Source organism: Sinohyriopsis cumingii, chromosome 14 (genome assembly GCF_028554795.1).
Source record: "Sinohyriopsis cumingii isolate HCF-2022 chromosome 14, ASM2855479v2, whole genome shotgun sequence".
Taxonomy (NCBI): domain Eukaryota; kingdom Metazoa; phylum Mollusca; class Bivalvia; order Unionida; family Unionidae; genus Sinohyriopsis; species Sinohyriopsis cumingii.
Window position 1 is genome coordinate 97204867 of NC_142974.1, and position 144179 is coordinate 97349045.

The window sequence follows — 144179 nt, forward strand, 5'->3', positions numbered from 1 at the left end:
ATACATGATGGGACCTGGAACTGCAGCTTGAAACACAAATCTGCAACTTCGCTGGTTATTTCTGTGTTGTTAGAACCCACTTATTTGAGGGAAATTATTTTTTTATAAAGGTGACCTCTATAACATAACTGAGCACCACCTGACAATCTGTCCAAGTTTTTTTTAAAACCAATTTATTGTGGATATTCACTTCTTTTAAGCAACCATTTACTGTCAAAGTTCATTTTTCCTTGCTTCTCAGAAATGACTGCTTTAAAAATTTTGCTGTATGCAGCAGTTTACTGGCATGATACCACACTATTATACAAACCTTTGGGGAAAAGGACAACAAAGTGTCACTCGTGCTTTGAGACGAAATAAAAACAACAACAAACAAATAATAAAATTTTTATTACTCCAAGATGGAATCTGATAAGTAACAGTCATACACACACACTTCCATTCTCTTAAAATAAATTCAGTAATGAAATAATTAGAAGAAGCAAAAAAAAACATTGAATATGATTCTTTACTTCTGTGAATTAATTTATTATAAAACTAGCTCTTGGATTCTTCATCCTGCAATCTTCTCACTTTTCTCCCTTCCTGAAATTTACAAAACTGAGAGTTAAAACTTGCTCAAATGACTCTCAAGTTCCTCCTGTCTCAATTTGTAAGTTCAGTAAACCATGTCAACTAATCAAATAAATTATATAATCCATACACACAACAGGAGGTGGATCCAAGGGTGGGGAGTATTTGAGCTTGTCCCATATATAAATATAAAATGACTGAATCACGTCAAAGAACAAGTTTTTTAAAGTTTTTTTTAAAAATTATTGTAGTTAGCTGGTTACACTTGTGCCCTGGAAATGTACAAAATGCAGGATCTTCTAGGGGCTTTGCCCCTTGGGACCCACACTGGGGATCTATTCACCCATACCTGGTGATGCCCCATTAACACTATTCCTGGATATGACACTGACAACCAATCATGAATACAAAGCAAAATAATAATTTAGGTTGGATAGATAGGTAGTATGGGTTGGGGTTAAATCCCAAGATAGATTTAGGTTGGATACAATAATTTAGGTTGGATAGGTTGGTAGCATGGAGCTTGACAAAACCCCAATACAGATGGACAGATAGATACTACAAAATTAGGCAATACTGTGAGACTTGAACAAGACAGCAACCTTTGAGATGCAAAAACAATATGATATAGAGGGGTTTAATATACAGGTGATTTTATATAGAATGAATCTTTTGAAAAATCTGTCAGTCTTACAGAGGGGACTGAAAAAACAGCTTCACTGAATTGATTTTTTTACTTGAGAGGTTCTATGCATTCCAAGCTATTTTATCTTATCAGGCAATATTTACAGTACATCAAAAAACATTTCTAGGCATAGCTGTTTCACACACACAAAGTTCTCTGAGAGTCTAGAGGTTAAAGCTTACAGAGCACAGTGTGCTGAATTGATCTCCCAAATGCATGGAAGGACAGTCTGCACATAGTAAGCAGATGACCATGGAATGCTGGGCTTTTGTCTCATCTTACTGAGAACAATGTCCAATGAAGCTGATATACATGTCCTCCTTTGTGGAAAGGCTTTCAGTGTACTAATGCATCATTCTGAACACATGAATTCTTTCTGACAAGAGCTTTTGGATTTTGTAAATGCAACATTTACTATGATGTCAATCATGGTATAATTAGTCAACATTATCAGACAAGCCAATAAAATAAAAAAAATGTAAACTTTATACCGCAAAGCAGTAACCTATAAATATTTTATCATACACAACATCCGACCTCTTCCTGCCCATTATATTGAAATATGATGATACTTCTGATCAAAGGTGCAAAATTTAGTTTGTACTACAACAAGTGACTTTTCAAGCACTTCTAGTATTCATACAGTTAATTCCAAAACTGTATTACTGCACTCCCAGAGAAACAAAATATTATCTGACACTGCTTATGAATCTGACATGGTCTAGACCAATTCTTGCTCCGTTTGACTGAATGTCTAATCTCGTGCCTGCATTGAACTTCATTTGATTGGTTGATAAATATACACTTGAAGGGTTACTATCAGACTCAAGTTCCTCCTGTCTCAATTTGTAAATTCAGTAAACCATGTCAACTAATCAAATAAATTATATAATCCATATACACAACAGGAGGTGGATCCAAGGGTGGGGAGTATTTGAGCTTGTCCCGTATATAAATATAAAATGACTGAATCATGTCAAAGAACAAGTTTTTTAAAGTTTTTTTTAAAAATTATTGTAGTTAGCTGGTTACACTTGTGCCCTGGAAATGTACAAAATGCAGGATCTTCTAGGGGCTTTGCCCCTTGGGACCCACACTGGGGATCTATTCACCCATACCTGGTGATGCCCCATTAACACTATTCCTGGATATGACACTGACAACCAATCATGAATACAAAGCAAAATAATAATTTAGGTTGGATAGATAGGTAGTATGGGTTGGGGTTAAATCCCAAGATAGATTTAGGTTGGATACAATAATTTAGGTTGGATAGGTTGGTAGCATGGAGCTTGACAAAACCCCAATACAGATGGACAGATAGATACTACAAAATTAGGCAATACTGTGAGACTTGAACAAGACAGCAACCTTTGAGATGCAAAAACAATATGATATAGAGGGGTTTAATATACAGGTGATTTTATATAGAATGAATCTTTTGAAAAATCTGTCAGTCTTACAGAGGGGACTGAAAAAGCAGCTTCACTGAATTGATTCTTTTACTTGTGAGGTTCTATGCATTCCAAGCTATTTAACTTATCAGGCAATATTTACAGTACATCAAAAAACATTTCTAGGCATAGCTGTTTCACACACACAAAGTTCTCTGAGAGTCTAGAGGTTAAAGCTTACAGAGCACAGTGTGCTGAATTGATCTCCCAACTGCATGGAAGGACAGTCTGCACATAGTAAGCAGATGACCATGGAATGCTGGGCTTTTGTCTCATCTTACTGAGAACAATGTCCAATGAAGCTGATATACATGTCCTCCTTTGTGGAAAGGCTTTCAGTGTACTAATGCATCATTCTGAACACATGAATTCTTTCTGACAAGAGCTTTTGGATTTTGTAAATGCAACATTTACTATGATGTCAATCATGGTATAATTAGTCAACATTATCAGACAAGCCAATAAAATAAAAAAAATGTAAACTTTATACCGCAAAGCAGTAACCTATAAATATTTTATCATACACAACATCCGACCTCTTCCTGCCCATTATATTGAAATATGACGATACTTCTGATCAAAGGTGCAAAATTTAGTTTGTACTACAAGTGACTTTTGAAGCACTTCCAGTATTCAAAGAGTTAATTCCAAAACTGTATTACTGCACTCCCAGAGAAACTAAATATATCTGACACTGCTTATGAATCTGACATGGTCTAGACCAATTCTTGCTCCGTTTGACTGAACGTCTAATCTGGTGCCTGCATTGAACTTCATTTGATTGGTTGATAAATATACAGGTGTACGCTTCAAGGGTTATTATCAGACATTTGTAATACTTGTAGCAGGTTATTAAATACAATAGGCTGGTTAATACTTCAAATAAATTACGCTTGTAATGAAGACAAAAACCACTTCAACTGATATTACAGATTTAGTTTGTATTCCCAGCAAAACTGCATTTACAAGCTGATAACATTTGTAATTAATTAATTAATCAATTAACAGTCAAATATGTCAATACTCTACATTAACCCTCACCACTGAAAATATAGTAAAATCTATTCACCAACTTGTTTATAATTATTATTAAAATATTTCATTTTAAAAAGTTTCAGCTGTCTCATCACTACATTTCATCAATACTGACAGTGTAATACATATTAAGTGCTGAAATGTTTATAACTATCTTTAGCTTGACAATCATGGACTGATAATTTAAAAAACAAGAAACAGATTATCTTGTCTTGAAACTTAAATGATGTAATTTCTTTTGATGCACTTGTGTTAGTGAAAAGCAAAACAGTAGTCACCTTTCTGGCAGTGTTGACATCAGCAGTAACCGTGAATCTTTTTCTTAAAGAGTTCATCTAAACATTTCTGAAAGCCCTTCATGCAATTTTTATACAGTCAGTAACACCCATGATAAATAAATCCAACGTTTTGTACATTTACATAATTTTTTTAATAGTTTATTTCTTATGTTTGATTAAATTATGTTAGGGTTTAAACATTATTTTTTTATAAAACGTGAATAATTGTCCGAAAATACCCAGGTGTCTTATTTTACTCCGTGTTGAGCCTCTATTTTGCATGACCCATGCACGATCAAATGAAAAAATGAATGTTCAAAAGGGATGCTGCAAAATAGCAATCAAGGTTATTTGCTAATCTTAATTCCAATTTGCAGGAATAACTTGAATTATTAAGTTTTAATACTGCATTCCTAAATCAAAACTGATCTATACAAAAGATTCTGTCAATGACATGTATTCACTGATAAACAAGATATACATAAACCCCATGCCCATGACTTTCTGTTCAAGAGTAGCAGTGATGGATACTCTGGTGTGTATATAGGATGTCAGTTAGGACCAACTCGACATTATGACAAGCATTTTAGTATAAACCCCATGGTGATGCGACCATTCACTGAGGACAAGTAGCTACAAAAAGGTTTTAAAGATGACCATTATGGTACCCATATTGGATTTCTGAGTGGCACCAATGTCATTTAGAACCAGCCAGATAGATGTCATAAGAAGTTTTCTAGTGATAAACCCATGTCAATATGACTTTGCATTCAGGAAGAGTAGTGATTTCAAGATTTTAAAGATGACTGTGTCCATATTGGGTGTCTGATTGATACCATTCTCCTTTAGAACCAACTAAACATCACAAGAAGTCTTTCTGGAAAACCACATGTTCATAAGACCATTCAACCAGATAACGAAAAAACAATTCAAAATGGCTTAAGTGGTGGTCATCTGGATATCAGAGCAGCCAAGTTTTCATTTAGAACAAAACTAGACCAAGGACTTAATGATAAGTTATCCAAGTAGTTTAGGAGAAAAAATAACTGATGTATGATGCACAACAGGCATTCCATAAACTCTTGAAGGAACTGAATCCACCAAAGGAATAGACAAATTATGACCCATTTCTTCTTTTTAAGTACTAACTGTTGAAATCAACTACTATTCTTGTGAGAAAAAAGATTTTTAAATTAGCCACTGTGGCAGCCATATCTGATTTCAGATGGGCATCACTTTCATTTAGGACAATCAAGACACAGTAAGAAGACTTTTGGTGAAAATCTCGTGTTCACATGACCATCCATTTAGGAAAATTAATGACAAGACTGAAATATGTTCATTGTAGCAGCCATACTTGAGGTCAGATCAGCACCATTTTCATTCAGAACCAAAACAACACATTACAATTAGTCTTCGGGTGAAAACTTCACATCAATATGACTTTCCATGTAGAAAGAGAAGCAATATCAAGTTTTTCAGGATTTTTCAAGATGGCTGCCAAGGTGGCCACACTATCGTTAAATCAACACCATTTTCATTTAGTACCAAACAGAGAACACACGTTTTCTGGTATAACCATTGCTCAGTGAATATTTTTTTAGACACAGGCCCCAGGCAGGTGACATGTAAACTCACAAGCTCTGATTGAAATTCCACAAGCCTGGACACCAATTTCCACATGCCTAAAATTTTCCCTTTTTAGTACTGTCATACAATGTTGCAATAGATACAATTCGAATATAAATTCAATAGGGTTCAAAGGAGTTTTAAGATAATGTGGTTTGAAGGTAATGTGTCATCAGCATTCATCACTGCACTCCCTAGGAACTGGTGTTCAATTTTCTCTGCTGGATTCTCTGAGTGAATATTGGTCAGAACTGAGTTGATATATGTTGATGCATTGCTTGCAGTATGTGCCAAGAAATAATAGCCACCCCTATCTTTTTCTTCTTTTTGATGGTGGTTGGTCAATTCAAAGAAAAAAAATTAATTTTGAGAAAAGTTGGGTCCAGATTTTTTGGATTATCTCCCCTTAAAAGTCAGAGAAAACTGAAATCATTTTTCACTTAATTATATAGGAAATGTAGACATTTTTGAAACATGTTTTTGGTGTTTTATTATTTAGACCACCTGTAGATCAATTTGAAACAGTGTTTACTTTGATTAACAGAGTCTTTCTATCTTCTGTTGATGGACACCTGGACATAAAAATTTTGATAAAAAGAAAAATCCTAATATGGCACTTTTAAGACCATCTTGTCTATTTGTTTACAAGGCTGTACATCATAAAAGTAGTTTTTCCTTTAGTATTGTATGCATTGATGAAACTGTTTAAAGATAACCTACAAAGGTGTCAAAATTAGTAAAATATTTTTGTTCAAGAACATGAGAAAATGCTACATATTTTGAAAGATTTTGTCATTTTTCAGATTTATAACACAGTTTGTAAATAAAAGTAAAGTTACCAGTGTTATTCTTTTTTCTCAGATTTATAGTACTGCATATCAAGATCAAACTAAGAGAAATTTATAGACTTCCTGATATGTTTTGTAATGAAATATGTCATTTGTAGGAAGCATCTCAGAAAGCATTTCCCATGAGTTTCAGAATGTTGCATAGTTTGTAGTACTTTATCTATTTGAAAAGACTTCATCAAATAAAATAATTGTTTAAAATTGAAATATACTTTGTATGCTGTTTTGACACATGGCGATGGGCCTCCCTACCTTTGGTCCCCACCTTTTCCATCTCTAAAATGAACTTTGAAGAGATTTACCTTTTAGCTGCTATTCCACTTAGCAATCGGTTTCCAAATACAAATGTTGGTATGGCTAAAATGCCCAGGTATCGTAGAGTCTGAAACATGTTCAGGTACTGCCAGTAGCAGTAGTACAAACCAAAGATGGCTGAAATGGAGAAAGAGTAACTACAATAAAAGATGTACATACTCATTACGTGCTCAATTCATGTCAAGATTCAGATCTGTAAAGAATTTACATTCAACATCAAACTTAAAAAAACCCGGATACAAACCAACTTTCTTGAATTAGACCAACAAAATTTAGGCCTATTATGGCACAGGAAAGTACAAAACACATTCACCTTTTACAAGTATAAAATGGAAACCCTCAAAGACACTGAAGCTCTACTGTTCAAAAAGAATTTCCTGGAATTCAATACAAGATCCTTTTTTATGTAACTGTCAAATGTTGAAACTATCTGTGATACACTTCATTGATACAATTTTCAAATTAACTCTTTGTAGTGGCTATAATGAATGTAAGATTGGCACCATTTGCATTTATTCCATCCCATAAGCTCTTCTGGTCTGAGTGGTATAGCTAATAATAATAGTACTTTTTCAATTAATACAAGCCGATTGATGACTTCTTTTATTATTTCTTCTTCCTCCCATTGCAATACTGCCTGCTCTTTACATATTAACCTCACACAAATATCAAATAAATTTTCAGGTTCTGCCACATGTATCTTTCCAACATCTAATAAATAAATCTAAATTGCAGTGAAGTGCCATATTATCAACTAATGATTTAGTATTTCTGTCATAGCACAAGTGTGTATCTAGTGATAATATGCAACTAATGATTTAGTATTTATCATAGCATCGGGGGCCCCCGAATGTCCGAGTGGTCTAATGCACTCTCCGTTACGGACCATTGCCATCTCACCTCTGTCTTCATGGGTTCGAGTCTTGGATTCGGCCAATGTGGGTTTGTGAGAAAGCTTTCCAGTAGCTTCTCATAGGTCAGTGGTTCTTTCCGAGGTTTTCCCCGGGTGTTTTTTCTCCACCATTAGTACTGGCTGCCATGTATAGCCTATCGTGTGCTAAAAATTGGCTTTAAACCCTACAAGAACAACAACTGTCATAGCATCAGTGTGTATATTGTGATAATATGCAACAACTAATGGTTTAGTATTTCTATCATAGCATTGGTGTGTATCTAGTGATAATATGCAACAGCTAATGATTTAATATTTGTCTTAGCAATGGCGTATAGCTAGTGATAATATTCAAGAAATAATGATTTAGTATTTCTGTCTTAGCAATTGTGTATAGCTAGTGATAATATGCAAGAAATAATTTAGTATTTCTGTCTTAGCAATGGTGTATATCTAGTGAAAATATGCAAGAAATAATGATTTAGTATTTCTGTCTTAGCAATTGTGTATAGCTAGTGATAATATGCAAGAAATGATTTAGTATTTCTGTCTTAGCAATGGTGTATATCTAGTGATAATATGCAACAAATGATGATTTAGTATTTCTGTCTTAGCAATGGTGTATAGTTAATATGCAAGAAATGATGATTTAGTATTTCTGTTTTAGCAATGGTGTATATCTAGATCTAGTGATAATATGCAAGAAATGATTTAGTATTTCTGTTTTAGCAATGGTGTATATCTAGTGATAATATGCAAGAAATACTGATTTAGTATTTCTGTCTTAGCATTGGTGTATATCTAGTGATAATATGCAACAAATAATGATTTAGTATTTCTGTTAGCAATGGTGTATATCTAGTGATAATATGCAAGAAATGATGATTTAGTATTTCTGTCTTAGCAATGGTGTATAGCTAATATGCAAGAAATGATGATTTAGTATTTCTGTTTTAGCAATGGTGTATATCTAGTGATAATATGCAAGAAATGATGATTTAGTATTTCTGTTTTAGCAATGGTGTATATCAAGTGATAATATGCAAGAAATGATGATTTAGTATTTCTGTTTTAGCAATGGTGTATATCTAGTGATAATATGCAAGAAATACTGATTTAGTATTTCTGTCTTAGCATTGGTGTATATCTAGTGATAATATACAACAAATAATGATTTAGTATTTCTGTCTTAGCATTTATGTATATCTAGTGATAATATGCAACACTTAACAATTTTATTATTTGTCACAGATTGGGTGATCTCAGTTTGGGAACAAGTTAAACATGAACACTATGCTAGTGGTGATGAGGAGGATGTGCAAGAAATTTAACATGGGCTAGTTTCATGTAGGCTGCATATGCAGAACAAAGTCTCCAAAGAAATATTCTTTCCTTTCTTCAGTGGTAAGAACAAGAAAGATATTCTGATGGATTCAATTTGCCTTAGTAGATAGATGCCCCTGGGGTGAAAGGTCCAAACAAAACTGCTGTCAAGGCAATGGGCTTATTTCACACATCAGGAGCTCATTCTTCATAATTAAATCATGGACTTTCACAAAAGAAATTGAACCATTATGGCAGAACAGCAGATAATTTGGTTAACTAATTCTGCCTTCTCATGCTAATGTCACATCGAAAAAGGTTCTTTTATGAAAGTTGTCATAAATTTTCTGCAACGATAATCAACATTACAGAAACCAATTCTATTTTGGCTAAAACTGAGAAGTTGAAATTCTCAAAAGCAATGGAGATATCGTTTTTCTGGCCCTAATCCTTCACTCCACGTGGACAAATTTGATATTGAATGAAGTTTGTCAATGAAGACACCACCTAAGAGTCTGGGGAATGGATTCTCTCTGTTACAGAACATAGCTAAAATGATGAGAAGATGATTGTACTAAATGAAGGGAAGATGATTGTACTCTTTCCAGGTAACATCCACTCATATCAAAGACAGTCTGTCTATATGGCCTTCATTACCAGAAAACTTGTACATATGGAGCAATGTGAAGGGGTAAAACCCAGCTCACTTTATCTTCAAAGAAAACAGCAGGTGGAGAACTGGAGATGAAAAGTGAAATGAAAGAATTCACATCTTGCTACAAAGAAATGTTCAGGCTTTGTGTGTGGCCTGTAAGGTCTCCCTCCTGAATGAGAACCATTCTATGGGTCTATGAACTTGGGTGCTTGGTAGGAAAGCTCTAAGCTTGAGAAGGCATGAAATTAAAAAAATTTGTAAAGTTGTGTTGTGAAGGAGCTTGACAACTCAAGGAGAGTATATATTCTTATGAGAACCATGGCCATTGAGGATGGGCAATTCCAACTTCATGATGGATGTTAACAACTTCCCACACTCACTGAGTATCAGAAAAAAGTCAAACAGGCATGGCATCATTTTTTGAAGAGAAACTGTTTTTGAAACCAGACATTCCCTGTATTATGCCATGGGTCTCTGCGCTGGTGGTAGGTCTGCTTCATTGGAAGCAAGTTTCTGGACTTCTCTATTTGGGTACAAGTGTATGATTTGGATTTTTAACATAGCTTTAACAATTTTGCAGTCATATTGCTATATCTACAGTGTGAGGCATCATGCTGCAGACATGTGGCATGATGTCCCACTCAGTCCCATTATCCTGATACTAGGCCGACCAGTCTTAACACTAACCACTTATTAATATTGAATGCCTAGCAAGACAGCTACTCGGCCAGGGTTCAAACCCATGACATCCCACATCCCCTCTATTTGGGCATGGAAGAGATTTGAAGATGGCGTGCAATATGAGGATGGCTTTGTCATGGTTTTTAAATGATGTGGACATAGAAAGGAATGAATCCAGCTGCATGCAAGAGCTTAAAGGAAGCAGCTATGATATTACAATGGATTAGTATTTATTCTACAAGTTACTAGTACAAGCAAACTAGATTTGTGACAAACTTTCACCCAAGATAGTTCAGAATGATGTAATTAACATCCAGATCAAATGTTATAAACAACGCACACCTACAGGACTCACAGTACTAAATCATTTCCCATTGTAAACCTATGCAAACACCATATTAAAAATTCAGTAACTTAAAATTTTTGAGAGCTCATGATCAAATCTATATTTATCAGTATAGATGAAATCTGGATGTCAGCTTCTGTGTAGAGGAAAGGATATGAGCCGCTGAATTTTCTGGACCTGCATGTGTTTCAATTCTGCACCAAAGAGTCAGGTGCTGATTTTAGTAATGAGTGTTCTAAACTCAAGACTATTAAAGGACTGAAATTCCATCAATAAAACAATGTCTCTATTTTTTTCACTAACAACTAGGATAAGCTCTCAAAAGATTTTTTCCCTAAAACATAACTTCACACATTAACCCCTGCCGACAAGTTTACATGGCAGGAGGTAGTAGTCTACTGCCAAGCTCTGTAGCGTCAAGGTCATGGAAGATAGACTAAAGTGAGTGGTATTATAGAAAGGTAGACAGATGTAGCTCTACAATGATACCAAATAATCTGGAAGTTCTAGTTGCACTACAAAATAAAGAGGGGAAAACCTCATTTTTTGGACCCAATTTTTTCCACTCAAAATCTGCTGTGGTTGGAACCTGATTTTATGTCAGGATTTGAGACTTTTTGGTCTCATATCTAAGGCAGACCGGTATGAACTGCAAACAGACAGATGAACCATTGCAAAAAGTAGAAAAATATGGGCATCTGAAATAAAGAGTGGTCTCAATATGAAAAGAATGGGTCCATAAAGCAAAAAAATACCCCAAAAAATAAAATAAAAAGAACTCCAACTTTTACCCTTTCTGCTCATGCATGATCCAAATAGCCAATGAAAAACGATGTTTCTAACACAACTAAGCATTAGGTTATTGGGAAATCACCTGGAAGTTGATGTATTAAGATGTATTTATAAATAGCTTTCAAAACTCGAATTTCAGGTGAAAACAACAAAAACCTCCAAGGGTTAATGTTTTAACCAATCCTGATCAGCCAAACCCACATATACTCTATTTTACGTTCACCCATTTCCAGGCTGGTTCCCATTTTTCCATATCGTTAGTACCGCATGTCCTACAGCTGGAGATCCGTCAGTGAGACATTTACTGTATGAACTTGTAAAATGCTTTTATATATTGGAAGAAAAGTAGGCTGAGGTGAACTGGATTCCCCTGGGGCGATCCACACTGAGATAGTTTAACAAATATATCATGACTTCAGCAGAAGATGTGCCAGAATGACAAAACTTGTACACTGGAGTTAATATTTAATAACAATAAATGTGACCTACCTTCCCCCAGAGTGGTTTAGAATAATGCAAGGAATACGTGAAATAATATCAATGTAGATATGACAAATGAAAAAATTGTTTACAGTGGGTTTAATCTTAAAACAGAGTTATTTGTATAAGAAAAACTGGTTGCTGTGGCCCAACTTTCACCTTGGGTGATTTAAAATGATGCAAGAAACACCTTAAGATCAATGAACATGGCATACCTACAGCTGGAGATGTACTTGCAAAACAGTAAATGTTTGTACACTGGGGTTAACCAGTGATTTTTTGTTGTTGTTGTTGTGGGGTTTAACGCCATTTTGCAGCACATGATAGGCTATACATGGCGGCCAGTATTAATGGTGGAGGAAGAACCAGAGAAAACCCCGGAAAGAACCACCGACCCACGAGAAGCTACTGGCAGTTAACCAGTGAACAACAATCATTAAATTAAGAAATGTAAGCCTGTGACTTACATTTCCCTGTTGAGTTTCAGAATAACGTAAGAAACACCAGGACCACATTTTATGAACATATCATGCTTACAGTCATGCAGACAGAATATTTACACAATACGTTTCAATTTTAATAACCAAGTTACCTGCATTATAAAAGTAGGTTACTGTGACATACTTTCCCACCCAAGACATGGCAAAGAAAAATTTAAGGATAGTCTTAATTATGTTCCATGAAAGTATAATGCCAATATATCTGTCAGTATCAGCAGTGAAACAAAATGTTTATGATTAACATGACTAAAGATGACACCCAGGCAGCTAGGGGCATAGTAAAACTCATACAGACAAGCAGAAAATGAGAACTTACCTCCAAGGCAGGTATGGAAACCAACAGCGCTAAGGGACACTGGGAAACTGGAGATGTTGACACCAAGCTTGAACCACTGTAAATGAAAACATGGTAGCTCAACTGGTTAAGCATTCAAATTCATGAACCAAGAGACACAGGTTTGAAACCCAAAAAGCCAGCCAATACTGGCTGCATCTTCATTCTTGGAAAAATCATTTACATTCCATTACTTTGGCAATAATGTGTTGAAAGTGCTGTTTGAAACCAACCAACTTATACATTATTGGACAGGACACTAAATAGAGCTGTAATGACACGTATGTAGGGACATTTTTTTCCAAGAATAAAATGTATGAAATCATCACTTCCGTGTTTCAATACAAAATGTAATCTTGTCATATGTTCTTGTTGGATATTTGGTTATGTTCTGATGTTCTATATTGTGGAAAGTTCTATACAGTCTATATTTCTACCCAGAGCATTACCAACACAGATATCAATGGACATTTTCTACTGACTATTATCACATCATATTTTCAAATCATCACTCCTGTGTTACAACCACAATATTGAACATGAGAACATAACCAAATATCCAACAAGAACATTTGTCAAGATTACATTTTGTAATTTCATTCACAAAAAATTTCAAGAGGAAATTATTGAATTCACAGACTCATTTTATTATTCAAAATTACAAGCCAGTCTTGGACAACAGAATAAATACTAGGGGCATATACAATCACGAAGATTTCTGGAACAGAAAGCATATAAAATCATGAAGACTTCTGGAATGAGGGCAATTACAATCAAGCCTGACTTTTAGAATGTAGAGTACAGACAATAACGGCAACTTCTAGAATAGGGGGCATATACAATCATGAAGACTAATAGAATAGGTTGGTTTGTTTTAATGAAGAGATGGATTCAGCATGAAGAACTGGATATGGAGATAAATATAAAAATTGTATATACAGATAGTTGATATGATTGATGGTTCAGAACTAAAAAATTATTGTTACTGCTTACCAGTGCAAACATCAGGAAGAGTGGCACCAGAACCAAGATTGTAAAGGCAGTAGATACAACTGCTGGTGGGCGCTTATCTGGCTCACGGAAAAGATGCTGGAAAATATATAAAAATTGAACTGAACAGCCCTTATTTCTGGACCAGCCCTAAGTTTCATATATTAAAGTGAGGTTATGGTATTTCTCAATGTAAAGCCTTCCTGTTTAAAGTGTGTAATATCTACATCCTAATTCTTTATCACAGTCCTACAAATGTTTTGCATGGAATTTGTTAGTGTGGGCTATTAGCTTGCATGGAACTCAGGTGACTACTAGAGAATGCTGTGTGTGGGCTACATGTTGGCATAGTTCCAATAGGGGGCTACCAAAATGATGAATGTGGGCTATGTATCTGCATCGAACTTACTAGAATATTGTGACTGAGCTACATGTTTGCATGAAACCCAGGGAGGCTGGGTATGAGCTCTATATGACTGAGTTCCCACTGCCAAGTAAGCAACTTCATATCTTGATTAGCTGAACTTTTTTTAAATAAACTACATTAAATCCTTTTCCAACGTGGAAAATTAGCAATCAATCAAAAAAAAATGAAAAATTATCTGGCTAACAACTAATAGTTTGTTTATTAAAGTGCCTTCTCTGGGCTAATAAATTCAAGGACTACTGGGTTTATTTCCTGGTAGCCTAATGAGCTACATTCCAATATTTAAATTATTCAGAGCACACCTGATGGTGATTTTGCATAATGCATCAAAATAATCCTTGCTTATTGCAACATAACAGGGAAATTTTCAACCAAGCTGCAGAGCATATTAATGACTGGATGTTCAACAATCAAACGTAGAATCCATTCAAAATGGTCAAAGTAAAACCAATAAAGTGCAGATCAAATGGATTAATTGCATTAGACAGAGTACCTTGATCTCGGGCTTCTTGGCATACTGGCTCTGTGGCTTTGGTTCTTCAGTAGCTTTCTCTGGAAATGTCAGATCCACGTCAGCCTGTAAAATGATTCAGTGCTCATTTGTACATGTACTTTTAAGTCATAATCAAACTCAAAATGTATTTGTGCATTCATAATTTCAATTGTGCTGAAAAGCACAAAAAAAACCTTTATATAGCTAAAACCTGCCTTATGTGTCACATCTTTGATAATCACCTATCCTAAAGGCATATTCCTGCAGTTTCACAACCAAATTTTAAAGGAAATGGATAAACTTGTATTGACCATTTACCAGCTCAGCTAATGAGGAAAGATTTTAAAATTCCCATAGGTTGCTGCTCAATACAGTTTTAACCATATGCACACGTCTTTCAGTGTTCTTGCAGGTGAATGATAATGTTTCATCTCTTAGAGATAAAATCGCAATGGATAAACAGGACCACATCAACACTTCCTCGAAAAAGAGGGCTAATTCATGAGACTATTTCTCCAACTCTAAGTATCTAGCATGTCATGGTGTAACTTTAGCTCTTGCTAATGCTGAAATGAATAATGAAACAAGAATATTCGAGTGAATATTTGAATAGAAAATTAGCATTCATATAACGATATATCTTCAGGAGTTTGCAACATTCTGTAAATGAAACTGACAAGATGTAAACAATGCAACACAGAATTAGTCTAGAAGGAAGCAACCTGAAAGCTTCTGAAAACATTTTTCTACCCAACTTTATTTCTTCCTTAAATTCTTACCATAATCAAAATCTTATCTCCCTTTGTTTGAGGGGGGGGTCTTAATAATGGGGACTTTCCGTACTAAATTTTTGATTCTAAAATAGACCTAATTTTAGAACTTTACCACTGTCCAGGAAAATGGGTTCTCAATAACAGCATCTCCCACTATAAGGTCCATGCTATAGCGTCCAGAGGTGTATTTAAATTCCTTACCGGTGGCCCCAACATCCTGAAAATGCAGATTATGAATGATTACATAAAGTATTTCTAGTATCATGTATATCCCCTGTAAAAATAAAGTTATGAGAATTGTTCTGTTTACGACTCTTGCACATTCCAATTTTGTATTCTTTAACATGATACTCAAACTAAATTACTCGCCATCAAAATACAAGGTTTAAAGAATAATCCTGACAATGAACTCATCAATAAAAAACAAACAAACAAAAAACTTTTATTATATACATTAAGAGTGAAATAAAGAAAATTAGCAAATATTTTCTACATGTTTTTATTTATATTTTCATATGTGAAAAATAATTCTTACATTTTCACATGTGAAAATGCAAAATTTCTCATCAACCATGCAACACTTGATTGTCTGGTGTGTCTATATAAGTTATATTTACAGCAAGAGAAAAGAACAGTTAACTAGAACAAATAAAAGGAAATTGCATTACCTTTCAGATTTGAAACGTATTTTATGTCTTTCATGTGTTAAAACTTATTTAATTTTTAATGATATGTATTTGGACATCAATTGTAGTTAATTTTTAATGATATGTATTTGGACATCAATTGTAGTTAATTTTTAATATGTATTTGGACATCATTTGTAGTTAATTTTTAATGATATGTATTTGGACATCAATTGTAGTTAATTTTTAATGATATGTATTTGGACATCAATTGTAGTTAATTTTTAATGATATGTATTTGGACAGCAATGTACTTTATTTTTCAATGGTATGTATTTGGACAGCAATTGTTGTTGTTCTTGTAGGGTTTAATGCCATTTTTAGCACAAGACAGGCTATACATGGCAGCCAGTATAACTAGTGGAAAAAGAACAATGGAAAATCCCAGGAAGAACCACTGACCCACGAGAAGCTACAGGCAAGCTTTTTTCACATACCCAAGTTAGTCAAACCTAAGACTTGAACCCACGCAGACCGAGGTGAGATGACATTGATCCACAAAGGTGAGCACTTTAGACCACTCTGCTGCTCGGGGCCCCGCCAGCAATTGTAGTTCAATTGCAATGGTATGTATTTGGACAGCAACTGTAGTCCATTTTCAATATGTATTTGGACAGAAATTGCAGTTCATTTTCAATGACATGTATTTGGACAGCAATTGTAGCTCATTTTCAATGACATGTATTTGGACAGCAATTGTAGCTCCTTTTTAATTATATGTATTTGGACAGCAATTGTAGTTCATTTTCAATGATGTGTATTTGGACAGCAATTGTATTCATTTTTAATTAATGTATTTGGACAACAATTGTAGTCCATTTTCAATATGTATTTGGACAGAAATTGCAATTCATTTTCAGTGACTTTTTTTGGACAGTAAATGTAGTTCATTTTTAATTATATGTATCTGGACAGCAATTGTAGTTCATTTTCAGTGATGTGTATTTGGACAGCAATTTTAGTTCATTTTCAATGATGTGTATTTGGACAGCAATTGTAGTTCATTTTTAATTTTATGTATCTGGACAGCAATTGTAGTTCATTTTCAATGATGTGTATTTGGACAGCAATTGTAGTTCATTTTCAATGATGTGTATTTGGACAGCAATTTTAGTTCATTTTCAATGTGTATTTGGACAGCAATTTTAGTTCATTTTGAATGATGTGTATTTGGACAGCAATTGTAGTCCATTTTCAATATGTATTTGGACAGAAATTGCAGTTCATTTTCAATGACTTTTTTTGGACAGCAATTGTAGTTCATTTTTAATTATATGTATCTGGACAGCAATTGTAGTTCATTTTCAATGATGTGTATTTGGACAGCAATTGTAGTTCATTTTCAATGATTTGTATTTGGACAGTAATTGTAGTCCATTTTCAATATGTATTTGGATAGCAATTGTAGTTCATTTTCAAAGACGTGTATTTGGACAGCAATTTTAGTTCATTTTCAATATGTATTTGGAAAGCAATTTTAGTTCATTTTCAATGATGTGTATTTGGACAGCAATTGTAGTTCATTTTCAATGATGTGTATTTGGACAGCAATTGTAGTTCATTTTCAATGATTTTTATTTGGACAGCAATTGTAGTCCATTTTCAATGATGTGTATTTGGAAAGCAATTTTAGTTCATTTTCAATGATGTGTATTTGGACAGCAATTTTAGTTCATTTTCAATGATGTGTATTTGGACAGCAATTGTCCATTTCATTTTCAATATGTATTTGGACAGCAATTGTATTTCATTTTCAATGACATGTATTTGGACAGCACTTGTAGTTAATTTTCAAAGATGTATTTGGACAGCAACTGTAGTTCATTTTTAATGTTATGCATTTGGACAGCAATTGTAGTTCATTTTTAATGACATATCTGGACACCAATTTTAGTTCATTTTCAATGACACGTATTTGGAAAGCAATTGTAGTTCATTTTTAATGACATGTATTTGGACAGCAATTGTAGTTCATTTTCAATGGCATGTATTTGGACACCAATTTTAGTTCATTTTCAATAATATGTATCTATACACCAATTTCATCAAAAGTACCAGGATCACTATATTACTTTTCCTACTGTCCATGGTTCAATCAACAATATTGTTCTCTTTTAACCTAATGGTTGCAATTCCTTGGCTACTGTAGTGGAAAATCTCATCTAATGATAATGTAGAGCAACAAAGCTAAAAAGCCTAATGGTATAGTAACTCCACCAAAGAAATTAGTGCACACTACTCATCCTGGGCTCCAGTTCATCACATATCAATATCAAGCTGATGTTAATTATCCCAACTGCAGCAGGTTTTATGTATCTTCCTTTACATCACAAAAGCAAGAAAAAACGTTACAATTTTGGCTTCAGTCCTGTTTACTATTCAGTTTACTCAAACATCTCAATGTCATGTGCGAGTTTTGGCTATAACCAAATCGTCTTTCAGTAGTGCCAAGTTGGGTATGTTTAATGCCATTTTTAGCACAATACAGGCTATACACAGCATCCAGTATATTTGGTGGTGAAAGAAACTAGGAGGACCCCAGGAAGAACCACCAACCAAATGGATGCTACCTGCAAGCTGTCTCACACACATAGGCCTATCTGTGACAAACCTATGCTGACAGCAGTGAGATGTCAGTGATCTGTAAATGCAAGCATCTTTGACCACTCAGCCCCTCTTTTAGGAATGTAATGTGGAGGTGGAGTTGGCAGGTGGGATGAAAAACTTATTTGACTACATTTACCAACATCATCCCATCATAGATACCAATGCCATTCAAGTTGAGATGATGCAAATTAAACTGGAACAACCTATCTTGTACATCTATTGTGTGCTTGATCGCTGTCCATGATTGAAGGGTTGAGGTAAGTTTCTGACTACCAAATTACAAAAGCTTTTCAGAAATTGACCTTGTATTCTAATTCTACAATATAGCCCAGGGTGCAGAAGTAACTTACAGGTGCAATAATGCTTTGTTGGTTACTAGTGCATAAATCTAAAAACTAAGGTATATCTGATAAATTCCCATTAAAAATTATTCAATATATCCATAATTGACTTACCAAGTCAAAGGTGTTGGTGAGAGAAGAATCAGGCTCAGATATGAAGATGATTTCTTCTTTGGTTTTCAAATTTGTAAACTTCACAAATGCCTTAAAAAAAAGAAATGTGAATTGTAATGTTAAAAGTTTATATATATATATATATATATATATATATATATATATATATATATATATATATATATATAATTTGACCACACCCAGAGAGAAATGCACTGCTAGTGACTTGTATATGTCAAGAAACTTGGCAGAATTATTCATCACCCTTTTCCACTGTCTTCATGTCTTTCCCAAACCTCCATCCTGCCACTGGGTCATGAGAAATAATGGGTTAATTGGAAACAAAATGTTCATAAATTACATTTATCAAAATAGGGAGTTCTAGGAAGATTCCAACATTTTTAGTTTGGTTAGGTGAATATTCGCACTCAATGTTCCAAGTACCTATCAAACTTTAGTAAATATAGGGCAACCTACCACACTGGATGTCAGATCTGTGTCATGAAAACCAAATGTTGACATGACTAGAAAGAGTGGAGAGTACACTTTCAAGATGGTTTTTGTAGTGGCCATAATGGAGGTCATTGTCTTTATTTGAGCTCTACTAGATATCGTAACAAGTCTTCTCTAGACAATGCCATGTCAATATGAGGACTAGTAGCATATATATATATATATCAAACTAGACCCTGGGATTAATGGACAAGTGAGGTTTCATGGTAATCCTTCAAGCAGTTTTGGAGTAGTGATAACAGCCTTGTTTTAATAAACAGCTGAATGTAGGATGATGCACAAGACGATCTTGTCTGTAACCAAGAGCTAAAAATTAAGACCTAAGATCAATGGCAACATTGAGAAAATAAAGAACAATAACAGCAGCAACTATCAACAACTTTGGCCATCACAGGTTGCAAGTAATATACGTACAAGAGAGCTGTAATTTCAAGCTCTTTCTAACTATTATTTAACTAACCTGGTGGGCTGTAATGAGTTGTCCTGTATTTTTGTCTTTCAACTGGAACTTCATCACAATCTTCTGGTGAGAATCTGCCTCCACTAAATTAGCAGCCTTCTTTGGATACTGCATCCTGCAATGGTGATAAATACAATGAATGGTAATGGAGGTCAAGATTTTGATGAAATGGCATTTATTCCCTGGTTTGAAATATGTATTATACAAATTCTCTGAACGCCATGTAATCAAACTATGACACAAGACTGAGGTTTAAATATTAAAATGCCTTTAAGAATCTTCCAAACACCTTGTTGACCAAGACCAACTCTAGGTACCTCTATTCTAACAATTTATTTGAAGAGATTTTTCATTGATCAAGTACTATCATTTAGTGCTCAATATACCTACAAGGTTCATATAGAATTTTGAATGATAAATTCAAAGACTTTTCCCAAACTTTCAAAGACCATAAACATATATTTCAAAGACCTTATTTTCGCTAACATTTTGTACACAAGTAATGTTTTATGAGAAAACAACAATTGCAAAATACTACAATATTGTTTAGTAATGACATTCAAACTATGATTAATAAAAGAATGAAACCAGGAAAACTTGACTACATATAAATCTAACAACCCTGGATAATTTTATTTGTGATTATGGAAAGGAATTAAAATGTTTGGGATTATTTCAATTTTCAAAGACTTTTAAAGACCAGGGTAATCTGCTTAATTTTCTCAAACTTTCATGGCCTTGAAAATGCTACCCCATTTTTCCCAAACTCCTTCAAAGACCATGCGAACCCTGACCTATCAAACTTAAGTAACCAAAAGGCAACCAACTTCAGAATGTTAGTAGCTATTTCAAATTAAAGGCTGCCAAGCCCATACAATTTGGTTGCATTAGACACTGTGAGCAGAAATCAATTGTGTATTAATAACAGAAGACGACAAAAACTATTATCAAAAGAAAATTAGTGTAAAAGCCATTTATCAATGAATCTGAAGCCAGGCAATATCTAGAAAGATGGTTTAGAGATCTCCAGGCAGTGAATTTTATGGAGTCGTGTAAGGTTCGAGCAAATAATGACTTGACATGCATACTACTAAAAAGAACCATATACTCTGTATTTTAATATTATTAAATTTTCTTGAACTAAAACAACTTTTTATGTGTGATGTGATTTGAATTTTTAGCGTAGCTTTAACAATTTTACAGTCATATCGTTATGATGTCTGCATTGTGGCAGTTTATAGTGATATCTAGCACTGGGGCATCATGCTGCAGACATGTAGCATGATGTCCCACCCAGTCACATTGTCCTGACACCAGGCCGACCAGTCCTAACACTAACCTCTTAATGCTGAGCACCAAGCGAGGCAGCTGTTAGTACCATTTTTGTAAGTCTTTGGTATGACTTGGCCGGGGATTGAACCCACGACATCCTGCATCCGAGGCAGATGCTCTAACCACTAGGCCACCGGAGCAGTCATAACTTTTTATTAATAAGGCTGTAGCCACATGATTCTGCAGAAAATTGTCTCATGTGCATACCATTCCTGGATATACCTCCCAGTACAACTTTCATGAATATCAACACACAATCTTTATATGACATGTTAATATTTATTAGACACAGCTGTCTCATTGACTACTGAAGCTACATATAAACATGATGCTTCAGTAATCAGAACAGATCATGTAATCAATTGGAAAACTAAAATGTTTCAATACAGCAGATATGATGCAACTGAAAAAAATTTGTAGCAAAAAACAGGGGCTATATAGCTCTGTACAATTTGTTAAAACATACTGAAAATCAAATATTTCCAATAATATCTTAATGTAATTATTTGGCCACATGCCAAATGTGGTATGCATAAAATACCTGAATTGAGCACAAACAAATCTATGATGCAATGTAAAAAGTGGTCATAAAACCATTAGATTTTGTTGTAAAGTACTAAAATACTAAGATCTTAACATTATACCTCATATAAAATTTCTTCAGAATCTATTGTACAGAACTGAAATTGCAGCTGAAGATTGGAGTTCCATAATGAAGGCCTTGTTTGAGGTCTAAGTCTTACAATGGCTGCATACCTAAATTTTTGCTGAAACATGATAACTATCAAACCTGACCAAAATCTTTTTAAAGTGAAACACGGTTTGAATCCATAATAGTGTGTGTGTGTGTGTGTGTGTGTGTGTTTGTGTGTGTACAAGTTCGCAAAATACATGACCAAGGCACAAACATGGCAATATAATACAGACTAAAAGATAAGTTTTAAAAATATAAATGTTCAAGATTCCTAACAACCTTTGGAAAATAACCCCTTCCAAAATAAATACTCCCATCATAACAAAGAAAACTGGAAAGAAAAGACTTCCTGAACTGGCAAAGAGGATAAGAGGGGAGGGGGCTGGATAGATGAAATCTGAAGCCCCAATGAACTGACTTTGATTGCTCCCTTGTTCTGTGGAAATTCAACAAGAAATGAAGTGCTGGAGTTGGGAGGCTTGTGGTGTGAGAAACCTCATTCTTGCAATCACGCCTTCCATGTTAAGCATGCCTCCTACACTGAGTGGGCTGCCATCTCAAGACACTGGATTAAGCTCACAACTGACTCTGTGGTTCCAGAGGATCATCCCTTCTATCTTCCATGCAGATCTCTGATTTGGGTTTGAGCTGCAAGTTCGAAATTCAGTTCACTGGGTGCCTGTTTCCTCACTTCTATCTTACCTCCAAGAAAATGGTTGACCCAATAGTCATCAACCTTAATGTCAGGGTGTGGTACAATTTGAGACCTGCTGTATGCAAATAAGCATCTTGTCCCACTAGGTTAAGATTAGCAGAAGAGGTCAGAGAATTTGCCATGGAATGGTGTGCTGCTCCATTAATGACTGGCAATTAAGGCTGTGGACTCCAATTCATGGTCATTACAAGATTTCTCTGCAAGCTGAAAAATCACTAATGATACAAGATCTAAGCAGCAACAATGTTACAAATCAGATGTGATGTTCATTGAAAAACATTTTTACCCATTTTATAGTAATTGGCAGGTGTTATATTGATGGCTGCATACTTCTAATAAAGGGTCAAAAGTTCCACCTGAAAAGCAGCCAAGTGTGTTCTGTACCAGCAGGAATGAAACACCGCTGGTAGCTGGCTTTCTGAATGAATACCACAGAATTGCCTGGAATGTAAATATTGCTGGAGGGGCAGTCAATGATTTCTGATTATTTTTTATTTTTATTTTTTTTTTACATATTGTGGTATAAGACTAAAGGAAGGACTATCTTCCTCCTTTTCCAAGTCCACAGAGGCCTTGACTGTATATGTCTGCAGGGGGATAGGTGGTGGGGTCATTCAGAGACTTGAAATACGTGATAAATCTACTCCATCAAAGCCATGAAACTGAACTCCATCACTGGGTCAGAAAATGCATGACAAGACAAGGTGGGAAGGGACAGATGGGCATCGGAGGCATTATATTTCCCTTTCATAGATATAAGATGTGATGTGATAAGAAAGACATGGTTAGCACTATACATCCCCCCCATAGATATGACATGATGTGACAGAACATGATGGGGCAGATAGTCATAGGCAGTACTATATCCCCCAACAACCAGTAAATATGCCATATGTGATGTGATGTGACAGACATGGGTAGCATTATGTAACAGAGAATGATGGGACAGAGAGACTGGGATAAAGTATGCCCCCTACATTGATGACAAAAGTAGTGCAACAGGACCTGATGGGACAGTACTGCACAATATTCCTCCTTCACAGACATAACAGATCTGATGCAAATGACGTGATGGGACATGGACAGTACAGCACAATGGCTATATGCCTCCATCACTGACATAATATATCTGATGCAAAATGACATGATGGGACAGAGACACATGACCAACATTATATACCCCCTCAGAAAAGATGACTGGAGTATATAAGAAAGTGATTCCAGGACTAGAGGTAGCAAGCTTCTATTCAGATTTGTTTCATGACTGATTCAATAATGCTATCTGGCCGAGTGGTCTAAAGCGCTCACCATTACAGATCACTGCCATCTCAACTGTCTGTGTGGGTTCAAGACTTAGGCTCAGCTAACGTGGATATGTGAGAAAGCTTGCCAGTAGCTTCTCATTGGTTGGTGGTTCTTCCTCCACCATTTATACTGGCAGCCACGTATAGCCTATCTTGTGCTGAAAAATGCTGTTAAACCCTATAACAACAACAATGCTATCATAGATTCTAAACCAACCTAGTTGTTTTTGCTGCAGTAGTTTGATCCTTGTCTGCCACACCAATGTCAACATTCTCCACAGAAACCTGGGTTATGACCTTTACTGTCACCTGGCAAAAGAAATATTCAATTTATAATGAACACATTTCTAGCAGGTAGTAAATTTTATTTTTCATTTCCAACTAGCACTGAATTCAGGACATAAAACAACATATCACACACTTGGCAAAATTGCTGTTTAAAATTTTAAACTAGTTAGATCAATCATTACTTTCAAACCTTTGTCCACTTCACGTTACTGCAATAACACAATTTAGGCAGTTCTTAGAAGAACAGTAAAAACTTGCAACTTCTTAACAAGACCATCTCATGAAAACATTCAATATTTTTCTTTAAGTTGGACTAATTTTCATTAACATTTAACGCAAATATCATGTGCTGCTTGTTAATTTGGAGAGAAATGCCCTTGAAAAGTCAGCAGAAAACTTCAAACAGTATGTTCAACAACAAGGCTGATCACACACACACAGAAATTATGGATCAACAGTATAGTTTCAGAAACTGCAGTTCCAAACACCATGTAGCTCAACAGATACTTGCTAGATCTCTCTACTTAATATAACTAGTTTATAAATTTCAAATGGCAACAGCAATCATGTCACCTGCCATACAATATACCTATGTCAACATATGTTTAAAAAGTGAAACTGATGCCTTTCGTGCTTTTCCCCCATTAATCTAAATCTTCCACTTCTGATTGTCCCTTTCACATTCAACATCTTTCGTTTCTTCAATGATATTAAAAAAAGTAAAGGCAGCAGCTTTTCATGCAGGCATTCTGCATGAAAAACATGCGCAGATTAAAGCATCTAAGAGACTCCTACAATGTTAGTCTGGTTCCATGACACACTCTCCATAACACAATATGACAACCTGGCTCTGGGACAAAACTCAGACAAGGCATTATCTGAATATGAATACAGCAATCTTATTTTCAAATTTTCTGCAAATATTCACTAAATCTATGTAATTAAAGAATCATTTCTAGTGCTGAAAATAACAAGCAAGTAAGAATACTGTCCAAATGAAAATAGTTATTCAAGTATTATTTGTATTATTTATAAGTAAATGTGTCTACTTTTAATTCATTTTACAAGTTGTTTTACTTTGAGATGGATCCCACAATATGTTAAAGTCACTTAATGACCAAACTAAGTATAGGCACTTACTGTACTCTCTTGATGACTAGATAACAGCCATGTACCAATGATACAATGTATCTGAACACTCTGAATTGTGTTCCCATGGGACACCAAAACAAAAGGCACAATGCAAACTTTGTCAATTGACAGTGGCAATAGGTGACATATTATAGCCAGCTCTTAACATCTTAGGAAGAAATAATAATTTCGTTTGTTGTTTGAAACTTTAAAGTTGTTCATAAAGTTTATAAAAAATTTACTACTATGGTTTTGATAAATACATGTTTATTTACAAATGGTAATTAGACTTTAATGACTATTTTGAAATACCACAGAATTAACACAAATGCCAAACAATCAAGACTGTAATACTTAAACCCACATTCTGAATTTTATTGGAAGTATAGACTTGGAAAAGATCATGTGATCAGGCCCAGCTTTCATGAACCTAGAGTTCATACTGGACATGGCCATCACTTGAAAATTGCAATGAAAATACTGCAAAAAGCACAGTTTTCAAAACAACTATCTGGTAATCTTATGGCAATACAGAAATTTAAGTTTCATAGCCAAGTACTTACTCATACTCAAGTCAGATGTTTTCATCAAAGCAGGCCACAACTTGAACATGCTATCCATTTCAATGATGTAGGAAAATTATTTTGAGAATAACCCTCAAATATTTCTCCCATGCTCTCTCTGGTTTCAGTGGCTATTACATTTCCAACAAAAAAAAACGGAGTCATGTGGTTTTTAAAACGTCATGCAATCTTCAGAAGGGTTATGTAGCTTAGATTCAATCCAAGTTGGTGGTGATAATGGTATATATTTCATTATGACATCACAGCGACTATTTGTATATAAACTGACTACATGCTATAAATATTAGAAGAGTGAAATATGGCATTTGTTTCAGCAACAGTAATTTCAGCAAGCCTTGCAACCAAATGGTAAGGATTTGCAGGTCAGTCTCTCAAAATGCATTCCATAGTTTAATATATAATAAAATTTCAGTATTTGGAGAAACACATTTTCATTTCCAAATCCTACCCAAAACTATGGAAATCCAAATCAAGCCTAGATCTTCTTACTTGGAACCCTATACCAACTCAAGTTTCAATCTATGCAGTCCTGCTCAAGTAACTGAACACAGTGATTGATGATGTTTCAAAATTGGACAGATGGTCAAAAGCAAAACTATATATACACATGGTTAGTAGAGAAAAAGGAAAAATGTTCTAATGCAGAATCCTGTTGCATATGAACCCAGTAGAACGTCTGTAATCATATAAAAACTCTCAAAACCTGATATCAGGAAAGTTGACTTGTACAAGGTAATTTCATTAAAGTTGTATTGTGCAATGCACAAAGGGATGGAAAAACCAATTCCATGAAAATTATTCAAGGGATTGAAAAAACGGATTCCATGGAAGTTATAGTGGACATAGAAATGAAAGTTGTATTGTACAATGCACAATGAGATGGAAAAACTATTATAATGAACTGATGGCACAAAGGGATGGAAATACTGATTCCATTCAGATGTAGTACAAAAAGGGATGGAAAAACCGATTCCATGAAAACTGTACTGAACAAATAGATGGAAAACTGTTTGAGACAATGACAAATGTGTAGAAAATTCAGCATTTACACACAAATTTTGCTCTTTAGCACCCTTATAGGGTTTAAATTCTTGCTTTCTTTTCCACTGATGATGCACTGGACATCCCCATATTTGTAAGCCTTTCACTTGTAAAAGCTGTAATAGTCAAAAATTGATACATTATTTCTTTCAGTTGGGAAAATCAGAGGTCCATGGGATCGAAAAATAGGTAGGATGATAGAAGTCTGATCGGCTATTATTCCTGTATGTTTCCTTACCTCAGCCCCAGTGGTCCCTATCAAACGGCTATCAGCTTTCTGAGGAGTGACATTCAGGGTCAATTTGTACAAGCCACATGCTGGGTTTGAGACCATGAAATCAATTTCATACAATGAACTGGAAGAAGAAAATTGCAAACTGTAATAAAGCTATGTCCTTTCTGTTATATTTTGTAATCTATCATTATCATGCATTCAGCGAATAATAAGAAATTAAAATACATTGGAGACAAAACAATGACAAAAGCACTAATGTTCTTCTATTCAATTGTGTCTTAATTTTTTTTTCAAACAAAAATTCCTGCATAAATATGTATGCATCTTTACCCTATGAGTAAACAAAATCATAACTGCCAATAACTAAAGTCCTTTGTATGTAATAAATTTCAACTTCTCATGTTATAAATAATCAAATGAAAGATACTTTGTTTAATTTTGTTTGATGTTCCATTCAATCTAACAGTACAGCATGTAGATTACCTGTCAGTCTTTGAAGCAGTAAATGGTTTCTTGCTAAGAACAACTCCCTGGTCCCCAAGGTTCTTGGCAGTCTCTGCCATAACAGTCAGCTTCCCAAGATCACTGCCCATCAAGTCTGTCACACGAACCTAAAACAAGGAAACCACATTAAAGGGACTTCAAATAAAGTTACCGTATTTACTGCGAACAAGGTGCAGTACTTTCTTATCACATTATTTTGATACTCTAAATTCTTGCACAGTGAAACAATGAAAAACCTGCTTTGGAAAAAAGTGTAAATAGAATACATTTTAAGCTTTCAGTTTAAATTATCCCCATTAATGTGTCATGTATATACATCCATAAACTAGTATTGTTTCTGAATTTTCTTCTATAAAAATAAAAATTGTGGTTGCATTTTAGGTGCTTGTTTTGTTTGTAAAACCATGTCTGTCCAATTATCACATACAGCAGCTGTGACAAATATGACCCAGTCCACACTGATATAAAACCATGTCTGTCTGATTATCGTATACAGCAGCTGTGACAAATATGACCCAGTCAACACTGATATAAAACCATGTCTGTTTGATTATCACATACAGCAGCTGTGACAAATATGACCCAGTCCACACTGATATAAAACCATGTCTGTTTGATTATCACATACAGCAGCAGTGACAAATATGACCCAGTCCACACTGATACAATTACCATACTTTATTTTCTCTCAACTCTGGGCAAGTTATACAGCTTAATGTGTTCAAGTGAAATATTTTTTTAAATCAAAGCTTAACAAGTCTCAGTAATGGCAAGAAATGTATCTATGAATGTGACACAGATTATGCTAACATATACATGTAAGCAGCAAACTGAAGCTAGTTCTGATATCAATACTGTTTCATTTGATAAAGTCAGTCTTTGATAATTAGAATGTCACCAAAATTATGTGCATCTATTCATACTATCTTACCTCTGAAAACCATAAAAAAATTATTTTAGAAAAATCTAAACATCACAACTGTAAATGATTGCCCATAATATGTATACAAGAAAAATCACTTAGACTGGTTCTGAAATTTAACTGTGGACCACCAGTATTTGCAATGATACTTGAGGTAGAAAGGCTGAAATGATTAAATCAAAAATATCAGATATTGACCATTTTATCACAATAGAATGACAACCCAGTTGAGCTTCTTTTAAACAACTGGAGAGTATGGATACTTTTGTTAATTATGGCAAGTAATTTGCAAGTGTGAACATAAGTATACAACCGGGTTTCTAACAAAAATATAAGTACAATATACAAACTGTAAATGTTACATCAATTCTACTGACCAGTTCATACAAGAATTCTGTGCATCTCTGTACTGAAGGTTGAGGACTTTTATTTTTAACTACATGTTGATTCTTGGTTACATTCTTTTCAGTAAAGATAATAAGCTTGCACCCTATCTGCATTTGGTTTCATCCAGGACATATTCTTTACTATGAACCAGTGAATTGTTTTCATTAATAAAATTATTGACATTAAACATCTTTACATGTTTAAATTCATTTTTATTTATCTCTGTGAAAATACAACAAAATTATGTCACTAGTGCCTTTGAGTCATATATGCTTCAAGTAAATGAACAGAATATATATTCAACCTAAACAGATTTTCTCTGTTACATTTTTTTTTATGAATTCAAACATTCTCACCAGCACTTCAGTTCAAATTTGCAAACATATCTGATCTTGAAAAACTCTTGACTTCAGAATGCATCTTCTGTTCCTATGTTTTACAGCTTTGTATCTATAGAAGCAAGTAACTGTTTAGTTGGGTTGCATGATAAATTTATGTTCAACTTTGTTTTAAAACATGTGAAGTGACTACCTGTACATTAGGCAATGCCTTGCTGACTGACACAGGGCTAGCTAAGGTGACAGCAACTGGAATGTGGTACTGTAATGAAAAAAAGGTGTAATAATGGAATTTCAATGCATTTACACCTCAGACACGAGAGTATGTTGCGTTTATATCCATTACCATAAATAGATGGATTTCTTCCAAAAGTGGCAAATTCTTTGTACAAATCAGAAAATGACTACAAAATAATGCCCATTCTTTGGATAAGAAAGGCACTGTGGAGCTGTGCATGAAATTGACAAAAACAAAATCAGAAATATGCCCAATATTAGAAATTAAAATAAAAGTCTTAATGACGTGGACATAATTTGTTCACATGTTCAAGTTAGTGTAGCACACACATTTTCAAAGAATAACTGAACTTTTGAGCACTGTGATTTGCCTACAGATTTAAGAAAAATCGTTTCCCTTTCTTTATCAAGATTTTCCATAGAATTAGATGCCTTGCTTACACCCATGCCCGATATACAAGTTTTCATTTTGGTCTTTCCTTTGCCTTGCTTATGCCCATGCCTGATATACAAGTTTTCATTTTGGTCTTTCCTTTGCCTTGCTTATGCCCATGCCTGATATACAAGTTTTCATTTTGGTCTTTCCTTTGCCTTGCTTACACCCATGCCTGATATACAAGTTTTCATTTTGGTCTCTTTCCTACGGGTCAGTGAGAGGGTAGGGGGAAACTGATATGAAAGGGCATAACTTTACAATTCTACAATCAAATTATGATAGCCATCCTTCCCAGTTTGGGACTTCTGATCATACCAAAAATATTCATAGGAAACTTAAAAGATTTTCAAACACTCTGAGAGTCAGAGGGAGGGTTTAGTGTTTGATTAGAAAAGGATAGTGCATACTGCTTAAACAAAAGTATTACAGACATCCTACAGTCACCACAATTTAGAAAGAAAACAAAAAAACAAACCTGAAGCAAAACTCACCCATGGCCATAACCTTGCCTGAGGATCAGTGGGAGAGTAAGGGTGCATGGATGCGAATGAGCAGAACTTTGCAATTCTTTGCAGTTCAAGTATGACAGTTATCTCAACGAGGAAACGGTTACTAGCAACAGTATAGAACAAGAGTTGTCAAAAATACCAAGCTCACCTGCACACTTGTGTTTGACACATAATCAAAACATAATAAAATATGAAGTGCACGAAATGTCAATAACAGCCACTTTTCCTTATGGGATGAATAGTAATACAGGGAACATCAAAACAATGTTTAATGCATAGCTGCCAACCTTCCAGGCTCACAATTAGTGAAAACAGGGATAAAAAGTCGTGAATTTGGACATGAATTAGTGAAAAATACCATGACAATAACTCCATCCACTCTGACCGTCAATACTACACTATATCAAGATCGCAATATAAAACTAAAACACTACATATATGCAGAAATATTTATTTATCAAGACATGATACTGTGGCAGACTTGAACTTCCTCAACTGCTGGATCGTAAATTTGTTATCTAAACAGTTCAGACTTCCTTGCCTGCTGGTTGATCTTGGTGACCAAAATTGCTGACAAATTTTCTGCAGCTAAGGAGGCCCTAAAATTTTTCTTATTTTTCCTCACTAGAGAAAATACTATTTTGCTGTCACTGTTGCTGTGAGGAAGGCACAGGAGCTGCAGCACTTTTGGTTCTTCCACAGGAAAATTTGGAAGCGATTTTCGAGACTAGGAACATTTGTCGGAACAAATGTTTAGTATGGTCTCCAGCTGATAAAGGTAGATTGTGTTCTACAAGAAAACTTCGGCGTTGGTAGCTTGCAGGTCTTCCGACGATGACTTAAAATATTCCAAAGGTGAAATCTGCGAATTCTTAATTTTCCCAACTTCTACATTTTTTTTTTGCAACCAATGTGCTTCCTCACATTGTCTCTGTGACCATGCACAATACTACAATATGTGGCACACTGAGTGCAAAAAGCATGATGCATATCAATGTTTAATGGCAGAATGCATGGCCAATTTTTGATAAATTCCAAATTAAACTTCACTTTTTGAGCAATACATTTCTTTTTCCTTGGTGGTGAAGACATTTTCAAGATTTTACATGTGATGCTGAACGGTAACTCAAATCAGAGTTGGTGACACATGCGCGGAGCAAAAGTTAGGCCCCAGTTTCTCTCAAAAGCATTTGTAAAACTACTCTTATACATATAGATTATAATAGGCTAAAATGCTTGCTACCGGGCCAACTGTACTAATCGGCTGTAGTTCTACTAAAATCGCAACCAGCAGTACCGGACTGTTTCGGCAACTGCGAATATCACATCTAGTGCTTAACGGGAAATCGGTTATTTTATTAAAGATTTAAAATAATTGAGAATTGGAGAATTTGTGAATTTTTGGCTTGTGGCATGAATCCGTGAATCACTGAAAAAGTCATGAAATTCATGCCAAATTCATGAGGGTTGGCAGCTATATTAATGTATGCAGCAGTCTACAGATGTAGATTTGCCAGTAGGACAAAACGAACATACTGTCAACTTGTAAATGACATACAAAGTAGACCAATCTGGCTCACTTTCACTTGGGTTGGCATAAAAGATTGCAAGGAGTATCCTGATCAAGTTCAATGAACTTAAAATACTTACAGATGGATATATGTCAAATAAACAAAGCTGTGTTCTTGGGTTAACCTATTAACACAAAATCAGTAGTGTAAGAAAAGTAGCTCACTGTGAAAGAGTTTCATCCTTGGTAGTTTTAAAGAACACACTGAACAGGTTCCATGAACAAGTACATTTAAATCTTCAGATATGCCAGCTAGACAAACATTTACAATGGGGATAACCCATAAATAAGTTGTGTGTGTGTACATGCACATATCACAGTACAGCATTAATTCTCATGTACTTCACATGTTAAAAGTGTAAACTAAAACCTTAACTATTTTTAAAACACCATCAGAATGATACACGTCTCAATGATTATAAAGCAGGCAAGACACAGAATCTTATTATTGTTCTTTACAACTCCTCTGCCAATGAGGCAATCTCTGCGTAACAACAATTTTACCTTGTTTGTTGTGAGTGTCTTGATGACAGATAACAGGTGGTAAGCAGATTTCAGTTGGTGTACATGTTTTCTGCTCATAAAATAATTGGCAAACTTCAAAACTTTATCCTGGAAAAGAAAAAATAACTTTTGGTAAGTTGCTTCCTTTGTTTTCAACGAATTACACTATCAACAGACTCCTTTCATTTTGAAGACAGAAAACTGTCTTCTTTACACTGGAGATTAGGATATTCCTAATACAGAATGATTAACAGGCATCAGACCACAAACTACGTTGCAACTAGTGAATCAGTATAGTGATGGAGGAATAAAAATGCAGTACTAAATATTTTGTGATGTACCCATGGTCTAGTAAATGCACTTAATTGGTTTGCATCACACATTTAATTACTTTAATTTTGATATCCTGTATTTAACTTCCTGACCACTCTGGTGGGATAACTGGTTTCAGCATCTGCCTCAGGAGGTAAACCCCGGTCAAGTCATACCAAAGATGTATAAAAATGGTACTAGCAGCCACCTCTCTTGGTGCTCAGCATTAATAGTGTTAGGACTGGTAGGCCTGGTGTCTGGATAATGTGACTGGGTGGGACATGATGCTACATGTCTGCGGCATAATGCCCCAGTGCAAGACATTACTAAACTGCTACAATGCACACATTGGAGCGATATGAATGAAAATTTTGTAAGCTACATTTTTAAAAAAAATCTAAATTTGTTTCTTGTGTGTACTCTCATACTAACTATTAATCCACATGGATTCAGTCAAAATAAATGCAAGGTTTTCATAGTTTTCTGGTACTATGGCATGCAACATGTAGATTGCTCTTTTTATGCTCAGTTTATACTTTTTTTTGCCACTTTTATTAATAATTATTATGTTTATATGCCTCGGGGGTGGGATGTATGAACCTACAACAAAGCAGTTCAAGTTCACATTTAATAAAAACATTTAATAAAATTTTCCTTTGATTGCTACCTGGATAATCATTTATTAGGATCAACGAGTATCCAGTAGAAGTTTTTAAAAATTTGACATCTCTAGTAACTGATGTCCATGTTCTGTATTTATGTATAGAGATTAATGGCATATTAGCATTAATTGATATCCATGTTCAGTATTTATGTACACTGTTAAATGGCATATTAGCAGTAATTGATATCCATGTTCAGTATATATGTACAGTGTTAAATGGCATATTAGCAGTAATTGATATCCATGTTCAGTATATATGTAGTGTTAAATGGCATATTAGTAGTAATTGATATCCATGTTCAGTATGTATGTACAGTGTTAAATGGCATATTAGCAGTAACTGATGTCCATGTTCAGAATATATGTACAGTGTTAAATGGCATATTAGCAGTAATTGATGTTCAGCAGTGTATCCAATAACGGTGCAAGACTCAGTAAAAAAAACAAAAAACTTTGGTATCAGAATTGGGTGCCCCTGAAGCACAAAAGGGGCAAAGGGAACGAATTTTGTTTGTATGTATCGTGTTTGTTGACATTAGCAGTAACTGGTGTCCATGTTTAGTAAGTATAGTGTTTTACAGCACATGTGCAGTAATTGACAACGAAGTTTAGTATGCATGTAGTGTTTAAGTGTATATTTAGCCCATTGCACATTTTTTGCCACACAGTGCAGGGTAGAAGGTAATAAACAATGTAAAAGTTTAAAACTGCTAAAATCAACAGGACAATAAACCCCTTTAACTAAAGGTAAATATTTTATATCTTGTGGTTAAAAAAAAAATAAAAAATTTTAAAATCTTTAATAGGTATATAAACTAAAACAGTATGTAACAAATGTATGGTTCTAAAAATATGGATCAAAATGTATTATACAAAACCATATTATTAGAACATCCAAGACTTTTGCTGGGATTAAATCACCAAAAAGCTGCTTCCATGAGCTGACTTGGAAAAAAAGTTGTATTTGACAAGGTGGAAGCTGATACACTGAGACAAATACTTTGTTCATAAGATCAATTTATTATTACGCAAGTTTTCCACCTAATCTTCTCTTTCAAAATAATATTCAGTGAAAGTGAAAACCATACAATAAGAAATGACTGCTGATTCTTTCAATAATCTATTAATAATATAAATCTAATCTATTAATAAAACTAAAGATTTCACTTTTTCACCAGTGAAACTAATTAAGATTGTAATGATTAATCTAACATGAGTGAATACTGGAAAAACTATGCCTACCTGAGATATTGTAGGGGCTTTCTTAACTTTCTCAGCCAACTGATATGCTCCATCAACTACAAGTGCTGAAACAAATAATCCTCCTTCAAACTGAAAATGGAACAAAAGTGCATAGGAATATTAGGAAGCAACAATATTTCAATGAGATGATATCGATCATCTCCAGTTTCTGAAGATCAGGATGTAGATACGGGTCAGTTGTTCAAGCTGTTGACACTGTAGTGGCATTGGAAACTGGAGCATCATCAGAATATTACCATGTATGACATTTTGATAACACTTTAAATAAATTTAAAGGTAAACGACTTTAGTGGGAAATGGGTTGTTGTCCACACAACAAAAGCAACAGCTGCAGTGTACACAATGAGACAATGGTATGTGGTAGTGGCAGCAAAATAAAATATACATGGGAACCAGTGAAGGCACTTTTAATGTAAAATAGTCACCAATAGATGCAATTTAAAATTTTGTATTGTTTTCAATTGAGTTCTTGGGGTAATCTGAGTACCCTAGCACACAATTTTTTTAAGTGCCTTCCCTGGGTACCATGTATGTTATATGTCATAGCCCTTATGCATTGCCTCATCTGAAATAATATAATTTTAAACAAAATGAAAGTATACACAAGCCAAAAATTGAAAACTTGTGTATATTCCTGCAAATACTGCACCTATAGTGCTTGATCGATTTTTTTGTGTTGTAAAATCACTGAAATTTTTCAAATCTAAATAACTGAATCTATTACTGCAAGTGCAGATGACAAATAATGAATTTACTGTGAATTTGTGTCAATTTTCATGGATGCAACAAAAACTACAAATATAAAGACCTAGCTAACAATAATCCTTCAATAAACATATGACCCATTCCTATAAATATTAATTTAAGTACCAACAGAAATGGTATTTTTCACTAAACCATACAATATTGACAAACATGAAAATACATTTATCCACATTACTATTACTTAGGGTTTTTTCCCCCGACAAAACTAAATATGATATAACTGAAAATATATAATGAATTCTCGCCTATCTACAAATTTAAGTAACAATGAAAGATACAACTTTGCGCCAACAACAGTAACTGATGAAAATAAATTTATTTACAGTATCTGCCTATTTCCGTTCCCTTTAGACATTATAACAAACATTACCTGTAAATATTTATCATCCACTTCATCAGCCTGAGCCACTATATCTTCTATACTATCAAAAAATCTACTGACGTCTGTTCCAAGTTCGGCTGCCACTAAAAAGGCATAACCATTACTGAAAAGACAATTTTTGAAGCCTATTAACGAGTCACTAAATAATCTTGTATTAAGACAAGACAACATGCCTTGTTCTAGAGCAAATCTATCTTTATAAACCAAGGGTAAACCATTTTGGTCCACAATGACCCTTGGTAGATGTAAATTAGCTACGACCAAATAGGATTTACCATTCTACCACCTGACTGGATGCAACCGAACGGCCAAACGGCATTTACCATTCTACCACCTGACTGGATCCAACTGAAAGCAGCTGATCTAATCAAACTGCTCAGACCTCTACTTAGGAAATAATCATAACTGCCTCTCTCAACAGTGACCCTTATATCATATCAGCTTACCCGATTTAAAACACCCACACACATTTTTCTTTCAAGTCAAGGTATGTGGTAATCTGAGCCTACTAAATACATAATGATGCAACAAGCTCTCTAAGTGGTCAGTTGATTACACTTCTGTGGGTAGTAACACTTTCATCCACAAGACATCTCTCATTCAAAGCACTGTGTTGGTTAGACCCTTGACTAGCAAAGATGCATCAGGCCCAATGTATGCAGAAGAGTTGTGTATGTTTTTGTGTGTTTACTGTAACAATAATCAAACAATATGCTGCGTAAGCAATAAATTTAAATTATGAGTTCATTTCACAAGTCCCAAGTCATGCTGTAAAAACATTCAAGTGACATCTGCGTAGCATTTACGTACCTCATAGGAGAGTCATCTGTTTTTAAAGCTTCTAAAAGAGACTTTGCAACCCTCTGATTGTCAACTGGAATACAAGTTATACATCAAAGCTATAGTATAAATTATTAGCTTAGAATCAACTGGAATACAAGTTATACATCAAAGCTATAGTATAAATTATTAGCTTAGAATCATTCCTAAATTATATATATATATATATATATATACACATACACACAAACACAATTTCTGAGTTTTCTCCAGGGTTCTACATAGATTTCAAAATCTCACAAGTCAATCTAAATTGTAATTTGCATTGGAGTCATGATCTCATAGCTGGGATTGTTTGTTACTCAGCTGATATTCAACAGTTGTACATTATTTTGTAACTGATGCTCAAGATTTCTTACAACTGAAGAGGTTCAATTTGCCGCCAGGTCCAGGTTTTATGTAACACTCCAGAACTAACCAAGCGTTAGCAGCCATTGGGTGACCTATTTAAAAATGTGTAGCCTATTCAAATTGTATGTTGTCAATCCATAATTACTGGGTCACTTAAACATTTACAGCATAAATCAATGGTGTGGAGAATTAACTGTGGAAGATGAAAAAGCAAGCGTTTATTTAAGGCAAACAGAAAAGATAAAAAAAGAATAACATTATTTTAAACAGTATACCTTTTACAAGTCATTGATTGAAAACCTTCATTAAGGAATAGTAATTACAAGATTTTCAAGCTGGCCATTGTGGCAGCCATACAAGACATCTAATTGGCACCATTTTTATTTAGGACCAACTTGACATCATAAGAAGTCTTCTAGTGAAAACACATTATCAATATGACTCCATTCATGAGCAGAGCTGCCAACCCTCCAGACTCACAATTAGTGAAAAGTGGGGAATTTTTTTTAATGTGAATTTTGAACACAATGAGCGAAAAATTATATCATGACACTAACTCCATCCACTTCGTTTGTCTGTTCTGCATTATATGAAAATCCCAAAATAAAAATAAAACATTATTTACACTGAATACATGTACTACTACATTTGCAGTCAAATTTACTGATATACACAAACTTCACACTATTTGTCATGATATGATGCTGTGCCAGTCTTGATCTTCCTCAATCAGGCTATGGTAAGTTTGTTTTCAAAACAGTTCAAGCTTCTTGCCTGCTGGTTAATCTTGGTGACAAATATTGTTGCAAATTTTCAGTACCTAAGGAGACACTTAAAGTTTGTCTTATTTTTCCTCACAATAATCTCCAACTGAGAAAGACCGGTTATGTTCAACAAGAAAGCTCACAAACAATGTTTCAGCAATGGTAGCATGCAGGACTTGAGTAGAAGGCTTAAAGTACTCCAAAACTGAAATCTGCTGGGGGTGCTATAGCAGTGTGCTTTTTCACATCGTTCTGCCACATGCCCACAGGGGCTCTTATCGTTTCTTATAATATATCTGTCACACATGTACTATATACACCACTCCCTTGATAACGCGCGAACCTGCTTGTAATGCAGGTCAGGCATTGCTCCCATTTTTTAAACCAGAAAATACCCTAAAAACTGATCCCTATTTGTTGGAACTTGAAGAAAATCACAATCAAAATTGGCAACGGAAACTCTGATGTATCGCTTGTTTTATCGTCGAAAACTGTAGATAGGACCTGGATATTTTAATCAACACTTTGAAATATCAAATTTAAAAATAGGGCATTCAATTTTTTTAGTATTTTCTTTCCAAATGACATTCTGCAATTAACAATATGTTGTTGTTGTCGTTGTAGGGTTTAACGCCATTTCTCGGCACACGATAGGCTATACATGGCGGCCAGTATTAATGGTGGAGGAAGAACCCGGGAAATCCCCGGAAAGAACCACCGACCCTCGAGAAGCTACTGACAAGCTTTCTCACATACCCACATTAGCCGAATCCGAGACTCGAACCCACACAGACAGAGGTGAGATGGCAGTGATCCGTAACAGAGAGCGCTTTAGACCACTCAGCCACTTGGGGCCCCCAATTAACGATATGTAAGGAAATTTCAATCAATGAAAATGTCACTTATGCCGAGTGGATGCAGTACTTTAATAAATAAATACAAATTAAATAATTATTTTATCAATTGAAATTTGTGTTCTAGTTCTTCATTTTAGTTCCTTTTAAGTGTAATTATGATAAATGCAATGTGTCCTCTTGTAATTAAACGTAAAATGCATCAATCTACCACAACAGCTATGTCCGTGAACGTTTCTCTGAGAACCTAATTAAGTACCGACCGTGTTTTGATAACTGACTTCCGCAAGTATTTGTTGTATTGTTGCACTGAATTAAAAGCTGGCCTCCTTAGTAAAGAACACATAGACCTACTTTACCTCTACTACAGCTAGTACAAATTTCAGTCCCAAACCCTATACAATGGCCTGCTGCTATCACTCAATGCAATTCTGGATTTTTTTTCCATTTCATATGACAGTCATACTTCCTGCTATGTGACATCTTCGAAGTGTCCAATAAATGTTATCGTGTTCTTCTTGCTTTTACTCATAAGAATCTCAAAATTCTTTTTCTTTATTTCCTCTGACCTGAGTAACATTTTTTATAAGGTGATTTTCCCTTTCGTCTTCAACACGTATTGCTTGCTGGATGCCATTTTTTTTTAAAATCTATAATAAACAAGTTTGATCATGCAGATGCTTTGCATAAAAAAAATATGTGCAGTTTAAAGTATCCAACTGACTTCAATACATCTAATATGAAACCAGATCCAAATCAAATACAGTCGAGCCAATTGTCCTGATTTCACCTCACCTTTTGCTCTGTAAGTCTGTATTTGAAAGGTAATTTCCATAACAATGCTGATATGAACATCCATTCAGGATAAGCAGTGATATCAATAACAAGATTTTCAAGATGGCTGATGTGGTTGTCATATTGGATGTCAGATTGGCACCAATTAAAGATGGTTATAAATCATACTAGTCTCAGAATAAAGCTTCTTGCTAAACTTGCTTTTAGTTACTAAGTTTGAGATGCCCATTGCCAACCATGGAAAATAGGGACAAAAGGGTAAAAATCTGATTCTACTGAAGAAACAAAATTTTACCACAGCAAATAAAATTCCAAATGGAAGCCTAAAGAATGATAAAATCATTTCAAAACAACTCTTATGTGCAGTTATATAAAACTATTTACAGTAAACAGCTCTGTGCATTATTTTAACTGTCCTCCAAACTGAAAGGTTTACAAAAACACTGCTAATTAAAGTTTGCAAGTAAACACATTGTTGCAGAAATCTAATTTGAAGAAGAAAACAACAACTCAGTACATCATGAAGAAAAGACAATGAAGTGTTTCAAATAAGGGCGCAAAACTGATCATATGATACTAAATACCCCAAAAATGGAGAAGAACTGTTATAAACTGTTCTTATTATAATGGCATGTTATATGCAAGAAACTGACCACATGTTGCAAATTACCATAAAGACAGAACAGACCTAAAACAATATGGCTGTATGCCAGAAACATATGTTACAAATTACCAGAAAGACTTGAAAAGACTTAATTACATGCATATGGCTTCAACTTCCACCAAATTATTATTTCTGTTTATTTTGTTAAAACTAAGCATCATGATTTTTGTATATGGCAGCGTGTTTCATGAACAGGTTTGCCAACTCAGGATATTCATGCCAGATTCGGGACAACGGGCATCTCTGCTAAGTCATTTAAAAGTTATCAAGTGGAAATGAAATCTGTTAGCAGTCAAGACAGTACAGCCGACACTAGCAATAATATATGCCTATTCAATGATATGAGGAGGAAATATGATTCGAAAAATGATTATTATTCATAGTCTGCATACCTGACAATCCAAGATTTTTTAATGCCAAAAATGCATAAAAGATATCTGTCACTGCAGCATCATCCCTAATGGCTGCAGACAACAGTGCCTCAGCATTGCCAGGGGAAAGCTGAAATTATAATTTATTACCATATTGAACATAATACGTGCACAGTTCTTCACTTTGGAGGCACATTCTCTATCACAACATTGATGTGTTGAATAAAACGCATGTGAGATCTATTTGACATAAAACTTCAAAGAAAAGGTTTACAGGGGTTGTTTTACATTTGATGACAATGTATGAATTGGTATTATTCCACATTTAAATTTTTATATTTTGACAATTTTAACTCCACCAATTTGACATGTCAGCTAAAATAACAGACTACAGTGTACAGCTAGCTCCCTTGCATGCCATTGCAGCTGTTAGCATTAGTGTTGCCTCAATTTGCAATGACTGATCTCAAACAGGCACCCATAATATGTTGGTGTAAATAACAAGAAATAAATGCACTTCATATAATGTTACTTTCTGCATTAATTTAAAGATTGATTTTCTGTGATCAAACAATGTGAGTCATATATACGCAAGCCTGAACAGACAGAAGAATAAGTACGAGATTATGGAAAGAAAAAAAGTTGTGAAGAGAGTGGTCCAGTACATCCCAAATTGATCTTGTTTGAACTGGAATTCTCAATTCCAAACTAATACATTTACTATCTGCACTGCCATGTAAATTTCAATTTAGTGACTATCATGAAAAAATTCCTCCACTCCTCAAAATTACAGGTTAAAACTCCTGCCTTGTTTTCTAACATTATGAAGGGGTAATCTGCTACAATAGTACCAATAATTACTTCTCTCCACAGTTCTCCCACTCCTCTTTTATTTTTACTGTCAGAAAAGTAACTTCTCTCATTTTCCTGTTTGATCCATCATACAAAATGATTAAATTATGCTTGGCTAATTTCTTCTTTTTCTGGCAGCTGTCTGTTATTGAAATGAACTAGCCTCTGCATATAATTACCTTGCAGCTATTCAGAGCCTTAGCGGCAGTGGAGGCATAGTACCAGGATGCTACACTGTCACTCTCTAATGTGGAGGTGATGCTTTTACATGCCTCCTGAAACAGAAAACAAACATTTTGTATGACTTGACACAAACAGATAAACCATAAAATGGTCAGAAGAATGTTCAAACTTACATGAAAAGTAACTAATAAACTATTGAGAATATAAACTGGAAACAGTAGGAAAATACAAATTTTTAAATTTTAACAGCCTAAAGTGCAATTGTTGGACAAATGAAGAATAAAACATTCTCAAAATCATAAGAACATAGAGTACACAAACAATGCATCGTCATTTGTCCACTTTAGATCAGCACCCACCATACTGTAGTAAGACGCACATCATGATACTTGCCATTGATACGAAATGCATCATGATAATATATGCATAAATAAACTGAAAAATAAAAAAAGTTTGCAAAACAAATGTCCCATCCATCATAGCATGAATCCATTGCAGATTAATATCAACTATCCCAAAAATCTCAAATGAAACTAGATGTATCTTTTTCTTTGTGGTTTTCATTTTAAATGTTTATTAGACAATGATCAGAAATAAAACAATTTTAAAACATGTTCAATATTGTATTCTGCAAACAAATGTGCTTGGCACATGTGAATCACTGAGGAAGGTGCCTCTTTTTAAGACCCCTTCCTGTTTCCTCTCTGAGTGCACTTGTATGTAGATGTACTTCAGTTATCAGCTGCTCATACCATCAACACAAGACCAAAAAGAAACCACTCATTGTCTGAAAACTAAACACAACATGTGCTAATGTCTTTTTCCCACTGAAATATACATGTAATGAGATCAAATGAAGGTTAAACTGGTATCGCACATTTATTTTGTGTTCAAGTTGTTTATCCATGGATATCTTGTGCATAAAATTTGACAACATTGAAGGATGCAGTCTGTACTTTTCCAATACAATTGTATTATGGGATATAACCAGGACAAAGGTAGATGCTTGCTCATATTTATTTGGGAAGAACATTTTTAAGCAGAATATACACATTTGGGAGAGTAGATTAATAATAATTATTTGGGGTAAGCACACTAATACAGAAAATACTCAGGCGGTAGAAATATTAACCAGAACTAATTAAAATGTACATAAAATACTATATTTTAATAATTAGTTTTAAGTTTTATCAACTGCTATTTCAAGCGAGCAACTAAAATTATTTGAATTTTAAAAGCATATGTAGGTTTATATTGCTGGAAGAAGGAAAAAGATTGTTGGTAATCCCCTCAGTGATTCTGACCTGCGATAATTTTAACAGGATTTTTAATGCTGACTCTCATTAGAATCCATTTTTCAAAACAAGGCTCTCAAAGTCATAACAAGTTTTATTAGATTTATAAGGTCAAAGGCCTAGTCTGAGTTACCTCTGACCCATCCAAACCCATTTTAAATATTTTGATGTTTATTTTGGTGCACAAGTTCAGAGCGCATTACCAACAGAAACTCTGAAACCACAGGGTGCTAACATAGGGTAGCCACTTAATACTGGGCCTAGCAAATTTAAACAATGTGTGTGTTGTGTGTGATTTGGATTCTTAACGTAGCTGGAACAATTTTTCAATCATATTGCTATGATGTCTGCAGTGTGGCAGTTTATAGTGATGTCTAGCACTGGGGCATCATGCCGCCGACATGTAACATTATGTCCCACCCAGTCACATTATCCTGACACCAGGCCGACCAGTCCCAACACTAACCTATTAATGCTGAGCACCAAGTGAAGCAGCTGATGGTACCATTTTATAAGTCTCTGGTATGACTCGACTGGGGTTCAAACCCACAATCTCCCACATCATAGGCGGATGCTCTATCCACTAGGCCACTGGAGATATTATTGAAATTGGAATAAGTTCTGAAAAGAATGTATCACCCATAATAGTGTACAGTTGTCTTATGTAGAATTTAGCACCACCAACTTGAAATTAGTTCAATTGATAACCAAATCACATGAACATAAAAGAATTTCAACTATGGAGCAATAAAAATACTGTTTAAAAAAAATATTAATTATTATAAGGGGCCTTGTTGACTATTTCATTCAATGGATATAAAGTCGACAAGAAAACATTAACTTCTGAACAATTCATGTAAATATCGCTATTCAATAATGTGTTGATGAAACTGGCCGGGACCAGGTATTTTTTACAGCATTTACAGTAAAAGGGCTGTCAAACTGCTACTGAATAACCACAGGTTACCTCCTCTTGCTAGTCCTTTATGGACCCTACCAAATCCACCTGGCAACCCATTTTTGGCTGTATAACTAGGAGTAAGGCCATATGCTCTCACCTGTCTTGTGTGCTGTATGAAAAGAAACATATTTCAGACAGCACATATTACAAAACTGCACCCTGCAAACACAAGCACCTAACCATTCTGAAGGTCAGCTTTACGTGTAGGTAAGAGGATCTGGACATATCCAGAATGGAACACTAAAATGGCATACAGCTTCCACCTACATACCTGTTCCTTGGGAATGGAGACTCCTAAAAGCTTCAAGCCCAATATGGAATAATGTGCTGAGGCCACGTCAATATATGGCTGGGCTGATTCAAATACCGCTCTCAGTCGTTGCTGGTCCACAGTTGTCAAAAATGTGGATGGAGTTAGGGCCTGGCCCACAACTGCCACAGCAAACAAAAATAAAACTGATGATCCTGCAAGAAGTTGAAGCAAAACAAAAATAAAACTGATGATCTACTTGCCCAGCAAAATTACTCTTTGCATTGTTAAGCATATTTTATTTGTATGCTGTACCAGACCTTGTCCAAAATCAAGTTAGGTAATATTTCTGAGTATAGATTAAACAATAGGATCATTATAAACTGAGGTAAACATGTTTATGTTAATCTGAATCTAGGACATCAGAATTTCCCCTTAAAGAAACCTGGTATACTTGATATTTGCCATGTTCTTAATTACAATATTAGTAATACACCTTACCTTGTTGACAACTTGGAATGTTTAGAAATGAATTTTTGACCCTAATCCTAGAACGACTTTTGTGTCGTAGCTTTTAATATAATGCTGTTTACTTGAAAAATTACTCATTCTTTGGGCGTCTGGGCCTTATTGCCTAAGAAACAGCACTGTGTAGCTTGTTTTTTGATGTCGACTAACAACATAACGAAAGTAAAATTTTCATGAATATCTCACAACTGGCAACCAATAAGCTTTTCTACAAAGTAAAGTCATAATGTTTTAGTCCGACTTTACTTACTCTGATGTCTTTTCTCTAATAAATTCAAATTCTCACAAAGAAATGGACCCATTTTAAAGTTTTGTTGGCCTATATTACAGCTGGCTGGAAAATGATGAAAGCCGGGAATGCCGAAATTAGGTTAAGTTGAAATATTATTGTTGAATGAAATGAATCAAAAATATATTATGTCTATTGGAACTGTAAGCAACACTTCATTTAATTCAACAATCATATCCCCCACATGAACCTGCTTGAACATACTTCGGCATGCCTCAACTACCATCACATTTCAACGAATTCAAATGTATGTCAACAGAACATGAAAATACGTCCATTTGCTAGTGCCAGATTTTGATTCCACCAGGATGTAAACAACAAAAGTAAGTATATTACTTACATCTCAATTTGTGGAAGAGTGTCAATATGGACTGTCAGGTGTGCAAGATATACCTGAAACTTTGTTCCGATGTCAACTGGAGCATGCTATACAAGGCTGTTATTTGGTTAGTAAGACATAGCACTAAAACGTAAATAACATGTTATGCGTCTTACATTGTAGGACTAATATGGGAATGGAGACCTTCCATACATGTGTGCACTGTATCTGCATATTTAGTCACTCATAACTTGCACAACTGTAAATAAGCATAAAAAAATCTTTCACCAGCTTCAATTTAAGTACCTTACTGGTTTTTAAATGGCCACTTTTACCATAAGTTCATCTGTAACTTTGTTTTGCTGCTTTAAACATTTTTGAGGATATTTCAGCAAATAACAAGTCATCAAGGGGCTAGTACTAATATTAGTACCCTTACTCCTACCTCGTGGACAGGGTACTAACATGAGCATGTACGTGTCAACGGAGCAAGTCGATTGTGATTCATACCTGGCGCTCTTTTAGCATAATATCAACAATTTGAACATATTCCTTGCATATAATCCAATAAATTGAGTAGTCCTCTTATTTAATACTGGAAGTACCAAAAATCATTGTAGAAATAGTTGTAAAATCTTGTTTACCTTTTGTAGCTGATATATTCGTTTAGATCGTCCGCCACATTAGTTCAAATAATGATTACTTCCATTCTCAGCCTCATTTGTTTGTGTGCCATATAAGGACATTGAGGCCTTATTTGGAAACGTAAACAAACCGTAGTAAAAATATTGTGTGGTTTGAGTCAAATTCTGTGCATTAAAAGTAAATACGGTTTATCTGCAACTTTGAAATTCCACCAAGAGGCCATTATTCACTGCTTCATTGATAATAACACAGCACAGAATATCCAGATATGGTCTGGGAAGCCTTCCACAGAAAAGGGGTCATGGCAAGAGTCTCGCGTTATCTGTCATGGCGGCCACGGTGAGGTTAGTGTAACCATGCCAATTTATTTTATCGTGTAAGGGCTTAATAAATTCAAAATAAGCCAAATGTCTTTCACAACATGATTATACTTATGTAGTAGATTTCTACAACAGTTGTTTTTCTGACTTTAGTGGTGATTTTTTTGTTTTGGCTCCATTACATGATATGGGATCAGTTTGTAGCCTCAACCACAACAAATTAAGCTGATGCCACGACATCGTAGCTATCATGGGGCCTGAACATCTTAACTCGTGTACACTGGACGTAAAGGAAGGTGTTATCATCACTTTCCCCTTCTTTTATACAGACACAATGAAGTGCCTGTAATAGAAATGTATTTTTGAAGCTACACACCCCCATTCGTTTCAGACGGAGAAATTACGCAAAGCTGCATCTAAGAAGTTGCAACCAAGCAACAGTTCAGTCTTTTATAATTCTTGGTTGCATCTCCATTTGAAAATACCTTGGTTTAGTTGCAAAAACTAGAACTTAATTCTTCATGTCCCGTACACATACAACCATCGGAAGAATTAAATCAGTTCAAACGTTCACAGGGTCAAACGCACAAATAAATTTTTTTAAAATCTGCCAACAGATTTTGACTATACGTCTGTTTCAAAATTGAAAAATTATATGCAGCACATGCCTGCAAAAATCTTTAATAATGATTTTAAAGCTATCTGTCAACTCCAATGCCTCTGCTTTTCTACACGTGGCAAAGCCGAAACATGGCGATCGCCGGTTGGTTGGCTCGACTGACGCCCAACAACAGATCGCTCTCTCACACTTTACACACTTTGTATCAATTGATACATGCAAGATATGCATATGCATGTTTGAAATATTAGGCGTTAAGGTGCATTTCAATGTCACAACACTAATTACGAAGAATTTTCATTTTAAGTCGGCAGGAACGAAGTCATGTACAACCTACCTTTCGCCATCTTGAAAGATACTACTTCCGGTACAAACACAATATCCGGGTGTTTTTCTCAACATGTATACACATAGGGGGCGCTCTCTCTCTCTCTATATATATATGCACACACACACACACACACACACACACATATATATATATATATATATATATAAAACCTGCTCCTGACAGGCGTAAGGTTTAAGGTAGAAGACATGTACCTAATTTTGATAAGCCTATCGTTTATAAATTCACACAGAAGCTAAATCTGTAATGTGGTTTAGAGTTAGGCTTGAAAATGGATTAGCTTATCTGGTAACTGTCAGTCACACTTAGAGTAGCACTGGGGATTAGATGCGTATTTTTGGCTGCAAATGAACAGCTGACTTGGCTTACGTATTTACGTATGTCTGCTACAGAAGTAAATATCTAAACATCGAGATGGTTGAAGGGGTGATGAAAATTATGATAATTTGTTACAGTACTAGTGAACTTTATTCATGCATAAAGCACATGCTGATTCTTTTAGCTGCCTTGTCACAGGAAAATATTCAGAAAGGCTCTTTGCTGTCAAAAATGAATATAAAAAAGAGGGGTTGGTGGCAGTGTCGGTTCGGTGTAAAAGCCACGATTTGTATAAGGAATTAATCTGATTGCTGCAGTCAAAATGCATGCTTTCTATAATAAAAATAACAACATTATTTTGTTTTTATTTGTATCTTCAGTGTAAAATTATTCTCATTTTTCTGCAATAGGTCACTGTCACATGAAAATTCACCAGATAAACAGTCCAGTGAAACCTAACGAGACATGGTGGCTTAAATTTGTGTACACATAGTCATGGAAGTCGTGCATGAACTAAGTATACATCTAATCGAAATGGCTATCTTTCAAAATTTGTCAGCATGTACAAGTCCAGTAGTACACTAGCTTTTGCAGGTATTAAAATAGTGAACGAATTTTACCATAGTAGGCTCAAAGTGCAACGAATGAATACACAATACATGAAAATATATACCACCATGTCAGCCATTTCCGCGCGTCGGGTAATTCTGTGCATCGATAAGTCATTTCTGTAAACATTGGATCACGTGTTAATTTTTGGTTGAAAATCTAATTTCTATCAAGAAAAGGTGTGTGTTTGTGATGTAGATTTGTAACGTAGCTTTAACAATCGTCCAGTCATATCGCTACGATGTCTGTAGTGTGGCAGTTTAAAGTGATGTCTAGCAATGGGGCATAATGCCGCAGATATGTAGCATGATGTCCCACTCAGTCACATTATTCTGACACCAGGCCGACCAGTCCTAACACTAACCTCTTCATGCTGAGCGCCAAGCGAGGCAGCTGTTAGTACTATTTTTTTTTAAATATAAAATCTTTGTTATGACTCGGCCGGGGATCGAACCCACGACCTCCCGCATCCGAGGCGGGTATCAAGAAAGAACCATCGCCCTATAATCAAGGAAAGTGATATTCATAAAGTGTACAAAAATATCCCACATTTCTACACAGGGCCGTAGAGAGCGATTGCGGGCCCTGGGTGTAAGAAACACCCGGGCTTCTCCTAGTTCTTGTTCAAACAAAGTTTTCCTTTTACAAAATTAAAAAGTGGTGTTCGGTCCGGGCCCCAGACATATATCCCCAGCTGCCCCCCCCCCCCTTCTTGTCGGCCCTGTTTCTACTCTAATTGCATATGAAAATGTGATTTCTAAATGTCAACATGAAGACCCAATCCATAACCTTCTTGAACTTGTAACCCAGAAAAACCTATTCAGTATTTATTTTAGAATCATACAAATAAATACATTATTTAAAAGATGGAAATGGTTACCTTAGATCAATATTACATTTTAATCCAAGTTTCTAAATTTGCAAGTTGTCACATATGGAGGGGTAATACCGCAATAATTATATGCATGCATTTTGGCGATAATCCCCCTCCATAGTCAAACACGTACTTTATCGTCTGCTATCCAACATGTCAACTTGCCGCTAGAACGGGATTCTCAAGAAATTCCCCGGCGTATAGTCTGTTTCTAAATTCTTTAGTTATTTTTCACCATAAACGAGACGTTGTAAACATATTTCATCCTATTCATTGTTGTTTCTCTTTAACATAATAGCTTATTCTTTACAAAATGTTGAACTTTTTACTAATTTTTTACAAGATAGTTTTAGTTTGCTTAATATCTTTTGCTAGAGCTGCATTGTTACGTTGAATTTTATAAAACCAGTTATAAACCTGACCTAATTTCTCGACTAAAATGCCGACAGAAAGAGTCCAAAGTAATATATTTCATTTTTGTCCATAGCCTGATGCATTAACATTACATCTTTTCAAAGATATGCGCAGAATAGGCCGACATATCGCAAATCATGAATTTTTCAGCAAATTGTATTAAAAGCAATTTGTTATTCTTGTGATACAAACTATGTATTATTTCAATAAAGAGTGTGCTTTTATATGGGAATTGTAAAATCCATTGCATTGCATAACGCATTTCTTCTTATATTCTAAATCTGCAAATTTAGACACGTTAACATTAGTACAAGGTATTAGTACAAGGTGTGTTTAGCAATCAAATTCCATTATACTGATGATATCAGTTAAAATTCACGTGTTTCATGAGAAAACGTGTTGAAGCAGAATTTTATTTAATGATACATACAAATCCAGAGGGGGCCCCGAGTGGCCGAGTGGTCTAAAGCGTTCTTCGTTACGGATCACTGCCATCTCACCGCTGTCTGCGTGGGTTCGAGTCTCGGATTCGGCTAATGTGGGTATGTGAGAAAGCTTGCCAGTAGCTTCTCGTGGGTCGGTGGTTCTTTCCCGGGTTTTCCCGGGTTCTTCCTCCACCATTAATACTGGCCGCCATGTATAGCCAATCGCGTGCTGAAAAATGGCGTTAAAAAACCCAACAACAACAACAAAAAATCCAGAGAACAGACAGTAGAAAGTTTGTGGATCCTTTGAGTTTTGTTGCAAGCTAAAAAGTCAGGAATTATAAGATGAACAAGCATCAAAACACATGTCCTTGTTTGGTCTAGAGTGTACAACCCAAATCGTGTAGAAGCGAGATACGGGTTTGTTAGCGCAGTCAGTTCCGCACAAGAACTCATGGAATTCACCTTTCTACAGGTAAGAGGCTGTCTGTATTTGTAAAATGTTCTCTAGGTTATAGGAATTTTGTAATGTTTTAAATATTAACACATTAACCCCTGGAGGTTTTTGTCGTTTTCGCCTGAAATTCGAGTAGGAAACACATTTTGAAAGTTATTTCTAAATACATCCTAATACATCAACTTCCAGGTGATTTTCCAATAACCTAATGCCTAGTTGTGTTAGAAACATTGTTTTTCTTTGGCTATTTGGCTCGCGCATGAGCAGAAGGGTAAAGGTTCGAGTTCTTTTTTCTTTATTTTTTTCTTTTTTTCTTTTTAGGCTTAACGGACCTATTATTTTCGTATCAAGACCAGTCTTTATTCCAAATGCCCATCTTATCCTACATTTTGCAAAGGTTTATCTGTCTGTTTGCAGTTCATACCGTCTGCCTTAGATCTGAGACCAAAAAGTCTCAAATCCGGACACAAAATCGGATTCCGACCACGGGCGAATTTTGGGTAGAAAAAAATCGGGTCCAAAAATGAGGGTTTCCCTCTTCTTTTTTTTTTTTGTAGTGCGACTAGAACTTCCATATTTTTGGTATCATTGTAGAGCTACATCTGTCTACCTTTCTATAATACCATCCACTTTAGTGTATCGTACATGACCTAGACGCTACAGAGCTCGGCAGTAGGCTACTACCTCCTGCCACGTAAACTCGTCGGCAGGGGTATAATTGTTGTTCGGCAGCAGTTCTATCTGAGGTCGTCGCGTTTGCAGCATGTTTGTATTCTTTTAGTACTCTTTTATTGTTCTTTATTATAATGTATTGGAAAGTTCATATGTGCTAAGAATTTATATTTACTTGTAATCATGTTATTGATTATTGTAAACGACGAGTTCACTACCAACGTCATGTTCAGTAATAATTAATTTATAAATAACATATTCTTTAAGTAACAGCATAATAATTTTGGTATTTTATGTCAAATTCAGTAAAATACTTTTCTACAAAATGATTGTTGTATTAGTCTAAAATATTGAACTTTTACACACTTTGGCTATCGTTAGTTTATTCCTATTTTAATTATTTGCATTATATTCTATGAGACAGAATTTACAGAATGTATGAAGTGGCAAGCTTGAAGGAATATTATAACTTTATTTTTAATTTTATTATATATAAATTGTAAAGTTTATGTAGATGTATTTCTTTATTAATTCATTATATCAAATAATTTCAATAAAGTCAGTTCAGCATAGGAACTCACGGACTCAACCTTTCTCTCTCCCCCCAATGATGTCAATCTACACTATTAAGGGTGACACACATTTTGTAAGGGAGCGTGAACTTTCTCACTCCCCCTAACCATATGTGAAAGACAAAACATTTTATAACCAGTATTGATAGGGGCGAAAGAGATTTCTTAAAAAGGTATGACTATTCTTTTCAAAGCATATGCAGTATATTCTATTCTGCATTATATTTTTCATTTTCTATGTATGTAAGATGTACATTTACGATTGCCTCTTTACATCTGCCAATAACTCTTGCTAACCTTGATATGTGTGATACTGGAATACTGCCCTTTCACATCTTCCAATTACATGTGCGTGTTTTCTATATTACACACGTTCTACATTGCATTATTCCATTTATATGTCTCCTCTTTGCATTCTGAGTATATTTTATTACATATTAATCACCACAATGTAAAAATACACAACAATGCAGAAGTTACAATGTAGAACAGCTGAAGTTACAATGTAGATCAGCTGAAGTTACAATCTAGAACAGCTGAAGTTACAAATAAGATGTTATCATATACAAATTGGAATGTTATTATCAGATCCATCCGTTGTCAAAATGGCGCATTACTGTAATGACACATTTTGACAACAGAGAGAGAGAGAGAGAGAGAGAGAGAGTTGGTTTATTTGTTTATTTTTGCAGGCTGGTCAGGGATTGTTTACTGAAATCTCACCCAAATCGGATAATCATCAGGTATAGATGCCTAACACGATATAGAACACGCTTCATTGTTAAGGGATTTAATGAATTCCCTCCTTCTGTCCGTCCGTAAGTTCTTTCTGTAAATATAGCTCACTGTAACTTACTGCTGGAAATTCACCAAACCTATTCACATGTTGTTATTGATAATACCTCTGAGAGGGGTATAGGTTTTTCGCTTTCCTTCCATGGAATCCTAGAAAAAAAATTGGATATGTTTTTAGACAAGATCTCTCTCTCTCTCTCTCTCTCTCTGAGATTCCGTACGCTTCGATTTCAAATAAGGAAATATTTCATAAAATATGTAGAGATCTAGGAAACCGATCTGATGAAGTTGCACAGAAAACGTAAGCTAACAACAAGACTCCTTAAAACCAACAGTATGTTTTAGTTTGTTTAATTTTATTTAATTTGTTTTTTGTTTGTTTGTTAGTTTGGTGCATTTCATTTGTACACTGTTATTATAACCAGGTATATGTACCTATGTGCAACATTGCAAATGCCTGTTACTCTTTCCCAGCCGCATCCAACCCTCCTGTGTTAGAAATATTGTTTGTTTGTTGTTGAAGTTGAGAGAGTAAGCCGAACAAACTGGTGCTGTAAAATAATTAAGTCAGAATCATTTTTTGCTTAAACAGTGTTTTTGTTCATGTAAACTACTTTGTGAGGTGCTGAATTTACCACATGAATATTCTTCAAATGTGTATAGTCATAAACAAAGAATGACAACTATATGAGCATTGGTATGTGTTCACAATTAGTTTCGTAAACTGATTAAACATGTTTGTCAAATAGTTTCGAAAAATGCCTTTTTGTTTTCAAAAAAAGGTCTTTCACATGATGCTTATTTGTGAAGTTATTCATTTAATCAGCTCAGGGGAATTCTTGATTGACTCTAACAAAACTGGTTGTGATACACACTGCTGCCTATCAAGTGAATCTCAGAACATAACTACAGTGTCCAACTGTTTGTTTCCCGTGTCGGTTGAGGCTGACAACTCTACCCCAGGTACAACGGCAGTGGAGTCACAAACCGGTGTAACGGCCCAACCAGCTTTGGAAAAGAGAGGGGTCAATGCTCTGCAAACTCTGGTTTCAAAAAGCTCGGATATAATTTCACAGACTTTGATAGAAGACATATCGCCTCCTTCGATGGAAATATCACACATATTTCTAAAGCCAATGTTCATCCAGATGTGACAAATGTCGTGCGCACACCCATTCGGAATCAAAAATAAACTGTTAGCCCACACCGAACGGCTTTCTGAACAGGGGACTTCGACTTCGACCAGGATAGAGCACCTTAGGCATCCGATGGCTCGCAACTGTGATGTGAAGGGTATTGACTTGAAAACCCCTCCTAGCAAGATACCTACCGTTATTGGGGGTCAGGTAGAAAGACCTAGATCATTTGGTAAATCAGGTTTAGAAATCGGCTCAGAGAGTATTGTTGGACATTAGGATGTTGATGACAATGATAAGCATGTTGTAGTTGAAGGTGTGGTTAGACGTAGAACAAGGCGCTTTTATGTGGGTGGCATTGGCGTCAAATCTACTGGTGAAGGCCTCAGTAAATTCTTGAAAGAATACGATATAGATCCGTTATCCATACAGTTTATCCACAGTAGACGTAATTGCCTATCGGCCAAGCTGACTGTATATAATTCAGACTGCAACACTGTTGAAAATGATATAACATGGCCAAAAGATGTTTATGTAAGAAGGTGGTGTAGGAATCAATCCTGGCGAGACAGGTTTAACAATCGCGATCAGGAGCCAAATGAAGGTGCAGGATGCGATATTCCATGACTAGGGTGACATAGTCAATTGTTCATAAATTTGCCATTATGTACTGTCGTAAGTTAATGTGTTTTGTCATTTTAGTCCTGCTTTCACAATGCATAAGTATTAATATGCCTATATTGCAAGTTAATATGAATCTTAATATACTGAGCTGGAATGTTAGAGGAATTACGTCCTCTGCTCTTAGCTTTAGTACAGTGCTGGATAAATATAATGTTGACGTAGCTTGCATAAGTGAACATAAACTATTACAGCACATACTTCCATTTTGCGATACTATTCGTTCTGATTATAAATGCACTGCTAAGGCCGAGGATATTTCCTCTAATAGCATGTTAATAAAATGTGGTAAAGGAGGAGTTGCAATCTTCTGCAAAACTTCTCTCATGAGATATGCTAACTTTATAGATGAAGTTAATAGTGACAGAGTTGTTGGCATATAATTCAAATTTCCCGATATGCAAAATGTATATATTTTTGTGTATATATGCCGACCCTCTTGTATGGCATAGATTGTTACAAAGCGCAAATTGAGTTGATTCAAAATATCTATGATCAGCACTCACAGCTGGGGAACGTGTATTTTACTGGTGATTTCAATCCAGTAGCTGAACCAGACACTTTCAGAGATTACTAAGATAGGGTATTTCATGAGTTCTTGCGATATAAGAATCTAGTGAGTGCTGGACATTTAATAATATGCACTGGTTCCCGTTATACATTCACCCCAGCAAGAACGATGATTGATCATTTTGTACTGTCGGATCAATGCATAGGTAGATTACGGAGTGTGCACATTGTTTCAGATCACGAAGAGCACGTGCTATTTGACCACCCCACCCCCCCTATCCTTACTTCCCTTCGTACAGTGACCTGTGGGAGAGACTTCAGACAGTCTATGAAGAGAAATAACATAGCTTGGAATAAATTAGACGCTGATATCTTGAAAAACTATCAATCTGAGCTGGACCTTCGCCTGAAAAATTTTGATATAGATACTATTTTGGACAATGTTGATAGCTTTTACGGGCACACTGTTAATGCAATACAGCAGTCAAGCGACATCGCGCTTCCAAAGTCTAAATTCAATTATCATGCCAAACCATAGTGGTCAAATGAACTCAAAGAAGCACATAAACTTCAAAGACAAGCTAGGTATACTTGGATAAATGAGGGACGACCGAGGGGTAGTCAATGTTATTCTTACAGAGAATATAAAGATAAGAAGAGAGACTTTAGAAACGTTCAAAAATGGCTGTGGAAAAATGTATGGGGGAGGTGTATGAAGAAATTGAAAGAGCATATGAATGCGATGTAAGACACTTTTGGAAAATGATCAACGTTAAGAGAGGGAACAATATAAATTTTTGTCAGAAACTATCAACTGATGGGGCTTGTGTCCGTGATGATGATTCCATCGCAAATGGCTTTGCCAGATACTATGAGGACATTCACACGCCGAATGTTAGCCATAGTTTTGACGGAAACTTTTATGAATTTAAAGAGAGAGAATTAAATCGGGGTCTACAGGACGGAGTAAGCCACATCGAGGCCTTACATACCAGTATCAGTTTAAACGAAGTAAGAGAAATCATTAAAAGTCTAAAGAAATCAATGCCATCGGGCCATGATCAAATTTGCAATGAAAATTTGATCTATGGCAGCTACTACCTGATCGAGTGTATGACAATTTTATTTACTCGGATGATTGACCAGTCTTACATACTGTAGATTGCAAAAAAGGGTTAGTAATACCACTGTACAAAGGTAACAGAAAATCAAAGAACTCCCTCGAAAGTTACAGGCCAATTACTTTACTACCTGTTATCTACAAAACCTTTGAGAAAATTATTCATGAACGTTTGGTAACTTGGCTCAAAGATACTAATTCTAGTATACCCAGTTCACGACAACATGGTTACCAAACAGGTTTAGGCTGCACAACAGCGAGTTTTGTGCTGTTGCAGTCAGTACAGTATAATGTAAACATGGGTTCACGGGTTTTTGCTGCTTTTCTTGATACAAAAAAGGCATTTGATACCGTGTGGCACAAAGGACTGCTTTTTAAATTATTCATGTTGGGAATTACGGGTAAATCCCTTTTGATGTCTTTTAACATGTATACAAATTTACAGAGTAAAGTTCTTGTCAATGGACAATTTTCAGATTGGTTCTCAATTGGCCAAGGAGTGAGACAAGGGGGTGTTTTGTCAACCTTGATGTACACAATATTTATAAATAACTTGCTGCTACAGTTAGAAAATAGTGGATTTGGAGCAAAGATTGGATCCTTAGCTGTGGGAAATCCAACCATAGCTGATGATGTTTCACTTTTGGCTATATATCCTAGCAATCTACAAAAGCTGTTAGATATAGCATACGACTACAGTAATAAGTGGCGATTCGAGCTTAGTGTCACGAAATGGTATCTTGGCCCGTCATGTTTGCCGGTTACTGATTCGGCAACACACCTGGGTCACCGGATTAGCTCAAAGCTGACGTCGCATGACGCCATACTCGATGCATGCAAGAAAGGAAAAAACAAATTTCACGGTCTGTTTGGTATTGGCACTAAACCGAATGGTTTAAATCCTTTGGTTGCTGCAAATGTAATTAAAAAGGTAATTTTCTCTTCAGTGTTTTATGGAAGTGAATTATGGTGTAACATTTCAAAGAGTGACCTCGCTTTATTGGATAAAACTCTGAGGTATTTTGCCAAACATTTACAAAGTTTTCCAACACATACAAGATCAGACATCGCCCTGGGAATGCTAGGATGGACATCAGCGCAGTCCGAAATTGATAGAAGAAAATTGATGTTTTTACACAGATTGTGTTTGATGCCTAACAATGTACATACCAAACGTGTGTTTAACGTTGCGTTGTTTCACTTCATTTTGAGCGGATGCATGTCAAGCTACGGGTTAATTTCAAATTTATATTATACCTCAAAGAAGTTTGACTTGCTCGGGTATCTAACTGATTATTTGCATCATTCTGAAATTCCAGATAAACAAAATTGGAAAGAAATTGTAAGGTCAAAAATTGTTGGTGATGAAAATAGCCTCTGGAAAGTTCGTATGTCTAATCAAGCAGATTTTGATTGATTCTCTTCGACACACGAATACTTACGACCTGCCTCAGTGTGGCAGTCGGCTAAAACCAGACAACACACTAAGGTATTTTCATATGTAGCTAGACTATTGGCTGCTGTTCCTCAAACACAGCTTGATATGTGTATTAGATGTGGGAATGTTTATATGACTTGTTACTTCATTGTTGTGTTAGTTGTCCTTATACGTCGAATTTTAGAAACTCTTTCTGGGATTTCCATACTGATAAATTTCCACTCAGCCTGCATATTACGTTATTTAATGCAGAAGATGAGCTGCAACTACAGTATCTTCTAGGTAAAAGGTTACCATCAGGTGTAATCGACAAAGAAAACTCCAAGCTATTCGTCCTGTATGCAGCATACTTTGTCATGCAGTGTGCAGCTATCTTCTGCAAATAAGATACTGAAACTTGCAACTTATGCAGTTGACGAACACTTTGTTGACTGATATAGTGTAAGAGTTTGTATTCTAATATATATTTTTTAATACTTATTTATTGATTGTATTCAGATGATTTATTCTTATATCGTGTAATCTTCCATTAAAGGAAATAAAGATGATGAATAAATGTTTGGTTTTAATGGATTACTGAAGTTAAATGGCTGTTTTGCAAGGCTAGCACAAACCTCTAGAAATAAAATCGCACATTTCTAACCAAACAATAGGTTGTCAAATGCATTCTGTCAATACTGTTATCATGCTGACTATTTATTTCAGCAAGGGCCAATATATATATATATATATATATATATATATATATATATATATATATATATATATATATATATATATATATATATATATATAGTAATGTAAGAATGAAAGATTGTGTACAATACTTACAATGTTCTCTGAGTTGTATCCATTCACCACTGTTTTAAGCCGAGAATTCGCTGCTTAATATTTCTTTGTTTGTTGAGTTGGATGTCCTGCATTATTTACGATCACTGATTCCTCCAATCAATGGTTGGTGTCGTTGTTATGGGGTTTAACGCCAATTTTCAGCACAATTTAGGCTATACATGGAATGCAGTATAATTGGTGGAGGAAGAACCCGGGAAAAGCACGGAAAGAACCATCGACCCACGAGAAGCTACTGGCAAGCCTTCTCACGTACCCAAACAGGGCGAGCCTGAGACTCGAACCCATGCAGGCAGCGGTGAGATGGCAGTGATCCGTAAGGGTGAGCACTTTAGAACACTCGGGGCCCATCCTCCAAGCGTAGCGTCTTCACTAATGCTGATATTGTAGGGTGTATTTTGTTGATGACATTATTAAATGGGTTACGTCATCCTTCTAATTAACGGGAAGCTCGCCAGTTATTATGTACTTTTGAGAAAGTAAGTAGTTCAGGTGAAGTTGTTTTAAAACACGCACAGTGGAGAGAATGTTGGCATACCTCTATGCTACTTTGGAGTAATGTGTCTGACATTTCTTTGGATACTGTACTTGTGGAAATTGTACATGATCTAAGCACACTGCTAACTAAAATTACTGTTCTCTTGTGCTAAAAAAAATCAGCCTGAAATTAGTCTAAAGTACACTATCTTTAGCACCTATTAAAAAAGGAATTTTTTTGCCAGACTAGATAATACCAGCTTATGAAACTGCAATGAATGAAATTACCAAATATATAAAATGTAAAAAAACGTTATCAGCTCTTTTTTGTTTACAATTTACCTCTGAACTCCAGGAAGTGAAAATGACCAAGTGGAGCAAGCATCTTTTTGCAAGATGCACATCTAGAGTATGGCCAAGCTGTATTCTCTATAACCCATATTACACCCATTAGTCATACACCAAAGTAAGGGAATTAAAGGTTCTTTGAACAATACCCAACATATACAATGGCTTTTTTTAAAAATAGCCAGTATAATCAGTGAGAAAACCTAGGTAAATTCCTTTTCTTTAACATTTTAAAGCTAAATACGAAACTGTAGAGCGCCACCTGAATCTGTCGATCGTGGCAGATCTTCCTTAACACGGTGATACTGCAACTTTGGAAAACGATCTTCGGAAAACGTTCACGAGAACCTATGCTAATAATTCATATATATATATATATATATATATATATATATATATATATATATATATATATATATATATATATATATATATATATATCATATATATATATATATATATATATATATATATATATATATATATATATATATATATATATATCCTTAGACCAGTCCCCCCCCCCGGACGCCGCCACAGTGTGGAGAAAGAGAGTGAGAGAACACGTGGATGATTAGACAGAGCGTTGACCTTTTAAAAGCGGACATTATGCTGGAACTACCGATGAATGGTGATGCTGAAGAGTGGTTTCGTCTCAATTCATCACCTAATAGAAGGAGAATTCATAAAAATAATTTTAAAAAAAAACAATCTAACTAAAACAGTATCTTACAAACACAACCATATATATTTTATTCCTATTAATAATTGTACAGAGCAACAACAAAAAAAACAGTAACTATGTCTACCACGCTAGACTTAAATCTGTTCTAAGAGTTGCATTCAATATGTGTTTGAAAAAGCTATTAAAATTTGCAGTTGGTCCATCGCCAACAATGGACAGGGAAGAATTACAAAGCTTATTATATTTACACTCAGTCAATTTATAATCGACTACCGTATCATACTGAAGTTTTACCTGTCAAAACCGTTCACACCGTGCAATCGAGTTTAAAATCAAACAGAATACGGGGACTTTGAGTCTGTCATCCTCCATGGTAGATTTTTCTCTGCATAACTAATAATCTGCCTTGCGAATAAAATACAATTAAACAGTTTACCACACAACATTAAGCTCTGGTATTACTGTTGCATACATCATGCTTTTAAACAAGCTATTGCATATTGCATTTGATAAACCACCAACAATGGATATTGAAGTGGTTTTCCATTTGATCATTCCAGTTTATTTTGCCCTTTTCGAAATAGACTACCTGGTAGCCAATGGACATTTAACAGACAAAATTGTTACACAATATATATTATAGTTAGGTAAATAGCATTAGAGAAAAGTGAAACAACACAACATCTTCGAGAAGTTATGGCGAAAACAAATGATTTGGTCAATGGAATCGAACACTACGAAGGCATGAAAAAGTGCTACAAATCTATGTCAAAGCTTGTAAATCGTTAGAGGCAAGTATGAAGGCAGTTTCAGCTGATGATTGGGTTATCTGGAATAGCTACTGGTATAGTCGTTCGAAAAACCTTCACATGATTTAGCAGGACAGTAAAAGGAATCCTGTCAAAGCTTTGAATAAACAATTTACCCGCTTAAAGGTTATGAAACATAATGAGAATAGTATCATCAGCCGTCGAGAAATAGAACAGTTTCGATGAAATCGTTAGCAAAGGTATCAGTGATAATTTAATACGGATGACATCATTTTCATCGTCAACGGGTACACATTGTATGAAGAAATGACCCACTCAATCAGGAAAGAATGAAGGTAAAACAATTTAAAAGAAACACCACTAGATAAATGATCGGGTTAAATCAAGAACGTTATAATACAATTGAGTCACTTCCTGGAAAGGAAATCTATTTTTGCTCTTCCACTATATAATGATAATTGCGGACTATCCATATCGTGATAGATTTTGTTGTTCTGTTTGTTATACATTGTTTCGGATGATTTCAAACATAACCTCTTCCACCATGTCAATTACACGAATGAACTAAGGGCAGTCTTAATTCCTTTATTTTGGTGCTTATTTCAACTTGGAAATGTTAATGAAAGCCAATGAATGATTACCAATGGTGTCAATGATAAAAATATTGATGCCGAATGTTCGAAACAAAGCATACAATTTTACAATCACTTATACCTTATACATACCGAGCCACACTTCTAAACTTCTAGGATCCAATAGCCAGATAACCATACAATTACAATGGTCAACAGTGAAATCATTACTGACTTGAAACGGCCCTAATCTGTAGTATTTTGGTGTGCCGAACACGAATATAACCGTGAAAAATTTGTATTGGCTCTCGTTTTGAAGATATTCATATACCTCATTTTCTATGTTTCACTGTGTAAATTTCTCCAGTAGGACTGCAGCAACATCCGGAATAATGATGTAACATTGCATAATACCATCATGCTCACATCATCCACAGTTGATTGCATCATTTTCTGATGCAATGCAATACTAATGCCATGCGGCTGCTGAAGTAAGTTGACGTCAGCAGTGTACTATACATGTGTAGGCCTATTATACTAATGCCAGGCGGCTGCTGAAGCTGACGTAAGCAGTGTACTATATAAAGCCCAATCAGATAGGTTCAGCATTTAAAATATTTTAGACGTTGTGCGAGACAGTTCAAGCTACTGTTACATAAAACTTATTATTTTATCCATTTACGTACAATAAAGAACAGTAATGCCTCGAAAGTGTGTTAATACCGCGGACAATTTTTGCTATATTTGTGGGGAAGTGACATTTGCCAACCAGAAGAAAAGTATCAATTCTCAAGTGAAGAAGGCATATCATCTTTACTTCGGATGCAAGGTTGGTGACCAAGACAAGCCTTGGGCTCCGCATATATGCTGTGCTACATGTACAACACAGCTTTCACAGTGGTTGAATTGCAAAAGGTCATCAATGCCGTTTGCAGTCCCAATGGTGTGGAGAGAGCCAAGCAACCACCTAAATGACTGTTACTTCTGCTTGGTTCCTCCTCTTTCCGGCGGAATAACGAAGCGAAAGAAGTCGAGAATAGTCTACCCAAACATTCCGTCTGCATTGAGACCAGTTCCACATGGTGAGGGACTTCCTATTCCAGAACCTCCAGCAGAATATTCTCTTGATTCATCTGACGAAGACAAAGGTGAGTCGACCTGTTCTTCTCCTGGTCCATCAGCATGCAGTGATCCAGATTTTCACTGTGGTGCATCATCAACCCCACACAGAATAACACAGGAAGAACTAAATGACCTGATTCGTGATTTGGACTTATCAAAGAACAAGGCAGAATTGCTAGGATCAAGACTCCAACAATGGAATCTTCTAGAAGAAGATGTCACAATTACTGCATATCGAAAGCGCCACCAGCAATTGGAGCCTTTCTTCAGAAAGGAAAGTAATCTGATATTCTGTTCCGATATTGAGGGCCTCATGAATGCTTTAAAAATCACTCATGACCCACAAGAATGGAGACTATTTGTGGACTCTTCGAAACTGAGTCTCAAGGCTGTGCTTTTGCACAATGGAAACATTCTTCCATCTATTCCAGTAGTGTATGCTGTCCACATGAAAGAGACATACGATAACTTAAGGCAGCTACTGAATTCCATTGAGTATAACAAGTACAGCTGGCACCTCTGTGGTGATTTGAAGGTAGTTGCCCTTTTAATGGGACTGCAGCAAGGATATACAAAATACATGTGTTTCTTATGCGAGTGGGATAGCCGAGCAAGGGAAATGCACTACATGAGGAAGGAATGGACTCACAGGCAGAATGTAGCCATTGGAGAGAAGAATATCCAACACCCAGCTCTGGTTGAGGCTCAGAAAATCTTGCTACCACCCCTTCACATCAAACTAGGTTTGATGAAGAACTTCGTGAAAGCCATTGACCGGACTTTGCCAGCATTCCGATACCTGCATGAAAAATTCCCTCGACTCAGCGAAGCAAAGATTAAAGAGGGAGTTTTTGTGGGTCCTCAGATTCGAGAGCTTTTCAAAGATGACCGGTTCAACAACTTGCTGGAAGGTGACGCGAAACAAGCATGGAATGCTTTTCGCCTAGTTTCTACAAACTTCCTTGGAAATGTTAGGGCAGAAAACTATAAGGAACTAGTAGAAGACATGTTGATGAAGTATAAGAAACTTGGCTGCAATTTGTCTCTAAAGATTCACTTCCTTCATTCCCATTTGGATTTCTTTCCTAGCAACTGTGGTATTGTTAGTGATGAACACGGCGAACGTTTTCATCAAGATATCGCAACAATGGAACAAAGATACCAGGGAAAATGGTCCACTACAATGCTGGCTGACTACTGCTGGACACTCCTCAGAGATGCTCCCGAACAGCTGTACAAGAGACAGGCGAAGAAATCTAAGATGTAGTCAATGACTTGATTTTTTATAGGTAGGCTATTACAGTTGACCTTTTACTATTGGAATGCATTTCGTTATGTAAACATTAATTTCTTGCAGATTACAAAAAAACTAGAGCCAATTTTGCAATTTGACTGTCATATTCGTGTTCAGCACATAAAAATTGATAAGAATTGACTAATTTTATTTCAGTAACATGACTTTTGTAAAAATTTGTTGTCCAGTGTTATCTACTGAATCCGATGAAGTCCGTGTTGTTTTGAAATACAAAATTCTTGGTTTTCCTGGACTATGCGATGGAAATGACAACGAGAGATGATTTTAAATGTCTCAGGAAAGTTATGGCACTTTGCAGTTTCAATTTAGACTGTTATAGAGAGCATTGAATAACTAAATCAAACAGACCGATCAAGAGATTAGAACTCTCTAATGAATGATTTAACATGCAAACTAATGGCCTGAATGACAAGATCACAGCTAACGTTAATAACTTGTCAGAAAAAGAATTATTTAGCAGTGATAACAAAAACAGAAGAAAAAAAAACTCATTGTCAAAGAAAGTACGATTAGATCAACGAGAAAAGCCTACAGTTAAGCAATTTTGTATTTGATTCATGAAACCGATACAATACAATACAAGATGTTTCATTCACAGAAATTTGCAACATTACACGCTGAAATTGAACAATCGAAACTGATGTAAATGAGTATGTCCATAGGGAAATGATCGTTAGTTTAGGTGTTGGGTAAGATATAACTGATGAAATAGACCAACGTATGAAGGGAAATTATCATTAGGTGTTGGGTAAGGTATAACTGATGAAATAGACCATCGCATGAAGGAAAATTATCATTAGTTTAGGTGTTGGGTAAGGTATAACTGATGAAATAGACCAACGCATGAAGGAAAATTATCATTATTTTAGGTGTTGGGTAAGGTATAACTGATGAAATAGACCAACGCATGAAGGAAAATGATCATTAGTTTAGTTGCTGGGTAAAGCATACTTGATTAAATAGATCAACGTATGAAGGGAAATGATTAGTGTAGGTGTTGGGTAAGATATCATTAATAAAACTGACCAACTTTTGAAGGCAAATGATCATTAGTTTAGATGTTGGGTAAGGCATAATTGATGAAATAGACCAACATATGATGGGAAATGATCATTAGTTTAGGTGTTGGGTAAGGTAGCGTTGATGAAATAGACCAACGTATGAAGGGAAATAAATGATCATTAGTTTAGGTGTTGGGTAAGGCATAATTGATGAAATAGACCAACGTCTGAAGGGAACTGATCGTTAGTTTAGGTGTTTGTTAAGGCATAATTGATGAAATAGACCAACTTATCAATGCAAGTGATCATTAGTTTGGGTGTTTGGCAGGGCATGAATGGAAATGATAATTAGTTTAGGTGTTAGCTAAGGGTACGAAAGCTCAGCCCAAATCTAATGGCTGTAACTTGCAGTTCTTGTGTCACAGTTGCCATGAAAGTTAAAGGAGATGCAAACCATATCATACGGCAACGATATTTTCAAGTTTAACGACTAAATTATTGTCACTACAAATAAAAATTTGTGAATACCTGATTCACTGAGGAGAAAAATATGGAGCAATGTACCACGATTGACAAATTGTGAAGTTGAGATCAGGAGTTAATAATCTGCAAAATCATGTTACTAAAGATATACAGGATTAGGATACCACTTGACTTTTAAATACTAACAGATCACTGTCAAGCTGTACAGGATTGGGATACAAACAGATCACTGTCAAGATGTACAGGATTGGGAAACAAACAGATCACTGTCAAGATGTACGGGATTAGGATACCACATGACTTAGATATACTAGCAGATCATTGCCAACTGGAGTCGTGCGCTCCTCCACAGGATTTAAGATTTAACATTACACTCGCCAAAGCAATTGAGTAATCGAGAATGCTACTTGGACTAATGACTGGAAACAGATTCCTCAGTCGGTGAATAACAAGTACATAACTGGAATAGCTTTCGTTTACTACTAAATAACGGAATATCAAAGACAAAGTAACTAATACACCTTTAACTACTCGTTATTCTCTTAGACTGACTTTGAAAGTTGTTTTGATACTGTTAAAAAAAATGTCCGAAAGAAGAACAGCTCGGCAATAGAAAAGATCTTTGCGACTACAGAAGATATACCAAGCATGGTTTATTCCCATGGCTTTCCGTTGAAGCAACAGCGACTAAGAATTCTTGACTCAGAAACAGAATCAACGCATGTATGACCAATTATGATTCTGATATCCAATGCAATGAGTTTGAGAAATACGATAACAGACTAGATGGTTAGTGTTCTTAAGTTAGCCAATGTACAACAAGCATCCAGTTTCAAAGTATTATAGATCATAGATGCACACAAATTTCTCTTTATTTCGTTTCAGACGGTCAGTGTAACATTCAAGGAATCATATAAAATCCATTCTATTTTAGATATGTAGACATGTATATGGTTCTGAAACAACCACAGAACATGATCATTTGTGGAGTGACTAATTGCACTTAATCTGAGAGACGGAATATTTTTTTATAATCACATCGTTATTTTCCGTCCATATTTCTGTACAACAAAACATACGATAGAAAGCAAAGGTTCCAAAATAAAATTGACTGTGATCGACCCAGACGATAAATTAGACAAATGTTTAGAGTTATTAATTAATATTTACCAAAGAACCAATACTCTGGTTTCCAATTAATGACAGTGGAATCTTGACGATGTAAACAAAAAATAAACGCATTTAACAAGAATTAGCTTTCTGTATGATGGTACAGAAGTACAACTCTGCAATAAAAGATTTCAGGATGATAAAAATGTCTTTCCTCTAACATTTAAGTTCTCTAGCAAGATTAAAACGTTTTTGTATTTCCATGTTAGTATCTTAACACAGTTCTGCTCTGATTAAAAATAGACTTCGCCAGAAACGTTTGCAAAAATGACATGGCCATGATATGTAAATTTCGTAACAAATTGTAAAACGTCTTCATTCAATACAAACTGGAATGTCAAAACCTTTAGATCTAAATAACATACATACCGTTTTATTAGCATTATACATTAATCATTTTCAAAAGCATACTTCTCACAGACGGTCGGTTAACAATTTGTGCAATGATCTTAGATAAGGGCAGATACGGACAAATCAGCCTATACAACATGATTCATATAGACAATCAACATTCGATTTACATTGTCTCCGATTCAGATCACCAAGTTAAATGTGAAAGAAACAATGAGACAGAGCAACCGGATCGAATCAAAATTACGTTATTCAAATTTGAACACTGTTCCTACATGATCGAGACATGGGGAGCACACAACTTGACGGGACTGATAATAAACAAGTTTCCACTGCCGGTCCGTGTTTGTACAAATATCTTTCACTCAAATACATCTGTAATGGCTTCCGCCAGTACATAGTCATACTTTGATTGTTAAACGTAAAAAGTATCCTTTTGAAGTAAATTGCCTGCACCGCTGGAACACGATATTGGTTAGTTGGCATTACATACTAAGGGAGGCAACTCATGAAATCCAATAATGTTGCTTGGCCAAAGCACTAAACTATCTGTTCGATCCGCCAAGGTGTAGATAGGGTTATCGTATCAGAACCTTGAATAGCGAAGCTGTATAACTGGCACGAACTACAGTATAATCAAAACTGACAGTTCGTTTCAGTTATAAACCGGAACATGTATTAATGATTTTGAGGCGTCATTGGTCAAACCGGAAAGACGTTTTTGTCCGGATTCATGGTTAATAAGACTCTTGTAGCTTAAGCAACAAAGTTGTACTGTCAGCAAGACAACTTTTAGGGTAATTCCAGGTTAAAAAAGTCATCTTCGATAGATGTTCAAATACAGGTAAGTTGTAAACTTTAGAAATAAATATTGTTTTTTATTTATAACAAAAAAAAATATTTATTTCTTGGGGAAAAAAGACACAACTAAAAACATTGGGGTGGGTGTAGTTTCCCGACATTGGTGAAGATTATGGAATATTTATCTTAGTATAACAAAGACATCAAAAAACGCACAGTTATACACTATATACACTATAACGTGTTGGGGTGGAATCCCCTAAAAATGAGCGCGATACAACCGTTTCCTTGAGTAGTTGTTTGTTTGCTTGGGGTTTCCTTTTTCTTTCTTCTTTTTTAAACATTTAGATCAGGGATGCACAACCCCGGCAAGCGAACGTGTTCTGTCCGGCCCTCAGGGCAAATTAAAACAACACAGAAATCTGGCCCGTGAACGGCAATTATATCAAAGAAATGAGTGTTTGCGGCCCTCGAGTGGCCTTAGAAAATGCAGTCTGGCCCTTGGCCCAAAAAGATTGTGCACCTCTGATTTAGCTGGTCAAAATTGTATCCTGGCAACAATTGAAATGCTGTAATATATGGGAGTATCCTCAATTAGTTACACTTAGTTTTGATTTATTTTAATATTACCTGCGAATAAGCACTCCCTGCCGCCATTTACTATTTTCTAATGACAAATATTTTCATATGCCAAAAAATCTTCTAATATCATCAGAGACATCTATGACATATGAGGAAATCTCCATAGGTATTGTTATTTCTCAGTCTGCTGTGAGGGAACTAATATAGCAAAGTTTATTTATCAGTGCTAAGTTCGAAAGATGAGGCCTAGAGCTCTGATTTATAATTTTGCTACCCATAACATAAACATACAAACAGAAGGATCGACAAATTAATAAATAAATGTAAAAAATACAAATAATCAACCAAAGCAGAAACACAATGAAGAAAATATGTGTGCTGACAAACAACCAAACAATAATACCAGAATCCAGGAAAGTCACAACTGTTACCTGTTCCTATTGTTACGACATTATGGTCTTAAACGTAGTAACAGAAGAAGCAAAACCAACAAGTTTAGTAAATTTCAAAAAAATAATTTATTTTCATAGAATACAAAGTGAAAATTTAAAAGGAATTTACAGTATATAGTGTTCTGAAGGAATTCCATTTATGTTACAAAATGAATTCCAATCTTGAAAGAACTGATGAACCAATAGTCTTTAATGTGCCTAATGTATCAATAGTTTTCATGTGTCACAATAATATAATCCAGAATGTCCTTGAATGAGTCCTCAAAAGTCCCAGGGCAGTAATTTAGTCCGAAGGTTAATAAGCACTTTGTAATTCCAATGAACAATTTTGCAAACAAATGATTCCTCCTAAATTATATCCAAACACAACAGTAAATACTTTTACAGACTGAAATTTAAGGAGGGATTAATAATCTTGTTGATCTCAACCTAAAATACTACTACACTTGACTTGACTATGTCGCAATAATATTTTCTGAAGAAAGAAAAATCAACAACTAATCTTAATGGAAAATTGCCACAAACTGTAAGCAAATTAATTTCCCGAACCTTCTAAGGTTATAATCAAGACTAGGTCTTGGACTGGAAACCAAGTAAAAATCTATTTATTACTTACAAGCAAGTCAAATAGAATGTACGCGCCTAATCCCTATCCTCGACCATAGACAAAGGTCCATCACACACACGCACACACACTATATATATATATATATATATATATATATATATATATATATATATATATATATATATATATATATATATATATATATATATATATATATATATATATATATATATATATATATATATATATATATATTGTAGCAACTCATCCAGTGGATGTATGTCGTATCATTACTTGCATTTCAGTGCAATCACAACTAATTTATTGTGATTGTTTCCTGTGTAAGAAAAATAAATAATTTCTTGTCACTTTATTTCCAATGATTTTTGTCCTTAGGTATAAGTGTGAGTAGTGAATGGGGGCACTTTAGCCTCAATGGGAATTAGCATTAAAAACACCCCTGGGTCACTTTAGCCTCAATGGGAAATTTAACATTACGAAAACACCTGGGTCACTTTAGCCTCAAGGGAATTTAACATGTGAAAATTTTTTGGGTCTGTTGGGCTTCAAGGGGAATTTAAGATGGGAAAATATTTTTGGGTCTGTTGAGCCTCAAGGGGAATTGAACATGGAAAATAATCTTGGGTCTGTTGAGCTTCAAGGGGAATTGAACATAGGGAATAAATCGTGGGACTGTCTAGGGACAAGGGGAATTGAACAGGGGATTTTTTTAAAAATAAAAAAAATGGGGTAGGCAATTGAAAGTCTATCTCTTTTCGAGAGAGGTGGGTGGCCCTGAAAAGGTCCTTTGGGTTCATATATGCCCTTAACATAAAGGGCATCTGTGACTTCTTCTTGTCCTTAGGCTTCGTCTCATTGTAGGACCGTAAATCAGAACTCTTTTGAGGCATCCTTGCCTCTCCACGTAAATCCTACGTATCCATAGGTTGCTGGCGGTCCTATGGACAACTGTCCATTCGGATCGGACACACATTGGTATGTCCGTCCTGAACATCATTGTTGACACAAGGGTGGAAGATTCAACGTCAGTCCACATGCTGAGGCGACGAGAACAGGTAAATCAATGCAGTGAACTGCGTTTATTTCTAGGAAGAGGAAGGATTGAAACGGATTGAGTTCATTGACCAATCCAAACACGCGTTACAAAATTCAGTCAGCTCGCATCCAATCCGAAGAGAACAGTCTGTGACGTCACGTGGTCTATATAGATTCGCTAGCGCCTGTGTGCAGTCAATCTATGCGACAGTTATTCAACATGACAGAAACTCAGAAAACGATCAATTGGGGTGCACCAGCAGTGGAGACCACCCAAGGGAACCCGGACAGGTAAATTGGGATTTTGTGGATTTTCTTACCTCGCAAGAATTTGTTCCGGAACCTTCGTCACCTTCTTCATTACCGCACGTGGAGAATTTTAGACAGAGACAGAAAGAAGAATTGGAGAAATTTATACAACGACAAAAGGAAGCGGAACAAGCTTTTCTTTTACAGAAACAACAGCAAGAAGAGGTAAGAAAAAAAAACAAGAAGAAGAAGCAGCAAAGAAACAAGAGGGTGAAAATCAAACGGTCACGGTACTGTTAGACATTTTAGCGGAGTTAAGAAGTCTGAAACAAATGTATCAGACTTCTTTATCACGACCGACGAGAATACGACCTTCCCGAGCTAAACACGCCAACCCTGTGACTAAGCCTACCGTACCACCCTTAGTGATTTCAACCCAATCATCATCATCAGAAGTAGGCCTCGGCCGTGGCAAAGGCTTAAGGCAGTTAAAGTTGATTGCTTAAACTCACCCCTACACCAAAAACCAAATGCCCTTTTCAGGGCCACCCACTTATCTCGAAAAGAGATAGACTTTCAATTGCCAATAACTCAAAAAAAACCCCAACAAAAACCCCATTTTACCCCTATAGTACGTGTATATGAGTGCATGAGTGTAGCTTCTTATTTAAAATCAAGGGTCCCCGAGTGGCCGAGTGGTCTAAAGCGCTCACTGTTCCGGATCACTGCCATCTCACCTCTGTCTGCGTGGGTTCGAGTCCAAGGCTCGGCTAGCGTGGGTACGTGGGAAAGCCTGCCATTAGCTTCTCGTGGGTCGGTGGTTCTTCCCTGGGTTTTCCAGGGTTCTTCCTCCACCAGTTATACTGGCCGCCATGTATAGCCTATCATGTGCTGAAAAATGGCGTTAAACCCTAGATCAACAACAACAACAAAAAATTTAAAATCAAAACTCAAAGACACTTACCTTTTATACCTAATTTATTCTTTTATAAATAGTTACAATCCAATTCACAATTCACAACAGAGCACTTTAAAAAGTACATTCACTTCTTCTGTCTCACTGTTTAGTCTCTGTTTTTTTAAATTTCTTCACCGTCACAGTCTTTTCCTCCTCTTCCTCCTCACTTTCTTCCCTTCTTCTTTTCTTCTCCTGTTTCTATTTCTTCACCTGTCTGCTATCTTCCTCCTCTTCTTCTTCCTCTGAAGAATCCCTCTCTTCTTCTGACTCCTCTTGTTTCTTTTTTGGGCAATCTGGAGACCAATGTCCTTTTTCTTGACAATAATAACAGGTATCTTGACTTTTGTCTCTTTTAACCCCTGTTTTTCTTTTTTGACGGTCTGGACACTCTGAAGACCAATGCCCTTTCTTCTGACAGATACAGCAAGTATCTTCACTTTTATCTCGAAAAGAAGGAGAGTAGTCCGAAGGCTGGTCTGAAGAAAATTTTCTAATGACCCCTCGCAAAGCTCTGATGAAACGTTCGATTTGGCTAGTCTCTTCCATCGTTGTGCTCGGTTAGAGAGTGAAATGAATAGTGAAAGGACAAGACACACACCCTTTTATATACGCTGGTCTGCCATGACTATAAATTAGTCCATGCTGTTTAAATTTTAGTCATTTGACGTTTTTCACTCAAGATGAAACGATCCTATTCATTTGAGAAGAAAGAAGAAAGTAAGAGGCAGAAACGTGATCTATCGCCTCGTACCAGAACTGAAGTCTTGGCACAAATTCATGCCAGGGATTTTGAAGAGGACATGAGTGAACCAGAATCCGAACCCTCTAAACAAAGTTCACCACCCTTAGTCAACCCTGAAAAGTACTATTCCATTCTAGAGACGGAAAAGCGCTCCTCTAGAAAATTTAGAACCTCGGCTTACAAATACTCACTGAAGTTTAAAGATTTCAAGGCTGAAGTACCGTTAGAGAAAGCAGAAGGGTTCATCACTGATTCTTTGCTCACCGCACTCAAGCGACAATGTCAACCCAAAGAAGACGATCGCTTGAGACTCTCCATACAACACGACGGTTTGAAATCCCCTGTTTGGATCGAGTTTAGCAGACCCGCAGAATTGACTGCTTCCAAAGTCATGGACAAGATTCAACACGTGCAACAATCTAATGACCAGTTTGACATCACTGATGGAAAAGCCACACTGGACATGACCCACGTCTCTCCTCCTCAAGGGACCGGACAATGCAATAAGGTGTTATTGGTGAACGACCTTCGCAGCACCAAAAAGAGTCTCGTCCAAATTCACAATTCTCAAGACCAGATGTGTTTAGCCCGAGCCATCGTGGTGGGACGAACCTATGCCAACAAGAACGACACGACAGAATGGAAAAGAGCCAGGAAAACTATTCGCAATCGGACCGAGCCAAACAACAAAACGAAGCAGAACTCCTGTTGCAACAAGCCGCACTGTCCAAAGACACACCCTGTGGCATTCCTGAAATGCAAAAATTGCAAGATGTCCTAGCTCCATTCTACACCTTGAAAGTGCACCCTCAAGAAGTGCGCGGACCTCTGTTGTTTCGAGGGAAAGATTTTAAGGACGGAAAATACATTCATGTCTATTATCACGATGACCATTTCGATACCATTACCAGTATCACTGCATTCCTGGGATACAGTTATTACTGTGAGAAATGTGACCATGGTTATAATAATCGAGAGCAACACAAACATTGCGGATTGAAATGCTCAGGATGTTTGGCCTCTCCACCCTGTCTGAGCGAAGGACAAGAAAGAGTACATTGTCCTGCTTGTCTGCGCACGTTTGTCAGCCCTGCCTGTTACCAACAACATCTGAAGACGCAAGGTTGACAGCAGAAATGTGCTTGTCAACTCCTGAGATTGTGCCTTACGTGTGGACAAGGCCTATGTACCAACATTGCCAAGACACACGTATATTCAGGAAAGAAAAAATGTCACATTTGTCACCACATCGTGGACTTGGAACACGAATGCTACGTGCAAAAATACCAGCCCCCACCAGAGAAAGAGGACGGTCACAAGAAGAAAGGCAATTTCATCTTTTTTGATTTCGAATGCAAGCAAGAGACCGGTATTCACATTCCTAATTTCTGCGTGGCTCATCGAGCGTGCGAGAAGTGCATTCAAGAACCTATCTTCAGTCATTGCCCACACTGCAGCAAGATTCCTGGAGGACGTAAAAAAATCTTTCGGGGACCGAACACGCTAGCCGATTTCGCTCGATGGGTCTTAGACCCCATCGACAAGACGTGGAGCCAAGAGGACATCGAAAGTTACGGAGATTGTCATCGTCATGCCACGGTGATGGCTCACAATTTCTCCGGATACGATGGACAGTTTCTTTTGAGGTACTATACGGAACATGGCACCGAACGTCCTAAAGTGACTTTGAACCAAGCCAAAATCATTTTCATGCAAGTGGGACAAGTACGGTTTAAAGATCCGATAAGTTACTTGGCCATGCCTTTGAGTCGAATGCCTAAAACGTTTGGAATGACAGAAATGGCTAAAGGGTACTTTCCACACTTTTTCAATACGGAAGCCAATCAACACGCCATTCAACCCCATTTGCCTGAGGCTCATTATTACGACCCCGACAACATGGGTACCGAACAACGAGAAGCTTTCTACGCTTGGTACCAGGCCCACGCCTCCGACCCTTTCGACTTTCAGGAAGAAATGCTAAAGTATTGTCGTTCCGACGTGGACATGTTACGACGTTGCTGTGGAAAATTTCGAGAACTGTTCATGGAACACAGAGAGGTCGATCCTTTGAAGGAAGCTTGCACAATTGCCAAAGCGTGTTCCTTAGTGTACCGCCAACGATTCATGCCTGAAAACACCGTATCTGTCATCAGTCCTCAAACGACCAACTATGTCAAACGTCAATGTTCGGTCAAAGCCCTACGCTGGTTACATTACTTGTGCGACAAGGAAGACAAGTGGATTCAGCATGCCCGCAACGGAGGGGGCGAAAAGACCATTCGGTCGATGGCTGGGACTTAGAAAACCCCAAGATCGTGTACGAGTTTAACGGTTGCTTATTTCACGGATGTCCCGTCTGTTATTCTGACCGTGGAACTAAAAATCAGTTTTTACAACGAACCATGGAAGACTTGTACCAGGCCACTTGTCAGCGACGCCTAAAGTTAGAACAGGAAGTATACCAAGTGGTGGAAATGTGGGAACACGAATACGATCACTGTTTGAATACTGATCCCGAATTTAAACGCCTCGTGGAAAGTTACCAGTTCATGGACCCCCTGTACCCAAGGGATAGTTTGTACGGAGGAAGGACCAATGCCACCTGTTTGCAGTACCAAGCCGACGAAGAGAAAGGAGAAGAAATCAAATACTTGGACGTGTGTTCGCTGTATCCCTACGTATGCAAATATTGTCGCTTTCCTGCAAGGCACCCACAATTGTTCACGGAACACATCGACCTGAAAAACATTCGACAATACGAAGGCTTGATCAAGTGCAAAGTTTTGCCTCCCAATGACTTGTACCATCCCGTCTTACCTCACCATTGCCAAGGCAAACTGATGTTTCCTTTGTGCCGTACTTGTGCCGAAACGTGCAACCAAGATCAACCTTGTCAGCACACCCAGGAAGAACGGGCTTTGACGGGAACCTGGGTCAGCGTAGAATTGTTCAAAGCTCTGGACATGGGATATCAACTGTTAGAAGTGTACGAAATTTGTCACTTTCCCAAGCCACAACAATACCACAAAGGTGACCCCACGCATAAAGGCATTTTCGCAGACTACGTGGATGCCTTTTTGAAACTGAAACAAGAAGCCAGTGGCTATCCGTCCTGGTGTCACACTTCCGAAGACCAAATACAATTCAAAGAGAAATACTATGAACAAGAAGGCATCTCTTTAGACCACATCGAGAAAAACGAAGGCAGGCGATCGTTTGCCAAAGTGATGTTAAATTGCTTGTGGGGTAAAATGGCACAACGACCGTGTTTACCCAAGACGGAGTATTTGACAGAACCTTCCCGCTACTTTCAGATGATTCACGACAAAACCAAATTCATGAAACACGTGGACGTCGTTCGCGAGGATTTGATCTTTGTCAATTACGAAGAAGATCTGGACTTTGTACAAGACGACCCTTTTGGAAATGTCATCATTGCGGCTTACGTGACAGCTCATGCTCGCTTAAAATTGTACGAAGCTTTAGAACTGTTAGGGGAACGCGTCCTGTACTTTGACACGGACAGTTGCATTTACATCCATCACCCGAGTCAACAGCACCCTGACATCGAAGGAGACCGTTTAGGAGCCTGGACAGACGAGCATCCCGACGACAAGATTCTAAGTTTCGTCAGTGGCAGTCCAAAAAATTACGGCTACGAATACCGGGACCCACAAGGAGAAGTGGACACGAAGTAAAGTGAAAGGATTGACTCTGAATTATCGTACCAGTCGTGTGGTCAACTTTGGGGTATTGAAAGAAGCATTGCAATCTGGAGAGGATGAACACTTTAAAGTGACCACCTATCAACCCAACAAGATTGTACGTTTACCCACTCACCACATCGTCAGTCGACCCTTGGAAAAAGGTCTATCAAATCGTGTACCAGAAGCGAGTGCGACTTCCCAATCATTTCACCTTGCCGTATGGACACGCCAGTATTGGTCTGTATATAAAAAGGAACCCTAGGCAAGATCGATAGTTCATTGTGACTACCAAGACCAAGTGAACAAGATGAATACTTTCAGAGAAACACAAAACAAGTTTAGAAAGGCACAATTAAAGTTTGGGGCTTCTGAAGTGGAATGCGATTGTGAGCCTTGCGATGGGAACGATGCTGTACGCTGTGACCTTAGTGATGCCGTAAAGCATCATGGGAACTTTGTTCTCACTACCCCTATCATGGAAAGTGATGCTGTGCGTGTCAAAACTGAGGGATGCGAAAGCGATGCCGCTCGTCCTCTTGGACACTTTACTGGGTTTCGTTTTAAAGGTGGATGTTCACCTTCACGTTTACCCCCCTACGGATTTCATCCAGCCCTGAGCAAACTCCTGTCCATGTCACCCAACCCTCATCGAAACGAACCTGTGAAAGACGAATATTCGTTCCCTATACGTTTGTCGGAATACTGCGACTTTGAAAATCGTCTTCAATCGTTCAAAGGAAAATGGCCTAAGTATTTGGGAGGACCGACCCCCGAAGAATTAGCCAGAGCCAGATTGTTCTACTTGGGCGAAGGAGATAAAGTCAAGTGCTTCAGTTGCGGTGTGTCACTTCACCACTGGGAACCACAAGATTCGGCCTACGTAGAACATGCTCGATGGTCACCGAATTGTCATTACTTACCCTTAGTGGGACCGAGACATTGAAGTAACTTACCATAATCTGTTTATGGATACTTTACAAGAGAACATTCGCACTTTGCCTGTGGAGTTGAGAGAAAGGATTTACCGAGAGCTGGTCAAAATACAAGTGAAACGTAAAGAACAATTGCATCCGTTACGTCACCCGATGTTTAATCACTGGTACCTGAATGATAGAAAAGGACTGATTCAATTGAAAGTGTTCCATTGGACAGACATTGATCAACAACCCCCTGGTTTTAAAAAGGATTGGTTTGCTACTGATGATTCTATCTACTACAATGTAAACTTACTGCATCGAATTCCAGAGGAAGAGTTAACGAATTACCGACATCTTTTACACGATGTCAACTTAGTGAAAGAGGAAACTTCTGAACGAATTGTAATGTGTAAATTAGTGACTAAACGATTTAAATTTGGCACTGAAGTAAAACCATGTCTGTGCAAACGGTACATTTCTTGTGTTAGAAAGAGGATTTAGTATGACCTATTCATGGATACTTTGCTAGAGAACATTCGTGCTTTGCCTGTGGAGTTGAGAGAACGCATTTATCGAGAGCTGGTCAAAATACAAGTCAAACGTAAAGAACAGTTGCATCCGTTACGTCACCAGATCTTTAACCACTGGTACCTGAATGGTATAAGAGAACTGATTCGTCAGAAATTGTTTCAGTGGTCAGACGTTGTTCAATACTTCCAGGACCCCGATGATCCACGTGTTCATCATTTTGGTTACTTCGAGATTCACCTAGTGCAACGCATTGAGGAAGACAAGTTAAAGGATTACCAACATATTTTACGTGGAATCTACTTAGCGGAAGAGGAAACTTCTAAATAAACTCTGACGTTTCGGTTACAGTATGCAAGATTTAGATTCCCACTGGAGAACGAAGATCTCTGGCTAGAAAGTACGTGTATTGTTTCCGAAACAAAGAATAAAAACAGGCTGCCATGCCACGACTTATGTCACATGTAATTGAACAGATTCCGTGGAAGGTACTCAATGACCATATTCAAACCGTGGATCATTACCATCAATTATTACAAGAACTGTATCCATTCAGTTTGGGTCGGCAAGTGGTGTGTGTCTTAGTGACTTGTTTTCTGGGATTTCGTTTACCACCGATTCCTTGTGGACTCTTTACGAACAGTACTTACCACCCCAACGGCCTTAAATGGTCACGAAAGACTCCTTTTGCTCAAAGCCTTACGTTTTCATCTGGATACTTCTCGACCTCAACAGGAAAAAAAGATTTGTCAACTTTTAGCTACCGAAGACGTGTATGACGATGTGTGTGTAGCTTGTGACTTACACCCCCATTGGACAGATGTCCGTGACTGGAAAAAGGGGGTTTTCAGGCTTGGACCCAAGAAGTGGCCCAGTATGCACGAGAGTTGTTCAAGGAAAAAAGTCACTTTTCAACCTGTGTTAGTGACACTACCAGAAGAACCCGTCACCCAGGACAGGACTATCGTGGACATCCCTGAAAGACCCTTTCGGGAGGACACACTTGTGTGACCTTACCCCCTATAGAACTGGTCAGAACATTACCCAACACATGTTGTACAGACACTTGTTTTTATTCCACGTTGATGGTTATCGTGTGCCTTTTATCGTTGTACTTAAGCCTTTGGCTTTTATGTATTTTTGTCTTTCGTATTCATGTTTAAAACATTCAATAAATGTGTCCTGAAAAAAGTATATACACTCTTATCTTGTTTGTTTTCGTGTCACAAGTGACATTCCTCACACTATGGCTACCTCTGCTGTCTCTGCTCCCTCTTCCTCCACTGTCAAAGTCATCGACGAACACTTAGATCGTGCCAGTTGGGAGGCTTTGTACCTTCGCCATCCCTTTAACATGCTCATTGCTGAACCTAGCGGTTCAGGCAAAACCGAATTCGTCAAACGCTTGATCGAACATAAACATCATTTGATCGATCGACCACCTCAACGCATCGTGTTGTGTTACAAAGAGTGGCAATCGGCGTACAGCCTCTTGCGAGAAAGTCAAGGCGATTCCATCGTGTTTGTGGAAGGCATTCCTAAAGAAGACGACGGCATCGTCTCTGACTCCCGTCAAACCCATTTGGTCATTTTTGACGACATGTTAGGAGAAGACGAAGAAGAAATTAAACTGTGGTTCACGCGCAAAGGGCATCATCGTAATGCCAGTGTCGTTTACATTACTCAAAATTTGTTTCAACAAAGTAAAGCCCATCGCACCATCAGTCTCAATGCACATTACGTGGTCTTGTTTAAAAGCCCTCGAGATAAATCGCAAGTGCAAGTCTTAGCCAAACAGTTAGGGACACCTTGGCTGACTCAGGCGTACGACGATGCCACTCAAACTCCACACGCCTATTTACTTGTCGATTTGAAACCTACGACCCCCGATAATTTGCGATTTCGTACCCACTTGTTTCACCACTGGTGCCAAGACGGAGGGCCTGTCCTGTACACGTCTTCGTCCTCGACTTAACTTCATTCCACAAAAAAATCTATAAAAACCTCAGACACTTTTCATCTGTCTCACACACATTTTGAACATGATGTCCCTTCAGTCGCATCTTCCCGTCAAATTGATTCGTGCCTTGTATGGCGTCAGTCGAGAAAAAAATCCACAAATACGAGCTTGTGTCTTAGAAGCTAGTCTCAAAGAAGTCTTACGATGGTTCACGGTGACGGCACGTCAATTACTACAAGGGATCATTCAGATTCCTCATCAAACCAAACGCTTTTTTGATCGAAACATAGTCGCTTTGACCCAACTGGCCGATCCTCGCATCGACACTCAAACCAAAAAATAAATCATTTTGAAACCTGGAGGGAGCGGTACTCTAGGAGGGGTCATCATTCGCTCTCTCTTAAGATGGGATCCTAATGCCCCCAAAATTCTCCCCAAGAAAAAAGTCAAACGAATCTCCAAGAAGAAGAAAAAGACCAGGTCCCCAAGAAGACCCGTGTATCCAAGAACTTCTCCAGTGGCGGGACCCTTCTCTTACCAGACACCACCCCGGAAAAAGAAAAGAAGTCCCCAGAAAAAGAAACAGAGAAAAAGCCCCCAGTAAAAGAGAAGTCCACAGAAGAAAACTAGTCGCAAGAGAGGCACTTCGGCCAGGACGCAACCTTACACTCCCAAAGCACGACCTGCCACGGCGGTGACCGCGTCTCCGATAGCCTCAGGTTCATTCACTTCTCCGTTGATGTCACCAAGAACTGAAGAGTACTTGGAGACGTTGATCACACCAAGAACTTCTCCGTTGATGACCCCAAGAAATTCTCCAGTGGCAGGACCCTCCAATTTAGTGGCAGTGGCCGCTGCTCACAAAGTACCTTCTCCCAAAATCAAAGTCCAAGAAAGATCGGGCATGTTACAAAGTTTACTGGATTTGTCCAAGCAAGAACTGGCTCGATTTAGTCTGTTACGTACCCCTGCACCACGTGTCATGCCTGTCCTGAAGTTAATACGACGTAAAGACAATCAGTGGCGACGCGTTCCAGTATAAAAAAGGTGTGTGACCGAGTAAGGGTATCAGTGTTTTGGTGCTCCTGAAGATGTCACCCTCCAGAAAACATCCCTCTTCTAAACAACCCCAAGGAAAGAAAAGGAAAGGACTGCCTCCTCGTTTAGTCAAACATGGGGACATGTTATCTGTCCTGTCCAAAGCTTCTTCACCCCTACGAAAGAAACTCATTCAATCACCTTCCAAAGAGGTCATCGATACCGTGTGCGAATGTTATTTGAACGTGTTGAAAGGCACGATCCCTTTGCCCAAACACCAGAAACAATGCTTAGGCAAACATCGTCATGTTCTTCGCCAAATGGTTCAAAAAAGAATTCCCCTTGGCCAAAAGAAGAAGATGTTGGTCCAACGTGGAGGCATTTTACCCTTCTTGCTAGGTCCCTTACTGAAAGGAGTCTTGGGAACCATGTTGGAAGGACTGGTGGGAGGAAGATAAAATGGCCCTCTGAAGTCCCAAGATCTCAGAATCGACCCTTGACAACCCCATGGAAGGACGAAAACTAGCTTTAGTGCCTTACAAACGATGGATGGAATACCATCGTTGGCAAGAACAATGCACCCCGCATTTACCTCCTAATCCCCATTTGAGCTAGATGTCCCAGTTACAACACGAACTGCAGTCCTTGATGGATCGCCAAGATTTGTCCGAAACAGAAAAATCCCAAAAGTACGCTCAACTCTTGCAACGACTGCAACTCTTTCACCAGAAAGCTTTAGACATAACAGCTCTACCCACTCTTAAAGATTTTAAGACCTTGATGAAAAGTCCAGCACCATCACCAGTACCACCACGACTACCAGTGACCAAGACAGAAAAAGGAGAAGAAGAGGAAGGGTTTCAGACTCCACCAGAAAAAGTACGCAAGTTAACAACACCACCTACCTCCAGAATTGGATGGATTAAAAAGATGATGATCACCCCTTCTTCATCACAAGAGAAAAAGAAAGTGAAGACAGAAGTGAAACAAGAACCGATATCCCCTGTTCCGACATCCTCCTCTTCGACACCTATTGCCGGTCGCACACGCAAAGCATTGCAATCCAAGAAAGTACCCCAAGAGAAAAAGAGTAGCATCTTCCAAGAGTGGGTGCCTTATTAACACACAAACCAACAAATGGAAAAAGTGTTAGCCAGCATTTACTACGATCCCTCCCATCCTGCAGGTTACACAGGAGTTCAAAAATTGTATCGTACTGCCAAACGCGACTGAAAAGTCTCCGTTTACCCCAAGTGCAACGATGGTTTCAAGAACAAGCTACCTGCACTTTACACAAACCCATTCGACGCAAGTTTTCCAGAAGTCGCACCCGAGTGGAAGGCATCGATCATCAATGGCAAGCCGATTTAGCCGAATCTCTCATTTGGCCAGCTACAATCGCGGCTACAAATATTTGTTTTGTGTCATCGTCGTCTTTTCCAAATTTGCCGGGGTCGTGCCCTTGACTTCCAAATCGAGCAGCGAGTTAGTGCGAGCCCTGCAACGGGTGTTGAAACAAAGCGGTCGTCACCCTCTTCGATGGCAAACGGACAAAGGTACCGAATTTCTGAACCAAGCTTTCCAAAAAGAATTAAAGAAACGTGACATTCATATTTTTACCACCGAGAATCCCGAAACCAAAGCCCGCATCGTGGAACGTTTTCAACGCACTTTGAAAGAACGCATGTGGAGATATTTTACGCATCACCACACTCTGAAGTACATCGACATCTTACCGCACCTGGTGCAAGCGTACAACCAATCTTACCATCGAAGCATCGGACGTGCCCCGGAAGAAGTGACTCCCGACAACGAAGTGTTGGTGTTTGAGCGCCTGTTTGGTACGTCCCCGACGAGGGCTGTCCCCAAGAAAAGTGGAGTGTTGGACGTAGGAGATTGGGTGCGCATTGGCAAAACCAAACGCACTTTCGACAAAGGTTACTTACCTAACTGGACGACCGAATTGTTTCGCGTCACTGGACGAGTGCATGTCCGTCATCCTGCCGTCGATAAATTGGAAGACATGAACGGAGAAGTAGTCAAAGGAACGTTTTATTTGCCCGAGTTACAACGTGTCACCAAAAAAGAAGACGACGTGTATGACATCGAAAGCATTCTCGAACGCAGAACCCGTAAAGTGGGCAAACGACGTGTCAAAGAAGTCAAAGTACGTTGGAAAGGATATCCACCCAGTTTTGATTCTTGGATCGACGCTTCGCAAGTCATCGACTATAAAAAGAAGTGACCATCATGCCCTTTCACACAGACGCAGCTACGTCGACCACTCCTTCACCCAGTTCTTCTCTGCAAGATTTACAAAAACAACCTTTGTGGGTGTGGTGTGGAGAACGTGTGCCTAAAACGCAAATCGTCTTTTTCTGCCAAATCTTCGTGGTGTCATCGGGGCAGCCATTGCCAATTTGAGTTTGCAACAAGGAGACAAACAATTGTGGACCATTTTATTGAGCAGTTGCATCGGTTACCTGCTTCCCAATCCCTCCCTGAAATTCTCCTCGAACGGGAACAACGGGAACCTTGTGTCCAGTGCCAGTGTCAGTCACCACTCCAACAGCAACAACAACAACCCTATTTTGAGCGGAGACACGCCTCTGACGTCCAGTAACCCTTCGGACAGCCACAGAACTCTGGAATTATGAGTCACCAAAACCAATTTTACTTAACCTTACCCAGTGACAGTTCCATGGAGGTGTTTCCCAAGAACACGTTGTGCTCTTACACGGCCAAATTACCTCAGACCATCCCATTAGATCACGAAGCCCATTGGGAAGTGGCTTTAGTAGAAATCATTCACCCGACCCAAGTCCTCAATGTCCTTCCCAATCAAAATTCTTTTGATGTGGAAGTTTATTACGAGCAAATGCAACTGTACTTGGATACCCATGGCAAATATAACATCAAAACACCTAGCACACAAAATCAAAAGTACACCACCTATCACTTGTTCGTTCTCCCAGGCTATTATTTTAGTGGTCAACATTTGGTCAGCACCATAGCCTCCAGGTTTAATGTCGTGTTTCTGAAAGATTTGGAAAGTGTCAAAAAAGTGTCACCATGGAATACCACAAAGCAGCTCGTCGCTTTTTGATGAAATTTGACGGGAGTAAAATCCTGTCCATTTTATTTTGTCCTGAATTGTTTGACATGTTGGGCGGAGACATGGACATGAGAATGGTCATGCTCAAGAAAAACGAATTACCAATCATTTACGACAACGAGTCTTTTAGCAAGTTATTTCGTGCCCCGGTAGAACTGAACCAAGGACTGAATTTGATGTTTGTATACTCCGATGTGGTGGAGTACAACGTGGTGGGACACACCGTTACTGCGTGTCATTCCTTTCAAAGTGGATTCTGCCACGGTCACTGACGAGGAAGGTGGAAACACTTACGACGTTCACCGCGAATTTGTACATCCTCACTATTTGCCTGTCAGCAAGTCGTATTTGGACACGGTCAACATTACTATAAAAGGAGATGTGGGACAAAATATTTCATTCACCAAAGGAAAAGTCACGGTGAAACTCCAGTTTCGAAAACGGTTCTCTCACGACTCGTAAGTCATGTATCCAGTGTACCGGGGGGTTGCTCGACAGCGAGGACACGGTTTAGGAGATATGTTAAAATCGGCCTTTCGTTCGGTGGCCCCGGTGTTGAAACCGATGGTGACACGCGGTTTGCACGCCTTGGAAGATGCTGCACTGACACAAGTCAAAGAATTTCTCCAAAATGTCATCATCGACGAACAAAATCCTAAAGAAGCCTTCATGAGGGCAGGCAAAAATGTCTTGCTGCAAACGGGCAAAGACCTTTTGGGCCGACGAGAAACACCTATAAATGCTCTGCACGCTACCGAGTCAGGCATTCAGCAAGGACAAGGCAGAAAGAGACGACGAAGAAAACACCCTTTCACCAGACTTCACACGTCAAAAGCTAGAAAGGCAAAGAAAAGAAGAACCGTCCGAGACTTAGACGTTTTCGATTATTGAGACACAGAGAAAAATGATGCACCGAGAGTCTTGCGCTTGTTCCAAGTCGGAACTGGATCTGTTTGCCATGCCACCCACCATGATGACCATGCAAGAATCCCAGTGGATGGAATTTCACCCCGTCTCCTCTTTGACGGATTCCGCTCCCATCGAGTTTGAAATCAAAGGTCAGCCCGAAGATTACATCGATCTGAATAGCAGTTACTTGTATTTGAAAGTGAAAGTGATCAAAACGGACAACACCAATCCAGGAGGCGATGCTAGAGTAGCTCCTGTCAACAATTTCATGCATTCCTTGTTCAGCGAAGTGGACTTGTACTTGAATAACAAACTGGTCAGCAGCAGCATGGATACTTACCCATATCGAGCCTACCTGGAAAATCTCTTGACGTACGGAAAAGAAGCCAAGAATACTCATGTGGATGCTTGCGTGGTATGGAAACCTGACACGGTAGGTGTGGCCACGTTTAGCGACACAGTCCTGACAGAAGATGGCAATCCTCACAATGTGGGGTTTAACGACCGTCGTAAGAAAATTCTACAAGGGCGAAGTTTAGAACTGATGGATCGTTTGCATTTGGACATGCGGTTACAAGAAAAGTATTTGCTGAACGGGGTGGATATCCGTCTGAGACTGAATCGTAGCAGTGCCGCTTTCCATTTGATGGCCCATGCCAATGAATACAAAACTATCATTCAAGAAGCCCGACTTTACGTGCGTCGTGTGGAAGTGTTACCTAAAGTGGGAAACGACGTCAGTCAGACGTTGAGCAGAACGACCGCCAAGTATCCGATACGACGCGTAGAAGTGAAAACGTTCACTATTCCCGCTGGACAGCGTTCTATGATCGAAGATCATCTGTTCCAAGGACAGTTACCCAAACGTTTGATCGTTGGTATCGTCAGGAATTCAGCCTTCAACGGAACCCACGATCAAAATCCTTTGAGTTTCAACATTACAATGTGTCCAAGATCGAAGTCAGTCGCGACGGCAAGACCTTGTGTACCCGACCCTTTGAGCCCAACTTTGGTGTCGCGAAGAATTATTTGAGATCGTACTTGTCCCTGTACGAAGCCACGGGACAGTTAGGAACCAACACCAGTCACGGTATTTCGTACGACGATTATGCAGGAGGCTATGCTTTGTGGGGTTTTGATTTCACTCCAGACCAAGGCAGCGACGAGGGACATTTCCACCCTGTAAAATCGGGTCAGATTCGTGTGGAACTTCAGTTTGAAAATCCACCTCCAGATCACACAGTGAACGTCCTCCTGTATGCTGAATTTGACAATACCATAGAAATCAACAGTTTGAGAGAAGTCATTCTAGACTATTAGAAGCCATGGAAGACTGTTATCCCTCTTTACCTAGTGGAGAAACTTTGGAGATGGAATGTGAGGAGACCGGGGAAGAAGAAGAAGAAGAATCCCAAGACGAAGAAGTTATCATGATGAAGTCAAGATGGCCAGAACAAGAATCCCATTTAGTTTCCTGTTTTGCTACATTCCTGGCAGATATAATGAAAGAATTGATCAAGGAAGAGTGCTATGGATGTCACAACGATCATCCCAGTCAAATTCAACACGACAAATGTTTGATGTTGAGTCAAGAAGAAAAATTGGACGAATATCTGAACAAAGCTTGGGATCACATCGAGATAGAATTCGTGTTGAACGAGTGGTATAAAAGCTTGGATAAACATTCTTCTCCTCCATTAACGTCTCTAGAGTGCCGTCGCATCGAATCTCTCTTGGACCAGAGTAAGAAGTCGGATATAAACGCCTTTTACTTGTCAGACATTTTCAAGCAAAAAGTCAGGATTTAACTGATCACTTATCATTACCTGTGAAGAAAAAAACCCACACAAAACATGGATACCTGGGAACTTTATTACCTTTTGAACTACAGTTCGTACACGGCTTCTTGGAATCCTGTCGTCTGTGCTAAAGATGAACTCCCTCATCGCAAACCTCAAGACCATCTAGTTTATGTGATCAACACGGACGACAGTCATCTCCCAGGAACGCACTGGGTAGCGTCTACTTTCCTCAAGAAGGATGTGTGGAATATTTCGATTCGTACGGATTGCCCCCTTTGGAAGACAATATCATTGACTTTATGAGAAGAAATGCTCAGACCACCCGATTCAATAATGTGAAATTACAAGGCACAGATTCCTTGGTGTGTGGACAGTACTGTGTGTATTTTCTGCATCATCGCAGCCTGGGCTATTCCTTAGAACATTTAGTGACTCATTTTGATCCTCGCTCTTCTTCTAGAAACGATGTGAAAGTAGATCAATGGTTTTGTGACCATTATGCTTATCTTTTATCTCAAGCTAGGAAACGTAGTGTCCATCAATGACCTAATGATTTCCAACAGTTGAAATCACAATTTCATTCACAACGTTGTCAGCCCTGTTTAAAGTAGAGTGTTAATTGAAAAAATGTTTGTGATTAGAAAAAATGTTTGATGTTATATTGTTGGATTATTGTTAAATGTTATAGTTGTTTGTTAGTGTTAAGTGATTTTTGAATAAAAAATATTGTGTTTTAAAAAAATGCCTTTGTCTTTTGTTTGGCTATAGGAATCTTGATTCATGCTCTTTGACTTCTTACTATCCCTCTCATGACACTCATTGAACGTTGCGGCTCGAAAACCGTGGAGGGATGTTTTCCTTCACGTCCGCGCTTTGACTTTAAAGCCGGGGTAGCCTCCAGTCTAACCATCCATTGTCGACTCATCCTCCTACGAAGATGTGCTCCAAACTAGCTAAGCTAAACGAAGCCTACGTGAATTTGCATAGAGTCAGACACAGTCTGATACCGAAGCCAGAAGAGATAGAGAATGTGAGAATCTTCAAAGACACTGAAGACCTGATAGAAGAGCTCTTCAGAGAAGAAGTGAACAGGGAGAAAGAAGAATGGACAGAGAAGTACAGACTTCAGAAACAGCAGAGAGAGCAGCAACAGCAGCAACAACAGCAGCAACAGAAACCTGAACCTGACAGAGGCTTTGTCGATTGTCGTATCGACACCAAAGAGTTCTTCTTCTCTTTCCGAAGAAGCAGACCTATCGTCAGAAAGTCTATCATCAGAGGACGTCGCATTCTTAGAAACTAAAAGATCGCCCTAGCTTCAACTTCACATAAGCAAACAAACAGCCCTTTTCAGGGCTACCCAATACTCTAGAAAAGAAGTAGTAATCCTTTTGCCAATGTGTGTATGTAGAGTAGCGTGAATATAAACAATGACTCTTTTGTGGTGTGAGTGTATGTGTTTGTGTATATGACTGTGTGTTTGTAAGTGCTCACGTACGTTTGTGTGGATAGTAGATTATGATCATGTTTTTCTGTTTGCTTGACGTGTGGGGAGAGTAGATTTGGGGTTTGATTGGATTGCTTTGCGTATATTATTGGTTTAATAAAATTTTTTAGAATAGTGATGGGTAGTATAAAAATGTGAGTGTTTCTTTTAGGTCCGCGTGTTGTTTGGTTGTGATCTAGATAAGATCAAGTTTGTTTTAGGGGGATGTTTTCCATCACGTCCGCGCTTTTGGTATAAATTAAAAATCGCTCGGCAGTCTAGCTACCCTTGTTGATTGGTCAACACTTGAGAATAAGCAGAAGGCTAGCAAAACTGTTGCAACTTCATGTGCACCTGGAATATGCCAGGAACATACTAAATGAACTGGCCGCGGAAGCCATTGTAGAAGAGGGAAGGATGAAAGAGGAGGACAGAAGAAACAAAGAAGAGGAGGAGAGAAGAAAAAAAGAAGAGGAGGAAAAGGAGAGAGGAATGGCTGTACCATAACCACAAGAAGAAAATTTCAGAATCCCAGAGACAGAAAATTGGGATTCTGAAGCCACTTATCCCGCCTCTGCTCTCCCCCAAAAAAGAGTGAAAAGAGACTGGGGAAGAAGATGTGTGTGTGGTGCCAGGCCTGGAAGGTGCCATCATTAACCAGGTGCCATGGAGTTAAAGAGAAAACAGCCCTTTTCAGGGCTAACCAAACCTTTAGAAAAGAAATAGTAATCGATTTGCCAATGTGTGTAGGTAGAGTAGTGTGAATATAAACACTGACTCTTTTTTCCTTGTGTGTGTGTGTGTGTGTGTGTTTGTTTGTAAGCGCTCACGTACGTTTGTGTGGATAGTAGATTTGGGGTTTCATTTTAATGCTTTGCGTGTGTGGATAGTAGATTTGGGGTTTGTTTATTGCTGCTTCACGTATGTGAATAGTAGATCATATGAAATGAGAAAAGTAGGGGGATGTTTTCCTTCACGTACGCGCGTTGTTTGGTTATGATCTAGGTAATATAAATTTTGTCTTGGGGATGTTTTCCATCACGTCCGCGCTTTTCGTATAAGAACCCACAGTATTCGTCGTTCAAACCATTCTACAGAGAATAAAAAGATGGCTTCAAACCAACTTGATAAAATGAAAACATTGCAAGACGTCATGGACAATTTGGGTATGATGGAGCAAATGTTAGTGAGGCTAAACGAGGATCACTATTCTTATAGTCCCCATCGAGTGAAGATGGAGATCAACAATTTAAGAAAAGTAAAGGACATGATCAGTGCTCTGATGAAAGAAATAAAGGAGGAGAAGGAGGATGAACAGGAAAGGATAAGGATGAGAGAATGGAACTAAAAAATTGAAAAAGAAGAAGAAAATGAGAAGAGGAAGAAAGAAGAGGGGGAGAAGCAGAAAGAAGAGAAAAAGGAGGAAGAAAAGAAAGAAAAGAAGAGAAAAAGTGTAGGACAGAAAATAAGAATCTAGTGGAGAAATAGAAGAAATTAGAAGAAGAAATCCAAAGGCCCTTTTCAGGGCCACCCACATCTCTCGAAAAGAGATAGACTTTCAATTGCCTACCCCATTTTTTTTATTTTTAAAAATCCCCTGTTCAATTCCCCTTATCCCTAGACAGTCCCACGATTTATTCCCTATGTTCAATTCCCCTTGAAGCTCAACAGACCCAAGATTATTTTCCATGTTCAATTCCCCTTGAGGCTCAACAGACCCAAAAAATTTTCCCATGTTAAATTCCCCTTGAGGCTCAACAGACCCAAAAAATTTTCCCATGTTAAATTCCCTTGAGGCTAAAGTGACCCAGGTGTTTTCGTAATGTTAAATTTCCCATTAAGGCTAAAGTAACCCAGGGGTGTTTTTAATGCTAATTCCCATTGAGGCTAAAGTGCCCCCATTCACTACTAGTGTGACTTTTCATTCGTAACTTTTATTTAACTGTGACTTTTATCCTCTTTTCACATTCATATGCATACATGCATCCATGCCTGTCTAAGCAATTACCTACCTACGTACATACCTAACTGCCTGCATTACATTACATACATGCATACATGCATACATACTGTAACATATTGGGGGTATGGGCTAACTTGTGTAAATGTAATAATAAATTTAAAGAATATTCAAAGTCATTTTCATTTTGACTATGAAATTGTGATAACATGATTAATGCAAGAAATATGACTAAAACATGAATGTATGTGTTTGATTACGTGTAACATATGCAATACACAAATGCTATAATATTCTAGCCTTCATTACCTTAACATAATCATTCAGCAAGAAACGGACGACTCACGGAGTAAGTATTTCGAAAGTTAGCCCTAAATTCCTAGTGTGGAGATATCTGCTTATTTATGAGGCACAATATTATTTTTTTATTTAGCTTGAATCAATAGCGGTGAATTGAATTTGTTTGCACTGAATTGATTCATATTCTTGTACTATATCTATGTAATTCCAGTCTATTTTTGAGAATAAAGAAATTAAAATTTGTAGACTTGTCTTATTTGTATAAGTATATATGAGCTTTTTAATGTCATCCAATAAAGTTGTAATTATAACTACCTCAATACAGTGTTCATTTTATTTCGTGGAGAGATGTTGATAGAGGCGCTAATGTTGACAACTATCTGCCGAATTTCGAATTTCGCTCCTATTTATACTCCTCAGAAAATAGTCATGTGATGTAAATTTAACCAATCATTGCGTGTCTGGGACGCCGAACAGGTCTGATGGTGAGAACAGATACTCAACAAACAGCGACACAAACTGAGGGTTAATATACACTTTAACTATCATCACTTGTCCGATTACACTCTGTCATTAGCAAATATATATACATTACGTATTATGTTGAGTCCGTCAAAAACGTCAACGTACTTGAAGTCGTAACCAAGACAGTTAAGCTTGGGTTCTTCGTACACAAGTACCGATGAATGCTGATAACATTAAACATATATTGACCGGCATAAAAATGAAAAATACACTATTAAATATTCAAACCATACTTATACTTGTATAAAAGAAGGCCAGCATTTACAATCAACAAGTAAAATTTAATAAAAAATGTGAACTTGACAAATTTACTGTGTGGAACCGATCATGTGATCTAGTGTCGGTCATCTTGCCTACAGGCGTATTTTCGTGACATCAGCTGTTGGAGTCATGGAGCTTAGTGCTTTTCAAAAAAATGATGATTTGGATGGGAATTTAAGTGCGATAAACATATTTCTGGGTGTGACAAATTCATATAAAATAAGATTCCAGAAGAGTTTATGAGTATTAAACGATGTGCGAGGTGGAATTCGATTAAATTTGATACCACATGACCGGCAATCACACTTGACATACAACATGAACGGTTTAATACAGATATCAAGCTAAGTCGCGATCTATGCAATTCTAATACATTATAATGTTTAAATTCATTCTTTCAGCAGTTTATATATTCATTGACATGAACAACATGTTAAATTTATGACGTGGAAAACCACCCTCCCCATCCACCATATAAAAGCTTTAGAGCCCCCAGGCCTATTACAATACATACATACATACATACATACATACATACATACATACATACATACATACATAGTGTGATTTAGATTTTTTAAACGTAGCTTTAACAATTTTCCAGTCATATCGCTACGATGTCTGCAGTGTAACATTTTATAGTGATGTCTAGCACTGGGACATCATGCCGCAGACATGTACCTATCATGATGTCCCACCCAGTCACATTAGCCTGACACCAGGCCGACCAGTGGTAACACTAACCTCTTAATGCTGAGCGCCAAGTGAGGCAGCTGTTAGTACCATTTTTATAAGTCTTTGATATGACTTGACCGGGTTTCGAACCCACGACCTCCCGTATCTGGGGCGGACGCTCTAACCACCAGGCCACCGGAGTGGTTACATACATACATACATACATACATACTCGCTAAATCAATATGCGCATTTACACAAACACAAGCAGAAACTTAGCTGGATATGCTAGAAAATCGAGAATGGAGTTCACAATGGGGCAGCATCTTTGTTGGCTTAATGTCTAAAACCAGTCTAAATACGGTAACCCGAGTGAAAATCTTCAATGTCCGTTTTCCATGTTGTTTGCGAAAATCAATCTTGGTGACACAGGAGCGATTCACGCCGACATTTGCAAATACGCTCTGAGAAAGACAAATCAATTTTTAATGAATGTAGGTCATGCTGATAACAAAAATCCTAAATATGTTAATGGTGTGTTGAAATCGCACGAGAAATATTAGACTCGTGTTTAAAAGCTATACAGATATAAATGACCTTAATGCATGTTCTTCAGTTAATGTATGCATCCGGCATCCATATCGGTTCACTCAATGTATAAATATTAGATAAAGTGCTATTTTAGTAGTTCCAATACAAAATAAATGTTTTTTCTACCTTATAACACTGACTGCATATAAATTTGTGTGATTTATTTGATAACCTGTACCAAATGTAAAAAGGAATATATTGGGCAATATTTCAACCAGTTTATAAGAGACTGAATAATTATCACTTTTATATAAATAAAAAAACATTGTATGATGCTTAGTTCTCCTCTAACATTTCAATACATTTTAATACAAATAACCATTCTTGACGTGATTTTTTTCTCTCATGCCAAATGACATTAAGCATTGAGAGATGACTAGACTTTTTAAAGAAAGTTACTGGTTTCATAGGTTAGATACTTTGTATCCCAATGGCCTTAATACCAAGGCATTGCATAAAATTGTATAAAATTTTAATAAAATAATTTATGTGCTGTTTATCCTTTTTAAATGTATGTAAATTGTATACATGACTGTTTGTCTCTACATTATTATTTCACTGATTCAGTTTTCATTAAAGATTCCTGCATCCTTTTGATCCTGTTAAATATAAAATTGTTATAATGATGCATATCATTTATGACGTTATGTCAGTGACGTAATTGTTACTTTAAATATAAAGAATTCGTCCATTTGTTCAAAACATGATGTGCCTGAAGAAGCATATGTAAATGCGAAATTAGTTGCACATATTTATTGGCGTTTGTGGTTTTTTTTTTTGTTTTTTTTTTGTATTTTAAAGTATATATATATCATTTTTATTATATCTTCCTATGTCCTGTTTATTTATGTATGTTTGTCTGTTTATTCATCTACAGGGCTGTATGTCATCCAACAATCCATTTTCTTAAATTTATTAATTTGATCTATATTTATATTTTCTATCTTTGTCTTTCCGGCTTTCTGTTTACATCAGCTAGTAAATATTTCAAATATCTATTTAGATCTTTAAAAAAATTAGCAATGTTGGGTTAATCCTAAGAGCTGATCGCTAGGTTGTAGTTTATAGATCACCACACTAAAAATAAATTTTAAAAAATATAAAAATTAGACGTATCTTTAATTGGTCAAGTTTGACAGGAACAATAATAAAATCTATCTCTGTCGCACACGCACGAGAGAGAGAGAGAGAGAGAGAGAGAGAGAGAGAGAGAGAGAGAGAGGGTGGGGGGATTTGTACGTAGCTGGTGCGTGAATAACCAGCAATAGGTAGAATGAAGAGTTGCACCATTACAGGGTTACCGGCCCTGTCGCTAAGGGCGCAGAAGACTTCACCTACCCGAGAACTTTTGTGTCGACTGTTTCAATTTAATAACAGGTATAAAGTGCTGTTCCCCTGGGAAGCCGTCCGTTTGTTTGCTTTTCACGCAAACAGCGACATACGTTGTTTGCAACAGATTCGTTGTGTGAATGTTATAAGTAACAGCTTTTGTTCAGATGTGTCCTTATAGAAGTTGTAACTGCTGAAAGTACAAGGTGAGTAACTTATAGTAGGTTAGATCTTTTATGTTTTCACAATACTCACGGTAGGTACTGTATTCGTGCCTATCGACATAATACTGTTTGTTTTTACGTTCCCTTGATTTGGCTAAAGATATTGGTACCTAGTATATCCATGCACACGAGATTAATGCAGAACGGTAGGTAAACAAATTTCATTACCTCTCTATATGTGATTCCAGTGTACTGAATATGATAAGAACTAATTGCTACTCTTTGATTTTATTTCTTTCTCATCGAATGAAAGGTTTGAAATGAATTGAAGATCAAAATTATTGCGCATGACCCATTTCTTTTCTACTCGTGTGCACACATAAACACACGCATTAATTAGTAGCTGGACTGGTATGTGGATAGAAAGACACACGAATGGGCAAAAATGCATATACATGGGTAGTAAGTAAAAAGTAAATAGATAAACATATGTTCAACTCTAAGAGAATTAAAAGCTGTGCAGTTCTCTCTCTCTCTCTCTCTCTCTCTCAAATTATAGAGATGTGTGCTTTATTTTATTCATGTTGCTTGATTTTCCATTCAGTGAACAACACGAAAAGTATCCTGCAGCACTTTCTGACAAATAATATGCCCAGAGTCAAGAAGCTATCAAAATACTATCTCCGAAGTTTATTGAGTTACTAAGTGATAGCAATATTTCCCAAAATAAACTTAATTATATAAATATTTTAATGAAAGAGAATTATTACATAGTAAAGAATAAAGTTTTAAAGATTTTTGTCGCATTTTGTCTTCAGAAACCTACTGGATCTAAGCTGGGCTACACGGTGGTTTTTCTTATAGACCGGTGGAATACAATCTGGGTTTAGATTCTAAATACACAACGGAGAAAGGTTTGTGCTTTTAATTGTCCGATTCCAGATGCAGAAATAATATTTTACATGATTCCAGGAAGGAATTTCAAAAACGACTAGATCAATATTATTTAATTAGTACTCGGTTTGAATTTAAACAGCTATGCGCTATCTTATCTAAACGATTGTGTGATACTTTAGTGTCATCGATTGATTGTAATTATGGCCGGAGCGTCAAACAAGAGACGCTGATTTTAATACAGTGGCACTGGGTTTGATTATCTATCAAATAAATGCAGGTTTTAAGTTTTATCTTAAACACCACAATTGCACATCGTGGAATTTTCAATTGCTGGTGCTGTTTGTGAGAAATGTATATGTCCATCACGTGACTGACATACTTGTTAACTATGCAACTGCGACATGAGCTCAGAATCGACTTAACAACTGAGCCAGTCTTACATGTAAATTGTCATTCCACCCCACCTCCAACATGCTTCTATTTTTAATAGTGTTAAATTATATGAATGATGTTGTTGTTGTTGTTGTTGTGGGGTTTAACGCCATATTTCAGCACACGATAGGCTACGCATGGCGGCCAGTATTAATGGTGGAGGAAGAAGCCGGGAAAACCCCGGGAAGAACCACCGACCCACGAGAAGCTACTGGCAAGCTTTCTCACATACCCACATTGGCTGAATCCTAGACTCGAACCCACGCAGGGAGAGGTGAGATGGCAGTGATTCGTAACGGAGAGCGCTTTAGACCACTCGGCCACTCGGGGCCCCTGTTATGAATGAATGAATGAATGAATACCTTCTTAGCTAAAATCTGTGTTGTAATTTTGTATTTGTAGTAATTGTAAGGGAGAGGACTCGAATGTTGCAATAACGTTAATTTCCAGTTTATACATGCACAATCAACTGTTTGAATAGAATATATTTTTTAATACATTCTTCGTATTAATGTTGACTTTAACATTTTTACTCTGGTGTTTGCGATTCGCTAGAATCATTTGGAGGAACAAAAAGCGAGGATGTTGAGGGTTAATGAGATAAAAGTGGAAAATGAAATCATAACAAAAACAAAAATTCAGGAAACGGGATGGGGATATTCTTTTTTTAGGTAAGTGATTAGATATGTAGGTAATGATATAATGTCTTTTGAACCAAACGTATAGAAAGTTTAGTGGATAGGAGCTTATTACCTTTCACTTTCCACGCGTCATTCTGATCCAACCTTTTTCTTTAAACCAAACAATGCTGTTGCTTTCTGTCTATATTCCTTTTGGAGATAAGTCACGGAATGATGTCGAAAAGCGGGATCGTCTGTATGACAAGAGATTGGATGGATTAACTGTTGACATATAAATCTGAAGGAAAAAATATATCGTCTCATAGTACAAGATTAGCTCCCGATTATCGGTAGAAAGGGGCTCACTCTGAGTTTCTAATGATAAGTCTTTGAAAAAGATTAAGATTCCGGTCGTGGAAAGATAAAGACTTCAGGAGATGTTACTAATCAGTATACATTTTGGAAGTTTTCGGCAATTCTTTACAAACAAGCAAACTAACAGAAAATGTTTAAAAAAAGATAATTTGGAAGGAGTTGCTATGCTGCATAATAAAAACGTTATTGTATATAATGGAAAATAAAGTTTCATACCCCGTGAAAAAATATATTAAAATACTTTTTTAGGTTTACTTAATATGTTCCCGGCTTGTTGAACAAACTATGATAGCTGGCTGACTCATTTATACTAATATAAACATATATGATTAAACGTACATAAATATATGTGTTCAATAACTATTTTCGATTTTAATGTATGAATACTGCATAAGTCGTTTAGAAGTGCAATGCTACCCATGCATTTGCAATTGATTATTTGATTTTTCAGCCAATAAGCTATTACTCAAATGGTACATCTGAATATTTTATTCAATATCTTGTAAGAAAACTACATCTATTTCTCACTTACTTACTTCCTTTTTGAAAGGGATGATAAGAAAGACTGTTGATTCACGTCGGGTTTAGATCTCAAATCTTCCAAGACAATAGAGAATAATGAAGATTCATCTGTATTCTAATATCCTTGTCTGCCTATACATCCATTGATATGTATGTCTACCTTTCTGAATGCCTTCTATCTATCTATCTATCTATCTATCTATCTATCTATCTATCTATCTGTCTGTCTGTCTGTCTGTCTGTCTGTCATTTGCAGAGAAAATAGTCAAACTCTATAAATAAAAATATTACATCATTGGTAAATGTTAGGATTTTATTGCTTATTTTGCGCAGTTTTTCAGAGGATTTGTTGCTTGAAACGGTTAAATAATAAGTCCTTGTACTGTTGTACGAGTCTCTTTGTTTTCTAAACGGAAAATGTATCTACAAGACAGAAATACGTGTACAGTTTTAAAATACATATTCGAAGACCTTTCGCAACCAAAGCCGCGGACCTGAAGGAAAACAACATCTGAAATGTACATGTTTGCAGCCCTAAAGAAAGCGACATTCTGACCTAGTATATTAGTACCGGGATTACAGTAGCCGTGTCCAACTTGACAGAAACCTGGCAAAGATCCGTTTTGGCGTTAAGACCATGTAACAGAGAGGTTTGAAGTATGACTAAAGGAAGCATTGTGTTTTGCTGGGAGTTCATATGATATTCCGAAACAATGATGAACCAAGAATTATATAGCATGTGGTAATCGCGTATGTTTTATTGAGCTATTGTAACGATGAATGCAAAACAATTATCTAAAGAAAGACGCTAGCTGAACAAAATTAATCATTCTATATAGAATTCCTTGATTTATATTCATGGATAAATACATTGCTGATATATGGATTCAGTTCACTGTAAATATATAATACAGGTAGGTATTTATTTATTTGACATTTCATTTCAAGATATTTAGAGTTTGCTCGGTTTGTTGTTCTACGGCATTGCTAGACAAGAAGGTTGTTTAGTGCCCAGGTAATTGGAGTAAAATGCCTTGTCCATGGACACACCATGGTAGACAACCACAGACAACCATTTATTTGGCTCAGTTTCTTGTTTTACGACACAGCAACACAACATGGCAGTTTAGTGCTAAGTCAGTTGTGTAAAGTACCTTGTTCAAAGATGCACCTTGGTAGCTGACCCAAACTGATTCGATGGTAGGAGTCGAACCAGCGCTCTTTTTGTCGCAAATCGGTCTCGCTAATCATTCCGATTCTGCGACTGTTGAATAGATGTTTCGGTGGATACATATAATAATAAATACTTACATGCATACACACATTCTTGCATGGCACTAGGACAGCTTGCAGAAAAGGTGAGTCTGTCCGGACAAAAGGGTCATTATGCATTAAAAATATGGAAGCAAAGTTTAAATTTGTTTGATCATGTTGCTAGTTTGATTCACACACAAAATGAGTTTCCGCTGGAAGCTAATTCAAATTATATAGGATGTGATGGCTACTAAGAAAACACGTTCAAGTAAATATACATAATACCATTTCCATCTGTGTAATATAAAGTGGATTGTTGTTTTGGAGAAAGCACAGCTCACTCAAGTATGCCTTATGAAGGACGAGTAGAATTCAGAAAGTATCATTCATTCGATATCATTATCCGACACTCGAGTAGACTTCAAAAAGTATCATTCAATCGATAGCATTATCCGACACTCGATACCAGAGTAATCAATAGACTTTGTTATAACACATGACACATGCCACCGCATGGATTTGTAAGCTATTATTACACACATTGTAGGTCTATACACTAGTATATCTAATGCTGGCATGTGCGTGTCTTCATACCTTTTACCTCCCCCACCCGCCTCACACACACACACACACACACACACACACACATATATATATATATATATATATATATATATATATATATATATATATATATATATATATATATATATATATATATATATACAAACGCACATAAAATGTACACATACGTGAAGATTATATTTTACTTGACATTTACTTGACCAAAATATTACTGATGCATCTGATGATTCTTGCAGTTCTAAATACGTGTGTTCGAATAAATTGTGCAATCTTCGTATTAGAGGATGAATTTCATTGTTTTACAAATTAACAATGTCGTAAGATCCTCCTTTCTATATGGCATTTTGTTCTAAGCAAATCTCCCCTGAGCTTTTTCTAGTTCAGGATGGTTTTTCATTAAAAATTAAATTAGTACAAGAGGTTTTGATCCATTATCAAACAAAAATACTTATGCAAACGCCTTTTTTCAATAATCAACCTATTAAAACCTCTTATTTGTACCTCTTGAAATAGTAAAACCTCTTAGTACCTCTCTTGACAGTAAAACCTCCATCTTAGTATCTCTCGTGACAGGAAAACCTCTTCTTAGTATCTCGCGTGATGTTAAAGCCTCTTATCAGGACCTATCATAATAGTGAAACCTCTTATTAAAAGAAACTATAGTAATAGCGTTTTGTATTGTTTTTTAATCAAGTTTTACGTAGATTCCTTACTGCATGGAGCTTTATTAGAACATAATTTTATATTAGTCTTAAAAGGAAAACTTTCTCCCGCTTTGAAATAACTTTGAAGCTCTCAGGTATTATCTGCATAATACGTGTCGCAAAGTACGTGACCGACTCGAGAGCTTAATTTTTTTAATGACAGTATTTGACAAAGGAAGCGGGATGAAACACTATATAATATTTTGTGTTAGTGGACTAGTGCAAATAAATCTGACTTGACTTGCACAAAGACGTTTTCTCAAAGATCAGAGCATAATACCGTTTTTTATTATGGGAGATAGATCTTCAGTTTAAATAAAAAAGATAGTTATACCGTTTGCACAAAGGATCCTTTTCTTTTGTTACCGGTAATACGCATACTATTACACCCCTATTTCTTTGTATAGCTTCAACTGGTTCCCCGGGTGGTCTAGTGGTCTGAAGCGCTCGCCTTTACAAACCACAGCCATCTCATTTCTGTCCTCTTGGATTTGAGTCTCGGCTCGGCCGATGTGGGTACGTTAGAAAGCTTGCCAGTATGCCAGTAACTTCCCGTGGATCGTTGATTCTTACCGGGGTTCTTCCGGGTCCTTTCTGCACTAGTTATACTGGCCGACATGTATAACCTATCTTGCGTAGAGTAATGGTGGTACAACCCAAAACAAAAACATAGCTTTTCTCTCTCTCTCTCTCTCTCTCTCTCTCTCTCTCTCTCCATGGAATGACGGCTTTTATTGTCACTTTCTGCACGTTATTGGCTATATCATGCCGAGGACATCGGCGGGGCAGGCCCTAGTCCTGACCAGATTGGGCCCGTTCGTATGTATTTAGCAACTTTAAAGGTACATCAGCATAATTCTGGCTATCTATACTGCCTAGTAAAGGATAATTAACAACAATGGCAAATTCAAGCAAGTTTCCACAATTTTTAGAAGGTCAAACCGCTCCAAAATAAAATTCAACCTTCTCAGAAGGACAAAGATTTAAAGGTAAAAATGATGATGATGATGATGATGAGAGAGAGAGAGAGAGAGAGAGAGAGAGAGAGAGAGAGAGAGCAAAGTAAGTATATATAACGGCAACCTTCCCCAAAACTTCAAGACCCTTACAGCTGAAACATCATAGCAGGATGCATCTCAGAGCAAATATGTAAACTCTATTTACGACACGCACTGCATTTTTGCTCCTTTAAGGTAACAAAACGTGTTTCTGCATGTTCTATTGTTGTCTTAGCGCAATGCAGTTGATAAAAAAATATTTTTTTTTACAATAACAGCAAAAAAGCTGTAGAATTTATTTTCACGGTGTGCTGGTCTTACGAAAGTGTAACATAGGTTTTTTTTCGGTTGAACAAAAGAAAGAAGGCCGACACAGGGGGGTGGCATCTTTCATCTATAGTTTATGTCTCACTGGACAGTTTATCTGTTGAATTTTTATCCGACAATGACCTATTGCAGAAAAATGAGAATAATATTACACTGAAGATACAAATAAAAACAAACCATTGATTTTTGTTGAAAGCATACATGTGAGATTTTGACTGCGGCAATCAAGTTAATTCCTGATGCAATTGATGGCTTATACATTGAACCAACACTGCCCACCAACCCCTAAATTTTACATTCATTTTTGACAGCAAAGAGCTATTCTGAATATTTTCTTGTGACAAGTTAGCTAAAAGAATCAATATGTGTATTATGCATGAATAAAGTTCACTAGTACTATAATAAATTAACATACTTTTCATCACCCCTCAACCATCTACATTTTTAGACATTTACCTCTGTAGCAGACACACGTCAATATGTAAGCCAAGTTAGCTGCTCATTTACAGCATAAGTTACGCATGCTCGTCTAACTGTGACAGGCAGTCACCAACAAGCCAACCTATTCCCCAAGCCTAACTCAAAGTAAATCTAAACCACATTACAGATTTAGCTTCTGTGTGAATTTATAAATGCTAGGCTTGCGATTATTAAATTCATGCCTTCTACCTTAAAAATTAGGGAGGTGTCAAAATACGAAACTATCCAGTGAGACCTTATGTACTGAAGCAGGATTGGCGGATAATAAGTCCACACAACGTCTTATTCGTGTGGTTTTGAGAACTACTGAATGTGATTAAGTGTAATGAATAATAGCTGTGCACATTTTGTTTCTTTGTTCATCACACGCAAATAGTTTGTTTGCAGACAAGTTGTGACTGACGGTAATGTACAGACGACCTATGAAAAATTTGGAAATTATTTTATCTTAGACCAAATAAATGACATTCAAAACCCGTATAGACTGTACTTTACCACATCTTATAGGTATTTGGATCGTAATAGCGATAGACTTGAAAGGTAATGTACATTGTAATTTCCATTTTATAAAATGAAGTGGGTAACAATGGCCGTATTAATCGGCACTTTATACTAGTCTTAGATTACATTACTATCGGAATATAGAGCCCAAAGTTATCAATTTGGTGTGGGTGAGATATTTTCTTTGCATAAAAGATCAAAACTGAGCAAATAAAAGTTTTCAATTGAAAGAAATCCGAGACAAAAATTGGCAATCCTGTGGCATTTCTACATGAAAAGAGTTAATGAGTGACATACTGGTGCAATTTCATTTCGAATTGGCTGCTACCTTAATACTGGCCATGTTGTTTTGCTTGTCATCGGTAATAAATTTAAGGGCACACTAGTTAACAAATTTATGTGATCATGTTATTAGAGACAGAGATATCTTTAGAAGAATACGGTTTTAGATCGGTATCAGAACATGCGATTTCAGACTTGCATCGCGCGGACATACATACTCTCTCTCTCTACACACACAATTTGTTTCTCGCCTGGACAACTTTTAAAGCTGTAGTAATATAACGTCACTTGCAAATATGTTTCGAGTTTTCGAATGATGCTGACGTAATTTTGGTGATGTAAATTAAGATGCCAGCAATTCTTTCAATAAAGATTCTTTGTATATTTTTTACAGGGTATAGTTTTACTTCCTTTCTTACAATCGATTACTAAAACATGATATGTTGAGTGACTCTAGCTTTAAGACAGTCTTATTAAGGGATGGACTGGAAGGAGGGGTTTATTAATGGAGGGGTTGGGAGGAAGATTGTTTTAACACAGTGTTATGAATATTTATATTTTCCGTAACTCCTGGTACATGATTTTATCTAGTTTTTATAATTTGTATTCATGGCTGTAAATTGTACAGAATATCTTAAGTTCGTTTCGTTTACGTAACCTGAGACTGATATTACACAGGATTTAAGTAGATGCTTACGTATGTGTTGACAATTAATAATAATAACATTAATAATAAGACTTAATGGCGCCTTTGAATTAATTTCTCATTGACGGATGGGATTTCAATGTTTCTTGAAGAATTCAGTAACTTCCCATTGGTTGGACTAGGTCACATGAATAGGAAAGTTCGATGCAGAATGAGTAGTGTGATCTGTCACGTGAGGTATATTGTGAAATAAGAGTCGTAATATTAGGTTATATAAGGAGAGAACTGATGAAACAGATTCATTCAGATTTGGAGTCATTCTTATTTACTGTGTTCCTGTGGTAAGTCTGCAGGCGTGTTTATGTTGTACTTATATGTTATTCGAGAGGAAAAATATATGTTTGAACTCATCAGAGGAAATATAAAGTGCTCATTATTTGGACTTTACAATAATATTATTCTGGAACTGTTGTGAATTATTAGAAGGAGTTCTGAACGACGCCATATTGACAACGCCACGATTCTTGGCAAACCAGTACATTTCCGGTTGTTTAATTTAAACAGACCTTTTTATTCATTTAGGACTTAGAACTTTATCAGGATGATTCTGGAACCACATCATAATACCGTAAGTTCCTCTCGCATTTTCATGTATGACTTTGATGATTAAATTCTTGTTAAGTTTTACAAAACGTGTTGACCACTGCGGTGTCCTAGTGGTTAGAGCGTCCGCCTCGGATGCGGGAGGTCGTGGGTTCGATCCCCAGTCGAGTCATACCAAAGGCTTATAAAAATGGTACTAACAGCTGCCTCGCTTGGCGCTCAGCATTAAGAGTTAGTGTTAGGACTGGTCGGCCTGGTGTCAGGATAATGTGACTGGGTGTGACATCATGCTACATATCTGCGGCATGATGCCCCAGTGCTAGACATCACTATAAACTGTTACACTGCAGACATCGTAGCGATGTGACTGAAAAATTGTTAAAGCTACGTTAAAAATCCAAATCACACACACACCCATACGCCCCCCCCCCCACCTCACACACAACTTGTTAGTTTTGCTTCTTTCTGTTACCTAGTTTGTGACCATATAGTCATAACACACAGTCTAATTAATGGAGGGGCTGGAAGGAAGATGGCCTTATTAATGGAGGGACTGGGAGAAAAATGATTTTAACATAGTATTATCAATGGTGGGATTGGGAGGAAGATGCATGGACGAGTGGATGGGCGCACAATCCAAATTATTATATACAAATATATTGACATTTATGCATGTACTTATTTATGTTTGTAAAGATATTTTGATATTTTACTTTAATTACAATAATGACATTTTACAAGGTTTTATACAACAACCGGGACGTTTCCTTGTGAGCCTATACTAAGTAAAATGGAACACCATATATTAATCCAATAAAACAGCCTATACTGAGTAAAATGGAACACCATCTATTAATCCAATAAAATAGCCTATACTGAGTAAAATGGAACACCATCTATTAATCCAATAAAACAGCCTATACTAAGTAAAATGGAACACCACCTATTAATCCAATAAAACAGCCTATACTGAGTAAAATGGAACACCATCTATTAATCCAATAAAACAGCCTATACTAAGTAAAATGGAACACCATCTATTAATCCAATAAAACAGCCTCCAGACATGTATTGGTATTGATTGTTGGTGGCAGCTGTTCATAAAATGTTGAAATCATTACAGACAAGTCTGTCGGCAACACGTCAGCACACATACCTACCATTTTTACACAGTTATTTGTCGCACATGTTGATTAGTAACAACAATTTACACCATGGCACCACGTAATAGAAATGGTCTTGTCGTGCTAGTTTTAACGTTATGCAGCGATCGGCTATAACATGATGTCATGTAATATAAATGTTCTAACGTGCAGTGTTGAATGTTATGTCACGACGGGTTATACCATGATACCATAAAAATAGAAATATTTTTTATCGTGCAGTGTTTAAAGTTATGCCACGAAGGGTTATAATGTGATACAATTGAAACAATTTTTATTGTGCAATGTTTAGCGTTATGCCACTCATGGAGAAACTCTTTTTACTCTTGTAATTTGTGTATGTTTATTTGGCACCCCAAGAAGATAGTTCTAAGTAAAATATTTATTGATGTTATTAGCAGTTAGATCTGTTGCCACGAAGAAAAAAATATAGCTCAGTATGTGTGTACCCAGGGGCCTACCAAAAGTATTTGGCACCCGGTGCGGATCCTTCCTCTGGCACTCCCACAAATAAGTTTAAAATGTCAACACAGAAAAATATATTATGTTCGCAAGCAGATTTTTAAACAGTACGGTGCTGTCATATCAAATTTGAAATAACTTTTACTTTGGCAAATTTTTCACTTGGTTTGAAAACTTGTACTGGTATTTCAACTCTCCCGATGTCATCCTCCCCCTTTTTGGCTGTCATCCGGGGCGGACCGTCCCCCTCGCAACCCCATTAGTACGTCACTGTGTGTATCTTTGCCCCATCATCCCCGTGATAATTTTCACAGAACAGAAGAAGTAAAAATATCAGTCAATCTCCCTGTCTTTATCCCCCTCTCTATCTTTCTCTCAAGAAATGGTTAACTGCTGTCATTGTGTAAAGACTATCACCGTCCACGCACGTAAGAATACTAGAGAAATCATGAGCAGACGATTGCTGGTTCATGTCACCTTATATTCAAACCCAACAGAGGAAAATATATAGTTCATATCATTGTAGTTTAATACAGTTCTGTATTTACACACAATCGTGTAAATGGTTACAAAGTGTAGTATATATCAGCAAGGACTTGCTATACAGCGACTTCCACGCAGAGAAAACACGTGGATTATGGTTTATGGTTTTTCGTAGGGGCAAACAAAATACCTTTGATGTGTCGATACAGACGTATGTACTCACTGAGTGAAGCCATTTAATGTTGTTTTTCCGTCACACACACACACACACACACACACACATATATAGGGGGGTGTTGGGGGTGTATAAAACGGCTTTTTGTTAGACACGATATTTGGACATAAACTCTTTTGAAACGCACTGTAGGACATGCTACGTTGAGCATCGTGTTCAAAATTGTTTCACAAAAATGCTGTTGAGGGTGTAAAAGATGATTGGGTATAATTTTTTCCTGAATTGCAAATGCCCATATTATTTGAACGTCGAAGGTTATAAGTTGTTTGTTCTGACACAATGGGAGTGAGTTATTATATAACGGTCTTTGAATATCAAGCGAACTGATCCATTTTTTTTATACCATCTTTATCGAGCTAGGACTATTTAGACTTTCTTTAAAACTAAACATTCCACACAAACATTTTTATGATATGGCGGCATGCTATTTAAGTTTCAGTATAGTGTTTATAAAGCATGACATATGTTAGCCATATTGGAATTAAGTGGATATAGGTCGATATTGGAATTACGTGGATGTAGGTCGATAGCGTACTTCAAGATTTATATACCATTTTTTCCTTTAAAATAGTACTTAGCATAATAGTTTGAATTTTTTAAAATATATATTCATATTTTCATGATTTCCTTCACAATTAAATTTATATGCGTATGCATGGCTATGCAAAATGTACTGAGCCACAATAGATTGTTTCTTGCAAATACGATTGGTACATAAGCACGATAATGATGGTACATATGCAAGACCAAAGGACTAAGATAAGGCTAGGATTTAAGTTGAATGTATAATGAATGTTACAGAATTAGTCCAAATGCATGATGAAGTCAATCCTTTTTATTTACATGCTTGTTTATTATTTTATGTATTGTATTAGGCTCATGTTATGTATATCTATATTGTGTTTTTAACTTTTGCCCGTGACTGTAGATTGTAAGGGTCATTTTGTAAGCAACATATTACATAGCTTACGTTTGTAAATATTGTGGATAGAAGCTTAAGATAATATTTGCAAACTTGTTTACTTGGATTTTAGTTCAGGAGACTGATTTTTCCTTTGGAAATTCCTGATCTACTTGATATTTGTCATGTTCTTTACTAAACTTTAAGTAAAAGACCTGACTATGTTTGCAACTTCTTCTTAGACTTTTGACCCTCATCCTGGTTTGTATACAAAGGTAGTGATAAACAGAATTATTCATTCCTATTTTAAGACCTGTCTGTTTGAACCAATTTTGTTTTTAAAATTTGCATTCAGGCATGCTTTGAGAGGATTTATTTTTTAAAATTATTTATTGGAACTACAAATTGTTCATATACATTTGGACTAAATCATTATTGTGGGATTATTGTGAATTAATTCAAGGATATTCTGGACTGTTGACATAGTAGCACATTCAATGTTACTGGTTCAGACAGACAGATCTTACAATATTTAGAGATAAGCTTGACACCACAATTTCAATTGACTCGTCGTCACCATACAGTTGGGAAACAGAATTTGAGCGGCAACCATTAGCAGCATTTGAACCTGTCTCTATGGATTTCGTACGTACAATCCTGATGAAGAGTGCACCAAATTCATGTGAACTTGATCCAATTCCAACATCATTGCTGCTTGAGTGCTTAGATCCAGTATTGCCTTCACTAACTGATGTTATTAATACCTCTCTCCCATCTGGGGAATTCCCATCATTTTTCAAAACTGCCATTGTAAAGCCTCTAGACCATAACGATTTAAAGAACTACCGCCCAGTTTATAATCTCCCTTTCATATAAAAAATCTTAGAAAAGGTTGTTCTATCCCAGCTTGTATCTCATCTAAATTCAAAGAGTCTTTTTAACAATGTACAATCTGCATATCGCCCTTGCCACAGTACTGAAACTACTCTTCTGAAAGTAGTTAATGACATTCTCTCTGCGTTGGACAGCGGAAAGATTACAGTCCTCACCCTCTTTGATTTGTCTGCAGCATTTGACACAATAGACCATGATATATTACTTCACCATCTCCAGCATGTATTTGGCATTCATGATACAGCCTTACTGTGGTTCAAGTCCTACTTGGTCAACAGGACACAAATTGTATCTGCAAATGGAATACACTCCAGCCCATTTGATCTATGTTGTGGTGTTCCACAGGGGTCTGTTCTTGGACCTATTCTCTTCATTCTGTGCACTCAGTCGCTCTCAAGTGTCATAGATCATCATCCAGTGTCTCACCAACTGTATGCCTATGACACCCAAATATACAAATCTAGCCAACCAACTGAAGTTGATGCTATCATCCAAGGTGTAGAGAGGTGCATTTCTGATGTGAAATCATGGATGACTTGTAACAAGCTGCAGATGAATGATGATAAAACTGAGGCCATTCTGATCACAACACAAAGACTTTCTCATTCACACCCTTTACCTCAAACAATAAATGTCAGCAACACCAACATTAAAGTCACAAAATCAGGACGAAATCTAGGTGTTACTCTGGACAGTACACTCACATTGCACCAACATGTCATGAACATATGCAAGGCTGCATATCTTGAGCTGAGACGCATCAGCTCAATTCACAAATATCTTTCAGTTGATGATACTAAAACACTTGTGTGTTCATTAGTACTTTCAAGACTGGACTATTGTAACTCAATTTTGTCTGGTTCATCTCAATATTTACTCCAGAAACTTCAAAAAGTTCAAAACACAGCTGCTCGGATCATACTTAGAGTACCACGATCAGAGCACACCTCCCCGCTGATCTGTACCCTACACTAGCTGTCCATTCGATTCAGAATCAAACACAAAATTTGTTCTCTGTGCTACGTTTCACTGTCGGACTATAGTCCAGCATACCTATCCGACCTCACCCATGTATACACACAAGCAAGATACTTACGCTCCTCTTCTGACAATCGTATACTCATTATTCCCACCATGAAAACAAAGTCATATGGACAGCATTCTTTTGCATACCAGGGCCCAGCAACGTGGAATGAATTGCCCACTGAACTTCGACACAAAGACACAGTGATCACATTCAAGAGGCTCTCAAAACTCACTTTTTTCGATTGCAAGAACAAACTTAAAGACCTAATAATGTTTCCTACCTGAAATATTCTCAGCATGTTTTTTTAATTTTTTAAAAATGTTTGTCTAATTTCATGGTGTTTATTTTTGTAATAATATTATTATATGTTTTTTATCTTATAGGTGTTGTCTAATGTTGTAAAGCGCTTAGAGCTTCTAAAGATTAGGAGCTATACAAAGTCCTCATCATTATTATTATTATTACTGACACCAGCAAATTCAATACTGGATATCATTCGGAACAATCTAAAGTTTTGGAATCGTGATAAAACTTGTAGAACTTTTTTTCAGATTTAAGTCACAATACTGTAAGATCTTGTTAAATTTTCACTTGTTATTATTAAGGAACTACATTATTATTGATTTTTAATAAATTTGTTGGTTTCGTTTTTTCGTATACATGGTTTAAGACCATAAAGTTATAAAAGTCTTGTCTGCACACACCTGGTACTATATTACAATACTATCTTATATACAGCCACTGTCCATCGTGTGTATAGAATATTACAATTTACGTCGTTTTACTTTACATATTTTTCAGACTGTGTAAAAACATAGTGCTATGAGTAAGAAAAAGGATGAGGATCAGCCGCCCCCGGCAATGGGCCCTGGGAGCAAAATTTCCGCTCTTTCTGCGCCCCTTAGACGATTCATTAAAAAGGAGGGAAAGAATGTTATTTTGAATTTCTCAACCGCAAGCATGAAGTCCTTGCCGCTTGAAATTTGGAAAAATGAGGAAATCATGCAAAATGCGACTCAGCTTCTAGCGGAGAACAATAGACTGAAGAAATTCCCAAAGTCAGTTTCAGACTTAGAAGTCTTGGAATTATTGACTCTTCAAAATAATGTGCTATCGTCATTGCCTGGTAGCGTGGGGAAAATGAAAAAGTTGCATACGATTCACGCAGAGTGTAATTCTCTTAAGAGTCTTCCAGCCACTCTAAACAAAGCTCCAGAACTGAAGTTCGTGTACGCATCTAAGAACAAAATTAAATCCCTTCCAAAGACAATAAGTAAATCAGCATCACTTGAGTTGCTCGACGTTTCATACAATGTTATAAAGTCCGTGAAAAAGAATGTGTACGAACTGAAAGCAAGGCTTAATCTGCAAGGGAACCGTCTCGTAGAATTACCAGATGCTAATGTCAAAGGTCCAGCATTAAGATGGCTTGATGTCTCACATAATCAAATTTCAGCGATACCGGATAACATCAACAACGTTATGACTCTAACACATCTCGATTTGTCATACAACGAGCTGGAAGACCTTCCGCGGGAACTAGGACTTTTGAAATATCTTCATTATCTAAACGTGTCCCATAACAAGATTGCATCATTTCCAGATGAGATGTGTACACTGGAATACGCTCTGACATTCCTCCATGCCAGCGGGAACCAAATCAAGGCACTTCCGAAAGATATTCATAAGCTCCATCGTCTTCAGGTTCTTGAGGCAGGGGACAACGCTATAGAAACTCTCCCACAAGACTTCTACGAACTCAAAGCGCTGAAGACGCTCGACCTGTCGGGAAATAAACTCCAGAGTGCTCAAGGTATCAGCAAGTTGAAGACAGTGGAGAGTCTTAGCCTTGCCAGAAACGCGCTTCAAGATCTTCCTGAGGAGATCTCTCAGCTGAAATCTCTAGTGTCCCTTGATGTGTCGGGAAACCAGATTAAATATATTCCCGAATCAATCGGCAAGATCACCACTTTAAAGAAATTATTGGTGGCAAACAACAAGATCAGTCAAATACCAGATGCCCTTGGGTTAGAACAACTTCTGCATGTACTGGATGTGTCGGGAAACAGAATCCAGGGTCTTCCACAGGACTTAAAAAGACTTCGTAGTTTGGAGTCTCTGTCCATCGCACGCAATCAGGTTTCTGCCATACCCAAGTCTTTGGAGTCTTTGCGGTTTTTACTCCATCTGGATGTATCAGGCAATACTCTGACGGACTTCATCATACCAAAATCTCTGACTTCCATTAATGTGTCCGACAATCCCATCTATCTCCCATCCGCAGACCCGAAGTCGATACTCTGTGTTCTAGGAGAGAAAGAGTATGCTGCGAAGATGGTATTTCTTGATGCTTCGAAAACCAAGCTGGATGAAATTCCTCCTCAAATGTGTAGGATGAAGCTCCTAAAAACCCTTCACCTATCTCACAACCATCTGAAATCCATATCCGAAGAGTTTTGCAAACTTAGAATGCTGGAAGAGTTAGATCTCAGCGACAACGATATCCCAAGTCTTCCAGACGCCATCAGCAACCTTACCAATCTAAAGAGACTCGACGTGTCACAAAACAGGATTGCCGAGTTCCCAACCGGGTTGACCAAGCTTCACCAGCTGGAAACTCTGAACATCTCCTTCAATAACCTCGTTGAACTCCCAGAGAACTTTGGCGAGCTGAATAAATTGATCCATCTCAATCTGTCCAACAATGAGCTTATGACCTTACCGGAGGACAGATGGGATGTATTAGCGTCCATGACGGAGCTGAATGTGTGTAAAAATCACATCAACACCGTCCCAATGGATTTGCCGTACCTTTACAGGATCAGAATCCTTCGAGCTGCGAGTAACGATCTAACGTCAATCCCTGGTGATATAGTGAAGATGACCAGTTTGGAAATTCTTGATCTATCTGACAATCTCCTAGAAATCCTTCCAGAGAGTCTATGCAAACTTTCAGCGCTCCTGGAGCTCAACGTTTCAGACAACAAAATCAAGCAGTTCCCTAGTAAGATGGAACAGTTACGCCAGCGTGCCAACGTGAACATGGAAGGACAATCGTCGTACAAACAACGTGAGCCTCCAGACTTCCTTCAAACCGGAGAAGCCCAGACTGACCATGGGTCGCCTAAGTCATCGAAAAAAAGCGAACATAAAGCAGAGTAATCATTGACACATCTGGTGTAGCATAGTTCGAAGAAGAATTTTCATGAAAAGTGTCGCTGTGCTGAATATACAGTTAAATTTCGATAGGTATTCTCTGGACGACAGCGAATACAAATGGAGATTAGGGTTAATTGTTGCTTTTATCTCAGAGACATGAGCACGAGGGTTCTATATTTTAAAGTGGAAATAACCACCGAAATAAAAGAATATAGACTTGAAGTGAGTAAGATGGTATAATTTTTAGACCATAAAACTAATCGGCAACAGTGCACAATTTCGAAACTGAAAGTAAACAGGTACATTTTCATGTAAGATACTTGAATGTACAATACTATCTGAAGATAACGGCCATGCTTGTCTTAAAACAAAGGATAACACGAGAGAAGAACACAAAACACACACATAATCTATCTTATATCTAAAGCGTTGTATTTTTAAAAGTCCTGAAATGTAATCGGCGATATGTAGAAAATCTCCTAAGTTTCACAGCTTGTAAAGATACGTGGAAGAACACAGTTCTACCTCTGTGTCCTTCTTGTTCGTGGCTACATACTGCCATTACATTCTATACGGCAACCTATCCAATGCGATTTCCGCTCATTCGCTCGTTTTAAAGTTTCTGCTGAAAAAGTCCAGGAACACTCATTTTGCGTTACATTACCAAAGATGCAGAAACTGAAAATGGGATTCCACATCTGGTTTAAAGGATTATAAGAATTACTAGGCAGACTGAAACAAGTATGGCTGCGGGAAAATTGTTAGTAATACTAATTTTATGATTGCTAAACATGGTTAAGTTGTTGATTCAAGAAGTGCAATTTTTGTCATTACATTCAGGTTCTGTGTATACTTGTAAGAAACTCGTACAAGAACGGATGGTTCATTCTACGTTAAAATAAAATAATAAATATCACACGAAAATAAACGTGGGAAGCGCGTGACTTTCGCTTTCTAGAACGAGTTTGAAAGTCAAACTGTAGAGTTACTCGTCTTTATAAAATCAGATATACTATTGCTGTGACGGAAAAACAAAATAAAGAAACATAAACGGTCTATACCGTACTAACTCATTTTCAGTGTTGCACTTAAGATCCCAAAGGTAGGGGGCACTGTGTCCCTTACCCTCATTTTTTTTTTGTAAAGAAAACAATAGTACATAATACACTAATACTACTATGCAAACGAGGTATTCTTGTTTGTTTTGACAGTTACGCCATCTTAACATTGTTGTTTGCACTGTATCATCATATTTTTCTTAGACACTTACATTATTGCAATGAAGTTTTATTATTTGGTCATTCAGCTCAGGACAATATTAACATATTTAATATCTGTCTAACCAGATATGAGCGGCACAATGGAATTTTCCATCCTGGTCGTGGTCTCATTTAACTTCCGTATACGCTCATTATCTACCCGTATTTATTGTAATAAATACTAATGTGTTCTGAACTACCCTTTTTTCCCCAAACTAACGGATCATGAATTAAATGACAAATTGCATATTTGCATAAATGTCGTCTCTTTGTGATTATTTAAACTACATAATAAACGAAACCTTCTTCACAGTAGAGGTGCCTTTACGTTATACTAACGGCAGCCAAATTATTTACTTTGCTACTCGATCGATTACCATAAACCTTAAATATCTTCATTGCCAGATATGTTGTTGTAAAGTAGATATTCTTTGCCAAGTTAGGTTTTATCATTTTTTGTGACTATGGTCATTGTAAGCGTTAACAAAGACATGGATAGATATCCACCAAAGAAAAACTGTAGGTGTGCTTTTTAGATGGTTTTTTTTTTGGACGAAAAATCGAACCGGGGGTAGCAATGGAGGTGGGGCGCACAGGGGCACTATTTGTTGAAATCAGGACAAAAATTGAGCCCGCGCTCAATGTGCAGCACTGGTAACCTGTTTTCATCATTTATTTTTTTTTTTAGATGTAGTACACGGTGTATTTCTATCAAAGATTATGGTATAAGGTAACAAATATGTGATTATATGTACTTTAAGCATGTTAAATTTTATGTATTCCATTTTGTAATCTATTAAATAATTTTTCCCCAGTTTTGTTTTCATGATACGGTCAAATAAAATGTATAAATTTAACACTACAAAACAAAAGAGGATTCTATAGAAGTCTCTCTACTGACTGCTGTTTTGATAACACATAATTAGCAGCAAGCAGCAATCACCCTGTAATGCATCTAAATCGACTGGAAACACTCTTCCGGTAACGAAGTCTTAGTATGACGTCTATGGACCTGCTGTTAAATACATCTGTTAAGTGGAGACAAAGGATTCTAGTGTATGAAAGGTATATTGTGAAAACGTTCGATTATTTAATTCTTGGGCCCTAGGTTAGATGGTTCCTTGGAGAGCTCATTTTTTCAGCCTTTTAAAAAGATACTGTCACCACCTGTGCAATTATGAGAACTCTCTCTCTCTCTCTCTCTCTCTCTCAGTAAGTTAAAGGTAATTATATATAGAGTTAATTACAGTGTTAGAGTTACACCTAGATAACTTACTTGTCAGAGTTACGTGCCTTGAACCAATGTTGGTCTTGGTTTTTATACATGACATTGTTGTCATATAAGGAAGCTCGACAGATTTTGTGGCTAAAATAAATTGTAAATTAACGAGAAGCAACAATCATTTTTTTAAAAAAACAACCCGAAAATCTCATTACTATTGTTTTTTTTTTTGATGAATCAGTATCTAACGCAGAGTGGTCCAAGTACAGGCCAGACGGCCAAATGTGACCCGCTGGTCATTTTGTTTTGTGCGGCCCGCGCTCATACAAAAAGTCAGTTCTATAATTATAGTATGATTGCTATTATATATATATATATAGTCTTGACATATACCATGTGACGCCAACAAAAATTACCCGGTACATATTTGGTCCATGAGGCCCACGTTTTGGAAGATGTTGGACAAACATGGTTTAGTACTATGATGTCCATTTTGTGTGAGAACAAATATAAGTGCGTTAGTTAACATATTAGCAATGACATGCTAGTCTTTCTAAAACGTTTCAAATACAAAAGTGAAACTTTCAAATAAAATTTGGGAGATATTTGAAGATAGAGATGTGCGCCAGCTGTTTTGCTTTATAATATTCGCTGTACCATTTCCCTCAGTATTGGTAAAATCTAGACAGTGGTCAATCTGGTCTGAGAGAAAGAAGCGAGATAATCAGCTGAGAGAGAGAGAGAGAGAGAGAGATTTAACGTAGCTTTAACAATTTTTCAGTCATATCGCTACGATGTCTGCAGTGTGGCAGTTTAAAGTGATGTCTAGCAATGGGGCATCATGCCGCAGACATGTAGCATGATGTCCCACCCAGTCACATTATCCTGACACCAGGTCGACCAGTCCTAACACTAACCTATTAATGCTGAGCGCCAAGCGAGGCAGCTAATAGTACCATTTTTGTAAGTCTTTGGTATGACTCGGCCAGGGATCGAACCCATGACCTCCCGCATCCGAGGCGGACGCTCTAACCACTGGGCCACCGGAGCGGTTAGGGAGAGAGAGAGAGAGAGAATATGGGGTGGGGTGGGGGTAGGTGCTGGTATGGATAACTTGCGGGCTCATTACCTACGAAATCATAAAAGGAGCCATTTGAACATAAACAATAAGCCACAAAATTATAGAGAATGTTGCAGTTTTGGCACGCTTATAATTATTCATGTCTTTCTGGCATGAACAATTCCTTGAGGTTTGTGCTATAAATCAGAGCAAGAATATTTTTTAAAGCTATCTGAAAGCCGTGATAATAAAAAAAAAAAAAATTCAAGACAATGCCCCAGACCGAACCACAAAAATCAAAGACACCCCACCTCCCAACGAATATCAAGGGTCAGTCCCCTACAACAATCTATGGCACTTTTAGTGTTGATCGATACTTTGGCGACACACAAAATAAAATAGATCTACAGTCACAGAACACGTCAGCAGAGCAATCAACACGCTTCATTTTATAAAAAGATTTAACTGAATACAGAAGAGCCTGGTGTTCCAGCGTATGATGCGACAGTATGTCCGTGTCTATAATGATCGCAGTTAACCGAGTTTTACTCAGGAGTTCATATAGTACTTGGACAGATCATAGATTCGATAAACGATTAGCCATTCTTCTTGAAAGGATTGTTGTTGTTGTTGTAGGGTTTAACGCCATTTTTCAGCACTTGATAGGCTATACATGGCGGCAGTACCGGATTTACCATGGTGCTTAGGTGTGCTTAAGCACAGGGCCCCGTTGGCCAATGGGCCACATCTTCCCGGCCAAAAAGAAAACAAACAATTACGATGAATTTTTCAAATGTTTTTCAAAAGTCAAAACGTCCAAATGTTTTTCCTAAAAGTTATAAAAGTGAAATTGGTCTGTAGTGTTTGGATCCAGTACTACCTGTGGCGGGTTTTCTGAGTGGTCTGATTAATTCCGGCTGAACCTGGCGTGGTGTCTTTGTGATTTTGTATTGCTTCTTGTATATCAGATGTAGTGATTGGGTCTGTTAGTATTGTCTGTGTTGTGTGCTGAGGATAGTTGATTTATATGTTTGGTTATGTAATGTTGTTCTTGTGTGAAGTATAGCCGGAGTAGATAGTTGTTTATAGAAATCTGCTAGTAAGTTGGCTTTTTGCTGCGAAGTATATGCGGTATGATTTATGAATCTGATTGTTATGTTGTATAGGAATGTTTGTGTGTGTCATTGTTTTTCATTGAGTGATGATATTAAAGTGGTGCCAAAATTTTCTAGTGTATTTTTTGTAAGTTCAGTCTAGTTTGTTGCATGTTTTTATCCAACCGTCTGTTTTAATTTTTGATATTATATTGTTAATTTCTTTTGTTAATTTATTACATATTGATTTTAAATTTGCATTATTCAGTTCCCAGAATCGAATCCAAACAACTGATATTACTGCTCCAGTTCTTTAATCCTAACAATGAGTAGACGATATGAAAGTGGTGCAAGTAAAAGAAAACTCCAAAAAGAACAAAAAGATGTAGTCAAACATTTAAAGCCAATCACATCATTTGACTTTGCATACCCGGGACAAACAAGTTCAACAGCAGATACAGAAGATTCAGATGCGTTACTTGGCATCCAGGAACATTTTTTAGTAACTCCAAGTACCAGTGGCACTCAGGAACCTTCGTTAGTAACTCCAGGTATCAGTGGCACCCAGGAACATTTGTCAGTAACTCCAAGTACAAGTAGATCCACAGACACGGAAGCTTCAGTTTCCCCCAACAAAGGTACAGAAGCTAGTGTTGGCTCTTCTACTGATTTCATTGTCAAGAATGATATAGGTTTAACGACCACATTGAGCAATGAAGAAATTTCATACTGGATTGAGAAAGGCCTTTTGGAACGTTAACACTGGGATAGACTTTTCACAACTTCGAAGCGAACCTACAAAAACCAAACTCGTTCATGCTCAAGAAGTGTATTCTTCTCCACTAAAATAAATGGAGAAATCTACCCTCGGGAATGGCTAGTATATTCTCCAACAGAAGGAAAAGTCTACTGTTTTGTGTGCAAACGTTTCTCAAAATTCTCTAAGAATGTTTCTTCAACTACAGCTCTAGCTTCTTCCGGATTTGATAACTGGTCTCATCCTCAAATTATTAAGAGCTATGAAAATTAAAAAAGTCATATGGATTCTATGTTGACCTACTTAACAAGAAAACGTGGTCAGACGTTTACAGCAAAACTTGATGAGCAAGCCAAAGCAGAACAGGAATACTGGAGGCATGTACTTCAACGAGTGATGGCAGTGATTTGTCTGTTGGCAGAACGTGGATTGGCCTTTAGAGATGATGAAACCTTCGGCTCACCAAACAACGGAAACTTTCTCGGTTTGCTGGAATTTATTGCCAAATTTGATCCCTTCTTATGTACCCACATAAACCAGTATGGAAATAAAGGATCTGGCCATCCATCATACCTATCCAAAACCATATGTGAAGAAGTTATCCAGCTAATGGCTAAAAAGTTCTTGACGAAATAGTGAAAGAAATCAAAGAAGCAGGGTATTTTAGTGTATCGGTCGATGCAACACCGGATGTTTCCAATGTTGATCAACTCACTGTAATTGTTAGATATGTTTCTCCCCTTGATGGAATACCAGTTGAACGATTTTTGACAATTATTGAACTGAAGAATCACACAGCTGAAGGAATGGCTGAATTGATACTGAACTTCTTTGAAGAACTTGAAATTGATTTCAGTAAATGCAGGGGTCAATCATATGACACTGCATCTAACATGGCTGGAAAGTATAATGGCGTTCAACAGAAAATTCTGGAAAGAATAAGTTTGCAAAATTTATTCCCTGTGCTGGACATTCCTTAAATCTGGTTGGAAGAGCTGCATTTGACTCTTGCCTGGATGCACTGAATTTCTTTGGCGTGGTCAATGAACTTTATTGCTTTTTCTCAGCCTGTACAAGACGGTGGGCAGTGCTGAAAAACTTCTTGCCACCACAGTCAAATGTTCTGCAACATTTATCTGACACAAGATGGGAGGCCCATGCCAGCCATCAGTGAAAGTTATGCTCACATTCGTGAAGCACTCAGTCACATCCATGATGATGACACTGAAAAGGGTGATACTAGACGACAAGCTCAAAATATGTTGCAGAAAATGGAAGAATTTTAATTTGTGTTCATGCTTCATCTATGGACAGGTTTGCTTGAGCAGTTTCACAAAGTAAGTAATGCCCTTCAAAGTACACATATTTCATTGACCACGTGTGCAAACCTATACAGTTCACTCCTGCAATTTGTTTCCAACACGCGGGAAAACTTTGATGAGATTGAGGAGCAAGAAAAACTATTCTACCTGATGTAGAGTACAGAACTCTCCAAAGAAGGCGTAGAGTACGAAAACGACAACACAATGATGGCAGTGCAACTGAAGCCTTGGATGAAATTGAAATTCCTCTAAGAGATAAGTTAAGGATACATTCATTTATCCCTGTAATTGATGCTCTTCGCTCAAATTTAGAAAGAAGAGGTATTGTGTATAGGAGTGTTGCTGACAATTTCTCGTTTTTAATTGATATACAAGCAACGAGGGAACAGATTCTCCATGGTGTCAAGAGACTAGAACAAGAATATCCAAAGGATGTTACCGAGGGAACAAATTCTCCATTGTGTCAAAAGACTAGAACAAGAATATCCAAAGGATGTTACCGAGGGAACAGATTCTCCATGGTGTCAAAGGACTAGAACAAGAATATCCAAAGGATGTTACCGAGGGAACAGATTCTCCATGGTGTCAAGAGACTAGAACAAGAATATCCAAAGGATGTTACCGAGGGAACAGATTCTCCATGGTGTCAAAAGACTAGAACAAGAATATCCAAAGGATGTTACCGAGGGAACAGATTCTCCATGGTGTCAAAAGACTAGAACAAGAATATCCAAAGGATGTTACCGAGGGAACAGATTCTCCATGGTGTCAAGAGACTAGAACAAGAATATCCAAAGGATGTTACCGAGGGAACAGATTCTCCATGGTGTCAAGAGACTAAAACAAGAATATCCAAAGGATGTTACCTAGGGAACAGATTCTCCATAGTGTCAAGAGACTAAAACAAGAATATCCAAAGGATGTTACCGAGGGAACAGATTCTCCATGGTGTCAAGAGACTAGAACAAGAATATCCAAAGGATGTTACTGAGGGAACAGATTCTCCATGGTGTCAAGAGACTAAAACAAGAATATCCAAAGGATGTTACCTAGGGAACAGATTCTCCATAGTGTCAAGAGACTAAAACAAGAATATCCAAAGGATGTTACCGAGGGAACAGATTCTCCATGGTGTCAAGAGACTAGAACAAGAATATCCAAAGGATGTTGATCTCAGTCTTGTTGATGAACTTGACTTTCCACTTGTATGTCAAACAGACTCATGCAGATAAAGAATGTTTCAGCCACCAAGACATGTACCAGATAATAAAACAGGAGAAAATTCAGGCTGCTTTCCCAAATGTGGAAACAATTTTTAGATTGTTCCTGTGTTTGATGGTCACTAACTGTTCTGGAGAGAGATCATTTTCTAGGCTGAAAAGGATCAAAAGTGACCTTCGTTCAACAATGTCACAAGAGCGGCTGTCTGGTCTGAGTATTCTCTGTACAGAGAATGATAAACTGCGACTTATTGATTTTGATGAAATCATTGATGAGTTTGCAGTCAGGAAAGCTCGAAGGAAGATGTTATGACATTAAATAGCCTACTGTAAAAATGTAAACAGGCCTTAACAGGGTAATACAAAAACATGGCAATTTGATTATTTTACTGTTCTGTGTAAACAGTAAACTTCTTCATCAATCATCATTGTAAAAATAATGATTGATCAGGTAATACGTTTTATTTTAACTACTCCTAAACTTTCTGTGTATGTATGCCTGACTACCTGTGTAGGCCTACCGGGCTTACCTCTTTCAGGGCCCAAGTAAGGGGCCTCATAACTAACTAGCACGGGGCCCCATTTGTCCTAAATCCGGTACTGCATGGCGGCCAATATTAATGGTGGAGGAATAACCCGGGAAAACTCCAGAAAGAACCACCGACCCACGAGAAGATACTGGCAAGCTTTTTCACATACCCACATTGGCTGAATCCGAGACTCGAACCCACGCAGAAAAAGGTGAGGTGGCAGTGATCCGTAACGGAGAGCGCATTAGACCACTCGACCACTCGGGACCCTCTTGAAAGGAAAAACAAATGCTTCAAAGTCGTTTTTGGTGACAAGTCTTAAAAATAAAAAGCGAGGTAAGTACACCGAAATGTTGTGAAAGAAATACAAAATAGCAAGAGATAAGCACAAACATGAAGGCTCATACAGCGAGATAAAGAAATATAAAAACTCCATCACTCAGTAGGACATCAGGAAAGAACAGTTTGTTTTTACCGCAGATGTCAGGGAAGATATCGTGTCCAGTATTTTAATGCGATGCATGCATGTATCACATGAACGAAAGAATGTCAGCCGATCACGACTGTGATTTCTCTCTCTCTCTCTCTCTCTCTCTCTCTCTGCGCGAGTTTTATTAGCCATGACGTTGAACATAAGATGTACAACAAATGACTGCTGAGGAACACACATTTCAGGTTTATATGAGTCAATGACCTGTTTGTGGTGGTGTATCAAGAATAATCATAACAGTTTATATATCTTGTCATCGAGGGACCGCATGATAAACATTCTGTCATGGCAATGTAATCCCCGCAGGTGGGATCGTGCAGTACAAGTTTGTTTCGCCATGCAAAACTGAACATTGACCTTTTCTTTCTACTGACCCAGGACACATAGGTACATTTCTCATTGTGGGGTGTGTGTGTTTGTGTGTGTGTGTGTGAGAGAGAGAGAGAGAGAGAGAGAGAGAGAGAGAGAGAAAAGACTCAGGAATGTAGTTAAGCATTATATTTGGTACGTTTTTAATGCTCTCTTTGAAACTAAAAGAGACAAATTCATTATAGAAATGTTAATATGGGAATGATAAATTATGGCAGTTTTAGTTAGCGAATTAATTTAGGTCCTGCTATCGTGCAGGCCCCCCTTTCCGATATATAATATATACTTCTCAGGCCCCTCCATTATATTGGCCTTAGCCCCTTCATAACCTTGATCAGGCTCTACGGTGTGTGTGTGTGTGTGTGTGATTTGGATATTTAACGTAGCTTTAACAATTTTTCAGTCATATCACTACGATGTCTGCAGTGTGGCAGTTTATAGTGATGTCAGGCACTGATGCATCATGATACGGACATGTAGCATGATGTCCCACCCAATCACATTATACTGATACCAGACCGACCAAGCGAAATCAAGTTGGTTACTTATTCCTTATTCAATAAGGAATAAGTAACCAGTTACCGATTCAATAAGGAATAAGTAACCAGTTACTTATTCCCGATTCAAATATTTTCACATACATTTTAATACTTATTCCTTATTCAGACGGTTTTTTAATTTTTTTATTCATTATTCCCAATTCAGTGTGTAATTGGTTACCACTTAGTTAATGCAGATGAAAACATTTTAGGGCATGAAGTGGTGTAATTCTAACCCGATTGGAGAGTGCTATATGAAGCTAAATATAGACAGGTCACTGACTACATGTAGGAATCGTTTAGGATATTAATAGGAATACGTGTCAAGTGATTTGATATAGGATTAATTAGTTGTGTTAGGCATTTGGGTCGTGTCTTGTGTTGCATAGCGTTAAGTATTAGTATTCGGGTTCGAAAAGCTTACTAATTTACTCAAGTAAAAGGGAAACCACAAAAAAACCATACAAGTGTGAACTTGGAGATTTCTCGTGTGTGGTCGTCATGTCCTTAGAGGAGAACTATGTGGAATATTTACGAGTTTAAGAAGCCTTCAGTTGACTTGAATATTGTCTTGAAGTCCTTGGAACTGGGGAACTTAGCATACTTGTAACCGATTTCCAGAAATTGGGGTTATAAAGGTGAGTGGAGGGCAGGTAAAGCACATGACGCAAGAAGAAATCTTACTTATACAGTCTGATCGTTTTGTATCATCTTTAAAGAGAGTTGACGAGGACCCTTCATGAGATGTTATCTCTAGAAGATAGTGTAGTAACGAAAGAAGTCCTGAGAAATTTCGTTGAGCCGATTTCGAGAAATCAGCTAGATGACGGAGGTCTCGTACGACACATAGTAAGATTATGACATAGAACCATCTTTGACATTTTATCTCTAGGGGATATAAATCCGTCCACAAAAATGTCCTAACGAATTTCGTAGAGAGGAAACAGCATAATAAGGGACGCCCTATGGGTATCTGGTATTACCCCACCCCCGAAAAAACCCAACAAAAACAACACGCAGATATTAATATACTGCATCGATAGTTTGTACTAATTTAACACCTGCTAAGAGGATTTTGATTTCAACGTTTCCTGCATATTATCTAACTAGGTACACGTTCTAAAAGCTTTTTCTTTTTATATAAAAAAAATCGTCGAGACGACTACGAGAAATCTACTGCTTGACGAAAGTCAGTAAGACACATGCCGTGAGAACATTATATCTTTATACCGTTTTGACATGGAACCTTCTTTTATATTCTCTAGGGGATAGATTCAACTCTCGAACGAAGTCCTGGTGAATTTCGTCGATAGCAAACCGCGATATAAGGTGCGTCCGACGTGTACCAGGTATGAAAAACACGCACAGATTAATAGACTGAATCAAAGAGTTTGTACTAACTGAACTTCTGATTAGAGGATTTTGATCTCAACGCCTGTTGAACAGTACGAAAGTAGTGATCCGTCCTAACAGCATGAAAATTAGAAAGAAAAAAAAAACTTTTCCAGCCTATTTCTAGAACATCGCGGCTAGATAAAGCAATCAGAACTCTTTAGATGCTGTAAGATTATATCTTACGTTTCCATTTGAGCCATTACGTCCCCTCGTAGGTTTTTACATGGTCCCTTCTTTGATATTTTAATCCTAGGGTATAAAGTTCACTAACCAAGGACGTCCTGACATTTCGTCGAGAGAAAACAGCGAAATAAGGGCGCACCATGGTGTAACAAGATAACCGGGTGGGATTTTCGGATTCACAACAGAACACTTTTGACGATGATATAACTACAAGGTTTAATAATGGATGACTTGCATGAGCAATTAATTAATAATTATGAATATGTGCGTGTATATATAATCCGAATATTGGATTTAATTAACATAAGAACGCACAGACTTGATGAAAAATAAAAAATAATTTAGCAAATACAAAGACAAGAGGTGAATGGTTCACAACGATTTGGCAATGAAACGATGGATATAGTTTACTCAGCTAGTAAACGATGTAAAATTTTACTCAAGTAGTAAAATGTATTCACTCGGGTAGCGAAATTATGGTGATAAAAAAGAGGGACAGATATACAACTTATCTGTACAGTCCCGAAAGATACGCTTTGTTTTACGAACCCCAAAATTAGCCAACGTCTAACAAATTACATGTATGGAGACACTCCGTCATCAGTACACTTTGTTTCAGCTCCACGGCTGCTACAGTTCAGCTTCACAGCTGCTACCGACTCTGGACACTCGGAACACTTCGAAACACTCTGAACATTAGACCCTCCGGACATTAGACATTCCGGACATGCCGGACATCCCGGACATTAGACACTCCGGTCACCCCGGACACAGACACTCCGGTCACTCCAGACACAGATACTCTGGTCACAGAGAGAGACACACAGACACTCCGGTCACATGCACAGACACGACACTTCGGTCACAGACGTTCCAGTCACAGACAGCTGAAAATATATCCAATACCGTATACTATACATGACACGGGCATAATAACGTAATGACGTTATACACGGTAAGTTATATAGATTACATTATCAGCACAATAATTACAAAATGACAGGTTAAAAATAAAACTAATCTTGCTCGATAAGAATCGTACTATATTAAACAGTTTTTTTTGAGAAAATGTAGCTTTTCATTACTAATATAAATCCCTTGTTAAGTAGAAAACGAGAATAGAAATATGTGCATTATGGGAGCAGGACACTACCCCCCTGTAACTACCCCCCTGCCCCATTACCCCCCATCAATTACCCCCCTCCCCCGGTATATTACCCCCCTGCCATTACCCCCCATCAATTACCCCCCCCCCGCATATTACCCCCTGCCATTAGCATCATTTAGACATACAGATACAAAATCGAACTAAAGCAAATAACGACGAATTTTAATTAAAGTGTACACAAACACAATCTGATAATCCGTGCTCAATCTATACTATTGTTTTGTCTTCAGCTCACTGAATAAAATTCGAGCAGAAATGGTTTCTAATTAAGTGTACACAAACACAATCTGATTAGAGTATTGGCTTCACAACAATAAAAATGATTTTAGCAGTTTAATATATATACGTTCTTAAAAATATATATCACTAGAAATATTTTTACCATGGATACAGTTCAGAGTATACGTGGAGAGCAAGCATTCCTGAACGTGATAATTTCTCAGCAACTTGGAGGACATCCAGCGGAACCAACTCGAAAAAAATATCGCGACTGCAATGCTCGGATTATGAACATTGTTAATGACTTTGCTAATAGAGATCACTTAGAATACTTACGAGGGATTGCACATAACATTCAGCTGTAATCTTATAAATATAACATTTTATATTAATATAATATTATGACATGATGATTTTACTATTTAATATTCCAGGACAAGTATATGTTTTCAAGGATGAGATTCATTTACTAAGATAAAAATTTAAAATAAATTCTTTTGAAATTTATTTTAATTTATTATTTACTCTTGGGGTATAACAGTTATATGGGGGGGTGGGGTAATGGCAGGGGGGTAATATACGGGGGGGGGGGGTAATTGATAGGGTGGTAATGGCAGGGGGCAGATGCAGGGGGGTAATATACCGGGGGGTAATTTCCTAGACCCGTGCATTATACTGCGTAAACCAAAGCTACATAGCAAAGATTAAAAAATAAACGTGGTAGTACAGTAGTTATAGGTTATAAGCTTGAAATTAATACACTTACATACCTCGACAGCTGAAGATGTGCAAGTTTTTGAAGCAGACTGCCGGCTGACAAGACTATTCCGTATTGTACAGAAACTTACGTACGGTGAAGTATTTATACATAAACATAGTCTGTGCATTATATGCATTGGTTCGTCCCATTGAGAGCACTTCGCACGTGCGGCATGGGATGAACCGAACTCACTATTTCGAAATACAACACAATATACATAAATCATCCTCGGGTATCGTTGTAACAAAAAACGAAACCCGAGTACATGTATTCAATAAATAAAAGAATTTAATTCCGTGACAATACTTCTCACCTAAAAAAAATGGTAACACTTTTAGAAAAATCACGGAATGTGAACATAAACAATTGTTAAAACTTCCAATTTGAATACTGAACGAAAATGATCTGCTAATTACACCTTACTTAAAAAATCAGCACCCACATTTTCCGATCCTCGAATCGCTTCGATCCGGAAATTATACGATTGCAAAGACAACGCCCAAAGCACCAATCTTGCATTGGTGACCTTTACTTTGTTCAAGTATAAGAGCGACTGATGGTCCGTTTGTAAGGTAAACTCTCTCCCGAAAAGGTACGTATGGAATTTTCCTATCCCCTATACTAAGGCTAGGCACTCCTTCTCAATCACGGAGTAGTTTTGCTCCCTAGGGAGCAATTTCCTGCTTGCATAAGCAATGGGCAATTTATCCCCTCTTGCTCCTTAGCAAAACAGCCCCAAGACCCGTATCGGACGCATTAGTCCTCAGCACAAACGTTTTGTTCAATTCTGGTAACTTTAAGATTGGTGCACTTACCAGTTTCAGTTTTAAAGCATTAAATGCTTTTTCCTGGCACACCCCCAAGGGAACTTTATTCGGTTGCCTTTTCCTAGTCAAATCTGTTAATGGGCTGGCAATAGCCGCAAAATTGGGGACACATTTCCTGTAAAACCCAATCAAACCTAGGAAAGATCGTACTTGTTTTTTAGTTTCTGGTCTAGGTGTATTTTTGATTGCTCCTATTTTATCTGGGTGAGGTTTCAACTGACCGAATCCACGCACGAGATGTTCCAGATACTCTAGGCTAAAATACCCTATACTACATTTGGTGGGCTTAGCTGTAAGATTTGCAGTGTGAAGTCTATCGAACAGATCCCGTAATACCTTAACATGTTCATACATGGGTATGTGTATAAGCAAAGATATCATCTACAAAACTGTCGACGTTTCCCATACCGTTTAACAGTTTGCGCATGAGACGAACGCATGACGCACCGGCGTTGACTAAACCGAAAGGCATAACTTTAAATTGATAAAGACCTTTCGGATTCGCGAATGCCGTTAATTCGCGGGCATTACAGCGATTGGTATCTGCCAATATCCCTTGGTAAGGTCTAATTTGGGAATGTATTTACGACCTGCCAAGTTCGAAAAAAATCTTTCCATATCTGGCATTGGTTCTGCGTCGAACACGGTGATTTTGTTCTATTGCCGAAATTCAGTGCAGAAACGGTTATTCCCGTCTTTCTTTCTGACTAACACAACAGGGGACGAGTACGGAGAACTGGAAGGTTCGATCACTTCCTTGTCTAACATTTTCCCCACTTCTTCGTTGATTGTCTCCCGCGCATTAAAGGGTATTGGATATTCTTTAATCCTGATCGGCTCAGAGGTATTCAACTTGATCTCGTGTTGAATCAATCCAGTACGGCCCGGTTTGTCCGTAAACACGTCAGGGTATTGGGACAAAACCTCCAATATCTGTGTATGCTGACCCACTGATAAATTCGGGCATACATTGATCTGGTCAATACCTTCTTTCCCTACGTCAGTGGGGTATTCAAGGGGCATTTCTGTACTGGAGACGATTCCGATTCGTCACACGACTTATTCTGTATCACCGCTATGCATAGTACATTCAAGACCCCTTTATCTATTGTTTGTCTAGGTCTTTCTAGGTAGAGTTTAAGCATATTGGCGTGAAATATATTGGACTTACCCTCCACGTCAATGATTTAGTCCATTTTGCCTTTCACCTGTTTGAATTCCATTGGAATAGCAGCTTATTTTTATTTGTTGGGAGAAGCACGAACACTTGATTGCCTACATCAAACGTTTTACTCCGCGTTCCTTGGTTGTAGTACTTCGCGTACCTACGACTAGATTTCGCGAGTTTGTCTTGCGTCATACGACTTCTTCGTTCGCGACTTCGTTTGACCACAGTTCGCGTAAAATGCGCATAGGACCACGAACTGTCCTACCGTACAATAGTTCAAACGCGGAGAAGCCAAAGCTTTTATGAGGAACCTCACGATACGCGAACAGAATTGCGTTCAGATACCTATCCCAATCCTTAGGTCTTTCCGCATACATATTACTACTAATAATAATGATAAGGACTTTGTATAGCGCCTAATCTTTACAACATTAGACAACACCTACAAGATAAAAAAACATATATAATGATAACATTACGAACACAAACACCATGAAATTAAAAAACAGAGAAGAAACAAAAACATGCTGAGTTTATTTAAGGTAGGAAACATTATTAGGTCTTTAAGTTTTTTTCCGTCGCAACATTTGCTTCAACGTCCCGTTGAATTTCTCGACCAACCCATTGCACATATGGTGGTAGGGTGTCGTGCGCAACTGTTTAAGGGACAACAACCTTCTAATTTCTGCCATGAGATCTGAGGTGAATTGAGCTCCACAATCCGTAAGAACCTCTTCGGGCACTCCGACCCTGCTGAACATGTCATCGAGCTCTTCGGATACACGTTCGGTTTCAATCGATGGCAAAGCTATGGCTTCGGGGTATCTGGTAGCGCAATCTACCAGCGTCAAGATGTGTCGGTTTTTCCGATTTGTATTTGGACATATAGGTCCCACAATGTCAACGGCCACTCTTTTAAACGGAGTATCTATCAATGGCATTTGACTTAACGGTACTCTAGTTAGCCTGCCCTTAGAGACAGTTTTCTGACAAACTTCGCACAAGCGACATAACCTCGCTACGTCGCTATTGACACCAGACCAATACAATTCTCTTAATACCCTCTCTGTTGTTTTCTTCATGCCTAAATGACCCGCCATACTCGACTCCTGCGTGACCTCGAGTACATGCGACCTGGATTTATGGGGGACCACTAGTTGCAAGAACTTCCTATCAAGTGTAGAGTATTCCCTATACATTAAACATTTTCGAGTAAGGAATTTAGAGGAACGCCCGTTCTTACACTTCCTCAGGGTACCCGATAATGCTTTCTTCGCGTTTGCACGTAGAGACGCGTCACATTTTTGCTCATTCTGAAATCTTCGCGGCAGATATCTGTAATGGCTTCCGGTAATTTTAATTTACGTAAAGGTTTGTTATCTTCCTTTACCTGAACCCTAGCTTACAAAGCTTGGATGGTCGGGAATCGGAAGTCTGACAGGTCGGAAGCCTAGATCCTTGTACATTGCCAATCGTAAGTTCATAGATCGGAATGGCTATGCACAATGCTTCCACGTTGTTGCTCTCTCTCTCTCTCTCTCTCTCTCTCTCTCTCATATTGTAACTGCATTTGTTCTTTCTTGTAGCTGCATTTGTCCTTCTTTCTCTTTTCCCCGTTTGTATTTGCGTTTGTTTTTGTCTTTCTTCTTTCTGAAGCTCCAGCTTCCTCAACTCCAATTCCATATTGTACTTTAGTTCTAATTCCTTCACTTTTATTTCAGAGTCAGATACAGACTTACTGATCGAAAGCAAAGCATTTTTATCCAAAAAATTCTTTTCTGCCAAAAGCTGAACCAAAATCTTTCTTATTTCTTGTTTCGTTAAGGAAGCCTTTACCTCAGAAATATCGTATTTTCTGGAAAGTTGAATCAATTCATCTTATTTAAAAAGATCTTATTGTTCCTGGGTAGGATTTGAAAAAAAACGATTTCCACTTTTGTTGACATTGTAGAAAATGTTGGTCAATTTCACTAAGACTTCAAAAACATAGGGAATTCAAATAAAAAGACAACAAAGTTTTCTAAAATATCTTAGCCAAAATTCAAAATCCCGGATGAGCCCCCAATTCTTATGTTACATGTTTAGGCTCGAATAAACAGCATCGCAAGAAAGAATGAAAACAACAAACTTTGAAAAATTTAACAAATAATTTATTTCCCTGGGAAAATGCTGTAAAAATAAAAGAATAAGAACTTACGGTTTTAAGAATCAAAGCCAAAAAACAAACTCCAAGAATAATCCACGAATAAAAGTTTAGAAGTCGTAATAATAAAATGTTTTGATGATTTCAAGTTCGAGTCCCGACGAAGAATCCAAGATGGAAGGCGATGACGTATGCTGTATCCTGTTCAATGTTGTTGTCTACAGTTCCTTGTAGAAACACAAGAAATAATCCTCCGGTTTTTGAAAACCCAAAATTATTTTAACGAAATGTCTTATTTCAAGAATTCTGTATAAATACAACAAATATTTCCAGGGAAACGAATTAATCTTTTAGAATCCAAATAATCTGAAGAAAAATTAACATATAATTAAAAAACTGGCTACAACAGAAGGAAACGACTTGACATCAAGCGTTTTTAAGCCCAGACTGTGAGATCGATCTCTAAACATCACTATTTAATCTAAGTAATGCGCAATTTCGGAAATGTCTAATTGCAAAATAGAGGATCACGTGATCATGTTTATATATAAAATATCACGTAGCCCCTGTATCCTTATTACTCCGAGAATAAAAGTTGTTTACTTCACTAAAAGCTATTTGCAAGTCGAGGGTCATATATCCAAAACAGCCACGGTCTCAACCTTATTATTCCCACAGTAAAAGTAAATAAAAAATAACTTGTTCGCGTGACTGTTACTAATTTTGAATTAAGGTCAAGAAACAGGTCAGCTTTATGTTTACAAAAATGAAGAGTCAGGGTCAAATTATTTTCTGGAAAAAATACTGTTTCCTAGTAAACGAAACTACATTATTTTGACATATAATGACATTAAAAAATAAAAAGATTTTAAAGCTGACAAATAAATAAGATATAAATTAAGTCAAATATAAACAACAGTGCTCCAACAGTGGGAAAATGTTATAGAAAAGTAGTCGAGCCGATTCCGAGAAACGTTTGGCTGTATAACGGATTTGGGTACACTGCCTGCCATAAGCAAATTATATTTTACGTATACAGTTGGGACATTACGTTCACTCTTTGAAGAGTTTTTAAAGGGACCCTTCCTTACCATTTTATCTCTGTTGGATAGAGGCAACCTAAGAAGGACATCCTGACGAATTTCGTCGATAAAAATCAGCGAAATTAGCGGGTTCCTATGGTTATTGGGTATGAAAACTCACGCACAATGTGGACAGATTCGTTAAATATTTTTAATATTTAAACCCCTTCTAAAAGGAATTTGATTTCTACGCATCTTCAGCTATATCTAACCCGGTATCGTTTCCAACATGAGGAAAAGTTTTAAAAAGTCGACAGCCGAGTTTGAGATTTTCTCGGTTAGAAAAAGAAGTTCGGTATCACACATGTACCAACTTATGCTATAAGATTTTACATTACGTATACAACTGGGAAATTATGTACCCCCATTATAGAGATTTGACATGGACCCTTCATTGATATTTTATCTCTAGGAAATAGAGTCCACCTACAAAGGAAGTCCTGACGAATTTCGTGAAGACGAAATGGCAAAATAACGGGCGCCTTAGGGGGTACCGGGTATTAATAACACGCAAATGTGTATAAACTGTATCTATAGTTTGTACTTATGGGACCCTTACTTGATTTCAACGCCTCTTATACTGTTTCGAAATAAGACCCCTTTCTAACAGCAGAAAAAGTGTAAAGAAAATTAGTCAAGCAGATTTCGAGAAACTAAAGAAAGGAAATCGAGCAGATCACAAGCCGTTAAGATTATATACATGTGGGCCACATTACATCTACTCTTTACACAGTCTTGACATGAACCCTCCATGGATATTTTATCTCTAGGAGATCGAGTCCACCTACGAAGGAAGTCCTGACGAATTTCGTGGAGATGAAACTGCGAATGAAGGGGCGCCTTAGGATGTACCATCTGTGAAAAACATTCAAAATGTGGATCAAATTGAGCTAAAACTTGATCTAACTATAAAATGACTTAGAGGACTTTGATTTCATCTAGCCTGGAATCAGTTCCCACAGTAGGAAAAGTTTGTAGAGAATTTGTCGCATACAACACATACCGTTGGAAGATTTTATTCGATGTATACAGTTGAGACATTACGTCGTACCCTATTTACAATGGAGAAAGTCTACCTACCAAGGAAGTCCTAATAAATTTCGTGAAGAGGAATTGATGAAATAAGGATCATCTTGCGGATGCAAGTATGAGAAACACGCATCAATTGTATCAATATATGTTTACTAACTGAACTTCTACTTACAAACTATTTATTTCAACGTCTCTTCAGGAATGCCTTGCGATGTATGCGTTCCAACTGTAAGAAAGGTCTGATTAATATTTATTGAACCGATTTCACGAAATTGTCCGCTAGATCAAAGGGTTGGATACAATACATTTATTAAGAAGATTTTTTAAATAAATTTTTTACATAGACACTTCTTTGACACTTATTCTCTATGGGTCAGCGTCGACCCACGACGAATTTGTTTGAGAGGAATCAGCGAATTAAGGGGCACCCTGTGAGTACCTGGTTTGAAAAACACGCTCAGTGTACATCTAATACAGGGATCTCAAACTCTAACCACCATGATGGCCGCATTAGGGGATTTTTGATGGCCCAAGGGCCGCACCATTTTTGTTATCTCTCATGACACCTTGTCACACCAATCATTTTGCGGGGCACAGGATACGGCCTTGCGGGTCGCGTGTTTGACAACCCTGATCTAATATATCTATAGTTTGTAGTAATTTGACGACTACTTAGGGGATTTTGATTTCAACGCCTCTTGGACAGTATCTAGCTCGGGATCTGTTCCAACAGTAGGAAAACATAAAATTAATTTGTCGAGCCGCTGTCAAGAAATTCTCGGCTAGAGAAATGTGGCCGGTACAGCACATGCCGTTAGAATGTCTTATTTTACGTATCAAGTTGGGCCCTTACGTCCCCTCTTTAAGCATCTTTGACCTGGGCCCTTCTTTGACACACACGCACATAGATAGATAGATAGATAGATAGATGTAGAATCGACCCACGAAGTATGCATTAACAAATTTCTTCGAGGCGAATCAGAGAAATAAGAGGCGCTTTTTCGGTACTAAAGATGAAACACCCACCTTGAGCATAGATTATCTCAATACTGTACTAATTGTACCCTTACTTAGAGGATTTTGGTTTGGGTGTCTGTTGGACAGTATCTAGTTAGGGACCTATTTCAACAGTAGAAAACATTTAAATGAGAATTTTCGAGCTGATTACGATAAATAAGGAGTTCATTGTTGTTGTTGGCATCGTTAGTCTCGAGAGACGATGGAACTGCGACCATGAGAGATGTCCAGGTTGGTGGTTGTGCAGCGTCTGATGTGGCTAAGTAGTCCAATGCGGGATTGGCAGTCCCTGCTGCACTTGAAGGTTGCGTCTGGTGTTGGTTGGAGCTGCTTCTTCTTCCTCTGTGATCGTCTTTTATCAGCTAGCAGGCGCTGCTTTCCTCTCCGGCTTTCATACCAGTGATCAGAGCATGTCGCCAGCTTGATCTGTCTAGAGCGAGCTCTTCCCAGGTGTTGACATCGATATCAAGGGCTTTCGTGTTATGCTTACAGACATGCTTGAAGCGGCGATGTGGCCGTCCAATCGACCTTTTGCTAGAGGCGAGTTCCGAATAAAGAATGTCTTTGGTGATCCGTCTGTCATCCGTCCGACGTATTAGCACAGCCATCTAATGCGGCGTTGGCAGAGGAGTGTGATCATGCTGAGAATCTTGGCACGCTCGAGCACCTCGTTGTTTGTTACTCGATCGCTCCAGGTGATCCCAAGTATGCGTCGGAGGCATCGCATGTGAAAGGCGCTCAGTCTTTTCTCTTGTGAGGCGTACAGAGTCCAGGTTTCACTGAGGTACATGAGAGTGCTTAGCACGCACGCACGGTACACGGTGATCTTAGTGTTCATGGTCAGCATGCTGTTGTTCTACACTCTCTGCGACAACCTGGAGCGAGAGGCTGTTGGTGATGATAGAGCAGAGGTACATGAACTGACTCACCACCTCAAGTTTGTAGTTGTTGATGATGATGCTGGGGGGGGGGGGGTCAGCGTCCTGAACCATCACGTTTGTTTCCTTTAGGTCTATGGTTAACCCAAACTCATCGCATGCTTTAGCAAAGCGGGTCATCAGGTGCTGAAGCTCAGCTTCTGTGTGGGTGGCTAGAGCAGCATCGTCTAATAAGAGTATGTCCCTGATGGTTACTTCACGTACTTTGCTCTTTGCCTTCAGTCGTACAAGGTTGAACAATCTGCCGTCTGATCGTGTGTGCAGGTAAATCCGTTCTGTGGACGTCCCAAGGGCGTGCTTGGGCAGAACTGCGAAGAAGATGCCGAAGAGCGTGGGGGCAAGGACACAGCCCTGCTTAACTCCACTGCGGATGTCTAAGGGGTCGGATGTTGAGCCATCATACTGCACTGTGCCTTTCATGTCATCGTGGAAGGACTGAATCATGCTTAGCAGCTTTGGAGGGCAACCAATTCTCGCCAGGATTGTGAAGAGTCCGTCTATAAAGGCCATGAAGAGGGGTCTGTGTTGTTCTCTGCATTTTTTCTGCAGTAGCCTGACAGAGAAGATCATGTAGATTGTGGACCTCTCTGCGCGGAATCCGCACTGTGACTCTAGGTAAACTTTGTCAGCAAGCGTCTGCAGTCTGTTCAGGATGACGCGTGCGAAAACTTTACCCACGATGTTGAGAAGTGATATGTCGCTGTAGTTGTTGCAGTCGCTTCTGTCGCCCTTGTTCTTGTACAGGGTTATGATGTTAGCGTCTCAAATGTCCTGAGGCACTGCATCTTCGTCCCAGCACTGGCAGAGGAGGAGGTCGTGCAGGTGTGTGAGCAGCACGCTACATCCACACTTGATGAGTTCTGCTGTGATTTCATCCTTCCCTGGGGCTTTACCTAGGAACAGTTTCTCTAAGGTCTTCTTTAGTTCGTCTACAGATGGTTTCTTGTCCAGAGGGACATTTTCAATGGCGTTGAGGGCATCATTGGTTACGTGGTTCTTTTTGGAGTACAGTTCGGAGTAGTAATCCACCCAACGCTCCATCTGCTTGCCATTGTTGTGGATGATACCGCCTGTGGCAGACTTCAGTGGTGCTGTCAGTTTCTTCGTGGGACCCATTGCTTTCTTTATGCCATCGTACATGCCTCTGATGTTTCCAATATATGCTGCTGACTGGATACTCTGACAGAGCTGAAGCCAATATTCAATGGCACACTGCCGTGCTAATCTCTGCACTTTGCTTCTGGTAGACCTGTTTGCCTGCAGTCTCTTCTGGCAGGGGGATCGCTTGTACTGCAGGTGAGCACTGCGACGCTCTTCTATGGCTGGCATGAGTGTGGCAGAGTTAGCCTCAACCAGTCATTGTTCTTTGATTTCTTCTTACCAAAGATCCGTGTGGCTGTGATGTATACAGTCTCTCTGATGTGATCCCATTTTTGTTTGGTACTGCCTTGGGGGGTTCTGAGTCAAACGTCTTGGAAAGAGCATAGGTGAATTCCTCAGCCTTGTCTGGATTTGATGTCTTGCTGACATCAATGCTTCGTTGACCCTCTTGCCTAGAGCGGTGGATCTTCTTTGGCTGAAGCTTCATTTTGCAGCACACCAGGGAGTGGTCGGTGTCGCAGTCAGCACTGTGGAAGGTACGGGTAAGAAGCACACCCTCCATGGCTGACCGTCTTGTAATGATCAAGTCCAGCTGGTGCCAGTGTTTAGACCGGGGATGCCTCCAAGACACTTTGTGCTGTGGCTTTGTCTGAAAGAATGAATTGGTGATGCTGAGTTCGTGGGATGAGCACATCTCTAGAAGGCGGTGCCCTTTCTCATTCATCTTCCCAACGCCAAACTTGCCAAGACAGGAAGGCGAAGAGTCATGATCGGCACCCACCCTACCATTGAAGTCGCTCAGCAAAATCAAGTTCTCTTCCTTGGGAATTTTGTCGATGAGCGAGTTTAACTCATCATAAAACTCATCCTTGGTATCTGTGGAGGATCTTGGTGTGGGAGCGTAAACGCTGATCAGGTTGACAGGCCCATTTGTGGTGTGGAGGCGGAGGGATAGCAGTCTTACATTTTCTTGTTGGCAGGGTTCTATCATCCACAGCAGAGGGTTCCTGACAGCGAATCCAACACCAAACTCTCTGGCTTCATCTGCGCTCTTTCCTTGCCAGAAGAATGTGTAGTTCTTTTCTCTGAGGGACCCAAAATCTGGTAGTCGTGCCTCCTGTAGTGAGGCAATGTTGACCTGGAGCCTTGCAAGTTCGTCGTTGATGACTTAAGTCTTACGAACATCACTGATTGTCTGGAGATCATCTGAAAGCCCAGTGAGCATCGTCCGGACATTCCAGGTATCTTGCTTGAGAACTGAAGTCTTCTTTTTTATTTTTATTTTGTTATTTCTTGGTGCAATAGTTGCAGTCCGCTTGTCAGGTACTCGCGTACCTTAAGCCTTACGCATCCAGCAAGGCATGCAAACTGTGGCGGGACGGCACCTTATTGGCTGGGGGCTGCCCAGTTTGAGGCGGGCGGTAGCTGTCCAGTAAAACATGTTGGTCTCTCCCACCGTCAGAAGCAACCCCTTGCTGTGGAGCGAAGTTGAAGTGTTCTCTCCAGGGCGGAAGCCTGGGGAGGGTGATATGGAGAATCAACTGTTGCCCATGCAGCTGATCCCCCCTCTCCACGCAGCTGATGAATGCAAGGGAAAGGACAAGCCGATACGTCATGGCACCAGCTGCGTCGCAGGAGTTGCCGAGATGACACTGAAATCAATACCAAGTCGCCTTAGGGACTCCGTCTCTGGATTTTCTGTTGGGGTTACTCCCTTAGCCTTTCCCATGAGAGGGTATAGTCGCAAGGCAGCGAAGATTTGAAATCGGAGTTTACCTTCTCCTAGATGGGCGACCACCCAAGTTTAACGAGCCCCATCTGCCCGAAGCATCTGGTTTTGAGGCGCTAGAAGTTCGCCTGTCATCCCTTCTCCAGTCAGTTTAAACAGGTTCCGCCACTCGTGAAGGCCTGGAGCTGGATTTGGTTGTCAGAGGCTCTATCAGATGCAAGCCATTGGGAGATTTCTAAAGGAAGTGGATGCTTATCTCCCACATCCGCCCCCTGCGATGACAACTCTTCAAACCCAAGGAGCTCATTATACGATCGTTATAACGATGACCACTAGGATATTGCCTCTTCTATCCTTATCTAGATCCTACGTTTATCGCCTAAATGACCCCGTGATCGATCTTTCTTTTGAAAGATTTTACATATGGATATGTTTGACTCCTACAAGATATATTAACTGCATTAATCGAGAACAAAGTGATTACTGGGAAAGTCGTTATGGATACCACAGCAGTGGAGTGTTACAGCCCTTAAGCAGATTTTAGTAACACTTTTCGAAAAAGGTGTTTGATTAAATCGAATATATATACATAGTCCGATTAATACCTCTTTACAGAGTTTTACATTGGCCATTCTTGAGTTTTTATGTCTGATAATATGTAGAAACCACGAAATAAATCTTGACAAAGTGAGAGAAATCACTGAAATGGGGGGTGGGGGTGGTTTCTGGGTATCGGATATGAAAAACACGTTCTATGGCTGTCGATTGTATGAATATTTTGTGCCTACAAATACTGTACAGCGAGAAGTTTGATATCAGCGCCTCTTGGAGAATTTCTGTCTATGGATCTGCTCCATCACTTGAAAAATTAATTGAAAATTTATGGGGCCGATTTCTAGAGATATGGATTTCAATATATGTTATGTATAACAAAGAACAAATGGAGATCACAACTTCAGTCCTTCTTTTGCGGTGGAGAACTAAAGACTATTTTTCAATCTACCGCAGCAAAACTGATTTGACGTCCACCCATGACACATACGTGCATGAGATGCCCAACAAAAAGAAATTTTGAAGTCCTCATCCTCTAACATATGGAGAAACTCGCAACCTAGAAAATTGGCCACGGATATTCGCATACGGGTGTCCAACAAAGCAAACTTCCTTGCCGTCTTAAATCACAAAGAAGTTGGTATCTTTTTCGATTTCCAAATTTGCTTGTCTCACGTCATTGGCTATTGCTGCCAGGGAGGCGGTGACCGCGGTGTAATTAGCTACAATCATGTCCACCACTAGACGTTTTAGCTGGTGTGGCCCTAAAGTTCATCAACCACCTGGGGAGACGGCGAGCTCCATCACCAGCTTTAAACGGCTCCGAAACTCCCATCCGGAAAACACCTATCCGGCCACTTCGTTAGTAACGAACTGGAATATCTGCCATGCTGAGGTGTACAAAGGTCGGCACTGTCAACCTTGTCAACTCGCAAAATTGCGTGACATAAAGGATGGTTATGGATCTTAGGGATATTCGCTTACCACCGCCTTGCCCGCGGTGTCGGCTACTACACCTTGTTCAGAAAATTCTGAAGGGCCGATAAGGATAGCAAATGCGCTCGATAACGACCTGAAGTCAGGTGCGCTGATGACGACGGATTTGTTTCTGCGAGGCTGTTTATTGACACAGGTCGGATTAAGGAATGTAGGCCATTCCGGTGACCAGCTTCAACGCCACGAGAGATACACACAACGACCTCCTAAGCGCATTGGCGAACATAAACCAGTACGTGAGAAATGTCGAGCTACTGAATTGCAAAAAAAATGACGACGTCATATACCTGAATGACATTACGTGTTCACTATCACCGCCGCTTGACCAAAATTATCTGACGTAACTTTATTCAACGCAACTGAGGATTAACGAAATAGTTTAGCCACGACAATATAACGTGGGGACACAATGGCTCACATGTATATTATCTTACGGCAGGTGATCTGCTCGACTTCCTTTATTTGGTCGCGAGTTTCTCGAAATCGGCTTGACGAATTTTCTTTAAATTTTTTCTGCTGTTAGAAAAGGGCCTTATTTCGAAACAGTATAAGCGGCATTGAAATCAAAATTCTCTAAGTAAGGTTCCCATGAGTACAAACTATTGATACCGTTTATTAATATTTGCTTGTTTTTCATACCTGGTACCCCCTATGGCGCCCCTTATTTTGCTGTTTTCGCGAAAACTTCACAGCTGCACTGTTTCTACTGATTCCATTTCCGCAAAGTATCGATAGTTTTTCACGCAATGAAAATATACAACTCAATCACCTAGACAGGGAACTATTTTACCTGCGCCTCCTCAGGCCTGTCAAATTAATCTTTTAGGCCACATTTCACCTGTAACATTCCACCATGTCTACCATTTTAACATCAACACAAGACGTCTCCAGACAACGGAACAGTCCCCTCTGAATATCTCTATTGCACAATTTGCATGTCATCCATCACGAATACTGCACATGCACTCATATGGTTAGGTTTTAATAGGGACTACTCATCTCAGGGACACTTATGGTACTCTGGCCTGCACTCACTTTCAAATATAACCATCCATCCTGGAATCTCATCAACACTGCAGTCTGTGATGTTTTGCCCTAGCAATTGGCTAATTGGTCGGGCTGAGGACACCGACTTCCCAAAATCAACTATGTTATCACTTAAATCTATGAAATCCTTAACATTCAGAGCAAATTGCTGATGCTCAATTTATTACATTATCAAGGAAAGGTCTGTGTAAAAACTGTATCTGGAGGAGACGTATTAGCTCAAATGTAAGCGTAATTAAAGGATTTACGTCATGTGTTGTGCTAACTTTATCTAGCCGAGAATTTATCGAAATTGGCTCGACGTGTTTTCTTCCGCTTTTTCTTTCTGTTATTTACATAATATCCAAGAGGCGTTGTAATCAAAATGTTATTAGTAGAGGTTCAGTTAGCACAAATGTTTGATACAATCTATGAATATTTTAGTGTTTTTTATACCTGGTACCCATCGTTGTTTCCTATCGACGATATTCGTCAGGACTTCCTTCGTGGGTGGACTCGCACAGAGATAAAATATCAAGGAAGGTCCATTGTCAGAACTCTCTAAAGAGGAGACGTAGAGGCCCGCCCAACTATATACGTAAGGTATAATATTCTGATCGCATGTGTTGTCCTCGATCTGTTTTATTTAACCACGAATTCGTTGAAATCGTCTCGACTAATTTTCTTTAGAATCTATTGTACAATAATAAATGTCAATGTCGTTTTATTGGTGTACTGTAGGAACCAGATATGGACTGAAGAGGTAATCTGCTAATGGACTTTGTTACAACTATCATATATTCATCTCCGGATTCCAAAAATCGGGTCGACGAATTTTCTTTAAACTTTTCGTACAGTTGGAAGAGATCCCTAACTAGATATTCTCAGAGAGGCGTTGAAATCGATATATTCTAGTTAGGGGTTCAATAATAACAATCTTTTCAATCGATCCAGATTGTGCGCCTTTTTCATACCCGGTGCCCATAGGTTGTCCCCTTTTTTTGCTGATTTCTCTCGATTAGATTCATCAGGACTTATTTCGTGGTTGGACAAAATGTCAGTGAAAAGTCCATGTCAAAACTCTTTCAAGAGGAGACGTATTAGTCCACTTGTATAATTAAGATATTATATGCTTGCCGCATATGGGGACGTCCATCAATTATGCCAACAATTTTTAGGCAATTTTTTACCCCCTCCCCTTGTCAACAACTGTCAAACTTTCAGTGACCCCCCTAATAAAAGTCTACCCCCCCACACACACACACAAACTAACAATATTTTATACGGCTGGCTTTTATGCTAAAATTAGAATTATGGAAATTAAAAGGTCTACAAATAAATTTTAATACATTTTTTATACTTGTTTAACAGATTTCAAATTGACTATAACACTTTGAATTCATGAAAAAATCGAGAGTTTATATTCTAGCTTCTATCATCTTCCCATAGGGAAGCCAAATGTTCCTCAATTGTTATAATGGGCATAGTGGCTGATTTTTTGTAAAAAATAACATTGTTGACGTCAATTTATCTTGAATTCCCCCCTACCCCATGTCAACAATAGTCAAACTTCTTCAAAACCCCTCCCCCTATTTTGTTGACATAATTAATGGACGACCCTATGCTGTACCCACCCACGCAATTTATGTAGCTCCAATTTCTGGAAATAGGTTAAACAAATTCTTTCAATGACTTTGGCTTATGTTGGAACAGATTCCTGAATAGAAACTGTTCACCAGAAGTTGCAATCGAAATCGTTTAGGTACGGGTTTAATTCGCAATAAGTATTATTAGATTTGCCTCACACAAAGCGTGTTTCATACACCTACCCGTATGTTTGTTTACCCAGTTCCAAGGACTTCAAGATAACATTCGATGTCAACTGAGGGCTTCCTAATCCCGTAGATACTTGAAATAATTCGTCTCTAAGCACATTATGACCACATAAGAGAAATCTCCAATTTCACACTTGTAAGGTTTTTGTAGTTTCACGTTTACTTGAGCCATTAGTAAGCTTTCGAACACAAATACTAATATTTCGCGCCATGCAAAACAGGACGCGACCCCAACATCTAAAACAACTAATTAATCCTATTTCAAATTAGTACTTATGTATACCTATCAATATCTTAACCCCTTCCTCCACATAGTCCGTGATTTGTCTCTAGTCAGCTATATATATAGCTGGCACCAAAGAACACTCTTATTTCTCTAACTGGGTTAGAATAACAATAATGCATGCCTGAAGGGCTTTTAATCTTCAAGAAGTTATATCCAATTAGTTATGGAACTATAAAAAAAACAATGAATACCCAGCTGGATGTGAATAAGGAATCAGTAACCAAATGTATTTATAAATAGTTGAATCGGGAATAAGTAACTGGTTACTTATTCCTTATTCAATCGGTAACTGGTTACTTATTCCTTATTGAATCGGGAATAAGGAATAAGTAACCAACTTGACGTCAATGACCGACCAGTCCTTACAATAACCTCTTAATGCTGGGAGCCAAGCGAGGCAGCTGTTAGTATCATGACACACACGTGATCAAATAAATATTAATACAAAGTCTTCAAGAGACAAAGAAACCAAAGAGGAATCATTGTATATATGGAGGGGTATTACCACCATAATTATATGCGTGTATTTCCCAATCTTCCTTGATGCATTATTGTAAATGGCTGCTTGCGTGTGCTACTTTCATAATTCTATCAACGTATATTGTATTTTCATTGATGCAGATTGGGCATGTCACTTTGCAAGTGTTACTTTCCTTCTGCATTATTGTAAATGACTGCTTGCATTCATAATTCTAGTCATGAATTTCTTATTTTTCATTGATACAAGCTGTAAATGGTTGCTTGCAAGTTTTTCGATCTACTTTCCTTCTGCGTCATTGTATCTTGCGATTTGCCAACTACTGACTTGATTCTGTAGTTTGTCGTAAGACAAACGCTATGTAAGTTATTATAAGTTTTGTATATTCTGTTTATAAACTTTACAATTACATCATTCAAACTGCTTTTTTCATACAGATCTGGTCTTGCAACAATGTAGATACTAAGTTTTATCAGTATCGTCTTTGTTGTCCAACTCGTGTCGCCATCTGTTGTCATAATGGCATACTAGAGATTAGCATGGCATTATGACAACAGACGGCGCTCTAAATTTCTAAAGTTTTTTTCCAGAGAACGACAAAATAATCATCCTTGGAGATTTCAGTGCCAGAGTGGGCCGAAACTCAGAAGCCTGGAAAGCCGTCCTTGGCAAACATGGCGTGGGTGGCTGCAATGACAATGGGCGCCTGCTTCTTGAATTATGCGCAGAATTACAACTCACCATCTCAAACACCGTATTTCAGCAGAAAGACAGCCTGAAAACTACCTGGATGCATCCTGTATCAAAACACTGGCACCTAATCGATTACATCATTGTACGCCAGAGGGACTTAAAAGATGTCCTTCATACCAGAGTGATGTCCAGTGCAGAGTGCCACACAGACCATCATCTTGTCCGATGCAAGCTCGACTTCCACTTCAAGCCCAGGCCCAGACAACAAGGAGGTACCCCAAAAAGGAAGCTCCAGTTCAAAAACCTGTTGTCCAAAGACATCAAGGCAGATTTTCAAGAGTACCTGCATTCTAGACTTGAAGAACTTCATTTTCCACCAGATCTACCTCCGGAAGATATGTGGAATCACATGAAGGCTGCCATTCTGCAAACCTCAGAAGAAATCCTTGGATTCACCACTAAGAAAAACAAAGACTGGTTTGATGAAAACAACCAAGAAATCCAAGAACTGCTTGCCAAAAAGAGATCAGCGTACCAAGCCCATCTCGCACAACCATCCTGTCCACAGAAGAAAGCAGCCTTCCTCCTTATCTGCAGCTCCCTCCAGTGAAGTCTCCGAGACATACAAAATCAATGGTGGACAAAGCTTGCAGAAAGAACCCAGCTGTACGCTGACACTGGTGACTACATGGGGTTCTATGAAGCGCTGAAATTAGTGTATGGTCCTTCCTTACAATACAGAGCCCCCTACGGAGTTCAGATGGCCAACTCACTGACAGGGAATCTATGCTGAACCGTTCGTCAGAGCACTTCCACACCCTCCTCAGCACTAGCCGTACAGTTCACGAGGCAGCTATTGATCGCATCCCACAACAGCCACCTAAGATGGAACGTGATGAGGCACCACACTGCAGGAGATTGTAAAAGCCATACAACAGCTGAAGACAGGAAAGGCTGCAGGAAAAGATGGTATCCCACCGGAGTTATGGAATAGAGGAGGCCTAGCACTGCACACCAAATTCCACGAGTTCTTCGTTAACTGCTGGAAGCGAGCGAAACTTCCACAAGACCTCCGAGATGCAGTCATCATGACCTTGTACAAAAACAAGGAGGGAAAGTCTGAATGTTCAAACTACCTTGGGATAACTCTGCTCTCCATTGCAGGCAAAATCCTTGCTAGAGTGTTGCTAAACAGACTGGTGCCCACCATTGCAGAAGAACATGCTCCAGAGAGTCAATGTGGCTTCAGAGCCAATAGGGGCACAACTGACATGGTGTTCGTCCTGAGACAGATCCAGGAAAAATGCCGAGAACAAAACAAAATACTGTACATCACATTTGTGGACCTGACGAAGGCATTTGATACGGTGAGCAGAACTGGACTGTGGAAAATCCTTGAAAAGCTTGACTGTCTTCCTAATTTCCTTACCATGGTCACCCAACTACATGAAGACCAGCTTGGTCAGGTCAGAAACAATAACAACCTGTCACAGACCTTCCTCATTGCAAATGGTGTGAAACAGGGCTGCGTTGTAGCCCCCACACTGTTCTCAATCTTCTTCAACATGATGCTCCAAAAAGCAACAGAAGAGCTTGATGACGAAGATGGCATCTATATCCGATTTCGGACTGATGGCAACCTCTTCAACTTAAGGCGACTTCATGCCCACGCCAAGACCTTGGAAAAACTGATTAGAGAACTTCTCTTTGCAGACGACGCCGCCCTTGCTGCCCACACGGAAGCTGCCTTACAGCGCGTAATATCCTGCTTTGCAGAAGCTTGCCAGCTCCTTGGTCTTGAGGTCAACCTAAAGAAAACTGAGGTACTTCACCAGCCTGCTCCCAAGGAAGCGTACCGACCACCAAACATCTTCACTGACCAGACAGAGCTGATAATAGTCCACAAGGTCACCTACCTGGGCTGTGTGATATCCTCTGATGCCAAGATTAACAAAGAAATAGACAACATACTGGCCAAGGCAAACAGCGTTTTCGGCAGACTCTATAAACTAGTCTGGCACAACGCCAGTCTCAAGAGAGATACAAAGATCAGCGTCTACAGAGCTGTCGTACTGACCACTCTCCTATATGGCGCCGAATATTGGAGAAATCAAAAACAGAACAAACCTGCACAAAGAAACGAGAAGAGGAGAGCATGCTTTGTATGTAATTCACCAGATCACGTCTTCAAAAATTATCCCACGTTCACCCAATGTAAAAATCGTACTGCCCCTAGATATGACGATGGAACATGTTCAAGACACTTGCAGATGCAAATCTAAAGCAAAAGCGATCCAAATGCATATTTTTCCAGAGGCAAATAAAATTCCTTTGCCAAGGTGTGTCAACTGATCCCTAGAAGATTCTTTCCATGAAAGACTAGCTTGTCCTAAGAAATGCAAAGAAAGTCCGTAGTTTCATAGGAATATGTTAACATTACTGGTGCTCTTTGAAGGAAGTTGCTCATATCGCAAGACAACTCCATAAAGCATGTGAAAAGGCGCTCACATCATTTGGACTGAAGGGTGTCAATCAGCATTTGATAATCTAAAACAAGACCTGATCTCCTCACCGTCGCTGGCCTGTCCCATCCCTGGCATATGAAACATAATGGGCACAGACGCAAGTGATAAAGCTGTGGGCACAGTGCCCTCACAAATGCATGAAGGTGCAGAATGTGCCATCGCATACATGAGTAAAGCTATGA

At 37.8% G+C, this 144179-nt stretch overlaps 3 protein-coding genes across 4 annotated transcripts; 2 read left to right on the plus strand and 1 right to left on the minus strand.

Moving 5' to 3' along the window:
• Positions 1–375: 375 nt before the first annotated feature.
• LOC149784449 (dolichyl-diphosphooligosaccharide--protein glycosyltransferase subunit 2-like) lies at positions 376–68212 on the minus strand. Its single transcript, XM_089932990.1, has 20 exons — positions 68186–68212; positions 44543–44776; positions 42012–42107; positions 41002–41110; positions 37152–37215; positions 36330–36444; positions 35174–35263; positions 32956–33063; positions 29893–29961; positions 28032–28159; positions 27552–27669; positions 24487–24578; positions 20225–20339; positions 19252–19341; positions 15616–15720; positions 14731–14814; positions 13814–13909; positions 12803–12878; positions 6805–6934; positions 376–585 (listed from the first exon to the last, which is right to left on the minus strand). Exons 1-20 carry the CDS (start codon positions 68210–68212, stop codon positions 570–572), a joined length of 1962 nt encoding a protein of 653 aa, XP_089789116.1. The 3' UTR covers positions 376–569.
• A 25061-nt stretch (positions 68213–93273) lies between these two features.
• Positions 93274–113056, plus strand: LOC149784450 (uncharacterized). 2 transcript variants are annotated; one of them, XM_089932526.1, is made up of 3 exons: positions 93274–93474; positions 94251–94346; positions 108625–113056. In XM_089932526.1, the coding sequence occupies exon 3, from the start codon at positions 108646–108648 to the stop codon at positions 110983–110985; it is 2340 nt and encodes a 779-aa protein (XP_089788652.1). In that variant the 5' UTR covers positions 93274–93474; positions 94251–94346; positions 108625–108645; the 3' UTR covers positions 110986–113056. The 2 variants fall into 2 exon arrangements, with proteins under 2 accessions (XP_089788652.1, XP_089788653.1); XM_089932527.1 differs by lacking the exon at positions 94251–94346.
• A 3600-nt stretch (positions 113057–116656) lies between these two features.
• LOC149784451 (uncharacterized) lies at positions 116657–117010 on the plus strand. The gene has a single exon (XM_089932991.1). It carries the CDS (start codon positions 116657–116659, stop codon positions 117008–117010), a length of 354 nt encoding a protein of 117 aa, XP_089789117.1.
• The last annotated feature ends 27169 nt before the right edge of the window (positions 117011–144179 follow it).

Coding starts and splice junctions, on each gene's coding strand:
- LOC149784449 (XM_089932990.1), bottom strand. CDS start 68,212: ATGGCGGCAGGGAGTGCTTATTCGCAG. Junction 33,064..35,173: donor AAGCCCCTACAATATCTCAG/GTAGGCATAGTT, acceptor TTTCTTTTCCAG/GATAAAGTTTTGAAGTTTGC. Junction 15,721..19,251: donor TCACCAACACCTTTGACTTG/GTAAGTCAATTA, acceptor CTGCATTTTCAG/GATGTTGGGGCCACCGGTAA.
- LOC149784450 (XM_089932526.1), top strand. CDS start 108,646: ATGAGTAAGAAAAAGGATGAGGATCAGCCGCCCCCGGCAATGGGCCCT.
- LOC149784451 (XM_089932991.1), top strand. CDS start 116,657: ATGGATTCTATGTTGACCTACTTAACAAGAAAACGTGGTCAGACGTTT.